The sequence below is a fragment of the Clarias gariepinus genome, chromosome 1 (genome assembly GCF_024256425.1).
Source record: "Clarias gariepinus isolate MV-2021 ecotype Netherlands chromosome 1, CGAR_prim_01v2, whole genome shotgun sequence".
In the NCBI taxonomy this organism is placed as follows: Eukaryota; Metazoa; Chordata; class Actinopteri; order Siluriformes; family Clariidae; genus Clarias; species Clarias gariepinus.
Window position 1 is genome coordinate 14,362,363 of NC_071100.1, and position 144,179 is coordinate 14,506,541.

At 40.6% G+C, this 144,179-nt stretch overlaps 1 protein-coding gene across 1 annotated transcript; it reads left to right on the plus strand.

The window, feature by feature from the left end:
* Nucleotides 1–5,858: 5,858 nt before the first annotated feature.
* On the plus strand, nucleotides 5,859–99,573 carry LOC128527025 (cadherin-2-like). The gene is made up of 16 exons (XM_053499330.1): nucleotides 5,859–6,084; nucleotides 7,690–7,798; nucleotides 60,216–60,451; nucleotides 73,071–73,220; nucleotides 73,798–73,953; nucleotides 76,618–76,762; nucleotides 77,496–77,668; nucleotides 80,505–80,642; nucleotides 82,675–82,860; nucleotides 83,041–83,294; nucleotides 83,710–83,852; nucleotides 85,350–85,583; nucleotides 87,112–87,345; nucleotides 88,829–88,968; nucleotides 91,056–91,220; nucleotides 97,897–99,573. Exons 1-16 carry the CDS (start codon nucleotides 6,037–6,039, stop codon nucleotides 98,101–98,103), a joined length of 2,718 nt encoding a protein of 905 aa, XP_053355305.1. The 5' UTR covers nucleotides 5,859–6,036; the 3' UTR covers nucleotides 98,104–99,573.
* Nucleotides 99,574–144,179: the final 44,606 nt, after the last annotated feature.

A 144,179-nucleotide genomic window follows, 5' to 3' on the forward strand; every position in this document is an offset into this window, starting at 1 on the left:
GAGAATCCTCGCTAATAAAGCTGCATAATAAAGCTGTTAGAATGAAGAGCTTTATGAATAAGCAACCATGTCTATTCTTTTCCCGTCTACTTAATGAAATATTTTAAAGTACAGTGTAAATTCTGAAGCCTGGCCTCCAAACCAATAAAGCTGCGATTATTCAAACATTAACGCCTCGCAGTCCTTAGTATTAAAGGTTCACATTCATCTAAGTTGTGCAGATTAAAGGTCATGTTTGAGCGACCTGGGTCTGTGATGTGTAAACAAATCTGGGTCTGATTCATGAAACCGGAAGACAAAATCAGAATGAGAGTTTTATATAAATAAAACAGCTACATCCATAATACTTAAGTCCCTAATTTAGACTCATTAAAGTGTTGGGTTTATAAATATTGTGCTTCTGTATATTACCAATCAAGATGTGATTGAAGTGTAGACGTTCAGCTTTAATTTTTGGGGTTTAACAAAAATATTGCATTGATCAGTTAGAGCCAATTTTATCCAAAGTCCCTTAATTTTCATAGTCTCGAACGAAATCTAACATAATTATCAAGTCAATGACTGTCTGAAGTTTGGAACCCATAGACATCACCAAACACTGAGTTTCCACCCTTAAACTGCTTTTCCTGCTTTGCTATACTGCAACCACCTTTAGTTGTTTCTTTCCGTGGGCCTTTCTGACTTCAGTTTTCTCTTCAGTAAGAGTAAAGTATGCTCAGCTGGGGTGAGGTCAGATGTCTGACTTGGCTCTTTAAGTACATTCCATTTCTTTGCCCTGGGTTGCTTTCGTGGCCAGGTTTGCGCCGTTATTTATCTTTACTGTGAAGTGCTGTCAGTTCTGCATTTGCAATGTTTCTGCAATGTTTCTGCATTTGATTGAATCTCAGCAGAAGGTATACCTCTACATATTTCAGAACTTGTTCTGTTGCTTCTATCAGAAGTCACATCATCAATAAACACAAGTGTTCAACACAACTGCTCCAGAAGTCACACAAATTTAGGCATTTGGCAGACGTCCCTTATCCAGATCGACTTACATTTTTATCTCGTTTTACATCTGAGCTGTTGGGGTGTAAGGGCCTTGCGGGCCCAACAGTGGCAACTTGATGGTCATGGGGTTTGAACCTGGGACTTTCCAAACCGTAGCCCAAGGGCTTAACCACTGAGCTATCTCCCTAGGGGTTATGACACACCCCTGCGATAACCCTGCCTCCACCTGGAGATGATGTGGTACACTTTGGATCCTGAAGCATTCTTTTCCTTCTGCACAACCTTCTCTTTCAATAATTCTGGTACCAGTTAATCATGACTGTCCAGGGTTCTTGTTTCAGAACTGGTTAGGCTTTTAGATGTTTTTTAGCAATGTTTATTCTGGCCTTTCTGGCCTTGATCATTCACGGTGGTTTGCCCTCTGTTTACATTTATGAAGGTGTCTCTTCATTCATGACTTTGATGATGATAGACTCAAAATCCAAAAGTTCAAAAATATAGGGTCCTAAACAGAAATGTATAGGGAGCCTCTCCAAAGGGCATTCATTGCTTATATAATTATCTGTGTTTATTATCGCATATTTAAAAAATTATGAATAAAATAAATGAGTTTGTTTGTCTGATTGGTCTGATGCTCCAAGCAGTTGGCTGACTTGCCTTTTGACAAGCGGTTGCCTCTGGATACACCTAAACCCTCCAGTGTTCTAGCCTTGGCTAAATGTTTTGAAGGGTTTGTCTGTACAAGGAAAGAATTCTGCAATCATCCACTTGCTGTGTCTTTTCGTTGCTGCTGAGCTCTCCAGTGAGTTCCTTATTTTTAAGTATTTACCAAATTGTTGATTTGGCCTTCTAAAGGTTATGGTTGCTCTCTGATCCTGGTCCATTTGTTGTTTTTATCAGCCTTGTGATGGCCTTCTTCATTTGCATCAGCACCTCTTTGGACTGATAGTTCCACCTCTCAAATGCAAATTCAACACTTGGAATAAACATCACAGCTCTCCTTAATCTGTCTTGATACAATGAGGAACCAGGCCACAACTGGCAATCAAACTGCTTGCCAGTCAGTTGTCCAATTTCTTATGAGCCTGTAAAAATAGAGATAATAATAAATAATAAATAGATCTGCTTTCTGAATTGTTAATGCAATATTTTTGTTAAACCAGTGAAAGTCTACTCTTTAATCACGTCTTGATTGCTTCATTTCAGTTTCAATGTGTTGTGCAAATTTGCCAAAACTGAGTTGCTGTCTAATAACGAACAAAAAGGAGTTCAAGTAAAATAGTCTTATTAAGAAACACAGTACAGTGCAAAAGTCTTGAGACCCCCCCCCAGCTTCAAGAGACATACATTTCTTCATATGAAATAAAATTCCATGATGTAGATTAAATTAAAGCTGCAAATGGGTTGTTTATGTACAAACCTCAGCAGCAGCCTCAGTTTCCCTCTCACCTGTTCCAATCACTCAGCATTCAGCATACCAACATATACACCAGTATACTAATCACCGGCCTGATCATCTGTCATCATCTGCACCATCATCATCATTTTTCACTGGTTCATGCCTTAAGTTAGACGGGGGTTTTTTTTATGCGTGAATGATTTATAAGTCACTGTGTGGCTTACAAACAAAAAAATATTCCTCTGAAACTGGTCATGTACAGGGACTGGACTGAAAATGAGAGCCAAAAAAAGTCTTTCATAAAGCCTGGAGAACTATTGCTCAAGAATACATTACAAATACAAAGCTCTTTGGAGGCAAAATATTAAAAAATGAGAGCTCGATCGAGACTTTTTCACGGTACTGTGGGTAGAGAGGGGATGTGAAATGCTTGTAATGTTAATATTTTCATGAAAAGATTTTATTAAGCGCTAATTAAGCATTAGTAGCACACAAAAATCATTGTACTAACGCTGTCTAATATCAACTGTACGCAAATCCAAGCTTACACCAATTTGCCTAAAGCATTCATTCACACTGCTATTATAATTAAAAAGTGGATAATAAAGTCCTTCAATATACAGATTAATAGATTCATAAGTTCATAATTTTCCTTATTTAGATTAGATTCAACTGTATTGTCATTGTGCAGAGCCAATGAAATGCAGTAAATGTATTATTATTTACTGAAAAAATAATGATATTAGATACATTTGACCAGCGATTGACTTCTATTGTAGAAAAAAGAGTGGCAGATTCCAGTTATCCAGGATCTTGGTAAAGATTTAAATTGAATATTAATTTTTAGTAAAGCTTAGCTCAGTAATCCATTCATCCATCCATCCATCAAGCCATATATCCATGTATTGCTTATACTGTTTATCCTTTCTAGGGTTTCTGGAGCCTATTTCATTAACTTGAGTACAGGAATGAATGGGCTGCCAGCTTATCAGAGGACACAAGCGAAAACACACACACACACACACACACACACACACAATCATGTACCACCTGCTATTTAGAAACTCTAGTGTAGGAGGAAACCAGGCACCAAGGACAAGGACACCATGTAAACTCTACGTAAACAAACTAGAGGGGAGATTCAAACCCCCGACCCTGGAGGTGTGAGGTGACAGGTCTAACCAATAAGTCACTGTGAGATCTGATATTTTAGGTCACTCAGGAGAAAGGTAAGGAAGATACTGCAATTAGAAAATAAACATATCTTAGCATCCGGTCCTCAGCCGCATGTGGTCTTGGTCTGAACTTGAACCCCATTTGGTCTCTGATCTCTGCTAAGGTTGTCTTGAACTCAAAAATACATACAAATATACAAGTGATGCAGAATCTGAAAAAAACTATATATATATATATATATATATATATATATATATATATATATATATATATATATAATTTTTTTTTTTTTTTTTTTTTTTTTCCACTTATAGTTTTAAGTGATTTAATGGCTATTGTGTTTTAGTCTCTGATTGTCATATTCGAGTCATCAGTTACTATGCATCACTTCTAGGTACTGATTCATGTTTCATCAGCTTCATATCAGATTACACATTTCTTTCCTCATGACACTGGATAACTGTGTTAGAAGAGATGTACATTAGATACAGTATTAAGGAACGATGAGTGAGCGATACGGACTAAACTCAGTGGTCGTGGAGTGGCTCCACTCGAGTCATAAGGTCAAAATCCTTTTTAAGAAGCACATTTTAACAGTCAGATTTACAGTGTGTGCTTGAGAGCATTAAAAACCTTTAAATTACAGTATTATCGTTCATTATAGTTCAGATGGTTGTTCAGTTATTTCTGTGGCGGGCCACTTAAAGGACACAAACCATCATAATCTGTGTGTACAATCCTCTCGGCAGCCATTCATTCAATCACATGCTTTTACATAAACGTTTAATAAACGATAAAGGCAGTTTATTAGACTAGAGCCTAGCTACATGGCTGGAAATATTAGATCAGAATAAAAGAGCTTTCTTAGACCATCACTGATTTGATCTCGATCAAAGTCAACAATAAAAACAGGATGGCCGTGGAGAGAAGTGCGCCTTTATTCTCTCTATGGTGAATTCCAATCTGATGTCTCAACTGTTCAGTGTGTAGACGTACAGTCAAAAACTGCCACCGTGAATCGCCTTCTTTTCAAACGCAGTTATAATAAAACTATTAAGCATTAAAAGATTCAGTCATATTAGACAGCTTATTTGGCTCATGGTAAGAAAATATTTTCTCCTTCTTTTTCTTCATCTTCTTCTTTTTTTTTTAAATAACTGGACCTTCACACTTTTTTTAATTGCACTTGGTTGGATCAAGCCTACCATGACTTCTATAGATATATATATAAAAAAAAGAAAGGAATGAGGAATGAGAAAAAAAAATGGACCCAGATAAAAAAGGCTGAGAATTTGAAGAAGGAAAATATTAAAGAAAGAGGAATGCAGCAGATGAATAGACTGGAATGGAGTACGAAGTGAGAAATGATAAAGGAAAGGATGATTTCCATTAATCTGGTTTAGATATGACCTTAGACAGAAAAGAAGAAAGAAAGAAAGAAAGAAAGAAAGAAAGAAAGAGTGCTTTCAACCAAAACATGGTATTGGTGTAGAAAAGTGTCTCACCTAGATGAAAAAGTGAATTTTCAGATAGGATCATATAACACCATTTTTCATAATACTTAATTTTTCACCAAACCCATGCTTATTTTTTTTATTATATAAATATTCTTACATTTGTATTTTTATCAGAGTAAAAAAACACATTTGCTAAATACAATTCCATGCCCTTTTATGTAGTGTCTGTTACTTTTTTGAATTCAAATCCTAACTGTCAATCAGATGAAACTTGGCCAGTTTAGATTTCACATGAAAAGACATAAATATGAAAAAGTGGATTATCCCAAAAATTGTTAAAATATTACAACATGAATTTGACATGGTTACGGACACTACAGATTTTTAAAAAAGGGGTTAAAAAAATATTTTGAACGGAATGCTTTAATTTGAGAAAATATTTTTTCCAGGTCAATTTTGGTATTAATACTCATAAAGAGATTTAAATAATTAGCATTTTAAATGATTACTGTTAGAAGCGAGACAAACTGCCATTTTTAGGGGCCACATATACAATCATCTACAAAACTGTGACATTTTAAGGGACACAAGATTGGTCACTTTAATGTCGCTTAAACTTGAGAAGTAGCTTTTTTGGCTACACACATTGACCGTATTGTAAAAAAATCAAAACCAATCAAATTAGCACCAAGGCTGCGTTTTTGTCGGAGGGGAAAACCGTGAAGCCACAGCGGCCCGTAGGGGGCGTGTGTGAGAGAGGATCCTGGCTTTGTGAGTGTGTAGTGTATGAGCGTGTGTGTGTGTGTGTGTGTGTGAGAGTGTTTTCTCCCTTTCTCTGTGTAACGGAGTCGCAGCCTCAGTACCAGCGACGCGCGCGGAGCGGATACACGGCCGGCACGAGAGCTTCATGCGCAGTCAGCGGCACGCGCTCAGCCCAGAACCGAGCGGGATCTTTATCACACGGGATTCACGCGGAGATAGAAACGAATTTAAAGGACGAGATAAAGAGTCTCGATGGAGCTAAGCTCGGGCCTTTTGCTCTTCCTTCTGACCGCACTCCAGGTAAGGGGAATTAAAGCTGCTGCTGCTGCTTCTTTATGCCTTTATGCTGCTCGGAACACTGCGCAAATACACACGCACGGGGACAGAGACGCGGCACTGCTGAGTGTGTGTGTGTGTGTGTGCGTGTGTTATCCGTGTTTGAATACTTTGTATTAAGCGGGACTGTCTGATCTCTCTCTCTCTCTGTGCACTTTATCCAACATAACGCATCATTATGATTTATAGGTGCATGTGTATATATACTTTTTTTTTTTTTTTTTTAATTATTACTCCTAAACTGTTATAAAGTTGTTCATTATGTTGCACTTATGAGATCTTAATTTGGAGTTATGTTCGGAGTGTTATGAGCTCTGTCATATGGACATTCTTTAGATAGATAGATAGATTATTGATTGTGAAGAATATTCCATAACTTCAGTGTAAATGATGTGAAATGTCCTTTAATGTGGCTGACACATGTGAAATAAAAAGACCCTGGTTAATCATTTTCATTGATATATTGTAGACTGTAGTAGGCGCATGAATGAACTGCATAAGCATATACTTTATATATACATTCATGAACCTACTTATAGCTATATCATTTTATATACTATATATACTATACATTGATGTTTGAAATCGATGCAAGTTTGTTTATATATATGTGTGTAAACAAACTTGCATCAATTTCAAACAAACGGATTGTTCAAGCAAAAATGAAAAAAAAAAGATTTCATGCGTTCAAAGCGTTAATGTAGGTAAATCAGTTAAGAATTTCCCTCCTTCTCGCGGATCTTCTTCTTTTCTTTTTTTTTTCCTGTTTACTTTCTGTCTGATTACTAATAAAGGACATCTTGAGTCAGTTCCCCAGCCCATGCTTAGTGTATAACGTGTCCTGGTAACTCAGTGATAACCAGCCATTGTTCTCCCTCGCCTTGTTGTCATTGAAATTCCGGGCAGTGAAAGAGTGGCATGAATAGCTGTGATGCTGTCTTGCTCTGGAGCTCTCGCATTCCTTTAGGGCCCCTCACAAAAGTGATTGTATGAAGACTATGGAGTGATGGTGATTTTGTGTGTGTGCGTGGGGTGAAGAGAGGGGGGGGGTGAGTATGAGAGTGCTGCTCGGTTCTGGGGCAATTTGGTATAAAGGTCAGTAAGAAGTCTGAGAGAAGTTGTGCATACACACTTCCCAATCCTGTTACGTTTCAAGAGAAAAAAACGCTTCACGAGTCCTGTGTGTTTTTTTTTTTTTTTTTTTCTCCTCCCCCGAAACCAAGGCCACTATTCAGATGGAGCAGTTGTGTGTCGAACAGCCGTGGGCAGATCTAATGCTGCCGATCGATCACTGGCCCTCCCACAAGCTCGGTGGAAAACAAAACGGCTGCTGTTCTCGTTTCCTGCCACGCTTCGCAGTAGAACACTTAACCCCGCCAGCCTCATTAGCCTAATTACACTCACTGTCCCGTTATAAAACAGGTGCTGCTTGTGTTTCTGTGTGTGTGTGTGTGTGTGTGTGTGTAGCGGGGGGGTATACATATCTGTGTGTGTGTGTGTTGAGGGGTTAAGGGCCACAGGTTAGGAAATGTTAATGGTGCACTGATGAGTCACTTTGTGATTTTGCAGACTGGCACGGAAGGCAGAAGCTCTGTACCATGCAGGCCTGGTTTCTCTGAAGACGTTTACGACGCACCGATGCCTGAAACCCTACTTGAGGGACAACCGCTTCTCACCGGTAAACACAACATCAACACAAAAAACGAACAAATAAACAAATTATAAATCACACGAAAGCTTGTCGTGGGCTCAAGGCCATGCTTGTAGGTGTGTGTATGTGTGTGTGTGTGTGTGTGTGTGTGTGTGTGCTTTGAAGTGCATGTCAGGGTATCAAATGTACTTTCTGGCATATGAGAACATGTGTTGGTTGTTTGTAAGGTGCCATGGTGTGGTGTGTGTGTGTTTGGGGGATGTTTTAACATCTTGGTTGGGACCAAATGGTAACACAAGGATAGGTTTTCTTTATATGGAAGGTTTGTGTGTGTGTGTGTGTGTGTGAGAGAGAGCGAGAGAGAGAGCTACTCAAAGAGTAAGTTATCAAATGTTCTTTGTGCTCATGTGAAAATGTGTTGGCACTTTGTGAAGTGTTTGGTTTATTCCTGTGTGTGTGTGTGTGTGTGTGTGTATGAGGGTGTACGTGTATCACATCAGCTCCACGTGTGGTTCTGATCTACGGTGGGTGAAAACAAGCTTCAGACATGTTTTACCAATTAGCCACACTGTTATGTGGGCTTAAAAGCCATGTTGTTTGGTTTGTACACCAATAAAAGTTCAAGCTCTGCTTCTAATCACAGACTTGCACACACACACACACACAAAAAAAATGAGCTTTTCTGAAAAGCCTGCAGAGTTTCCACTTTGTGTGTTACATTGCCAGGAAGAAAAAAAAAAAAACAACGGAAAAATGGGTGGAAAGCAGGGTAAGCAAATTTGGGTTCGCTTGTAGCATAGAACTTTGTGATTGAAGCATTGTATCTCGGTTTGAACTTGATCAGCGTTGATACCGCTCTTAGACCACGCTGTACAGTGTATCTTGATAACGATAACGCGAAAACGTTGCCGTTTTACTTAGCCTAGTTTTCCCAGGTTGAAATAGTGCCCATGAAAAGCGCAATTCGTTTTTTACACTACTAGACTTGTTCTTTATAGTGCTTGCTAGCCGATTTTTAACTGCATTATCTAGCTACATGAGCCAGCTTGGATTGAAGAGCGTTGCCATAGAAACTCATTTATAGAAATTCAATTAAATCCAACCACATTCAAGTTTCTCATTTGATCAGAAGAACAATCATATCATAACACTTTTCACTGACGTACCTTTATGTTACCAGATATCTTTTTTAGTGACATCAAAGCAAAAAAAAGAAAAAAACAAGGACATGCATGCTGCTCACAAGTACCTGCCAGAGCAAGCCAGGATGAGAAAAAAAGAAAGAAGGAAAAAGCATTCTTTTCTTCTATTCTCTAGAGTAGCATCCTTGTCGTTAAAACCCCAAGCTCGCAAAACATCTTAGAATGACTTCTGGAGCTTTTATGATCGCTGAGCGTGTCCAACGCACCTACTGTTTGAAAGCCATTCACTGTCCATTTGGGAAATGAAGGCAGCGTCCGTTCTCTCCGTTCCCGGGAAATGCAGCTCGTTTCGGGCTGGTCTTACAAGGCTTGCGAGGCTCTGAGATCAAAAAGAAAACCATTTCATGTTAAAGTGACTTCCTAGTTGAACATGGAGGCATTTCCAATTTGTACTTGTGAATGGAAATCCAAAGAATTTCAGTGATGTAATGTGGGGTTCATTAGATTTTGATTTGAATTGAGACAAAACAGGCATTAGGAACACTGAAGCTAAACAACTGGAGCTGTTTTTTTTTTTTTATAATATCTGCTGGTACCGGGGAAGAAAATTAGATTGTACATACATATAATCGGTAGGTTTTTGTAATTACAAATCAGCCCTCAGGGCCAAAATGCAGCTTGTTTTAAAAGTGAAACCTTCTCAGAACAATGCTACCCTGATACCTTCCTGACAGTCTTAAATGAAGGTGTGAACGAAGTCCATATCCAGCTGCTCGGTAAATGGTTTGACGGTGTCTTGATGTGCAGCGCCCAAATGAAGCGCAGTCGGTAATTATTGCCTGGGAGAAGCCTCACCATGGTGTTAGCTCCATCTATGGGCTTGCGTTTGATTAGAGTGGCTCTGGGAGCTGCTGCTGGATTTCACACATTCGCTACAGATATCACATGCTAGCGCGGAGCGTGAGGTAGTCTCGGGGAGATGAAGAGACGCGGGGGAGGGGCGAGGATGGCGAGAGAGCGAAAGGAAGGAGAATGTCATGGGTTAGAGGTCACCATTTGCTTTCTTTACCCTTTCGACTCACTCCACTCCCCCACTATTCAGACTCCTCCAATGGGGGCACGTTGCATTCTACAAAGTTCGGAAGATCAGCCAATAAGCAAGGCTCAAGGCCACTGGTGCATAACATCCTCTTTATCAGACAGGCTTCAGCATCCTCCCAACCTATTATACCGCACGAGCATTGAAAGTCCCTTCATAATTCAGCTCCAGATCTCGTCCGCTCTACCTTTATGCATGTTTGTCAGCCCGATGGGGAGGCTAATGGCCAGAGACCGTGCTAATGAAACAGCATCCACTAATGGACCCCCCCACCCCACCCCCGTAGGGCACCGATTTTTTTTTGTGAGCTCCCAAAGAGAGGCCTCACACTTTTTCTGCTTATGCAGCCATCACATTTAATCATCGTGGTGAGCATTTTCCATAAAACTCAACTTGTTAAATATTAGCGTGGACATCTCACTTGCCTTGTGTATGTTTCCTAGGAGTGGGTGCCGTTTTTTTTTTCTCCCCCTCTTTTTCTTGCGAGAGCCTCATGGCTGGGTGAGGCAGGATTAATAGCATGCCAGGCTAGTGCGAGGAGGGTGGTGGTAATGGTGTGGTGAGGGGGGGCAGCCACATTCATTACTTTGCTTAATTGCAGCCTGGAGGCTGTAAATAATTGAAATAACTCTGGACTGACTTGCCGCTTGTTGCTTTGTAACGTGGGCATCAGCGCCGATGGCTGAGCAGGTCTGGAAATATGTAACATGTGTGTGATGATGCACGTTACTCATATCTCAGGATTTTAACACACACGTAGAAGAAAATGGACGGCTAACGTTGGGAGCTTTGTCGATACATCACAGAGGCAAGGAAATTTTTTTAGGAAACGATTAACAACACCAGAGTTGCCATAAATTTTCCGTAAAGAAGGGAGTTCTTTCTATATGAGTTATTCCTGTGACAGACAGATAACCACCATTACTAGAAGCTTAAAGGCACCATCAAGTGCTCCAGATAAGCTTATCTCATTCTTTATATAGTTGATAAGCCGAGGGAGCCATTACTTCTTTAAATGTACTCCATTACAGCTCTTTGCAGCAGGTTTCCTCGTGGCTATTTTTAATAGATCCTGATGTACCGCTGATGCTTTGTAATTGCCTACCTTTTAAAGCCGTTCTCGTTTTTACCCATGGCATCATGATTCAGCCTAGCCATTATGGCTATCCGCTCCTAAAACTGGGTTAATGAATATTCCCCAAAGCCTAATTGAACGGAGTACACTTTCAAGGCGCCAACCAGCATCGCCTCTTCCCACCCCCCACCAACCCTTCCCCCCACGCCCCATCAAAGCCATCCATCCTGCTTTCATTTCTCCTCGCCCTCCACTGCTCTCCTCCATGGCTTGCATTTTTATTGCTAATGAAGCGTTTCCTAGCATGGCGAAAAAGGATTCAAACCTGGTCCGCGGTGCGTCCAAGTGCGTTTAGAGAGATCGAAATGAAGAGGGAAGGGGGTATGGTGAGCATGAGACCTTCTCAGCCGGGGTCACATTTTTAAGCGAGGAAGCTACAGTTGACTGACTTCACAATTTTGTTGAAACAGCCAGAGTCAATGCTGTCTCATGCAAGAGGTGCTTACTCGTAACTGGACTCATTTTTCCTTTTTCTTCCGTTCAGTTTAGACTAGTGGGACACAAAATGATAAACGTTTATTAGTCCTGTCATGGCATGATGCAAGCTTAAATAGGTTTGTAAAGGTAATAAGGTACAACACATAAAGAGTAGGTCAAGATATCGTATCGGTGTTAATTGGGATCTAAAAGACGGGCATGAAAAGCATAGAAATATGAATTGTGGCCACTTTTATCAATGGGAAGTCAGTGTGTTAAGTGTATTAAGAAGTGCAGTAAACAACTTCTTGAATAATCTTTAATTAATAGGGTCCTTTGGGATTTTTCCAAAACAAATGAGTCCTTCTAATGCAAACGGCCAGAAACACCAATTGTTCACTTAATCCCACTAAATTAAATGTGAATGGATTAAACAGGGACAACATTTGCACACACACACACATACAGTACGGTACATATTTCCAGATTAAGAATCCAGCTTTGTTTAGGAAAAAAACATTCCCTTTTTTGCTTTATGTTTTTCCCAACATAAGCATGAAGGCTTGTTAAGGATCTCTGTGATTTCTGCACGCCCCATTACCGCAGCTCCTGGTCCACCTTGAACCACTTTAGACTATTTAGAGAATAGTGTTTGGCCAAGCATGACCCTTACGACCTAGTCGCTGTAAATCTGGCTCTGGGTTCATGCCCCCCCGGGGCATGTTCTTCATCCAACAAAGCCTGTGTTTGGTTTATAGATGAGCAAGTAACCTTAAATCACATAATGCAGGGACCTTCTCTAATGACGTGACTATGGCTTGGCCGTGGAGGAGAGAACGGTAACTGATCAAATCGGGCCTGGGACCCGTGCCGTTTTGTTGTCAGGCTTTACGTAGTCAGAAGATGGATGGTAGACATGTGGCCTTGCACATCCTCGCGCTTAAAACAACTGCAGTATCAGCGGGAGATGGATTTGATTTTGATTCCAAATGTGACACGCTGTAAGACATCGGGGAGAAACGAGATCCATGACTTCAGCTTACAGAGCTCCCAATAAAGCCACTGAATCGGGAGCTGATCTCTGTTGCTCTGACTCTCCCTTTCCCTCTTTTTTTTTCTCTTCTCTAAATGTGTTCAGATTTTAGGAAAGTCTTTTCAGTCCCTACATCTGGAAATAAAGGCTTTCATGTTTAGGGTTTCAGGACCAGAACTGCTAACCGCACTCGGGGTGTTGTTCGCTTCTTGAGCTGGAAGGAAACAGATTGATGAGTCCAGGGGTTTTGGTTTGATCAATACATCGTAATGAAGGTTGCATTTCAGTTTTCGGATCACGCCGATGGATGTTTCAAATCAGCCCACTGCTTCTTCATCGCACAGTGTTGTGACAAACACCCTTCGCACCCCTGTGGCTAAATTCATGACGTCTTGTTGCTCATGCCATTCTTTCGTGTGCTGACTTCTAATATGCAATGTGTGTCACGGGCACTATTTTTCAGGGTTTTTTATTTTTTTATTTTTAAAAAAAAGAACATCTAATGACTAACCATTTTTCTTTCCAACTTGAGTGCAAGTGTACCTGTTAAATGTGCCAGTGCTTCGTCTCACGCTTTGTTAACACGTTTGCTTTGCATGATGATCCTTGTACCGCTATGTATTATTCATGTGTTGTGATTTCGATCAGAAACTTGTGAAGTAGCATGAATATTCAGATCATATTTCTAGTCTATTCGTAGACTATTTCTACTCTTGTCTGGGGAGATCATCACGCCGATTCCTGACGTTTTAATCCTAGACTGAATTTAATCCCAGATCTAGCATTTGGTACAAGTTCTGCCGCGATGGACCATATGGCTTCACATCCTCCAGTTTTATTTCGTCCTCCTTAAAAAGACAGATGTTGCGTTTCGAATGGATAAAGTAGAGGAAGTGATTTATGGCGGATCTTAAAACGTCCTAAAACAAGTTTTATTGCGCGGAATTATTTGGAGATATTTGTAAGCTAGCATGGAAGTGCTGTCCCTTTGAGACATACGCTTTATAGGCTGCAGTTTATTGAGTTTATCGACCTCACGGTCATCTGACATGTATCGAGTCGCTACGGCCTGCGATGTCAGCCGTATAATTTTATGTTGTAGCATCTATTAAAGAAAAGATGAGCTTATTGTGAAATGGGTGTCTTGAAGATCAGGATGCCTTTAAGCTGTTGTAGCTCTTAAAGATGTAACACGCATTTAACCGGTCATATAAAATGTGCAACTTCAAATGTCTTATTTTTTTTAGTGGACAGCAAAGAACATTTTGCTCTTAGGTAACAATGCATTTTCGTATGAATAATATCTTTTACTTCACACATAGCTACCTCTATAACTATCAGTGCTAAACAAATGGCACCCCACTTGTCAAATGTCACTTCCTTACACCATTTGGCAGCTTGTTTCAGCAGCAAGTATTTGTGACACGCCCCGACCGTAACGCTTTAAAAGTGGCAAGGCCAGTATGGCTAATTGCGGAGCGCCTTTTAAGGTCGACGACCTTTGGAGAGCTGCGCGAGCTATTATTTTATTCACATTTGACCACCTTGGCTTTCTCATTCTTATCAGAGCAGGCCGTCTGGACAGTGTCTCGCCTGGGGCCTGGCGCAGGACGTTTGGAATGTCCCGGTACTGATAAAGCTGTTAGCATTAATGTTGGCTCGCCTTTTCCACCCATGTGTCCTCTCTCTCTCTCTCTCTCCCTCTCCCGCTCGTTATCACAAGCAGAGAATGTGAGTGACACTGACATTAGGCAGCCGAATGAGGTTCTGGCTTTCGTTTTTATTATTTTTTTTATCTACCTCACCTTCTTTTTTTGTTGTCTGGTGTGCGCTTGTTTGCCCTTGGCATATAATTAGTCCGCCTCAGCTCTCTCGGCCTACAAGGCTGGCAGGTTTGCGTCCGTTGAGAGTTCTGTCAAGTGCAAAGCCCCCACCCACACACCCGCACACCCGCACCCCCCACTCCATTTGCCACTTGGTCAAATTTCACATGATCCATCACACCTTTTAGGCAGTGCAGCATTCGGGGGAAGAAAGCCACCTCTGAACACCACTGTATTGTAGTTCCTCTCTCTCTCTCTCACACACACACACTCAATCTCAGACGCTCTCCCCACAAGCCATAATTTTGCACACCCTGAGATGACAGTCATTTTCCAGCTCTGGTGTCTAGTGTCTGCTCATGAAAATGAAGCCTCTTTGTCGGTTATGTGATTGTGAAATGCACCTGTGTCACCGCAGGAGGGGACGACATCATGGGATGAACATCTGATATGCCCCATTTGTGCCTCACTTGTTTTCTCTTGTACAGACCTGCCTCTTCCTCACGCAGAGACAACGAGGTCCCTTCCAACCTACTCCCCGGGTTTGTGGGCCGGATTTGATTTACCTTCACGCTGCTGTGCAGGGAGAGTTCTCCGACCTGCACGTCTAATGAGAGGGAGTAGAAATAGCAGTGCTGACCTGGCTTTCTGCTCCAGTCGAAGTCGATGGGGGAGGGAAGCGGCAGACAAAAGAAAGCCAGAGAGAAAGAGAGAAAGAGAGAGAGCAGCCTGGCACTTGGCAGACAGCGGATCAACACTTTGCGCAGAAATGTTTATTCTAGCAAAGAGCTTCCTTGTGTATTCTCTCTCCTCCTCGTTTCTTTCTCTGGTGTGTATATTCGTGTGTGTGTGTGTGTTTTCTCCCTTCTCCTTCCCACTCTCACTCTCTCTCTCTCTCTCTCTTTTTTCTTTTTCTGTGAGGGGTGAAGACTGTTTGGCTTGATCTTGTGTCTCCTCCTTTACAAAGAGGCCCAGTATGCACTGCTCGGCCGTTGTTGAGCTGCCAGTCCACCGAGCAACTCAATGTCCCTTTTATTTAGACCGCTCTAATTCGTCCTCATTCTCTGTCTCCTGTGCGCGCTCTTTCATCCTCTGTTTCTTTCCGCGTCCCTTTCGCGCGCTCCATCTTCGTGTCTCTTACTGCGCTTTATCTTTCACTCTTTCTACTTTCCTTTCTATGTACTCGTACAATTTACTGTACTTCGAAAATAAAGGCAGAGTTGGTGTAAAGGCGCTATTCTCTCAACTTCCCTCAGCGCTTCTGGAGCTAACAGCTTGCTTTGTATAAAGAGTCATGAGGCCGGCCCCATATGTACATGGATATTTTTAAAAAATGTCGCTTTTTTTTTTCCCCTCTTTGCACAAAAACGGGGTTATTCCAGTTTCATTGTTTTTCACGTGGGTGGGACAAACACCAAATAGACGAGTAGAATCTCATTGTCAGCCCACACTTTATCAATCTGTGCATTTGTCATTTTTTCATTTTACAGCATTTGCTAGTGGAAATGCTGGTGTTTTCCCTCCATTTCTATCTCCTCTACTACTACATCTTCATGCGAATGCTTTCAAATCATCTTTGCATTTTTTTTTTTTTTTTGTGAAGGCAGTTATTAAGGAAAATTAATAAACAGAACATAAAAAAAAACGATAGTTTGGAAGACTTTCATAAATCAGAATTGAGGTGCATATGAGTACATTACCATAGATCTAAGTTTTTGTGCTCTGTACATTGATCGTAAAGGTTGCCGCGCGGAATAGTAATCGGGGCCAAATTCCCCAACCCTCGTTTCGTGCAAAAATGCATTCCAGAATTCAGCTGAGACTCATTTGGAGCTTCTGCTTCATAAAGTGTTTATTACTTCCAATAAAAAAACGTATTGCTTTCACCGGAAACTAACTAACCACAGGGCTAACCAAAACTAACCGTATGGCTACCCGGAACTGGACTTGTACGGCTCCAGGGAAAGAAAATCCATTAAATCAATTTTGATTTAAGACAGCCTTGAAAAAAAAAAAAAAATCAAAACTAGCCTTTTAATCTCAGCAACATGGATTCCTGCGACACATTGAATGATGAGGTGCCTTCCTTTCTAAATAGGTTCCCACTCATGTTTTTTAATTGGGACGTCACACTGGGTGGGGCTGTCTGCCAAATGCCATAAATGTAAATATCTTGGACTCTTGTATATATCCATCTCCTAAGTCTGGATCACCGCTCTAAGCGCTGACATCATCAGCGGGGCAACCTTGGATTTAACCTTCCTCCACTTCCTGATATTGCTCTAGCTTTTTTTTTTTTTTTTGTAACTTCTATTTTTCATTACCATGTCTGGTTGGTTCTCGGTTACTTGTTTATCTGTTCAAATATGGAAGTCCCATAAGATCTGCGGTTTTCCAGTGCTCTGCGTTTCCTCAGATTTGCCGTATATAGTATGTCCTTGCAGATGTTCATGGATGATCTCTAACCTCATGCCGTTTGATGTTTCTTTATCTTGCACCCTGCCGCTTGGTGCTGGATTGGCTTGAGGGACTTCTTTGCACAGTCTTAACCCTACTGCTCCGATTGATCTGGAGCCTGGGTGCTTTGTTGTTCGCTCTCAGTTTTGATTATTTCCATGCCTCTTGCGTCTTGCTCCGTTGCTCTTTCTCCCTCACACCCCCCCCCATTGATGGTCAGTTCCTCTTTTCCACCAAAAACTACATTAAGCCGGAAACAATTCAATACCAGTAGATCCCTATGTCCTATTCTTCTTTCTAAACCTGGTAAACTGTTATTATTTTTTAAAACTGTGGTTCCTTTGACACGCTCAGAGCAGGGTGTGGCTTTCTTTGGCAGGAGTATTTGTTCTCTGAATTAGGCATCAGGTTTCCCTGGCACCGCCTGGCTCCTGTAGCGTTTGGATCTCTGTGCATGACACTCGCAGGACGCAGGCTGCTATAATAAATCAACAGTGAGCTCATCTGCTGGAAAAGCACAAGGAGGAGAAGAAAGAGGTGGAGGAGGAGGAGGAGGGGGAGGTCAGAAATGGTGGTTGGCATGGTCTGTGGTTTCTCAATCCCTGCTCTTGGAATGTTTTTGTCTTTCTCCCACTCGTTTGATTCAGCTCATCAGGTAATTGCTTCCTGTTATGAACCAAGCCAGGTGTGGATTAAGGGGAGAGAAAGCATAATGATGGAGTGAAGGATACCAGGCCAAATAAGGATGCAGGATGACAGTAAAAGACAAGCAACAGATTTAATGAAATTGCGAGGCGTATGCAGCGTAGCAGGAAGGACGACTGCTGAAACCCATCGGATATTTCAAAAACGTTTGCTTTTTCAAGCTGGGACCGATTTAGCTCTGGCGCAGAGGTGACAATGAAAGTGGGAGATGATGGTAATTGACCCTTATCCAGTAACCACACGAACAAAGGTCCATTTCCTCCCCAGGAGGCACAGAAACCATGATCAAACATTTCCCACCCGGGGCTTGGGTTTCACAGCAGCATTTCCGTGTGGACACGTTCCTCTCCTCGTTCTTTCTTTCTTTCTTTCATTCTTTCTTTCTTTCTTTCTTTCTTTCTCCCCTTGTCTTCGATCCTTTTTCGTCAGCCCCTCCCTATTTTTTTCCTTTCTTTCTTCCTCTCACACTGTTCTCGTCCTTGATGGATCGTACACGATGGCCTCCTGACCTTCAGCGCTGACCTCCTCTGTCGCTCTTATGCCAGATAAATGACTGATGGAGAATAATTGATGTCGGTCCCCGGATTCAGGTTTTAGATAGAGAGAGAGAGAGAGAGAGAGACCTTAGGATAACATAGCACCAGAGCTGGGAGTCGTTCCTCTTTCCCTCGAGTCGTCTAGAAACTCTGACAAAGCTGGACGGGTTACTCTGTTGCTCGTCCATTAATCCCCCTGTGAGAGGCTATCGAGTAGGAAGCCTCCACCAGACAGAGAGAGCATCACGTTGATTTATGTAATAGAAGATCTTGTGTATGAGTGTGTGTGTGTATGTATGTGTGTGTTTGCTGGAAGGTTTCCAGGAGTTTCATCCCCAGCTCTGGAGACCTCACTTGTCAGTGCCTCCCTCTCTGTGATCTTTCATTTCATTTAATTTATTTAAATCTGGAGAGAACACATCAAGGGCGCGCTTTAATTTACAGCAGTGCCGAGTTTCCCCCTTCCCCAAAAAAATAAAAAAAAAGAAGGAATGAAAGCATGAGAGTCCATAATGAACAGTAACAGATGGCAATATAATATCGTCACAATGCACGTTTTATATCACATAAAAAGACAAGATATCATTTCTCATGGACGTCTTTAAATACCGTCGCTTCCTCGTTGGTCACCTATGGACCAACCAACCTCCAAAAAAATGAACCCTGTCGGTACTTAGAATACAGTGTTATCTCCGTGTGATTATTTTTAGCTCTATTGATTGACCGGCTGCCATTTCCAGAGCGCTAGGTGAAGGAAAACACGTTCGTCCATCTTGCACTGATGTCACCAGTCCTCATATCAGCTCCACTAGCGTCATTATTTACCGTGATACAAACCAGAGACCGCGAGCAGGAAACATTACAGTACGTGTGTGTGTGTGTATGTGTGTGTTTGGAGAGCAGCTTCAAATATACAGTACACTAGCTCAGGAAACCCTGATAGACCACATCTGCACTGTCTGCGATGTGTACGGTCCAATTACGGTCTGGAGTGCAGGAGGCAGCTAGCCAGAAGGGGCACTGCTTAACATCCTTTACCGAGCGAAATGGCAACATAAATCTAAAGCGGTCCGCTCCGACGTTCCTCTTCTCCCGCACTAAACGAGACACGGCCTGAATTAAATCCCAGCTCTCAGCCTTAGGGTCGTTTCCCCGCCAACGCTAAGGGCTCCGGCTAGGGCCGCTTGGAGATGAGATGAGTTTAAGAGCGCGGTAAGCGTTTCAAGATGACACGCGGCTCTTCCCGAATCGGTTGTTGATGCTCGTTGCTTTTGCAGAACACCGCTCTAAGCGAAGCGGTGTATGCGCTCATGCGTTCGACGAAATGCCATAATTGTCCTTGTTTACGGAACGTAATTTGCACCTTCGGTCGTGAGCGCGGCAAAAACGCCAGAAGGTAATTCGATCGACCTGGCGCTGGTAGGCATGGAACCATCCAGCTCATTAAGTATGCAAAGCCTTCTCTCCGTTCCTCTTCTCTCCCACTCCTCCAACACACACTCATCTTCACTATCTCTTTCCCTTTATCTGCCTTTTTTCCTTATCGTTTTAACTTATGAGTGTTACAACCTATCGACACTGGAGACTCCTTACTGAAAAAAGAAAACTATTTTTAATTGTCTGTGTGGAGCATCCGCTATACAAGTAGGCTGTTGCTATAGGAACGATAATGTATTAGAAGGGAGCGCATTAATATACAGTGAACGTGTGAGTTTGCCTTGCTTGCATTCAGAACACCTTTTCGAGCAGCTGTCGGATAATTATTCAAAATCTTCTGACCAATCAGAACTCATATATATTCGAATATACTATTTTTACCTACTAATCTAGTACAGAAGTATGCGTTTGGAGATATTAGAGTTATTTTAAACACTGTGAAGTTCAGATAGTGGGCTTTTGATTTACCGCTGTTATCATGTTTGGATGGTTTGATAGCCTGCTGAGACAGTGCTGAAGAATTTAGCATGGGTACTTAGATTAGATATAGGAATAAAGTACCAGTGGCTCATTGGTAGGCTTCTTATCTGCTATGCGGGAAGCCTGTGGGGTCGATTCCCAGCCCAAATCCACCCAATGGGTCCTTGGTATGTGTGTCTCAAGCCTTGATAGAATGGGAGAGCTGAGTCAGGAAGGGCATCTGGTGTAAAATTCGGGCCAAGTGTTATGATTGGATGGTCTGTTTTGGCGACCACTTGACACACAACCACCGCACATTAGATTTGGGTCAAATGGAATTTTAAGCCAATTGTACAAAGGACAAAATGTAGGAATAGTGGATTTATACAGCGGAAAAACTCTGTTTTTGTTTAATTCATTTTACCTTTCTGTGTGGCTCTGAGTTGCTGCTCGGAGGTTTGAGCCCCACCGACGCTGAGCCACCAGTGCCAGGTCCTTGGGCAAGACCCTTAACCCATTGTCCAATACAACCCTGCCACCACATCCAATGCTGGCCCAGTTTGAAAATTGGTGGGTTGCCACAAGTAGGGCGTCCGGCATAGAACCTATGCCAGATCTTGCGGATCAAATGATCCGACATGGCAACCCCTAGGATAAAATGGGGGAAAATATTACCTTTCTGATGATCCTGTAAACCCTCTCTCCCTTCCTCGGTAAGGACACATGTTTTAACCTTTGCCAAGTGAGGCTGCAGGTGCTCACTTAAACTTTAACAGTAGTTGTCTTCTATTAAAGCAGAACCTGTCCGTCGGTTCAGCCAGCCGCTCTGAACTTTCCCTGGTGACACGCGGAGCAGCCGTCTGGACCCGGTGACACTGACTGTTTGAGCAGCTTGAAAGCTCACCTAGGTGACGATGTTGTTTCTTTCCTTTGAAACTTGGTCACAGAATTTACACACACACACACACACTTTTTTCCCCTCCTCTCTCTTCAGCTGAGCAAATAACCAAAATTCACCGTCACTAGACCTGGTACCGAGAGTTTTTCATGGACCTCCGGATATGTTAATGAATTAATTTTATTTTATTGTATCATACTTTTCGGCACCGTTTCTATAGCAACAACTCACAAAGGGACTGGTATAATAAACAGATTTTTTTCATGTTCTATTTAGCATTGATAAACGTATAGATTTTAAAATGATGATGATGTAATATATTTTATAGGAGACATTTTTGGAAGGAGTCTCCATTTAATAATCAATGGAAAGATGCTGTTTTATAATTGTAAAGGAATTTATGTGATTTATGTTCAATTCACGTCACGATGTTGGTGCGTCACACCAGGCTGCCTTACTCTACCTCATAGATGATTATTTTCCCATGACAGCATGCCCTTCGAGTGTTTTATAGCTAACTTATCTTTAGCCGACGTGCAGGCAGAACAATGAGCATGTCATGCTTTATGGGGCCACAAAAAAAGCTTCATGCTGGGTCAGTTGTGGAAAGAATTCTGCTGAGACACAAGAGTGTGTGTGTGTGTTTCTCTCTGTCTGTTCTTCGTGGGAGGCCACAAAGGAACGTGACCCCTCCTTCCTTCCCACACAAAGGCCACGCACGGTTTACACAAAACCGGGACTGAGAACACATCTAAACTCGATGTTCTATTTTATTTTATTTTATTTTATTCCTTTTGTACTGTGTGTGTGTGTGTGTGTTGTGTATCCTCCACGTTTGAAAAGGGTGGTTTCTGATCTTGAAACTAATGCGTTCATGCTGGCTCGAGTTTATCTCCCCGGCCGTTTTTCGTGCCGCTTGGCAAGTGGATAGAGGAGATTTGCCGTGCGGGTATTGGAGATTTAATATAGACAGGGACAGATTTTTATAGCTGATCATTTGAGTCTCGTGAGCTTTTCCAACCCGTGCGATAATAGCATTCAACACCGGCGTGAGCAAAGTCGAGCCGGAAAGCCGGCTAAATCCCGGGCGCATCCACTCGGCGGATGGAGTTCACAGAGCATCCGAGCACTCGTAAATTCAGCCGCTCACATAATTATTGCCTGCGAGGCTTTGTAGCTTTTGCAAATGAGCGGTTTTCCTTGTGCGGCCTATTAAATTTCCGCTGGCAAATTGAATAAGTGGAGGGAAATGACAGCTGCTGGTGGGCCGGTGTTCCGACGTGAAGGCCTTGTTTTTCTCCGGATGTGCAACAGTGACTGCGTTGTCTCCCAGGCTTGAGGTCAGTCGCACAATAACGATGCATTGTGCTGTGAAAATACACTGGTGGATTTCGCCGCTCTGTTACTCCGAGGGCACTGACAGGTGCATCAGAGTTCCGCGGGATTTATGATGCATTTTCATCTCTCGTTCGCGAGGGCAAATACAGGGCTTTCTCTCTGTCACTGTGGTTTTATCAGTTTGGTCTGAAGTCTAAAACAAAGTTCCTTAGGTTTGTGAATAGAAACGCAGGCTGTGTCTAATGAGTGTGTGTGGGAAGTGTGTTGTGTGTCATCCTTAACCCCTTTAGACCCTGTGTCCATTACAATGTCTATCATGGGTTTGTTTGCCTTATTAGGCCTGTTATCCAGCCAGCCAATTAAACAGCACCAAAGCCACTGGATTTATATATACTTAAAAACATAAAACATATATATATATATATATGCTGCACAGCATCATTACTGTCAAAGAGAAAGCCTGAGAGCTCTTCTGGCCCCTTTTACACGTATTTAACTCAATTTCACTCAACACTTTATTCATTCGAAACGATGCACTCGGAAATAAAATGTTATCCCGAATTACACCGGGCAGTGGCTCCTGACGCGGATTGTTCAGACAGGAGCAAAGACCGCGTAAAAGAACAGAATCAGATAAAATAGACGTCATCCCGGGCATTTATAGAGCTTTTAGGGCTATTTGAGATGAGATAATTGAACTGGAAACATTTCAGGGATTGAAAGCTTGGCTATTGAAAAGAAATTAAGAGTTGGAGAGGAAGAATTTAAAATCTGTTATGAACAATGTAATTTTGTAAAATAATCAGAGGGGAAAAAAAGAAAATCTATAGACCGTGAGTAAGTTGACACTGGAGACCGAGTTTTTCCAGGAAAGAGTGAAGGTGTTTAACCTGAAGATTTCGCCTTTTCACTTTCAGTGGTGCGTGACTGAATGGCGGTTTATCGCTGCTATAACGTAAGCATTATGCGTTATATCGTGATATGAAGAGAAAACTTTAGGGGATATGCTTCCATTGGGAAACAATCAACTTCAAGGTCGTGATAGTAACTCGTTTCGCATTTCCTGGCAGGTTTCATCACCCCACACAGTCGTTCATTATTTTCCCATAATGGCGAACTTTTCCAAACCCCGCATCTTATAAAAACATATTTAAATTTGTTTTAGCTTGTTTTTTTCTAGTAAGCCCTTATTTTTGGTAAGAACTCTTATTTTTTCCCAATCAGGCTTCAGATATTTCAAATAACACTTTGTTTTTTTTCTTCTCCGCCTTCATTTTCATATTCCTATTTCTTTCATCGTGAATTAAAAAAAAAAAAAGAAGAAAAAATAGACTTGCTATAGTCTCGAGGCATTGACTCACATTTCCTTCTAAGAGAAACCCTCTGATCCTCTCTCTCTCACACACACACACACACAGACTGAAACAGGAATACATAATGCATCGGGTATGAGTTAAGGCACAGACATTGCCCTGGTTTCGCTAATCACTCTTTATTGGTGCGGCATTAAGCTCGTCATGTGCTCTTGCACGTCTCTGTGAACTAAATGCAGCCCGGCCCTTGAACATGTTTTTATTGAGCGCTGAAGTCTGGAGCCGAGCGTGGAGAAGACGTTTGGTGTTAACGGCAAGTGCTAGTCGTTCGCGGGTGCTGCTGTCAGCAGGAGTAGTGCAGCACTCACTCCGGCAGCGTCCCATAACTTTCCAGTCGACGCGGCGCCTGCTTGCGTTTGGCCGGCCCTGGCTACTGCGTGCTGATTTATGGATCCATATCATGGCAGGAGGAGAACGCGGTGCCCATTGAGCTGAATATGTACTAAGAGGCATGATTTAAGATACACAACTAAGTTTAAATTTCCAAGTTGTACTTAGTTTATGCTTCTCTTACAACTAACTAGCAAAGAAGACTCACTCACTCTCTAAACCGCTTATACTGTACAGGGCTGCAGGAGCCTATTCCAGAGGACTCAGGGCCCTAGACAGGGTATCATGATCCTCCTGTGTACTTCCCTAGGGTTTTGTGCTTTGTGACTTGTGTTTCAGGACTTTTTATGTTGTCACGGACTTCTGTTGCCATTTCCCAGCATGCACCTCTTTATCACATGGTTGTAATCGTATATAGTCCTTGTTTGAGGTGGTTACTTTGTCTTGCATCTGCTTAGTTTGATCTGTTCTGCTGAGTTTATGGTTAGCCCCTAGCCATAGTTCCTGTATTCATGTTTGTGCATTTTGTTTATTTAATAATGTTTGAATCTGCCTCTTCTTCATACGTGACCCAGGGTATATCCTGGATGGGGTGCCAATCCATGCAGGGCAGACAAGCACACACCAAAATGCCAATTAGCCCAATCTGCATGTCTTTAGGGAGGAAACCTTCCATTCATGAGGCAGGATTCAAACCCACAATGCTAACCACCACGCCACAGTGCTAAGAACTCCACAACCATCCTGAAAATCAAACCCCAACCCTAGAGTTGGGAGGCCACAGTGCTAACCAATACATTTATGGCATTTGGTAGACCCCTTATCCAGAGCAGCTGACACATATGACATTTATAAGAGATAAAGTCCCAAAAGGCGCCACTTGTGCTGGGTTTTAAATCTAGGACCTTTCGATCAGTAGTCTAATGCCTGGAGTTACCCCTAACCATTATGTCTCGATGCTGAGGATTGAACCCTAAGTTGCGAAGCCACAGTGGTTCTCACTATGTCATGTCGCCTTTAGCTAAAGTTGATTCCAATTCTATTACAGCACAAACTGAAGTGATGTATTTCTTTTAAGCCACGACAGTTAGTCATTTGTTCTATTTTTATGTGGTTGTAAGTATGTTGTGGAACATCCCCGAAAAAAAAATAGTTCATACTTTCACTAACACTCACCTAAAGGATTATTAGGAACACCTGTTCAATTTCTCATTAATGCAATTATCTAATCAACCAATCACATAGCAGTTGCTTAAATGCATTTAGGGGTGTGGTCCTGGTCAAGACAATCTCCTGAACTCCAAACTGAATGTTAGAATGGGAAAGAAAGGTGATTTAAGCAATTTTGAGCGTGGCATGGTTGTTGGTTCCAGACGGGCCGGTCTAAGTATTTCACAATCTGCTCAATTACAGGGATTTTTACGCACAACCATTTCTAGGGTTTACAAAGAATGGCATGAAAAGGGAAAAACATCCAGTAATCGGCAGTCCTGTGGGCGAAAATGCCTTGTTGTTGCTAGAGGTCAGAGGAGAATGGGCCGACTGAACTTTGACTGAAATAACCACTCGTTAGAACCGAGGTATGCAGCAAAGCATTTGTGAAGCCGCAACACGCAAAACCTTGAGGCGGATGGGCTACAACAGCAGAAGACCCCACCGGGTACCACTCATCTCCACTACAAATAGGGAAAAGAGGCTACAATTTGCACGAGCTCACCAAAATTGGACAGTTGAAGACTGTAAAATGTGGCCTGGTCTGATGAGTCTCGATTTCTGTTGAGACATTCAAATGGTAGAGTCAGAATTTGGCGTAAACAAGTTGAGAACATGGATCCATCATGCCTCGTTACCACTGTGCAGGCTGGTGGTGGTGGTGTAATGGTGTGGGGGATGTTTTCTTGGCACACTTTAGGCCCCTTAGTGCCAGTTCGGCATCATTTAAATGCCACGGGCTACCTGAGCATTGTTTCTGACCATGTCCATTCCTTTATGACCACCATGTACCCATCCTCTGATGGCTACTTCCAGCAGGATAATGCACCATGTCACAAAGCTCGAATCATTTCAAATTGGTTTCTTGAACATAACAATGAGTTCACTGTACTAAAATGGCCCCCACAGTCACCAGATCTCAACCCAATAGAGCATCTTTGGGATGTGGTGGAACGGGAGCTTCGTGCCCTGGATGTGCATCCCACAAATCTTCATCAACTGCAAGATGCTATCCTATTAATATGGGCCAACATTTCTAAAGAATGCTTTTAGCACCTTGTTGAATCAATGAATCTGAAAGCGAAAGGGGGTCAAACACCATATAAGTATGGTGTTCCTAATAAACCTTTGGGTGAGTGTATGTTGTTGCGGCTATAAACAGTTCCTGATTTTTTTTATTTTATAATGTTAAAAGAAACATCATAATGATGATAATGAACATCTGATGATTCTCCAGCTTTTAAAAATTTACAATGGCTACAAAGCACTGGAACCGGAGACTCCATCCATATCACGGGGTGGAACTTCGACAGTATTGCGAGTATGAGAACGGTTACAGTTAACTGCGTATCCTGTGTCTAAATCTAAACCGTAAGCTTTATCACATTTTAATTACAAGTATTTAATTGTGCAAATTCCTTTATACTACCACGTTGTCAGTATCAGCACTGCAAAGGGCAATATTACAATAATTACTAGCAAGTGATATATTATAAAGCATAATGTTCCTGTTTGCCTGCTGAAAATCTTAAAAAGGTCAAATGATTTCGCTGGAGACGTTTTTATAAGACAATAGCATATTGATAAATGTTGCCATTAAAAAAGCCAAGAAAGATCCTCTCCAGGTTGAGGTGAAATAAATCTTTCATCCTGAACTTTTCAGGGAAAAAAATGGCACGGCTGAGGATTCAGGTGCAGACAGAAGAGTGAAGACTCCTTAGCCAGGCTTTTCGCTAACAAGTCCTATGTGACTCCTAAAACGGAGAGAGTTAAGAGCTAGGCTTGTCACTAAGAGTTTTATCTGTTCCCGTAAAGAAAAATTAAGTGACAGCTGGACTAGACATTGTCACCGGAGAGATCGAGCAAAAGAGCGGAACAGGGAGTAAAGAGTGATGGAGAGAATTAAAGGGAAAATAAAGTGTGTTTCAGGTGCTGGTTGCTGGGTAAATAATAAAAAAAAAGTGTGGTGCACACCTGGCAGCACAGCATGCTGAAGAATCTTGCTTTCTTTTTTTTCTTTATTTCACGTTTTCTGTGTAATCAAAGGATAAGCTACAGGGAGAGCTTTTGATGTACACACGAATTCCCCCTCAGATTAATGGGTCTCTGTGAGGATTCGGAGCAGCCCTTATGAAAAGTCTCATTGTCATTTGAGAATGCGAAAAAAAAAGAAAGCATATCTCTAATCTGACCTTCAGACATATTGCTTTGCCATGATTACGTTCTTGCACCTTTTCTCGCTCCTGATTGGAGGCTTGTTTATGAAATCTGGTCTATGGGTAGCTCAGTGGTTACGGCATTGGACTACGGATTGGAAGGTCCCCAGGTTCAAACCTCACCTCCATCAAGTTGCCACGGTTGGCAAAACCCTAAACCCTCAACTGCGCAGATGTATAATGAGATAAAAAATGTAAGTTGCTCTGGATAAGGACATTTTCGAAATGCTGTAAATGTAAATCATGCCACCTGGCTGTTGTTTTCATCTGAAGAACACCAGAGGAAACATGTTAGCAGTCACGAGCAGCGCCTGGATGTGTATCTGAGCGTGAGCAGGTTATCTCTGCTGAAACGTGAAAGGGTTTATTTTCAGCTGTCTTCGCTGATCGTTATTTTTAGGCTCCACATGCCTGGGGTGGATAATAGCCACCCTATAAATGGGGTGGAAGCGAGCCTCTAACACCTCGGCACGCTCGTTTTCATTCTCTCGCAGCAGAGGGCCTGACGGGAGCGCAGGTGTTAATTGTCTCAAAGTCACCTGTTGCAGGGAAGTGCATAAAAGCTCAAAGGTGTCGATGCGAATCTCATCGTGCTCTCTTTTGTCTTTTAACGGCAAATGGCTCCGGGGTGCTTTCAAAACATTAACTATGAGGTGTCCCCATGACGGGACGGTTAACATAAGGAGACGTTGTTTTATCATCCGACAGTTGAAATATGTTTGGCTTGGTCAGCACTTTAACAGGCAGATGACATCATCCTTATAGAGCATGAAACACAAAAGTTCTCTAGGTGTGTGTGTTGTGATAGGCTTGTAGCTTTGCTCTTTTCTTATTGGCCTCCCAGGAGGAGTTGCTCAGCATAAAAAGAAGGGCGAGAGAGAAAGAGAGAGAGAGTGTCCATCTATTGGCCCCATATGGACTTCCCCCAGGCTTTCTCCAATGGATTTGACATAGATAACACTGTTGTGTTTGTAGAGTAGGAGCACTGGGCTGCTCGTACATCCAGCCTTCTGCTTGATGAGCGTGCCGCGAGGCAACACACAGGTCGCTGGAAATATGGAAAAAGCAGCGGGTTGTCCAGGGCAACAGAGTGCTCTCGTCTTGAATCTCCCTCCAGCTCACTTGGCAGTGGGACTCGAGCTAATTACGAAGCAGGAAACCAAATGATCACTAGTGTCTATGAGTACTCATATTATGTCATGTGGGCTTCTTAAGTGCTCCAGGATTCAGTTAATTAAGAGTCTACATTGAGTTTAGATTTTCTCATAAATCAGTCCAATTAGCCAGGCTTGTAATCCATGTCAGGCCACCGGCCATTTGTAGCAATAACGCCTCAAATACATAGATGCCGTAGATACTTCATGGCAGGTTTGAACTGGAGCAAATCCGAAGGAGCAGGCATACAAAGCATGTTTTACATGATTGCTCATTATTCTCTGTTCGTTCAACTTTCTTGAACATTAAACAACAGGTCTTCATCATTGACATTAGTTACTATTTAATCCAAATATCTAATCTGGATACTTTGTAATTGGTGAGAAGGATTTTTTTTCCCTCCAAATTAGCTACAATTAAAGAAACGTTTAAAGGCACGTTAATTAGTTTATAAAAAATGCATGACTTGGAAATAACTTAAGTATTGACCCTTGCTCTCTGAGCACTTGGACTGTTTTGTTAAAGGCGTCCTCAGAAGACAGTGGTAATTGCAACACGCTAAACGAGGAGGCCGAGGCTCATTTCTGCTTTCGGTTAATATGAACGCTAGCATGGCGTGTGGGGAGTCTTTAATAGCCATTTTCAAGTAGAGCTAAAGCAAATTAAACCTGATGGGCCTCCTGTCTCATACGGCAGGCCTTAATGTGGTAGTGATAGACTGAAGATCTCGGCTTGGAATGCATCGAACGATAAATCCGCCTTTGCTCCCACGGCCCTTTGCGCAGCCGGTAATTGGCCATTAGGCCTGCATGCAAGATGGAGGAGCCAGATGTCTGGGTAGTGGCTGAGACTCCACGGTGGGTTGTTAAGTTGGGGAGGGGAATGGAGGTTGTAAAAAGAGAGAATATCGGGGGCTGGACAGTGTCCCTCATTAAATGCGTTGGTGCTCGGGCTGGTGGGGACAATAAAAAGCAGTGTAATGATCTTAGCAGAGGAGCTGCTCAGTTTGTCTCACACTTTGAGCTGAGCAGTAAAAGGATTTGAACGAGCAGGAGAGAGGGTTGAAAAAAAAAAGGAATTCCCTTAAGATCCCCAAACTGTTGCTCACAGCTAGGGCACACCTGTCCTTGAGTATATGAAAGTACCTTGGGGTCCTTTTATAACTCCCCGCTCCCTTTGCCTCTTCTTTCGCTGCCCCGGTGCATGTCCTTGTATTGATATGACATGAATAGGTCCTTGAGGTCCAATCAGAAGCAGCCTATCTTTACCTAATGCACGTTGGCCAGATTCCTGATTGAACGCGCCATATGTGATGACAACGTTCCTGGTTTTGAATTGAAATCCCATCCTGACATGCTCTTCGCACTGGGTTTAACATGCCCCCAAGGTTTATCATATTACCCATTAAAGGGGAAGTATTCATTTGATCACACATGTTGCTCGAGGTATGCTGGGAAATAAAAGAATGTCGGATCTTCTGCACATTTATTTGGTTTAGGCTGGCAAATGGTGAGGGTCCAGTCAGATTAAAAACATTTAGCAAGGTGTTAGATATCTAGAAGCTGCTATCTATTCCACTCCTCCACCCTAATTTGTTTACCCAGCTCTCTTTTTTCAAAGTCAGGCTAGACGCAGCTGTTCGTTGGAATGGCAACGACTTTTCATCATGAAGGCCGTAGGCTAAGACGCAGGCAATCAAAAACACAAATGTTTGTGGCTGAGGGTCTTCCTGATATCCTGGGGTCACCACAGCTGTCGCCCACACTTCTCCCACACGTCCAGCTCGCTGCTCAAAGTACCAACTGGTGGTAGAGAGGGATGCGGTGATATGTGGTAGACACAAGGCCAGGCATTTGCAGTGTGGCCAGAAACAAAGATCGGCTTTCAGCGATTAGTCTCGGGGCGTTAGTGCTAGGATAACAATTGCAAATCCTTTTAGTGCCAATATTCTGTTCCCCAGTGTGATTATTATGTCTCATTGGGGCAAATGGAAGAATTATGAACTTTTTTTTGAAAGGGAAAGTAAATTACCAGTTAAGATGTTCAGGTCAGAAAGTTCATTGTCGAGAAAGGGAACAGATGTAATATTCCTGAATGAGTCCGAAAGCGAACAGGCTGCCCCATTTCCTGGATCAGGAAGCGTTTATTCCAACGAACGGCACTTGGAAATGAGCCCCAAACAGGTGCTGTTTCAAACACAGCTGTTTAGAGTCCATAGAATTATCAGCTCGTCTATTCCGAGCTCTTTCACGATTCTCAGTTTAGATCATATTCAGATTATTTGTTATTTAGTGTTCTCACCTTGTCAAACCGGCTTTTGTACTTTTCTTGCTTTCACCCTACTTCACTTTGCTTTGTTCTTGCTCTGTAAGTGATCCCTGCAGCACAGGGACCTCTGACTCATGTTACAGGGCAGATCATTTTCAAAAGTAGCCAGGATAATAATGATACTGATACGTGTTTGTAGTGTCGGTGGATGGGTGGGTGCCTGAAAGAAACAATGCTATCTGGAATATTTTCAGAAGCACTAAAGACACCTACTTATAAAAAGGGCATTTCTGTGGGTTTGTGATTTGTTAATGCTTTCAAGAAATATATGCTTTCCTGAAAATGGCATATTTTTGAAAACACATGTTTGCTAATCCTGGAAAAGTAACAAATGTGTTTTGGTTATAATAGCATAAATGGGGAAAGCAAGAAATAACACCATGGTATCAGACTGAACCAACCTTTGATGATACAAAACGATAAAAAAAAAAAAAATCATACTAAGCTGTAAATTTGCATGTATCTATAATTCAGGAAAGTGGAAGTAGTTTACGTTGCAAGGTTTTAATGGTCCAACCATGACTGTTATCACCTAATAATATATATACATCCGTCGATCCATCCATCCAGCCAACCGCTGTGCTCCAATAAGGGACCATGAAGGACAATGGTGACCATTGTATTTAATACCATGGTAGAAACTGCACACATGAATTCACACACTATGGGAAATTTGGGAACGCCAATTAGCCTAATCTGCATGTCTTTGGGACTGTGGAAGGAAATCGGAGTATCTGGAGAAAACCCACCAAGCAGGGGAGAACGTGCAAACTCCATGCACACAGACCCCATGGCGGGAATCGAACCCAGACCCTGTAAGTGCAAGGCAACTACGAAGCCACTGTGCCGCTAATTATAGATCATTACTACATAAGCGTATAAAATGTATTCATTTTCACAGGAAAACGTCCTTGAAAGTATGAACTCCATGCCAAGCTATAGTACAGTTTAGAGCCTATACTGTATATAAGGTAGAAATTGCACATTATTTGCATATACATGACATCAAAAGGGTTTTAATTCTCTCTATCCTGCTAATCAAAAACAAAAGTGAATGTGAATTCCTAGTAAAAAGTACTAAGAGTCAAAAACAGACCTTTTATAATAACGTATTAACACAAGTCCTTCATCGTCCACATTAAACCTCTAGCATGAGTGGCTCCATTAAGTGCTGAGCTGTTCTGTGTGCCTTTGCAAGTAAATATTTATTTTATAAGCTTTTATATGCGATGAATACCACAATTCTGGTATTATTAGGGAGGACATAGTAGTTGCTGCTTTCACAGCAGCCTTTAAACCCTTCCATTATGTTGAGTTAAAAATGCCAGGTAGTGTGACTCAGTCGCTTGATGTATAATTGAATCAGTGAGCGTGTTTGTCGCTGGTCATTGGAGTAACCGGAGAAGCCCTAGTGCCCTCCTGCCGAACATTGTCATTGTGAGAGGCTGAATGATGGATTTGTTCGTGTTGACCTCGAGGAGAGCGGGAGCTTAACGCATAGTGTTAGGAGAATGATTATTAGTATGAAGTTCGTTTCTATGGTTTCAGCGGTTTCTGTCACCATAGAGCAGGGGTACAAAGTAAAATCGGTTGCTTAGAAAGATACAGATAAGCAACAAGAATGAAGACACGTTACCTTTTTATGCTTAACCATTAATAATTGATACATGGTTATAAATAAGATTGTTTGAAGTGGTTATGTTTTACAGATTTGGAACTTGAAGCCAAGAACTATTGCATGCTTTCCTGTCAAGCTGTCTAAATATTCTGTTATCATCATCAACCAGAACAAGCCATGTCGTCATGTCTCTGAACTGGAAACCTTTTTTTTTTTTAACTTTTGCTGTATATTTTCAGCTTGGTCTGCATCCAGCATCTAGTCCAACAGATTGTGACCTCTGTATTTGGATTCTGCACATATTCAGCGCTAAGCCGGTTGAAGTCAAATCATGATATGTTTAGCCAGATGTGAGCACAGAAATCACACTCAGGCAAAGACCAAAACAAGCAGGTGGTCGTCTCTGTTGGCTTCCAAGAAAAAATGTGTTTGGGTTTTTAAAAAAAAAAAAGAAGTGGCATCTTATGACTCTAATAATTCGATCCAACTGCAAGGAGTAAACCTACTGTGTTCTTTGGGTTGCAGATTTTTTTTTAAAAAAGTAAGCTGTTAAACCTTGCCATGCATTGCCAACTGAGCCAAAGTTTAAAGCTTAAGTGCTGTAGAAATGCTGTGTGTTGGGAATATTTAGTTTGACATATGAAAGAAGATTTAAAAAATAGATTTAGCAAATAAAATGTTTTAAATTACTTAACTGCTGCGCTAGCTCAGTGTTGACTGTGCTTGCGCCATTTTTTTCAAGCAGATGTTTACTTGTTTGTTCTGATTTAGTCTTGGTTAAAAGACTTATTGTGTGGAAACAAGGTGGCACAATTTAATTAAAAAAATCACATTGCGATTATTTTTTAAGTATTGCGATTGTAAAAGTACGTAACTATTAAATGTACCATTTAGTATTCAAAAATAGTTATGTAATAATTTCAAAAATGATCTTAATATCTCAATATTTATTTAGACAATAAATATATACTTAAATTTTTTACAAACTGTACATAACTTTCAAACTGCGCATATGCCGCCTGTAATAAATTGCAGCAATTTGCAATGAGATAATTGTACATGTCCCTACTGCAGTTTTGATTTACATGCGATTAATTGTGCAGTATTACCGTAACATCAGTTTATGCAAGCTTTAAAAATTTAAACACAAATGTGGAGTGTTATTCCCATTTTTGAAAAAGGAACAGGAGTACCTCAGGGTTTAAATATGGGCACCATTTCATTGATTTTAAAGCATGTGCATGGTTCCTGAATGGATAGATGAATAGTGTGTAATGGTGTGGCTAAAAAGAGTGAGGCTGGATGATGAGAAAATCTGGACTTGTTAGAAAGGAAATCTGTAGTCCTAACACCAGCACAGTTGGAGGCAGTGTCTGTATCTCCTCCTTTCTTTGTTATACCTTGCTTTTTTCTTCTCGCCCTCGCTTGCTCTCTTCCCTATATCTCCCTATATTTCCATTCTCTGGGTTGTGCTTACTTGCCAAATGTAGGCTTTGTTCGTTCTTAAAAAAAAAGAAAAAGAAAGAACACAAAAGAAAGAGATGGATAACGAAACATTTACATGCAATAGCTGTAAAACGTTTCCATATTCAGGCACAATAGAATTGTGTATGTGTATGTGTGTGCGCGAGCACAAGAGATAGCTTTCTATGTGGGTGTGTCTGGATACTGCTACATTAAAACAGCAGCCGAGGTAGGATGAAAGGTATACGCAGGGATACACACATGCTCGGTGGACGCATTTTGTTTTTTGTGCAAACCACAAATTACATTAGTGCCATATGGAGTGAGAGATTACACTTGCACTGGCATTAAATGTCACTTCTTGCATCTGCCACAAGGCAACTGCTTGTGAAAATAAAATAATAAAATAATACAATCAAACAGCTGATGGATGGCTCGCTGTGATGCCTTTTCCATTTTCATATATATTGTATATATGTGTTATCCTGAGGACCATCTGTTGTGGAATATAATCATTGTATTAGTCAATAAGTGGGTCAATATTTCAGCATTTGCCCATCTACTGATGTGACTGCTGATTGGGTTAGGGGGACAGGATTCGGTTAGCGGCATCTCGACTGCCATGTTTTTTCACTTTTTTTTCCTCAGATTTTTTGGAAAGATGTCAGTGTGAGTCTCAGAAATAGTATTCCAGCCATCTGGAACAGACAAAGACAGCAGAGTCGCTTCATTTCACACTCAATAAACATCAACTGCTGGATAAACATTCAGAAAAACCAACTGTAGCCAAATGGGTTAAAAAAAACAACAACAAAACAAAATTGCAAGGAAAATCAAATAGAGTTGTAAGATATTTATATATAAATATGGAGTACATAATATTCTAGTATATAGAATACTTTTAGTATAAGTGTTTTAAGTATATCACTGTTCTCTTTCTCTCTGTACTTTACTGATACGGAGTCAGTTTAATGATCCATCATGTATAATATATAGAATGTATTTATGTAAAAAAAAAGTGTTTAAGATTTTTCTCAAATTCCTTATATATAACTTATATATAATTCATAATTTTCTGCATTAGAACAACAATTGTAGAGATTTGATTAGAATTTTCATTTTGGTGTAAATGTCTAAAAATATGGTGTAAAAATATATTTAAAAATTTGTGTTTTATTTTTTCATCAATGCATACAGTTTGTTGTTAATTTTTTCTTTCTTTCTTTTTTTTTAGTCATATACCTTAAACTTAAGAGTTAATACCTTGTAATTTGACGCAGCCTACCAGATGATTGATTTGCACAAATGTTCGAATGATTTGCATAAATTACTCCATTTTGCGTTTTGGGTTAACATAACAAAAATATTAATTTTACGATTTTTCCCTTCTTAAATTTCTGCCTATGAATGCAAAATCGCCTTCATTCGCGTACTGATTTTGGGTCAGGTTCAATTATTTAGAATGTTTAACAAATTTTTCTTTTTGTTTACTAATTTTTGTAAAAAATAAAAAAATAAAAAAATAAAAAATAATTTTACTTTTTCTAAAATGTACCAAGCTTTATTTAAGTACTGATTCAGATTTAATATAATTATATAATAAATCCATTTTTGTATAGACTTTATTCAAATTCTTTAACACTTTTAACTCTGTCAAATGACTTTTTCTCATTCTTAGATGTAAAAAATGCTATGCTTTGATCTATTCGACTCCTGCAGAATCTTTTCATCCACAAATTTAAAATGAAAGTGTGCGATAATCAGAGTTCTGTGCCGTATCTTTATCACAGAGCGAGCGATTAAAGGACCTAATGCATATCTCAGTGCACCGTTCAGCCTCCTCTTCAGAACAGACTCTATCTGAAGGCTCCAAATTGCTATTCTTATATCTGCAGGCGTAGCAGGGGACAGTGGGAAGAAAATGGGACACCACCTGGCACAGTTTAATCCTCCTGCTACCCCTCCACCCGCTTTCCTTTTCCGGAGGTTTCTCCTTAGCCTGGAGCAGGCTGTTACAGTATGATGGCGAACACACGGAGGCAATCGAAGTCCTGGGTAACAGGGTAGAAGTGCTTTTAGCTTAGGTATAAAAAAAAACAAAACGAGCGAATCAAGTGATTGATGTTGAGTTGAGCGCTGCTCTTTAATCAGACATTCGTGGCCTTTTTTTTCATCTGTATTTGAATCGGCTCTCGAGTGGTGGGAGGTTCAGCGGAGCTCTAAGTCATGGCTACAGTTTTAGCAGGCGCATGGGACACAGTGAAAAATCACTAGCTGTATCAGCAGAGCTCGAGTTCGCTAGTTCTTCATGGCAGGTGATAAGTCACGCGGTTAAAAATATGAACATGTTTAAAAAAGAAATCCAGGCTTAAGACGTTAGACTGCAATCATCATTTTTTAAAAAGTCAAATAGCATTGTCTGAGAATGATGCTATAGTGTTCATGACTTTAAAAGAGATTTTTCTTTGAACCGTTATTTAATTCATGTCATACTGTGCGGTTATTAGCACTGGTTTAAATTCGGATCATGCTTGGCCCAGTGCTATTCTACTGAGTTACTCATAAATATCATAACTGCTCTCAAGCGACATTGCTTCTTCAAGTCTGAATTTCCTTTTTTTTTTTTTCCAAAATGTGTTCATTATGTATTAAAAGTGACTGAGTCATTTAGCATTGTCCTCCATCCATCAATCCATCTAGGAACCTCTGTGGTCCAGCTAGGGGACAGTGATGATTACTGTTGTATTTATTCCCATATTCACGGCTGTGGTGGGGCCTCTGGTCAACATTCACCAACATTATCCAAGCAAAACATGAACACGTGTAGCCTTTAAAACTCCATTTTTTGCTTAGCTGTTTTTTTTTTTTTTTTTAAACATGATAAACTAAATTTGAGTTCATTTTAACCAACTATACAAACATGGCAAAGCAAAAAATGGGTCACATACAGTAGGCAAAGAAATAGCACAGATACACATGATCATGGGTTTTTATTTTATTCGGGTTGTCTCTAAGACCAAAAAAAAAATTAATAAAAAAATGAATTATGAGAGTTATATTATACTTTTGTGCAAAGTAGTTGTAAAAAAGCGTTCAATGTACTGTAAGTGGCATCTTCCTAGCATTTTGCTTCATAGGCTTATAAGTGCTTAATTTATTTAGTTATTTATTTTACACAAAAATGAAATGAAAACTTTATAAAAACATTTATACCCATTTCTTCAGTGTCATGATTTTGCTTAAGCCATAGAATCGATTCAGGTTTGATCCAGAAGCTGCACATTTAAATCCATTCGGTTCGATTCCAATTAGTATTTGGATTCAGTGATTTAGTCTAATTGGAGAAGTAAAAAAAAAATCTAAAAGGTGTCTCTAAGTCGAGTTTAGTTTAGTTTGTTAATAAATTGTAATTCATTCGGTTGGGAAAAAATAATCATTTCACTCACACACACACACACATATACAAAAGCATGGAAATACCAAGTAAATCGCATAATTGGAAGGGAAAAAAGCATTGTGTTGTCTTTAAGGTCAGAGGAGGCAGCAGGAAACGGCGTTAAGTTTGGCAGATAATGAGTGTTAAAGTGTTTCGGGTGCAGGAGGAGGAGATGAAAGAGCTTTAGGGTGGTGGATTTGTCTCCTTCAATTCCGTCTCATGTTTTATCACTCGTCAGAAGTGTGTGTGTGTGGTGTCAATGCGGTGTGTGGGTATGTGTGTGTATGTGTGTGCACTCCATACTGTAGCTCCTGCCTTTGTTGTGTGTTTTTTTTTTTTTTAAGTGGCATGGAAGAAATGAGTTTGGGAGAGAAACTCTTTGTGATTTTAATCAGTTTTAATATACTTACTTTGCAGAATTGTACGGCACGCAGCAAAATCTCCTGCGTTGATTTAACACCTACAGCATCCATTCTTCCTGCCTGGACACGGAGCAAAATCCAGAGCTGGGGATTTTGCTGCGCGTGCTGCATTCCGTAGGTTTTTATTGATGTTAATGCGCTTTCCTTTGGCACAGTTTGGCATCGTTACTCGTCTTTCACTGCCAGTCAAGCACTTCTGAATCGAAGTGCCTCAAATTGGATTGAATTGATCTGAAAGAGAGAAGTGATTTTATTAATTTTTTTGTGGTTTTGTTCTCATTCATTCTCTGGGATTCCTTTTGTTTTGTTTTTTCCGCTTTTGGCACTCGAGGTGGTCGCTCCGTATTCGCCGCTTTAGCCCGATAAGACGCACCATCTCTCAAGTATCTCGATCGCTTTGATCTCAGCGAGGGAAGAAGACGGCGAGCTAATCCGTTTGAAGCTTTCCCTGAATACGCTTCCTGGTTGTTCATCTCACAGGGTTGTTTGAAGATTACCAGACGCGGAGTCGGAAGCGCAGCAGACGCGCGCTTGTGTTCTCTCGAGGTCAGAACGACTCCTTAATGCATTAACGTGACATTTAGAGGCATTAATAAAGCCTTCTAAACTATTAAACTGACATTCCTGTGAGTTATCACAGCTTATCCTGCTTAACACAGAGAGCGAAGGCCAGGCCCGCCGAGCGCTTTTGTGTGTCCAGGTACATTTAGGGCTTTGTGAGTTGTTTTTTTTTTTTTTTTTTTTTTCACAGACTGCTTGGAGAATGAAACAAGGGACAGATGGGCTTGAGCATCTCACATACACATACACCTACACACACATCCTGGTTCCTGGTGAGTTTGGCGTCTACTCGCTGTAATGAATCACAGATGTAGAGATATGATGGAGTGATGGTGCAGCCACTCTGGAGTTTAGATACGCAACAACAACAACAACAAAAAGTATTGGCGTAGCTAGACTTGTCTCTAGTCTGGAAAATTCGTTTGGGTAAATATTTCTGAAGCCAAGAAACTTAGAACGTCCAACTCTGTCCTTTTGGATGACTTATTTTGTAGTAGTTGTTAGCACTGTGACCTTGCACCTCCAGGGTCGGGGTTCGATTCCCACCTCATGGAGTTCTCATGTTCTCCCTGTGCTTGGTGGGTTTCCTCTAGGTACCCAAGACATGCAGGTTAGGCTAATTAGCATACCTAAATCCCATGGTGTGTAAATGACAGTCACACTGCTGGCAACCAGACCCATTAAGTAACTGCCACAGAATCGACGGGCGTGTCCGTATCCGTTGCACGATGTCCCGGATGGCACAGGGACGGACCAAAAAACTCACTTTTTCTGCAAACACTCGTATTTTGCAAGAACATCGCCTCTTTTTCTTCTAAATTTTATGTCGGTAGCATTGTATTCCATCAGCAACACAAAAAACAAAGCATTTTAGTCTTTATTACATACTTTCAGTCTTTTTTAATTATTTGAAATATGTAAGAATCCTCGCTAGTGCTATTGAATCATAACCAAAACTCAATCAGATCGAATTGACAGTCAGGCTGCGATTCACAGATTTACTGCCTTGAATCATTTTTTTTTAAAGAAAAGAAGTTAATTATGAAACAGCTGTTTATAGTTATTGGGATGTACAGTAAGTGAAAAAAAAAAGGAAGTTATGTTTTTTTTTTGCGGATGTTCCACAGTGTTAAACAGAACTGTAAGTGGGGGAAAAGCAGGATGATTAAATCCTATTCGGTGAAACAGCAGTCAGCCATTTTATCTTTTACCTAGTTCCTTATAAAGTCTCTGTGGAAACATGACTTCACTTTTGACCCAAGATTACTGAACCTACAGCTCATTGTCCGGTTCCTCATTGGGTTTTTATTAACAGTGTAAAAGCAGTGTGCGCAAATCAAAACTACTAAAAACAGCACTGTTTCTAATATTTATGGGGTTTCTATATTCATGAGTGTCACTAGTTTGATCAAAATATGAAATGGATCCATCCAGGTGTGTATAAAGTTTCAGGTGAAGAATAAATACACGAACAAGCACATCCTTCTTTTTCCACAGTATATATATATAATGACAGGTGCAACAGGTGTTGTGAAAGCAATGCCACAATTTGCACTGAGAGAAGACAATGTAGTGCTGCAGCTCTGTTAAGACAAAATCTCTCTCTCTCTCTTTCTCTCTCTCTCTCTCTTTGAGCACACACACACACACACACACACACACACACAGCAGAAACATTTCCCATCTGCTGTTTTTAATCGAGAATGGTTGGAACTGGAGGACCAGCAGAGACTCAAATAACAACAGAACGACATGCAGTTTTATTATCGCTACGTAATGAATAATCTATCATTTCTTAATCGTTACAGCAATATTGGCCTTCGGAACACAGGCGTCTCAGACGGCCGCATTATGCAAATGAGCCCTCGGACAGCTAAATGTTTTTATTGCGGGCTGTGAGTAGCGTGACCAATTTCAGCCTTCGTGGCTAAGTGTTTCTTAACCACGGCATTTCCCTGATCCAGCACGAAAATAATTTCCGTCAATACTACGCAGAATAGTTAATAATGGATCAGAAGTGGGCTGATGAATATTTATATCGTAGTCCTGTTGAATTTTCTAATTTGATTGGTCGGAAATGACTACAGGGTTTCTGTCGATGCACTACTTACAGTATTCAGCCATTCATCTAGAAACCTCTGTAGTCTAACTAGGGACTATGGAGGTTAATGGTGATTACTGTTGTATTTATACGCATTTTACGACTGTGGTAGGACCTCTGGTCAACATTCACACACTGCGGGCAATTTGGGAACGCCAATTTGTCTTTGGAAACCGGAGTACCATAAGGAAAGCCATCATGCACACAGACCTTGTGGTGGGAATCGAACCCCGACGGTGCAAGGCCACAGTGCTAACCACCACAACACCACCATGCTGCTACTGACAGTATAACATGCCATCATTTTAATAGTAAACTTTTTTAATATGTGTAATTGCTGATATGATGGAAGTTTTCTCTAAGGAGTTGGTTTGTCTAAATATCGTGATGACATTTATCACCTTGATGAAAAACACAATGATGAAAGAAACAAAAAAAACAATACCAATCTGATGACCTGAGCGAGACTCGAACACTGATCGCTGTGGTGAGAGCATTGGAAAAATACCAAAGCAGCCAAAAGGGTTAATAAATAAATAAGTAAATAAATAAGGACTGAGATTTGTTCTGTGAAAGAGGATGTGATGCCATTTGGATGCTGCGCATCACATTACAGTAGAGTCACTTCGAAACTAAGATGCACTTGCTGTGTGTGGGAAGCTGTTGCATCCAAATTCTAAACTCTGTTAAAAACCTATGAGAGCGTGGATGTGTTGCGTAAACGGCAAAAACGGTTCAAATAGAGGTTACGATTGTATTGTAACAGTCACGGCTAACCTCTAGTTTTCCGTCTTGTGGTTCATTGCTGCACTTTTGTTTGAATAGGTTCAAAAAAGTTAACATTTACATTTACAGCGCTTGGTAGATGTTTATCTCATCATACATGTAAACACCTGAGGATTAGGAGCTTCGCTCAGAAGCACAGCAAAACAAGTTGTTGGTCATGGGGTTCAAACATGTCCAGACTGCTGTGGTGTAAGAGGAATAAAACTCTCCTGGATGTCCCGTCCTGTTATAGAGAAAGGACTCATCCTTAGGGTTGTCGCGGTATGCAGTACAGTACAGTGTATATATCGGCTTTACGCGAGACGTGCATGTAGTGCCTCTAAAGTTAACTTCCTCATGTAGGTGTTAGTTAGTAATTTGCATGGAGTTGCAGGTTCAGTATTAAATCTCCACAAGATGTAGAGTGTGAAATATACAAACACCTGGACGTGTATTATTCGTTGTTTCGAATGTAAAACTAGTACCTCTGTGCAAATTGGGCAGGTTCCAGAGCAACGCAGGGGAAAAGGGAAGCGTAAAAAACAACAGAGGAAAGTTTGAGTCACAGTGAGTCACCGGCATGTTATTTTTAGTACGGAAAAAAAAAAATTTGCATCGCTAATTGCGGAGTTGACAAACATAATCCGAGCAGATTGTGAGATATGTACCAGAATGAAGGCTGTAGATTTTAAAACCTCTCTGCACGTCGGCATGGTAAGTATCAGCTCGCCTCCTGCCTGAGCAATCAGTCATGCGTAAGAAAGCAAGCTGCTTTCTGGAACGACTGAACTCTGTGTTTCACCACAACGAGTGTGTCATGGTGAAGTGATGCCGATGATGACAGTCCCTCTTGGTGGAAATGACCGGACAGCATCTTTCTAGACGACTGCAAGTTTCCACCATTCACACCCTCCCTCTTTCTATTTCTTTTTTTTTTCTTTCTCTCTCGTTCTTTCTTATCCAATATAGAAATATATGGTTTCTATCGATATTTCGCGCTACAGCTATTAGCACGATTTACCACCAGCTTCACCATCAATGGCCCTCTAGTCTTGACTCAGCCTGCCCGCAGATACACACACAGTTCTGGGTGAGCACTGAATGATCTCCCTCCTCCCCCTTATTCATCCTGCCCTTCCTCCGTCCTCTCTTACTCTCTTTCTCTCTCTCCCTGTGTGTGTGTCTATCTCATCCCCTTCTCTTGCTTCTGCTCTCACTCCTTTTCACTGCAGCCACTTTGCAGGAGGGAGAAGGAGAGAGAGAGAGAAAGCTGATGATAATGCAGTAGGCTGCGACTGCTGAAGGAAATAAAAGCAGGCGTGTATTTAATCTGGGCATTTCTTTACATTTTAGTGAAAAATAAACTCAAGGTCTTTTCAAGTGTCACGACGGTCATTTTAAAAATCTTTTTTTTTTCATCTGTAGTGTGGTTGTTTCATGTAGGCAGATAGTCACATTACAGTGTTTTACACTCTGCTGTGTTGTCCCACAGCGCAGTTGAATTCTTGATTCTGATTTAGTAGTCCATGGTGATTCATTTCCGGGAGTTCCAGCTACAACTAACAGCTCAAACAGAGACCGATGTAACAACCATGCCACATAAATAGATTTAAAAATGTACAGTGGTGGTTCTCTTCTTAGTAACGTTCTCCAGAAGCAGAAAAGCAATCCGGAGGAAGAGTTACCACTTTGTGAGTTCTCAGTGACATCACAAATGTTCAGGAGAGGGGGGAAAAGCCACTATACCACAAGTGATAACAGGATCACAGGATACAGGATGCAGTGCCATTCATAGCTCAGTGGTTAAACCGCTAAATAATTATTATTATTTCATTTCATTATTGTATTTGCAATTCTTGTAATTTTGCTTATTTACACCATCACAATGGATCTGAAATGTAGGAACCAAGATTTGATTGAAATTTAGACTTTCAGCTTTAATTCAGTCTGTTTAACAAAAAAAATATCCATCTGTTTTCACCGCCATAAACCGACAATTAATTAAGAGGCTCTTGAGCTGATTTCGCTGTATGCTTTTTATGTTTTTAGGTCCGTCTCTAGTGTGAAGTGGTGTCCTATTAGTATTACAGCATTTCAATAACTCTCAGCAGACAGTGTTACTCTATACACTTTCGAATTCATCCTGAAAAAATTAAATACTGAAATATGGGATGAAATAACTAAGAGGACACACCTGGCCATGAAACTCCCTGTCAGTCAGTTGTCCAATTAATTTTGAACCGGGGGATTAAAGAGGTGGGGTAGCTCAGTGGTTTAAGACATTGGACTACTGATGGGAGGGTACTAGGTTCAAAACCCCAGCACCACCCAACTGCCATTGTTGGGCCCTTAAGCAAGGCCCTTACCCATCAATATGTATGCCATAATTGTGAAAAATGGCTATAATGTATCAACAGTTAATGCAATGTTTTTTTTTTTAAATAAAGCTGAAAGTCTTCCCTCCACAATCACATTACTTCACTTTAAATACATTGTGGCATTGTACCAAGGTACAATATGAAAATGATTTCACTGTCCAAATACTTAAACACATAGGCCAAGTATAGTACTGTAACATTCGGAAAATGTAATGCTGAAAAAAAAAGATGAAGAAAGAGAAGGCGGCTGCTTGTTTTCAGTCATTTCCCATCCCTTTTGTGCTCCTTTCTCTGTCGTTCTTTGTGTTTTTGAGCCTGAATTCGAGCGGAGATGATTAGAAGAGGAGTTGGCCTGCGCGTGCTGTATGCATTGGCATCTGTTCTAATCCTACCTCCTCCCCCTAAAACCCTCTAAATACCCTCACACCACCTCTCCTCTGTCCTGGTCCTCTTCTATCCTCATTCTCTCTCTTCTATTCATCCTTCAGATAGGATTTGTCAGTTCCTCAAAAAATCTGGAAACATGTTTTCTCTCTCTCTTTTTTTCTCACACATTAAGAGTTTTTCTTTTTTTAAAAACCTGTCATGTGTTGTAAGTGTGATGGCTTGAAAAAGAAAAAAAGAAAAAAGAGGTTAAGTGTAGAAAAAACAGGGAATATGCGAGACAGCAGAGAAGAGAAGTTTTTGTTCTGTCTGAGCTTTACATAACACTTGTCCTAAAGCACGTACATGCTTTTGGTCACTTTCCAAGCTACACAGATAGATAATGTTTCCCTGAGGCTCTAGGAAAAACTGTGTCCTGATGTGATACTATAGCTGTAATTCCTCACGGACCTAGCACAACAAAGATGCAAGCAGATGCCTCCGTGCTGCAAGCTCAGTTTAGTACGTTGATCAAATCTGACAGCCAGACAATGATCAAGGTCGATTTTAACCAGTTTATATCACATTTACAAAATTAAAATGTACTTCGTGAACACTTTATACCTTTAAAGAACACTGTACACGTTGTTGATAATTAGGATGAACTCGGCATACAAATTAAATCCGTTCTGGAGTTCTTAATGCGAAATTTCAGTTCTTAAGGCAAAAATTCTAAAGGCAGGGCCGAGGTACCACTGTACCTTAAAATAATGAAATTGAAGTGTTTCCTTTTCCAAAAAATCTTCCACTAAGTACTGTAGAATTTTTTTAAAGAAGCTGAGAACCATAATTTATCAATTAATTCATTAACAAATAAATAAATTAATTAATTAATAATAATAATAATAATAATAATAAACACAGCTAAGAACCTTTGGAGAACAGTCAAAATTTTAAAAACTCTTTAATCAACCTTCTCTATGGCATTGATGTCATACTTTTTTTGGGGCATAAAAAAAACATATTAACTATAAATTAAGGAAAATGCTGAGGTGTGTCCATGTACACAAAGGAAACATCTTTGGTGGAGTGGTAATGTTTGCAAAATGTCTAAATGGACTTATCCTGAGTTTGTAAAGGAATCGTATAGTCTCATGTTAACCAATGAATCAGCCATTTAAGATGCGAGAGAGTTAGAAAGAGAGTGAGAGATAGTGTTCGTTCCCATGTTCGACATTTTCACTTTGTTTCTTCTAAGAGTTTGCAAACTCTTGACCACTTGTGCATGTGTGCTTTGGATTTTGCAAGCACTCCAAGAAGGTACCGAGCTACTCTTTTATTAAACTTACTTCCTGAGTCCTTTTACTGCACTGTCTGTTTGCACAGCACTTTATTTTTCCACACCAGCTCAGAGCTGTCTCACCACTCCTAGCCTCGCCTGATGGCTCCACATGGCTCCATAAAGACCTCTAGAAAGTGGAGCTGTGCCTCTGCTGCGTGGGTCAGGGCATATATCTGCAGACGCTGCTGATGATTTGTCCTGAGGGCACTGGGGACGTCGGCACTGCTCAGAGCGTACACGGACGCCAAATAGAGCACGAACTTGGTGCATATTATCCAGTAATACATTAGTCAAAGCACCACTGACTATGTGATTAATCTATGTAAAGAAGTACATTGTCTAATATGCTTCATTGACCAAGAAATTGCTTAAATTGCTTCCTTTTTTTTTTTTTACCTTGAGTAACCATGAAAATGTCCTTCATGATATTTCTAAAGCTAGCAGGTTTGCTAACACCTACTATACTAGCATGTCACCACTAGACTTCAAGGAGATTTTAATATCTGATTCTTAATTTATACAGTATTTATAGCCAAACATAAATATATAACTTCAAATAAATTTAAATATACAAAAAACACTGACTGATATTAGCATAAGTCAGTTGGACAGGTAGCTGTGACATGCTAGTTTAGTAGCCAGCTAGTTAACTGTCCTTAAGCTAGCATGTTTGCTACATTTAATGAGTTGATTTATTGCTGTTTTTGTTGTTATATTTACATACTATGTTATTAACAGTACCAAAGTAATATTAAGTAAGGTTTAAATTATTATTAACATTGTTAACTAGCCAGCTATAAATTAGCTAACCAACAAGCTGTCTGGCTAGTAAACAAAATGGCCACAATGACCAATTCATTTAACATTAACCAAAACTGGTAAAATATGTAACACTCAAGATTTTATTCATGTGTTTTTTATTGTAAAAAAAAAAAAAGAAGCTACACAAATCTATGAATTACAAAAAATAGCAGTTTATTAGCAAAATACTCACCAACATTTGTGCAGTTAGCTAGCTGACTTAGCATATAAGTTACAATATGACTTTTTTTTTCAATTAGAATAGCTCAGTTTTATGCTATTTATAATCATTTTCTGCAAAAATGAAATAAAACAAAATAATAACCACAAAATTATGATAATGTAATAAAACTAAATGATAAGCAGGAAAAAAAATAACACTTACATATTACTAAATTTTACAGTGCGTGTATGAAATCTGATATAAGTAGATGCCTTAGATTTTGTAAGGAAATACTATGATAATATAACAATACTGAAGTTTTTCTCAGCCTCAACAGTGTGTGTTGTGATGTAAATTATTACAGTATTTTTTCGAATTTTCCTGGGCTAGTTAGTGTAATATCAGCACGACTCTATAATGATAAACCGCCACTGAATGATTTAAATAATGATGATGATGATGATGATGATGTGCCTGTATAGGGAAATATCTCAGACCTTCCTCCTCCCCACGCCAGCTCTTTACAGAATGCCCACTAGGCCTGTTATTCATAAGAATAGTGGTTGTACAGACAGAGAGGAAGTAGTGCGTGTAATTGGAAATATTCGGTATATCCAGCCACTAGGGCCTGCACTCCGGATGATGAACAGGCTTCTCGGGTTCGCTGGGTTGCCACGAACAGGAGGCCAGTTCCTGTAAACAAGTCCCACGCTGCATGAAAATCTCTCTTGGAGTATCGGGGTATCTTCATTATGAGGCTAGAGGACGACACCATGCATAATTCAGTGTTTTTTTTTTCCAGCTACTGCGGGTCATTTCAGCAGGTCAGAGCGGAAAGATTTGGCCGAGCATGTCCCTCAAGCGTAAACATGCTCCGCACATGTCGAGTTTCTGGATGCTTACAGGTCAATGGGTGCTATTGTTGTTGCTGGATGCAGACCGAACGAGGGACTGGAGAACGCTGGGTAATGAAGCGAACCAGCCTGAGGATCGAGCAATTTGTCAGCAATTTAATCACGTCCCAATCTACAAGCATGTTCATTCAATCAGAGATCAAATTATCTGAATTATAGAGGAGGACTCGGGGGAGGGGAAATGGCTTTTGTCTTCCTGTAAAGCTTCTTTGTCCTCCGCTGACTTTCCCAATTCATTCTACATGCGTTTTTGGTTGTCGGGTGTCCAGTAAAAAGAAGAAAAAAACAGCATTAGAATGGATTTTAATGACAGATTAGAGAGAATAGATTAAATATTTATAGTCAATGATGACAGACTCACAGTCATACTTCCTGTCCCGACTTCAAATGCTAGTCAGACTTCAAGAACTCATTAAAATGGATTTAACCAATATGGAAATTCCTTTCTCTAACCGCCTGGTCCTTTTCCCATCATGTGACTCAGACTGTGGGTGGTGGTGTTTTCTTGCTTTCTTTCTTTCTTTTCTTCCTCTAGAGAGGTTGCTTGCTGGGTGTTGGGTGTTAGCATCCTCCCAAATATTTGGTGCGAACCATTTCTCTATCTCTCTCTTACTCTCTCGCTCTCTTTCCTACTTTCCCTCTTATGCACACTGCAGGAAATGTCGAGGAGGACCGGGGTGATGCATTCAAATGGAAATGAATTGGAGGGTGGGTAGGGGGGGGTTTGAATTGGTGTGTGTGTGTATGTGTGGGAGGGGACCACTAGCTTTGCTGGAATCCCCACAGATCAGGCTGTCAAGTGCTGAGCTTCAATGAAAAGCCGTTTGAGAAAAACGACAGAGAGAGAAAGGGAGAGAGAGGCTCTAGCGCTAAACTAGGTCTCTTTTTGAACCTTTTGTCTAGAAAGTGTGCAGCGGGCACATCGCTGTTTCAAAATTGTATATGTTCCTGTCAAATCAGCACTGTCGCAACGCATACACACACACACGCATACACGTACTGGCAGAGAGGGATGAGAGGCACTGGCACCAGCACCAGCGTCAGCTCCTTGTGCATTATTTGAATAGCTGCGAATGCAAATGGAGGTGAACCCAGCCTAGAGCCAACCCCAGATGTTCCCATCTTCCTCTCTCTCGCCCTCTTGAGGACGCAATGTTGTCATCACCACCTCACAAGAGGAGCTGCTTATTAGCTTTTCATTTGTGGCCTGGCTCCTAATTTATGATAATGCAAGTGCTCAGATCGAGCGCTCAGGGCTCGGGACCTGCACATGTATTGATCAGAAGCCGCACGAGCAACACGCTGTCAATAGTTAATCTAAACTTATTTAATTGGACATTTATTTGAATTTACTGCTGTCTCATTAGGTTGCATAAGACACCAGGCCTTGATGGTGATTTCCTATTTATTTGGGTCATTAATTTCTCGAAAAGGTTGTAATGTTTTCCATGTTGTGTCACATAAAAGATATTCTGGATGTATAATCTACAAGATAATACAGATTATTTTCTCCATACACCAGAAATAACGCTGTTTCTTTCTGTAAGGACATTACCTGTGCATATCAGTATTTCTGAGCCTGAGGACATCCAGCAGGAAAAGTGCGGTGCACCAGTGCATGTATTTCATTTGCAGAGTCACGTTCAGTCTCCTGCTCGGTGTAAGTTATGACCTGGTTCATACCTACATTAGTGTGATGGATCTTCTGTCATGCTAGGCTACTTTTGATTCTCCAGGCAAGCTGCATGGAGAGAACCGAGGAAAGGATGAGGTCAGGTTGTGCCATGAAATGGAGATCAGCTGCAGTGGTAACACTTATTGATAGTGTAAAAACAAACTATGTAAATGAGTACAACACTGGTTTTATGTCACTTTGGTTTTATGACTCTTGATAGTGTTTTGAAGACAAGGAATATGAAATGTTGGAAAGCATAGCCTTAGGAAATTAAGCTGTGTTTATACTTCTGTGTGCGAGTTGATAGATTAGGGATCCTATATAGAACTCAGCACTTGCAAAATACTGATCATCTGATTTTAAGGTAACCCTTGCCCTTACGTAGCAGATTCTCTCTCTCTCTCTCTCTCTCTTGGAAATTGCATGAATTAATGTAAATTGTTTAATTAATTCACAGCTCAGCGATTAATGTGTTTATTCATGTTTTCAGCTTCAAAATAGATATCTCATCTGTAAAGAGTCAAACTGTTAAACATCAAAACCAAACAGCCACTTCAGATTGTTAGCAGTAAACTAATCGGTAACAGTCTTTCAGATGGTTAACCAGATTCTTGTAAGTAAGGGATTTTATGTAGCTTTATCTCCATTAGGCAGCAGGGTGGTGTAGAAGTGGTTAGCACTGTGGCTTCGCACTTTCAGAGTCGATGGTTCAAATTCCACCGTGGGTCTGTGTGCATGGAGTTTGCATGTTCTCCCCATGCTTGGTGGGTTTCCTCCATGTATTCCGGTTTTCCTTCCACAGTCCAAAGACATGCAGAGTAGGCCGATTGTCATTTCCAAATTTCCTGTAGTGTGAGTGTGTGTGAGGTTGTGTCCTGCGATGGATTGAAAGCTTATCAGGGGTGTACTCAATCAAGTCCCCTGGGGTAGTCTCCAGGCCTCCTGTGACCCTGTACTACAGAATGAGTGAGTCTTTCATTATGTTAGCATCCAGCCTCAAGCCTAGAGTTCCATCCACCCAAAGTAAAAAACTAGGCAGAAGTTTTACTTTTTTTGTAATTGGTCAACCATTGTATTTTACTGTATTTTATCTTGTGTCTTCTGATATAAAATATGTTCGAGTTATTGTTTGTTTTTAGAAATGACCAGAAAGCAAGTTGGCCTTTCTACCTTTAACCAGCGAGCGAATTTAAATATGTCTCCCACTGCCCCAGTACGTCCTCCTCCACAGAAACACACTGACTCTAAACAAGGTTCAGGAAAGGTTCCTAATGAAAATTGACTTGTTGCAATAGTTCCTCATTTCCTGAAGCTCGGTTTCCTGGAGCCATTCCAATATACTCTCCTAAATGGTATAGTGATATAGTTAAGATATTGATTGTTATAAGACTAATAATAGCCCAGTATTAAGTGGAGTACCGCTGCATCAAACCCTCCACGCTGGTACAGTAAGCCAACGAGTAGCGAAATGCAACTGTTTCTTGTCTTGCTAATTATGCTGCACAGCAACACATCCATTCGATAAATGCTAGTCCGTGCCCTTTCTTTGTTCTTTCCCCTTTTGCCGTTGAGTGAAATGAACTGCATGTTCCTTCCAAATACCGTATACCAGAAAGTACAATTAAAATCATGACCTTTATCTAAGTGCGTACGTTGGGACTCGTGCATCACTCAGCAATGATATAATTTGATTTTCATTATCAGATTGCTCAGGGATGATTGAGCAGACAGAGTGTTTGGTCTTCCTCTTACCCTGGTAGTCGTGTTATGGCCTCGGCCTAAGGCGCTGCTCACAGGAGAACATATAGATTATTCATTTGGCAAGAACTGTAAGAGGCAAATAGTGTGAAAAGGATCCTCTTCTTGCCTTTGATTTCTGGCATAATGCTGTAATTTATTGTACTCAGACTTCTAAGTGATATGTGTGCAGTGGAACAGTTGGGAATGTGGGCAAGCACCACCTTGTTCGAGTTCGCAGTGATAAATTCACTTGAATAGAGTGTTAGAATGCCTGCGTACATGGTAAACAGCATAGTGTGGTTCCTAGCGTAGTGAGCACTCCATAATCCTGTCTTTGTTACTGTTCTGTAAATGGTGCTCCTAATATGTGCACCTGTTCTGTGTTTTGTCTATTTATAACCTTATACGTCTGTTTAATAAAAAAAAAATAAAAAAAAGTGAGAGAATTGTTGGAGTGAAAAGAATGCTGCATTTAGATCCAGAAGTCTTCCAAGTAGAATAGAAAGCGGAGTAACTCCTGGCTCTTGTAATGAGATTGAATCGTATTATACCAACCATATTTAATAAAAGTCGGTGGACTGATCTGGGTGGCACGGTGGCAGCATACCCAGACAATCCTATCGCATGTAAATCAAGTCTAATGATAATCCGACACCATTCTCAGCACTCAGTCGTTCAGAGTGAGTCTAGATGTAGCATTGCCAGAGTGTAGGCAGGTGTTAATGCTTTTGTCATCGCTGCCCTCCAAACCGGCACAAGAGCCGACCTAGAAATCAGAGCGATGTTCGCGTCTTGTCCGCAAGATCCAAACCGAGGGACGGATTGTGAGGAAAACAGCTTTTGACGTCTTGCGATTTCAACCCCTTTTTTAATCCCCCGGTAAAGCCTCTCTATCGAGCAGCCTTCATCAATGTGGCAAAAAGCAAATCCCGGCAGTTCCCAGCTGATAAGCATGCGAGGATGTAGCTTACGTTTGTCAGGCCTCGAAAGCCGCAGTCTGTGATTCAACCACTGGCTAATCCAGACAACTCAACTGCAAGCCGTCTGGGGGCTAAGAATTTATCCAGGACAGCGAACTGTTGCATACTTCACTTTAATAGTGGAGGTTTTATTTAATTCTGTTTTTAGAGTGCAGAAAGAGGTCAATTTTGTTTAGCCTGGAATGTTTTACTGTGCAATTACTGCTCATATGTTGTGTCAGCAGTAATTACAGGGATGGTTGCTTGTTATTCTCTGGGCCTACAGTTAGTGTGAACACACACGCAAAAATTCAATATTTATTTTAATATTTATTTGCGAAGCCATGCACAGCCCTGAAAATGTTCCTCTACTGCTTAATAATGAAATATGTACATAGCTATTTAAATGTAAATAACGAACGTGCTACATGTTACCCTATCTATCATTAACATGCCTTCTGAGAAACCCTTCAAGAGTCTTTGTTTTCCAAGTACATATTTGGGCAAACTTTAATTGTTTATGCTGTTGTTACTCTTTGTAGTTTCATCAAAATTTCTACAAAAGGTTCCACTTGGGTACCTTTCTGATAGCGAAACACTATGGAGTCAGGATAGTTTCCCCAAGGACGACAACAGGGGAACCCATGCTGTACACATTTGCAACATGCTAGTTGCTAGTTCCCATTGGGTATTGTTTTTTCCTCAACTGTACTTCCATCATGTCTGGAACTAAACATGAGAAAGTGCTTAAAGGCTTCTTTGGATATGGTAAAACACCATCGGTTTCCATCAAAGAACTCCTAAGAACATATGTGCAAAAATGCTAATTGCTAACACATACTGTTTTTCTTTGTTGCACTTGGCCAGGCCATTAAGGGTCCTTCAGATAATTATGTTTTTTTAGGTCCCTTAAAGGAAACTACTTGGGCCTATTTATTATAAGTGGGAGATCCTAAGTACTCTAAATGTTTCTAGATTGCGTTTTTCTAAATGTAAGACCAAACAATGTAAAGTTAAATACATGTAATTATTTAATAACTATTTTTTTTCTTCAGTTGACAATTTTAGTCATACTATCACATACATTAGTACTTGAGATCTATCCTTCTCCAGAGAGCAGGAAGTTAATACGCAGCATTATCTGACTCTTGAAGCTCACTGGTGCAGAATCTGATACTACGTGTCTGCTTTAATGCGGCGAGGAGATGGCTCAAATGGGAACAAGGGTGATTGTAGTTCTCGCAGACATCCGATCTATCTGTCTGCTTGCCATGTTACTTTTGTCACAATGGGATTCAGGTTCTGAGAGCACGAACCCTTTCGGATAAAGCGAGCGGGAGCACAGGCTCAGGGAGAATGTAGAGAGTGCCAGAGTCAATTTCACATTTTCAGTGTTGTTGAATCTAAGGGCCTGTGGGTCACCGTGGCTGCACAGAGACAGGGTTTTGATTGCAGAAACAGATCTGTAACTGTTCTGCTGGTTTTTGGAGTGGAACCTGCAGTGCAGCACAAGAGGCTGTGAATCAAACGGTCTAAAAACAAATCAGAAACTGTTGGTAACTGGGAGTCGATTAGATTTGAGAGGCTGTCAGCGATTGATGGACAGTCCTGCTAGTGTGGCTATGCATTTTGAAGGAATTTATGGATGGCAGAAACCGGCACATAAACAAACCTGTATGAAATATGTAGTAGGGAAGGAATAGAAAGCTATAGTCTGTAATGGTGTGTGCAAGTGATGCTGTGACTGCATCAGAAAGAAAGGTTCCCGTTGGGGTGAAAGCATTTTCTACTGTTTTTTTTCTTTTTGATTGAGTTACAGACACAGGAGATATTCTTTCTGGAATTAATGTCATTCTTACACTTTGGTTAAATTTATGTTAGTATTATAGACAAAGCAAAAATTTTTTTTTTTTTAAAGGTAAGGGGTAGCTCAGTGGTTCAGGCATTGGACTATGGGTCGGAAGGTCCCAGGTTCAAACCCCACAACCACCAAGTGACCGCTGTTGGGCCCTTGCGCAAAGCCCTTAACCCTTTAGATGTGTAATGTGATAATGCCTAAATTAAAATTTTTATATATTAGAATTACATTTACTATGGTGAAGCAGGGGGCTTTAGGAGGTGGGGATGTACAGTTTTACCACCTCATGACTCCGGGGTTCTGATTTCAAGAAAGTGGTACTGCCCTTCACCAAGAAGTGGGCAACGTAGACAAATTCTGTACTTAAGTAGATTCCCTAAGTAGAGATTCCCTAGGGCAAATCTTACTCAAGTAGAAGTAGAATTGGCGTATTTACAAGTGTACTTGAGTAAAAGTACAAAAGTAAACACATTAAAATTTACTTAGGATCGAAAGTGTCGAAAGGTGAGTAATGCACTTAGACATAATTCCTGATTCAAATACTACACAACAATGTGGTTAGGTAACTTAATACCATGCAGAAATGTATTTAACTAAAAATACCGCCATTTGCTGTTCGATGTGACCAAGTAAAATTAAAATGTGTCCTCTAATAAAACTATGCAGATATGTACAGATATGTACATTTACTGTACAGATATGTGAAATATTTACTTAAGTACTCAGTTACCTCCTACCTGTGCTCGCAACTTTTGCATCCTCATTGAAATTCTGATTGTGTTATACTGTCTTTGCAGAGGAACGATTACCGCCTCACAACTCCACAATCTTCCAAAAACCTGCCACTAAATGAACTTGGGATGCTAAATTGCTCCCCAGGTGTACATGTTATCACACAAGATGCCCTACAATGGACTGGCAGCCATCCATGCGCGTATTCCTGCCTTGCCCCTAGTGTTCCCTGAATAGGAAACTCTGACCCAGATAAAGCTTAATGTAAATTTAAATATTAATATGAAAAAAAACAGTATAGTAGATGTGGTTTGCAAGAATCTCAGGAGTTTATGAAATCTCTACCTTTCAGCTCGATTGTGAAGACCGTATTCCTGTTGGACACATTTAAATTGCATTAATCTGCCATCTAAAACCAGTTACAGTTCATCTCTAAAACCATCTGGAACCCAAATGGAAAGTGCTGAACACCTTTAAGAACCATTATGAACACCAAATAGATGCCTGTAATGTTTTTAGCAGGAGAGAATGCGCAAGAGCAGACGGACAAGTGAACAAATTTGGTTATTAAAAGAGGTAGGAAACATGAGATCAGAATAAAATCACTTAATGTTAGTGCGGTCTCGGTGTTACAATATTTCCAGGCACCGCTCCCTTTATAGCTACAGTATAGGCACGTCGATGTAGCCTTGGTAGCCTCCGTTCATTTATTTCCCTCACGACCAATGTAAATGTCCTCAAAGTCACAAAGGATTAGTTGTTGAATATCCACCTTATCAGCTATTTTTTTCCCCTCCTAAACCCTGAAGCTCAGCAGTGTATGTGGCCCTATCGGAGGCGTCTGTCGTCATCGTAGCATGTGTTCTGAGACACCCACCAGCTCCTCTCTAGGGCAGAAAGGGTGACTTCCCCGCCAAATCGCTGCACAAGCTGGATTTGGTTATCTGTGCTGTTGAATAATGCATCACCCAGGCAGCAGTGCATCCTGGGCATGTCCTCTTTATCCCTGCCCCCTCCTCCGCTCGGCCTCCTGATGAGCCTCCAATCTGGGGCGTTACACGCCTGTCGCTTTGCTTTTCCTCTGCCGGATGACTGGCATTTGTGTAGAACAGCGTCGGGAGCGGGCATAATGGTGATGATTTAAATCCCGGCCATTAAAACACGTCAATCAGAGCAGATTTCGGCTCATCAGGTGTCCAATGCTGGCGTCCTCAGAGAGAGAGAGAGAGAGAGAGAGAAAGAGACAGAGACAGAGAGATACATAAAAAGAGGTTTAATTCACTGTTTTTATTGTTGATTTTTTTGACAGTAGCTCGGTCCATACTTCAATTATGATATGTATGCGAATGCACCTGCCCTGATATAGTGTCATTCCTGTAATAAAAGCAATTTTTTTGGAACTCCACACAACCTTGGGATTTATTGAGATGTTGCGACCGTAAACAGATAAAAATTATAACGTGTCATATTGTCTGGTATAAAAGAAATCAAACACTTTGAGACGTGCAGTCGATGCGGTCACTGATAATATTTCTGGAACGGCATCCCCCCCCCCACCCCACCCTCACTGATTAGTCCTCGGACATATTTATCGCTCTTCATTTGCTTCTCTTTATCTGTCTTTCCTGTCAGGGGGTTTATCCGGTATGTCACGTGACGCCAGAGAGACAATGCGTGAGCCGAGGCTTTTGTATACAGGAGCTGTTGTTTGTTCATGGAGGGACTGTGTGTGTGTTCATGCATGCGTATGCGTTCTGAAAAGGCTCTTTCAGTTAACGCTAATGCAGGCCAGGGTGCAGGGCATTAGCACACGGCCCACTCCTCTGCTGACGCGGCTTTTTTTTTCTTTTTTTTTTCTTCCTGCATTGGCGCTTCTGTCCAAAACTCTATAGAGAACTTTATCTCCATCGGCCATGACGGAGTATCTGCTGCGTCCGCACGAGGGTGTGCTCTGGAGCGGAGAGCGGAGCCGGAGTAGTGTTTGCCGGATGGGAGGAGATGCTATTTATTTTCAAACTTCTGTCAAACCTGGATTAAACCCGAATCAGCGTTGTGTTCATTACACGACGTGGACAAAAATAACATTATACAGCTGCCTGGAATTATAAACACGCAATGTTAGAGGAAGAACTGCATTAGCCAACAGGTTAAGGTGTGTGTGTGTATGTAAAGGAGGAGGCCCATGCTACGACCACACACAAACACCGTTTCATTACTGTTGGAATTTGCACTGTCGGTGGGGGATTTTTGCTGTGGCGCCTTCAAGCTGAAGAGGCCTCCCGGTAGAGGAGACGTGCCAAATCTCAGCCAGGCCAAGAGCCCGAGTACACACACACACACACACACACACACACACACACATACACAATGTACTGTACAGGAAAGAATCTGCCAGATTGTATTACGGGATTTTTCTGTTTTTATAACACACACACACACACACATGACGAACACATGAAAAAGACTGTGGTAATAAAATCCATTTATTATGATCAAATATTCTCTGTGACGTACACCATCACCAAATCCTCTCCCAAGCTCAGGGGTTTAACTAATCTTGTCAAAGACCCAGACAGAAAAATGTCTGCCGTTTAGCTGGCAGTCACCTAGCCGGTGGATCCGTAGCGTCTGTGCGTGTCTATCGTCAAGGCAACCGAATGTGGAGGAGTTAGTGCGAGCTCACTGGAAGCAAGGAGAATCAGACAAGGCTGGATATAAAATTAATTAGTGCGCTCAGCATATTGGTTTTTTCTTTTTTTTTAATGTCCGGCTCTCGCAGAACAGTGCCGCTCTCTCAAACCGCTCGTTTTTTTTTTCATTTATCACTGATTTTTAGATCTAATGCGCAGGGTTTCAATATGTCTTGCTCTCTTGCTAGCACACGTACAGGCGTGAAATGTTAACGTTTCATGGCCGGTATATACATAAGGAACTGATGCTTAAGAGAGGCCCCATGAGCGATGTTCGGGATCTCCGCAGGACCTAATAAGCAAAGGGCTTTTAAAAAAATGAGGCGAGATTTTGTAGCAATTACAGACGGGATGTGTGGAATAATAAACAGCCCTCCTAAAGCCAGCCAGCCGTCCAGGAAAATCAGTCCGACCCGAGCGTAGGACGTGTCCCGTTCTGATAAACTGCTGTGGCACTGCCGAGCTTTCAAGTGTCATTAAACTCCCGATTAAATGGCGTTCGATTAAACAGCTGTTCTTGTTCTTCATGGACTGGAGCTGCGGGTTATAGAGTCAAGGTGTTCATTTGTTTGTTTATTTTTTTATTCAGAAATGACAGCGAAACCTCCTAAGTGCATTTAGACAACGAATTATGCTGTATATAACATTTAAATCGAGATCACATGACACACAAGATTTATTTAGGCTATATTTTATAGTATCGTTTTAAAGTTGCGACGTCGCACTGGCATTATCGATGTTCTCCCAATGTCATTCGGTCAAGTTATCCCAGCATCAAGCAATCAATGTTCCTCCACTGTCATTTCATTAAACTGCAAGTGGTGTTCAAATCAAACCGGGACTTCTGGTGGCCTGCGCAGGATAACAGAACATTATGAATGTAAAAACTCCCTTTATTTCCCCTGCTACACTAATGCACTTATCCCAGTGTTTCACTAGTGCTTGGACACCAGCAAGGTAGAATGTTCTCTCAATACGCCAGAGCCATAATCAGACTGTCCGCTTTATGTCGTAAATGCTGGCCTCCCAGGAACTCCTTTAACATGTGGAAATGGATGGTATGAGGGATGTGGCAATAACTCCTCACCAAGTTCCTGTAATGCGCAAGTGGTGTTGATGAATAATTGTGTGTATAGTTTACACAGACGGGTACGTCCCTTCCACAAGTTATGGACAATAGATCCAGCAATTCTAAAGAATGAAACATTCCACATTTCCACAAGTCCCAGTTTGACTTGAACAAATATCATAATTCTGCCTTTCATAAACAATATAAGTCTGTAACATTGCCTAATTAATGTTGCCACGTTTCAATAGCCTTGGTTAATTAATTATAATTAAATGTTTTACACTGTACATAGTACATTGTTTGCTTTCAGCCTCGATGGTCGAATACGAAAAAACCTATAGTATTTCCTGCAGCACGTGAAAAAACACTTTTTACTCATAACGAGACCAAATGTTTGGATTAAAAGGTGAAGCCCTGCTGGGTCATCATGACGCAATCATCACAGACGCCCCACATTTGTCCAGACGGAAACGAGCTCCCGCGGATATTCCAGTAATAATCACATTACCCCAGCTCGCCGTGTAAAACTAATCCGCTCCGAATAGGGCTAAAAGATAATCGGTTCACAGAGAAGGTGCTATTCTGTAGCAAATCTAATGCCGTTCACTTTCGAAACGTTCCTAGAAAACGGCATGTTGTTGAGAATTCCTGGCCATGAAGTCTAGATTTGGTTTCTGACTGACAGGTGAGCCAAGTAATGGGAAAAGTCAGCTCCTTTCTGACAGATTGAAGTACAAAATTGCTGAAGGAGACACCGGGGTTGTTTTTTTTTTTTTTTTTGATGATGGGGAACGGTTTAGTGAGAGAAAGAACGGAGTGTGTGTGTGTGTGTGTGTGTGTTGAGAAAAACAATGCAATTTTTGTTTTCGGTGCAACAGACAGCGCTGTACCTTTGTGTAGTGTAAATAATGGGTGCGGCGTCTTTTTTCGGTTTCTCGCTCTCTCTCTTTTCTCGCTCTCTCTCATGTATGTGTCAGGGTGATAATCGCGGCTGAAATTTCATTTGCTCTCATCTCACAGTTCTCGAAGGCCTTCCCTATTTCAGTGTCCTCTCCGAAGGTGGAAGCCGAGTCGGAGTGGGTGTCCAATGCATTTGTTTACACCGATTGTGGCTTCTTTTTTTTTTTTTTTACTTCCCCCCCCCCCCCCTCATCTCCTCCTTCCTGCTCTTTTATTCCCTCTGGACGTGTTACAAACCGAATGAAAGAAGACAGGGACGGTAAGAACGAGATAGATAGAGAGAGCTGCTCGCTGAAACGCTTGACTGCCTCGTGCGTCCGTGTGGCTTAAGTGCTGTCAGCTTGTCCAGAGTCGGCAAAAAAATTTAACACGCAACATCCGACCCTCTCTCCTTCTTGTTTCCTCCGCTGTATGATCATTTTTTTCCCCTCCAAGGCTTTTTTTTTTTTTTTAATATTCACTTTTAATTATAAGCTCCGCATTGACGCCGGGACCGGGACCGAAATCTTTGCAAGTTTTTCATCCAATTTGCAGTTCAGAACGAGGCCTTTCGTGTGTAAATGCCCGCTTTTATTAATAACTCTCCGCTCTAATTATGTGGCAGAGATCATTAGCATCACTGAGCGCAGGAGGAGGGCTGGACCAGATTAGGCTGATATATTGTGTATGCCATGTGGCTAGTTGGTTTAGAAAGTAAGTGTTTGCCCAAGGGGTCTCGTTTCATGCCCAAGAAGAGCGCTCCTGTCAGGGCACCATGTCATCGTTCTGCTTCAGCAAGTGTGTGTGTGTGTGTGTGAGAGAGAGAGAGAGAACAGAGAGAGAGATGGAGAAAATGAATGCATTAGGAATCAAACATACACGGCATGCCGTTATAGGAAAATAATCAATGATGAAGGATCACCGTGCCTCCAATAACCCCTAATGTCCCCGAGGAGGTTTCTTTCTCTTCCAGCGGAGGTCCAGAGCAGCACGGTGAGGCGTCTGAGAGCTCCGGCGCTCATGAGCTCTTCGTTGTGATTCTGTCCGCATCCTTTAGGGCTGCGTTTCTCCCACTTCCACCCGTTCTCCTTTCCCCCTGCTTTCATGCCGTAGCTTTTTCGCAGAAAAGCCGGTGGGGCTGCTGAACACCATCCATAATGTATGAGCGTCACACTTTTAGCTGTTTTTTTTTCTTCCCCTTCTTTTCTCCAACAAATCTTGTCTAAAACATGCATTTATGTTCTCAAAGTCAGACAGACAGAAGCACACACACACATAGGTACGCGCAGTATCCTGTGGGGAATCTCTCACATTCACTCACTCTGTCTCTTTCTCTTTGTGTTCTTTTCTTTTTCCTGCAGTGAGGTTCCAGGACTGCGGACGAGCAGGGCGAGTGCACTTCGAGTGCAGCCAGCCGACAGATTTCCGGATCGAGATCACCGGAGAGGTGTTGTCTCTCTGGACCATCCGGCCGGCTCTTTCCTCCTCATCCTTGTTCATTTCTTTCCCACTACTCGTCATAGCACGAGATGATTCCACGCAGGAGCAGTGGCAGACCGAGATCTGGCTCCGGCCGTCAACGGGCCACGAGTCTCAGGTATTTTATTTAAATGTTTCTATTTGCTTCACGGTGCGAGCCTTATCGATCAGTGCTAATTACTTACTCAGATCCAATCTTTGTCATCGTGTCTTACATCTGTGTTTCTCACTGGCCTGTAACCTGTCATTATGGTAAGCAGGCACGGTGATGTGGCCTGAATCCACTCACATTCACACCTTTTCAAATTCAATCACGTCTTCATGTCCGCTCAACAACAACTGCAACAAATTGTTGTTATTTTGTTAATAATAAAACGAGCAAACCTGCAAAACAAGCCTTAAACCACCACACATCATATACTTCTATTAAAAAAAGTTATAATAAATAAATTAATTTAAGCCTTACAGGTTAAATTATAACTTTCCAACTGAAATTTATTTTAATTTTTTTTTTGCCAATCTGAACATTGATACCAGAAACCTCTGTAAAAATGAAAAAAACTTTTTTAACTCGCTAAAGTTTGAGGAATTATAGGGCAATTTTTTTTTGTTTTGAGGCAAAACAAGCGAAAAACTAAGTAGGAACTTTCAGTAGGAAACGATGACACCCTCAATGTTCATCCGTATAAAATTTAAACCCCAACTAAGGACTAAAGACGCAGCGGACCCCTACTAACCTGCCCATCTTAAAATGTTGGCACACTGATCAGTTTAAAATTGATCAAGATGTCATTGCTAAATAACACTCTTATAACTGTTGCTATTAAAAGCGTGTGAAATTCACTTTCACAAGTTTTAAAACGGATTCTCCAGTACCTTATGATTATTCCTCAAAATGACTCCCCTGAAGATTTATCTTGCTTCAGGATGCAATAACGTCTATCAATAGCATCATTAGTCTCACATTCAACAAATCGGTTTAACCAACAATAGCTCTAAAATAGTAACACTTATAGCTTCAGGATCTGAAGTTAAGACACAAAGAGTAGGAGCAGATCCACTCTTGAGCTAAAGTTTTTGCACAAATCCAGCTAATCGTGTATTGTATTGTTTAGAAAGCAGTCCGGTGTGAAATGTTTAACGTGTGCATTGCTGTAACTCTCTCAACGGTCTAATTCAATCACAACACATCCTGTACTATACGTGCTTTCTCTTTTGTGTCTGTTTTGTGCGGAGATGAGCTTCGAGCCAGAGGATGTGGGTGTGCAAATGAGCCCTGCTTGAATGAAAAAAGTTGAATAAAATATACAAAGAAACACACCGATGTACAGTTTGTCTAAAAATAGATTTTTATTTATTTACATCATTTAGGAGATGCATTCATGCAGAGTGACGTACATTTGTTCTCATTTTACATCCGAGCACCTGACAGTTCAGGGCTTTACTCAAGGGCCCAGCAGTGGTGGTTCTGGGTTTGAACCTGGGACTTTCCAATCAGTAGTCCAATGGCTTAATGACCCGTGCCACATGATGTGCTCTTCTGACCATCCTGCTGGAAAACTCAGTCAACTATCCAGGCGTTGTCTCCAGTTTCCCGATTGCATGATTGATAAATATTTGAGGTTTTCGCGGTTGCTTGACCAGCATGCCGAGCATTTTGGCAGGAGCTAGAAGTCTAAGCAGACCTCGTTTAGAAAGCAAGAAGCATAAAACTCCCGGAGAACCTTTGGGGAACATTTTGTCTTAAGAGTTAGTCTGATAACTTGTTTTTCTTCATGCTAAGCAATCGTATGCTATATCCTCATGTGGGAGATCTTCATGTGGGAGATTTTAATTTTTTTCCCTTTTGAACAAAACGCTTACTCTTACACTTCTAAACATTCTTTGATTCTTATAGACAGGCTTTTCAGATTCTGAGAAGAACCCCTGGAGAGAGAGAGCAGGAACCCTTATGGATTCCTTTTTGCTATGAATGTAAATTAGCTTTTGAGGTTGTTTTTCTTTGTGGGAAGGAATTAGATAATTCTTAATCCGAAAGATGAATTTCGGGCCCCTCCCTGGCCGATGGCTGGCATGCATACGAGCGCCTATTTCAGTGTATAATGAAGCCGGATAAAACCATCAGGTCATCTCTGTGCCATATGGTTTATTGTGCCTGAGCAGTAATTCCATTTCCCCGAATCCCATTTGCTAGCGCGTTACAATCACAACGATCGCTAATTACAGATATGGAAAATAAATGAAATTACGTTTCTAAAAGACTGCACGTGATGGCCACTAAACTTTAACAGGCCTAATAACAGTATAAAATAAGACGTGCCAGCTGCTTATACTCCCGTTGTTTGGCGGCTGCATCGGAATGACAGATTTGTATAAAGAACAAGAGATGTTGATTGTTGATATAACCTTTACAAAAAATGCTGGCTTCCATCTGTTTGCTTTCCAAGCTATTGCGCCTGAAAGTCTTTACGCCTTTTAAACCCTGTGATTTAATGGCTCAGAGAAAAGAGGTGTTCTGAGTGAATGGATGCACTGTGATTAAAATCTCAATGTGTCAATTCATGGCTGAACACAAACTTATATGCAACAACCCGAGGACTGACGAAGGAGAACAAGCTCAAATCAGCCTTAAAAAAAAAAGAAAGGAAACAGGTTTTAGCCTGTTGAGTTGGATGTTGTCAAGGTTACCAGGTCAGTCATGCTGAGCAGTGCCTCTAGTGGTGAACCATGGTATGACAATGATTAAACAACTTTTAAAAAAAAAATTTTTAAAGACATGACCGGTCCAAAAAAAAAAAAAAAAAAAATCCAAATTGGACCTTTTAATAGAGCATTTAGCTTGTTCGGGAACCATGTTTTTAACATTACTTAGGAGTCACATGGTACGTTCCCGTATGTGTGCTTGGAGTTTGCTTGGTGGGTTTCCTCCGGATAATCCGATTTCTTCTCACAGTTCTAAAATAAGCAGATTAGGCTAATAGGCATTCCCAAATTGCCCGGAGTGTGTGAATGTTGACCAGAGGTAATATAAATAAGAATACATACAACAGTCACCATTGACCTCCATGGTCCCTAGTTGGACTATAAAGGTTCTTAGATGAATGGATGGATGGCGTTCTGTTGTGTGGCTATACATACTGGAGAAATTGAGTGGATTACTGTAATCCCATGATGCACTGTGATGTAGTAGGTAGTGTAGAAATGAACGGGAAATGTATAGGTGTGGTTTGATTTGTACTGACCCTCTCCTCTCTCTGAGGAATGAACCTCATTCCTATGGCAACATCGATACAGAGTCTGTGGTGACGCTATAGCCTCGGTTGGTTGGATGTCCTGTGTCAGTTTGGTTACTTTACTATGCAAAATGATTTCCTTTACTGATCCCCTTCACTATCGTCATGTTCTACGGCACTTTCCTAGTTTTCCGAAAAGTGAATGCGGATACAGATTAAAGCTGTCAGATGTGTGACACGGCTCAGGAGCAGCTTAACCCACATCTGACATGTTGTCGTTTCTATATCTTTTTCTACAAACCCCCATAGTGTCTACTTATCCACATCTAATCCCCAATGTTCAGGTTCCCCAAAGAATTCCAGAAGGCTTTTCTATTCACTGTGCTTCTTCACTATGTAGGGTAAAGCAGAATGACGACGTTCCCTGAATGAATCTCTGTACGTTTTTCCTTTGATATTGTTTTACCGTTCAAATCCTTAATTTTTCACTGTGATTAAAGTTTTGGCACCCATTGGTTTGGCTTTCGGTTTTACTCACATTTAATCATTAATTCACCACACCATTTTTTTTTTAGAGAAACTTTTCTCGTTTCTATTTCATGCGATATGAAGCACACACACACACACACACACACACATTCTCAGACTGTGTCCTTACCAACTGACCAGTTTTGTCCATGATGTTACTTTGTTATAAATATTTTTGCCCTGATTTAGGCTTTGCATCATCCTGAGGAAGTCGTTGTGGCTTCCTGCATGCAGTTAAAGCTATAAGGGCATGTGTGTGTGTGTGTGTGTGTGTGTGTATGTCATCGTCAGGCTGTATGAAGCAGAGCACGCAGTTGGGTTATATATAACCTGGCACATGTTCTTTAACATCATGAGGTGATGAACTCATTTGCACGTGTTCAGGATACAGAACGTGGTGAGATCGTGTCTGTGTCATGAGACACATGGGAACAGGATCCATTTTCTTTCTTTCTCTCTCTTTTTTCCACAGCTTTAAATGGTGTAAATTGTCTGGGTTATGAACAGTCGACTGTAACATCCCTAGCGGAATCTTTCTCTCTCGCCACTTTTTTTTCCCTTCTCTTGATTGGATTCTCTCCTTGCTCTTTCCATTCCCCTTTCCTTATGGTCTTTTTTCATTTCCTAACTCTCTGTCTTTTTTTTTCCCTTTTAGTTCCTGCTGGTACTTCATCGCTGCATTTAAATGCTTCTTTCTGGCAACACATGGCTTTTTAAATGAGTATATTTTCTAGTAATAACCAGACGGAACACAAATGAATCACTTTTATACTTTTATAGCTTTCTAAACCTATACATGCTTGAAAACCACAGATGCATTTAAATAAATATCACCTATATTTTCTTTACCAACCCCTCAGGGTTATACCATAATAGAAAATGTCATTTGTTTTTATAAATCGTTTATAGCCTATATAATATAAATATAAATAAATATAAATAAATATGATTAAAGGTTCAGTGTATACATTTTGCATCATGTATACAAAAAATTGTTAGTTTCCTCTGTATATATATATATATATATATATATATATATATATATATATATATATGGGCCAGGACTTTAACGCGTTAATTTAGATTAATTAATTACACAAAAAAAATTGCGCATTTTAATCGCACTTATTTTTGCACCGCGGAACGTTTCTCATTGGATGAGTTTCGGCAGACCGATTATACTGGAGCACCAACTAGCGTTCAGACAAAAACAAACCACAGTGAACATGGATGAGACCGCTTTGGTTGGCCCTGTGGATGGGAAATTTTGTTATAAAAAACGAATGGATGGAAGCGTTGATAAGAGCATGGTTGTGTGCAAGCTATGCAACAAGGAATTCGCATATCACCGCAGCACATCGAGCCTCAAGTATCACTTAAATGCTAAACATATAGAGTTGAAGAGTCATTATTTAATGGTATACTAAAAATCCTTATGTAAAAACTTACTTCTCACTTTTCTCAGGACAAATATTTATATGCGATTAATTTTGATTAATTAATTACAAAGCCTCTAATTAATTAGATAATTTTTTTTAATCGAGTCCCGGCCCTAATATATATATATATATATATATACACACCTCCTAGACACCTCGGCCTAGATCGTCATTCACGGATGTACAGCCTTCTTTAAAACATTTGCACATTCAAATGAAGAGTCTCATTACTGTACAATGCCAGAACTTTCATCAGATGTCGCAGTTTGACTTGAACACTCCTTAAAACTTTGTAAAGACGTACACGGTCATACCTAAGATTCAAGATGTGGTTATAGTAATATCTTTCATATTATTTTCACTAACCCACTCAACCCCATCCCATAATTCCTGTGCGCTTTGTCAGGGGGAGGATACATCGGGGCTTCTCGTAACCTAAATGTAGGCAGCGTAATGAATACAAGCTGCACGATGTGGCAGCTCCTCCTCATTAAGCACCGCATCTCCTGCAGGTTTGGTCTTTTAATGATGTCGTTAATCTCTGTGCTCATTGTATTTATAAGGATGTGCCACCGAGTAAGACTGATATGCGGCCTGCTTGTAAACACGCATATGAATATTAAGTGTAAACACAAAGTGCTTGCTGACGAGACCAGTATTCTGGCTTGTTCGCTTTCTTTGCCGTGTGCCATTTTAGACCTTATCAGTTCTCGATTGAACGGATTTACAAGCTGAAGGATGAGCGCTCACTATCTATACCTGGTGGACCGGTGGGCCGCGATGTCACCGCTGTCGGCCCAGAGTTCATATGCAATTAATGACATTTCCATCAAGCCCTTTGGCTGACTGGTTATGTAAGGTCCTCATTAATAAGCGATCTCCATGCTGTTTGTCATAAATCAGTCGCGCGTTCACTTGTTGCATCGGCAATTAGCTTTGTTCTCGGCACAGAGAGCAGCGCGGGCCCACAGGAGTGCTGAAATCAATGACCGCTAAAGATTTCTTCATTAACATCTTCATGACCTCTTATGTCTGCACAAGACGCAACACACGTCATCATTTCCCTCGCAGGCCAAGAATAATAAGCGATCAGGATTTTTGTCCCAGCGTAATCAAGAACAGGTCGCAGTCAACAAGGGGAAATCTTTCTCATAGCGTATTTCTTTATTGTAGAAGAGGTACCAAATCAGGGAGCCGTAAACAAGGATTCAGGACCCTTTCTAACTTTTAGAGGTTTAAGACAGTGCCTAGATCCTCCGAGCCACCAGGGGGTGCTGTAAGATTTTTTAGGAAAGCTGAGAACATGTTTTCTGAGAAAATGGTTAGCACATCCCATTGGTGTTCCCAAATTAATCATAGTGTGCAAAAATGTGAATAAATACAACTGTGAACTTTGGACTCTACGGTCCCTAGTCGGACTATAGAGTTTCCTAGATGGATGATGGATGGATATAATTTTTCCTTTCCCTAATTTATAGCTTGATCTTAAATCTATTAGAACATGCACAAAACAAGTTCATGTTTTATTAAGATAATTAAATGTGAGCACCTCAATCATTACTATAATAAATGTAAACGACAAATTGATTAAATAAAGACAGAACATTTAAAACACTAAAGAGAGGATAAACATAAACAACACACACTGATTGAAACTTTCTAAAGGTGAGGTTGTAGTCCTGGTTTTAAAAATAGTACATCAGAGGATGTAATTGCAGCTTTTATAAAAGCTGTATTTATAAAAGGTTGACATTAAACACCATGAAACATATGTGGTGTGTTTGTTCTTTTAAAACCTAGTCATTATTGGTTGATGAAATGGATGGATATTATTAGCGTATGTACATTGCATCTTTAGACATTAATAACAATGTATTTAAAAAAAAGAAAAGTGCAGTTTGTCATCCTTGGCAAGATTTTTCATCCTGGTCTTCACCAGTCTCCGCGTTACTGGTGTTTGTTTTGTTGATGTAAATCAATCAGTTGTTGTGTTCTGGAGCAGACCCCATTTCAAGGCCAGAAAAATGTTGGTCGAAATAAAGAAACTAGCCAGAGTGTATTGTATTGCACTGCATTGCACTTTTGCCAAGCACAAGTATTTTATAAGGCAATTTTGAAATAATATGTTTGTTACAGATTTAAAATACTTTTATAATACATCAGAGTGCATCTAAAATATTGCATTAAGTACTGAAGGATCAGTGAAGGAAAAGGTCTCTAATGGTTAAATGAATGGAGTTGAATAAGATTTATATACTCCTTCACAGTGTTGCCAGATGTTTGATGATTATCAGATTCATATGATAACTTGGGTCTCTGTAATCAATTGCAAATATCCCTGAATGGAAGACAATTTTATGACATGGTTTTTGGTCTTAGGTGGCTTAGTGGTTAGCACTCTCGCCTCTTACCTCCAGGGTCCTGGTTCGATTCCCGTCCCTGTGTGCATGTTCTCCCCGTGCTTGGTGGGTTTCCTCAGGGTACTCTGGTTTCCTCCCACAGTCCAAAGATATGCAGACTTGGCTAATTTGCCGTTCCCAAATTGCTTGTAGTGTGTGAATGTGTGTGTGTTCTCTGCGACGGATTGGCACCCCATCCAGGGTGTACCCTGCCTTGTGCCCTAAGTCTCCTGGAATAAGCTCCAGGCCCCCGCGACCCTGTATACTGGATAAAGCGATATAAACAATGAGACAGTGATGGGTTTCTTGGTGTTGTACAGTAGTTTGGGTCAGGAAGGCCCTGGATCTGTAGCAAATGAGCTAATCGACATATCTAATGAGATCTCGTGAGATAGCCGCTGTCACCTAGTCACTAGCTAGCTAGTAATAATTGATATAATAAATGAGTCCATTGCCACTTCTCTGGTAGACATAGTTAAAGGCTAAGAGTCTTTTCTTCATAGTTATTGATGAGGATGTCAAACGGACATTTTTATAAAAGACTGACAAGTGGATGACTTATCGGAAATAGGGTTTCAGGGCCGTTTGTTTGTTCCCAATATACCTGCCCTAAGACTTTTGTACAGTAATTTCTACCTGACATTCTGCATGCGATTTGTCGACTATCGCACCAAGTAGACGAGACAGATGTTTCAAAATATGCAGCGCGAGTGATCTGTCAGTCTCAGGAAACGACTGATTGTAGCAAGCTAGCAGGGGATGAGCACTGAGCTGATGTTGCTCCACATGCTACCTGTCCTTATAGGTGTCCTTTTGTCTCTTCAGCCGAGTGTCCTTTTGTGTGTAGAGAGACGTGTTAAAACACATTAGCCTTCCTCACACACTGCCTTCACACCTGGAGCAGGTTCGACAGCAGACTTCAACTCCATAAAGAGAAAACGAGGAGAGAGAGAGAGCCCACGCACCGGGAGAGGCAAAAATACATCCAAATGCAGTTTGATTTCTAATAGAAAATTCCCCTGAGTGTAAAAGTGTCGGAATAAACAATAGCGAGTACTGCAACTGAAATAACCAAAGTCGACACTTGATGCTAAACACTTCTAAAGATTTTTCTTGTGTTTAAGCCAAAAATGTAGCGAATAGCTGGCTTGGTAATAGTGGTCTTAGATAATAATAATAATAATAATAATAATAATAATACATACTGCTTTCATAATTTCGCAGAAACATCTCATTACAGAAAATGTGGAACCACACACATATTAAAACAAGCAGATTAATATACACCACGATTTGATTTACAGCTACACTAATGTCTGAGCTGTTGTCATAGAAAATGAATCAACACTTTCTGATGGATCTGATTGGAGAATTCATTAAATTCCTTAAACTAAAGTACCTACCATAACATACTGTAGTATTACCATGGTACATTGGACAGCACCATTTAAGGGCAACATACAACTTTACATAGTTTACTTATACATAAAGTCATACGTTATAGATAACTAGGGTGGGTACTATGGCATATCAGTGGGTACTGTGGTAGTACTATGAAATGTACAACCAAGCCTGGGTATTTATGGTATATTAGTGGGTACTGTGGTTGTACTATGGTAGTAGAACAGTACTTGGGTGAATAACAATATACTTATTGTGTACCACAGTAGCTACCAAAGTTTAGCAGGTATCTTCTCAAATTTTCTTCAGGATTATTAAGTATCTATCTATCCATCCATTCATCCATCCATTCATCCATCCATCCATCCATCCATCCATCCATCCATATGTGTCTGTCTGTCTGTTGGATATGGTATGTTTGTACATGCTGTATTTGATACCTGAGCAGTGCAGTACTGTATTAGATACCTGAGGAACTTTTGTTGCCACTGTGGTACCCAATAAGTACCATGGTATTCACCAAAGTGTTGTGTTTGAACCTTTGGAAAGTGAATAACAGGTAAATGGTGCTGCAGGTGTTACTATATAAATTACAGTACATTAACGTGTATAATAGATTTTTGACAGTGTCCTGTTATACAGTAGGTTCCACAGTCGTCCTCAGCCCCTTACTTCCAGTCAATGGAACTCTTCATGCTTCAATATACCAAGACAGTTTCATGCTCCCAGCTTTGTGGGAACAGTTTGGGGATGAATCCTTCCTGTTCCAACATGACTGCGCACCAGTGCACAAAGCAAGGTCCATAAAGATATGGGTGAGTGAGTTCGGTGTAGTCCTGAGTCCTGACCTCAACCTCGATACAACACCTTTGGGATGAATTAGAGCGGAGACTACGAGCCAGGCCTTTTCGTTCAACATCAGTGTCTGACCTCACAAATGCACTACTGGAAGCGTTTCTAAAAAATACCCATAAACACACCTAAACCTTGTGGAAAGCCTTCACAGAAGAGTTGAAGCTGTTTTAGCTGCAAAGGGGGGCGGGGCCAACATCATCCTAAACCCCCTATGGGACATCATGGGACAGGTACCATCAGATTAGTAAGGTACCTTTACCGTGGTAAAATATCTCATGAGATGTTTTTACTCACTGTTACTAAAACACACAATCGTTTTGAAGTTATGAAAGTTACCCCCGGGGAAACTTTTTGAAAAGTTCAAAATCAGGTCAAGGTTAGGAGTCTTAGAACCCTGCGCATGAGAAATGCAGTCGTCTCTCATTATAATTGGTACGAGCCATCAGAATCAGCAGCACGTGCTGGATCGAGAGCAGGAGGTGCTGCGAGTTTCCAAGTTTGCGGGTTTGAACTTTGCGTGCCTTATTCTTGAAAATGTTTGAAGCAGATTTCTTCGAGTAAAGAAGTCAGCTCATATTCCTTTTTAGATTTATTTTTTAGTTTCAATATCATCTGTGGGTTACAGATTGATTTCAGTGTGCTTTTTTATTATTATATTTTATTTATTTATATATATATATATATTTTAAAGATGCATTTTGAAGCTTTTGGGGATTTTAGAATATTTGCCACGCAGGTGCTGTCGAACCAGCCAAATGGTTAGATGGATAGAAGATGTGGAGTCTGTGTCTGCCTATGTGTGTGTGTGTGTGTGCATGTTTGAAAAGTTCAAAGTCAAGCATGTGAGTCCATTTTTTTCCCTAGCACAGGCATTTTAATCCCTTTCAGCTGGTCTAAAAGATGTGCATGTTTGCCTCACCTAAATGAATTTCTTCTGAACTTCGCTCCCACTGAATAATTCTGTATATTAAAAAAAGCCCAGCATCATTATGTAAATCCAGTTTCATTTTAATACTAATGTAGTTGTCGCTGCAGATTTAGCGAGACTATTAGATGAAATGTGGAGTAAATCCAAGTAAAGAATCTTATAATCTAATCTATATAATCCTGTATTAGTTATTCAGACGAATCTGAAACGCGTTCTGATCAGACATGGATAATAATCTTATAGTAATAGGACTCCGCTTCTCTAAATAAATCTCTGGTGCACTCGGAGATGGTGTTTCACTGGGTGTTGGGGTAATAACGGCTTCCTAGTTTCCTAAAAGGGTTCGACTTGAAACTGTGTCAAAATATATGTGTATAATCGTAACAACTTTTAAGCTTCTACATGCAGCTTTTCTTACAGTACAGTCAGGCTTTCTGTTTATTATTGGCTCTGATGTGCAGAAGGAAAGATTTGTTTGCTTGTGTATTTATCTGTTTCTTATTTACTTGCTCACTTACTTACCGACTCACTCACTCACTCACTCACTCACTTATGCTCTGCATCAAGCAAAGAAAACAACTATGATTTTGGAGTTGAGTGAAGAACCGTCCAGTGTGTTGTTGAAACCTGAACGGGTAGGATAGTGCTAAACCATCAATAGTGTGGAGGAAAAGAGGTCAGAGAAAACCAAAAAAAAAAAAAAAAGCATGAACGCTAAAACACGTAGTGTAGTTGCATTGTAAAACCTGACAGTAGAATCCGAGCTCTGTTTAATAGTGAAAGAAAGAGCATTTTCATACACACAACAACTCACAGGACTGGGTTTAACCACCCGTGTGTCCTCAAGAAAACCACTTGTACAGTAAGTGACACTTATCAGAAAAAAAAGATTTGATATTGAGCATAAAGATTGGACTTTGGATCGATGGAAAAAGGTCATGTGACCTGATGAGTCCGGATCGATGGGCGTGTGGAGGGAAGGTCACGAAGCGATGCACCCATCATGCATAGTGTCCACGGTACACAGTGTTATGATCTGGGGTTGCTTTACTTGCTCAGGTCTAGACTCAGCAATAGAATAAAGTCAGCTGATGACTATAATGTACTAAATGACCAGGTTATCACATCTATAGAGTTTTTTTTTTTTTTATTCTGATGGCACGCGCCATATCCCAGAACCCAAATTGTGAAAGAGTGGTTCTGGGAGCACGAGGCATCATGGTCAGAGATGAACTGGACACCACCTTGTGTGCTGTAATCAAAGCTAAGGATGACTGATTAAAGATTAGAGTGTGTGATTTTGCTGTTTCAATCTTAATATTTATGTGAAACCTTTTTTTTTTTCTCCCTCAGCCTATTTTTAGTCGATGGTTAGTCAGATGTTCAGTGTTTTTTTCACTTTGGTTAATTAATGTGTATAATCATATTAGATGTGATTATTTTTTATAATTGCATGCAATGGCATGTATTTACTTTTAATACATTTAGTTTAGTTTAAGGTTATATTATTATTTATTTTAATTCAGGATCTAAACATATGTAGTTATAAATGCTGTAATCTTGGTTATGGCAATTTCTTAATCTAAAAGTAGACACTGCGGTAACAACATTTTTGGAACACATGACACATTCAGGAATAGGATGTAAAGCAAACAAACAATAAACAAATAAATGTAATTAATTAATTAATATTTGTCTAATGAACATATTTAAATAATAATAATAATAGCTTAATAATAGCAGCTTATGATGATGATGATGATGATGATGATAGTAGTAATGTATTTGTTTAAATGCAGATACACAGAGAAATTGTCTGTGTTCCACACTGAATGAATCCTTATATGCATCTATTCTTAAACGGTGAATTGCAGTTTCCTGTGCGAAGTACTTAATCTTAGTCATCTCCAGTTTGACCCTCATCATGCTCCTCTGACTGTTGTGTGATGTGCAGGAGGCGCCCGGGTCCAGGAGACTGCCGGAGATTATAATCCCCTCGCGGCAGGTGAACAGCCAGATCAAACGCATGAAGAGAGACTGGGTTATTCCTCCTATTAATGTCCCGGAGAACTCCAGAGGACCTTTTCCACAGGAGCTAGTCAGGGTAAGGCCTCTCTCTGTCTCTCTTTCTCTCTGTCTTCATTTTCTTCTTATAAATCCTCACACAGAAAGACACACACACACACACACACACACTTACGGGTGGTTGATATAAGTCGGAGCAGCCTGCAGCTACACCATTTTACCATAAAGCCTCATATATTGTTCTGTCGAAAAAAATCATACAGCATGCTTTAACCGTCTCACTCATCCTACGCCTGCATACATAACTTGCCCCGCAGACAACATATAATCCCAGAGCACTCCAGAGCACCCACACAGTTCACACACCCACACACACCATCTGCTATCACCGAGTCAAAGAAGCCTCCTTAACGGCAGCGCGAGAGTGTAGCCGTGACTCGAGAAATGAATATTGGCAAAGTTGTAATTAATTTCAGCATGACACTGGAGAACTTAATCCGCCTTGAAGCATCAGCAAACACACAGGCATGTTTAAAAAAAAAAAGAGTGTGAGGGTTCTGGAAAGCATGGGCACCTAAAGGTCGCTCCTTCAGGACTCTGATTGGTTCTGTTTTACTCATGCATTTGTGTACATGTGTGTGTGTGTGTGCGCGCAGATCCGTTCGGACCACGATAACAAGGTGAACCTGCGCTACAGCGTGACCGGGCCTGGAGCTGACCAACCGCCCACTGGCATCTTCTCCATCGACCCCATCTCAGGAGAGCTGACCGTGCTCAAACCGCTCGACCGCGAGCACATCGCCAACTTCCACGTGAGTACAGATTTATTTAAATAAATAAATTAAATAAATAATGCTCGTTTCCGTAAAAAAGCTTTAATTTAATTGCCTCACGCTGACTGTGTTTGCCTTCGCTGTGGAGTTCAGTCCCTGTGGAGATAATGAAATGTTGCTGAAAATGCTGCATCATCAATTTTGTTAATCTGTAGCCTTACTTGTGACAAATCTACTTTGTTCGAATTCGGGATTAATGCCGAGTTCACCTTAGGACATAAGTGGGAAATCAGAATTCCAAATCTGTTCACGGGAGAACCAAAAACAAGGACAATCATGGACGCTCTTCATGTTCATCGGTACTTAACAACAAGCTGGGAGGCGAATGGGGACTGGTGGCTCAGGGGGTCCAGGGCCACTGAAGATCTGGGTTTGAGCCCTGACGTCGGTGGCTGCCACACGCCACACTACCATGAGGTGCTATCTCAAAGAAATGAGAGGGTTGGATCAGGAAGGGCATCCGGCGTAAAACCTGTGCAAAGTTGTGTAGGGATCGAATGGTCCATTGTGGCGACCCCTTGAACGAAATGAAAGTTAAGCTAATATAGGAAAATAATGATAGAGGACATCTCTCCACCTCTCTAGCCATCAACTACACCACACTCCTCACATCTCTGCTCACTAAACTTAGCACCACCCCTTTCCATTCTTTTCAGTCGACCCCTTACCTACGTCCAGCAACTCCCTGCATTCTTCACTTAGCCCCACCCCTTTCTAATATTTTCAATCACCCCCTTACCTACATCCAGCAACTCCCTGCATTTCATCACTAAGCCCCACCCCTTAAACGCTCAGCAACCATCTGCTTAGCCCCACCCCTTTCCATTCTTTTCAGTCGACCCCTTACCTACGTCCAGCAACTCCCTGCATTCGTTCACTTAGCCCCACACCCTTCTAATCTTTTCAATCACCCCCTTACCTACGTCCAGCAACTCTCTGTATTCCTTCACTTAGCCCCACCCCTTAAACGCTCAGCAACCATCCGCTTAGCCCCACCCCTTTTCATTCTTTTTAATTGCGCACCTACCTACATCCAGCAACTCCCTGCTTTCGTTCACCTAGCCCCACCCCTTAAACGCTCAGCAACCATCCGCTAAGCTCCACCCCTCACCTCCGTGGAACCATCGCCCCAGCCTGTCATCCGCACTCGCAGTCAGCCACTTAGCCAATTTTCTGCGCTTGATCTTTCACGTCAAGTTAGCCCGTATAGAAATAAATGCCCTTTCTTTGTTTTTCACCATGTATACTGGAAGCTTTTTTTTTTCTTTTTTTTTCTTTTACCAGAGGCGTGTGGGTTGGCAGGCTCGCTGTCTGACACGTACATTTGTTATGTGCGTGTTTTACGCTGCCCATTTCAGTGCGGCTTAAAGCAGTAAAAATGAAGCACGCATCGACAGGAGCGTATCTGTGAATTTACTGCCCCAATCTCACAGTTAGAAACTGCATCTTCAAGCAATACCCTCAGCAAGTTCTCACAGAGCTTATGAGTCTACGGCATTTCAATTAACAACCCCCTCACCCCTAACTTGCACACACACACACACACACACACACACACAAACACACATTAGTGTGCGATAGATGTTAATTTTTCCCATTTAGGACCCTGTATAATTTTGCAGTCTAAGAAAAAGATGGCCTATGGAAGCTTATCTTCACACTAAAATTATAGTGTGTATGTGGGTGTGTTTGTGTGTTTGTGTGTGCGTAAATGTTGTATAATAGCATATTATGATTATTCTGCTGTAGATTGCAATTGTATGAATGTATTGTAATGTATGTAATGCATCACTTTAACATGCTTGGTATTCAGAAAACACAAAATATACAATTTTATGCAATCGATTGCACAAAAAAAAAGAAAAGACAATAAACTATATATACTGTAGTGGCAAGGTGGCTTAGTGTCGCTTAGTGTCGCCTTGCACCACCAGGGTCCGGGTTCGATTTCCACATTGGGTCTGTGTGCATGGAGTTTGCATGTTCTTCCCGTGCTCTGTGGGGTACTCTGGTTTCCTCCCACAGTCCAGAACATACGCAGACATGCACATTAGGCTAATTGGTGTTCCCAAATTGCCCATAGTCTGTGACTTGGCCCTCATGGTTGAACTACAGTCGTGGATATACGTGAATTTCTTTTGTTTGTTTAAATGTATCCTTGCAGAGAGGGGGCGGTAGAGAGCACCCAAACACTATAAGGATGCAAATTTGGGTTTCACTGTAGCAATAATAAACCTAAATATGTACTAAGTGCATTATGGATTCCATGTAATGATGCACATCTGGTTGTCACATTTTCTAGCGTCCTTTATCTATTTTTTTTTTTTTGCGACTGTTCTATAATGAGTGTAATTACAGAAGAGCGTGTGGCATGTGGACATTTTTGGACATATACAGCATTTGCTAGTATGCGGTATGAATATGTGTTATTGCAACTATTAATGTGTATAGGCTTTTTCTTTTAAAAGTCTGTTTAAATCATCTGTGTGTAACAGCTAGACCACTTTAGCTCATGGAAATCCTCCATTAGTCTATAAATATGAATCCTTGGAGAGTCTGTGGATACTGGTATGTTTTTTCGTAAGTCAATTTGAATAAAAGCATCGTGCCAAATGACTAAATGTAAATGTGTGCTGTGTGCAGCTGAGAGCGCATGCAGTGGACCTGAACGGCAATCAAGTGGAAAACCCTGTTGACATTGTGATCAACGTGATCGACATGAACGACAACCGACCTGAGTTTGTTCATCAGATCTTTAATGGGACAGTACCAGAGGGCTCCAGACCAGGTGAGTGAGTGTGTGTGTGTGTGTCTGTGTGTGTACATTCTTACAGCCTTTTCTATGGACCAAAAAGGACCAAAGGTTCTCACAAGGAGGACATAGTGTCTAATGTTCTCACAATCACGAGTCTTTAGAAATGAACAAATGAACATTTGACCCTAAGAGTAATAATAAATAGTAAAAAACAAAAGTGTAAAAAATGAATGGGATTGGGCGGTGCATCCCCGGGATAGTGATGTCAAAGGGAAGTACTCAGAAAGAGGATGTTCCTAGCTTGTTTTTTGAGAAATAAACTGAACCACAAAAAAAAGGACAGTAATAGAAACTCACAAATCAATTAGAAAAATTTTTCACATGTTTATTTTAAAAAAAGACATTTAATTTAATATTTCTTTCTGGTTGTAGAGGTTTACGTTAGAGCATATCATTAATTAGTCACTGCATGGTCCACACAAAGGAAGAAAAATGAGCTTGTCCATGTTGCTGTATGTGTGTGTGTGTATGTGTGCGTGTGTGTGTGTTATTATTAATGTTTCTTCGCCTCTCCTGTAAGTGCCTCGGCGTAACAGAGCTCATTAAAAAGTTTTTGGGATGATAAACCGAGGACTCATTTGAAGTGCTGCTGCAGTCATTAAGAAAAATCTTAAATTAATAATCCTAACTCAGTTACTGTAATTGTGCATTGATGAGACACTGAGAGAGAAACATGACTATTATTGATGGACTGTTTTCTTTTCAGGCACGTCCGTGATGACGGTAACAGCCGAGGATAAGGACGACCCGCGCACGCACAACGGCCAGCTGCGCTACAAGATCCTGTCCCAGACCCCCGAGAGCCCGAGTGCTAACATGTTCACAATCAACAACCACACCGGCAGCATCATCACCGTGGCAGCCGGGCTGGACAGAGAGGTAAACCCTCAGAGGAGCGATTATAAACGTCTGTTGTCCTGTCCACTCAGTGGAACGATTTCTAGACACTTTTTAATAAAGGATAGAGCCATGGTGGTGTCGTGGTTAGCACTGTCGCTTTGCACCTCCGGGGGCCAGGTTCGATTCCCGTCTCGGGGATTACCCATGTTCTACCAGTGGTTGGTGGGTTTCCTACGGGTTCGCTGGTTTTCTTCCACACTGCAAAGGCTAACTGGTGTTCAAAAAATTCCCAGTAGTGTGTGGATGTTCCCCAGAGGTCCTATCACAGTCGTACAGAACTGGTACATAAAATGGTTCTCTTGTACTTATTTAACTGTTTAAACTACACAAGCAGAAATATACTGAATTGTTATTTATATATATATTGCTTCAAACTCCGCCTCCTGCCCTAGGATCACTATTATGTAATATTTCACACTGACTGGTAACTTTTTTTTTCTTTAAATATACACAATTTTAGTTTACAGTTTACTTCTGTAACTATGAGGCATAGCTAAACGCTGAACGCGGATTACATCCGCGGAAAGAGAGATTTTGTTCAATGGTTGATTTTTGCATTCTGTAATCATACTATATTCCATTTAAATGCCAAAAGAATTTACAAAGTAAACAAAATAATGTGGATGATGGTTATGATCGATACTTAGATTAGAAAAAAAAAATATATAGGCAATGAAAATCAAACTATTGCGCTCAGATCTCAGCGATCTTCAACACATCACTGTTAAACACATAAGGATATGTAGTGATGTTTTTTTTTTTCCCAGGTCTACGACACTTAATTCAGCTCATTAGCTAATTATAAAGTCCTCATTAGCCGAATCAGGTGCACGGTGTCTGGAAATCTAAACCCGGGGAACCCGTGTGAGAGCAGGTTGGACAGTTTCCTGCCTCAGCCTCGTTCCTTCTGCTGCCTAATGAGGCTTTTAATGGCAGACTGACTAATGTCGGATAAAATGTCTGGTGCTGATGACTCGTCAACGTCCCAGAGTGGGAACACCTTGGCTGTGCAAATAGCGAAATATTTACACGGGTGTGCACGGGAATGTGCGAGTGTGTGTGTGTGAGTGTGTGCGTGTTGATGGAGTGCGTGAGAACATGTGTGTCACCTAAAGTCATCGTATACCTGTTTAATTAAACAGCCTTCCAGACAGAGATAAAACCTAAATAAAATAAATAGACGGTAAAATGCTAATAAGGGACGCCCTTGGTCAATCTATTCCGCTCCGTATCCTCGGTAATGTATGCAGCCGGGCTATTAATGAAGCCGGAGTGCGATGCGGAGTAACGCTGTCCGCTGCCCACCACGCATTATTGACACTGGCCTTGCAGGATGTTAATGGGGTATTAAATATAATGATTAGCACAGCAGCTTCACTCCCGGAGTGCAGAAGCGTGATGGATCCATTGATCTCTCTCTCTCTATGGTCAGAAATTAAAAGAGAGAGCATAGAGTTTGGGCAAGACTCTGTACTCTATAAAGTGTGTCGAAGTGTGTGAAACACACGGATATGCTTCGGCTCCTGGCGCAAATTAGGCACCGACTTTCAGTGCTGGTTTGAAACAAATCAGACTACGCAACTAAGGAGGAGGAGGAGGAGGAGGTTTAATAAAGAGCAAAAAAAGTCATCGAAAAAACACTGAAATGCACAGTAAACACGTAATTATTAATATTCTATGAGTCAGGCTGGAAGCAGAGTCATGCTGGAAGGTGTCAACCAAGCAAACTGTAAAAAAAAATATATATATATATATATGATAAGGGTCAGCCAGGGTACATAAGGTAAGGGCTTAACAGTGGCAACTTGGCAGTGCTGGGACTTGAACCACCCACCTTCCAATTATATTAGCACACAGCCTTAACCGATTGAGCCACAACTGCCCTCAATCTATATTTAGAGGTGGTATTGTGAAAACCTTAGATTCAAACAAGTTAATTAACTTTTTTCTAAATGTGTGGGGCAGCAAGGTGACTTAGTGCCTAGTGACCATCGCCTTGCACCTCCAGGGTCCGGGTTCAATTCCCGACCAGATCCAAGTTCCCGTGCTTGGTGGGTTTCCTTCCGGTTTCCTCCCACAGCCCAATGAAATGCAGATTAGGCTAACTGGCGTTTCCAAAGTGCCCATAATGTGTGAACATGTGTGTGCCCTGTGATGGATTGGCACCCCATCCAGGGTGAATGTCCCCGCCTCATGCCCCAAGTCTCCTAGAATAGGCTCCGAGCCCCTCCAGGACCCTGAATACAGGATGAAGTGGTATAGAAGATGAGATGAGATGAATGTGTGGCAAGTTTGGAAAAACCTCACACAACGAGTTCCCTTCATCTATAGTTCGGTCATGCTTTCTTGAACTTCCTCTTTCCTGTGTGTGTTTGCGCAACTCAAGTTCAAGTATATTTATAGCATTTTAAAATCTAAAAGAAAAAAAAAAGATTTCATTCTGCAGTGCAGGAGCATCTCAGACATTTGTAAAAGCTGGGATCAGATTACAAATCGAATTAGGAAGGATAAAGTCCACTTCTGACAACTTAATCAAAACTTGACATCCTCAAATGTGTGAGGAAATTGCACTTAGAGAGCAAGGTTTTAGATAGACTGACTTGTGAAGTGGTTACTCAACTTTTCTTTTTCTTTTTTAAAGGGAGAAGTAATCTGTATATGTTTATAATCTCTTGAAGTTAAAAGGTCAAACAATTTCAGTCCTTTTTTTGCCAGCATACAGCTGAAGAGTTTTCCCAGACCACCAAATAAGCTGAATGAGTAGCAAAAGTTTCCTATATATTTTCCAGCCTGATTGTTTTGTTTCTCCTTCCAGAAAGTTCCTCAGTACACGCTGATTATCCAGGCCACAGATATGGGCGGAAACCCAATGTATGGCCTTTCCAACACCGCCACGGCTGTCATCAGGGTGACCGACGTCAACGACAATCCACCAGAATTCACCACCGACACTGTAAGTCAAACGCGCTTCCATATATTTGAATAATTGGTATAGAAGCACAGTGGCTTGGTGGTTATCACCGTCGACTCGTACCTTCACGATCCGGGTTTGGGTTTGCATGTTCTCCTTGTACTTGGTGGGTTTCCTTTGAAAGACATGCAAGACTAGATGCATGGCTAATTGGCCTTTCCAAAGTGCCCAAAGTGTGTGTCCCCTATAATGGATTGGCACCCAGTCCAGGATGTACCCTGTCTTGTCCCCAAAGATTCCTGGGATAGGCTCCAGGCCACCCGCGTGTTTGTAACAAGATGAGCACTATAGAAGAATAAATAAATCTCACTGAGTTTAAACCATGTTTGGTACAATTAAGTGATTTATATATAATACTTATGATCATTGAATAATAATAATAATAAACAAAGATTATAGCAAGCTTGTGTGAGGTCAAGAAGTCCCTCCTTCCGCGTTATGATTGGTTACAAATGTTCTGTCCCATCTGTGATTGGTTAGAAACCGAGCTCAGTTTGTAAGATCTTAAGTTATATAAAGATCAGCCCTAACATTATAATCACTGACTGGTGAACTGAACAACATTGATACTACTACTAGACACCAGTAAATTGGTGACAGGATCATTGGCATCCAAGCTCACCCTTGCCAGTGGCGACCAAACGCCAGCAATTTTTGTCCAATACCACAGAAGAAGGGCTAAAGCTGCTGACTCTAATGGCACCAGAACACCCAGTACACCACAGCCCACTGCACATGGTGCCCAGCAGAAAAAGAGCTCAAGGCCACCACTCTGGCCTCCAAACTCCCCAGATCCCAAGCTGACTAAGATTCACTGGATAAACAAGTCTGATCCATGGAGCACCAAAGGATCTGCTGCCAATATCCATGTCCTTGTGCCACCAGGAAAGCTCCAGGGGTGTACCATAGTGCATCCATAAATCTGCCCTGGTGGCACGAGGAGAACCTAAAACCTAGACGGGTATAATGTTCACTTTTTTTATACCAAGACCAACATTTTTGTCTATTCGAGTCTATTTTATGTCAAAGAATAATGCAAAAAATGGTTTATGGAGTGCACACGCTCAACACAGTGCCTTCGGAAATGTTTAATTTAGCTCATAATTACTAAAAAGAATAACAATATCTATACGTGTATTATCATAATCCAAATCATATCAGTTTTCATTGCCTTTAGGTGTGATAAATGTGTTAAATAGCACCAGTGTTAGTTAGTGTTTGTCAAAAGGAGGAAAATTTCTTATATATAAGCGGTGCAACAGCCAGGTATATTTGAAGAACAACCTGGTTGCATTTGACAGCCAGTTCTTTAGATATTAATAAGGACTTCAAAACCAGTACCTTTGGGTTTTGATTAATCAGCAGCGGTATTAAGGGCCGTCTCACCACCTCGGAGCAACACATCCTGCAGAAAGCTGTCAGACTGACTTCTACTCGATCAATCTCTCTCTCTCTCTCGTTCAATCTCTCTCTCACTCTCACTTACTCCCTCAGAATAACGCAAATCACGTTTTCCAAACGTGTCTGATTCGATTACCTGCAGAGTAACTCACATTCACTAGCATGCAGAGGAAGTATTTCAGCATGATAACATCATTGGGTTTCATCATGTAGATTAAATTCTAGTTTGTAAACCGCATATGAGATGTTAGGAAGGGATTATCTGGTGGGAAGCAGTGCCAAAATTTCGTGTCGGTTCAATAGTATCTCATGGCAGGAGGTAAACTTGCCACTTCACAGCATTAAGGGTTTGTGATTTGATCCTGAAATCATGTTATTGTGTGTGTGCAGTTTCTTCCTCCAGGGTCTCTATGAAACATGTCCATAGGTGAATCGGGAATTTGAAATGTACCCTAGGTGTGAATGAGTGTGTGAATATGTGTGATGGCTTGGCATCCCAATAAGGACGTATTCCTGCCTCGCTCCCAGTGTTCCTGGGACGAGCTCCAGATTCAACCAAAAGACTATTGAGTGACGTATCTGTGTTCACTTTTAAGTTATTTTCCCCCCACAGTTCTTCGGTGAGGTCCCGGAAAATCGCGTGAACGTGATTGTGGCCAATCTAACGGTGACGGATAAAGACCAGCCCAACTCGCCAGCTTGGAATGCGGTGTATAAGATCACAGGCGGAGATCCCACTGGACGATTCTCCGTGCCCACTGACCCCACAAACAACGAGGGACTGGTCACAGTCGTCAAGGTTAGAAAAAATAACAACCTGTATTTCATTTCTAGGGGTGTGGTTGCACTTGACATGCTCGGTTCGATTAAAAAGTGCTCTGGTGTGTTTTTTTCCATGCCAATAAAGGTAGAAAACAATGCAAACATTTAGAAAATCGGTTGTTGTTTCAAAGTGAAACATTCTCTCTCCCCCCAACAGCCCATCGATTTCGAGACAACCCGGACATGTGTCCTCACCGTAGTGGTGACGAACGAAGTCCCACTAGAGCGAGGGATCCACCTTCCTCGCCAGTCCACCTCCACCGTTTCCATCCGTGTCATCGACGTCAACGAGAGCCCTTACTTCGATCCTAATCCCAAACTCATCAAGCTGGACGAAGGCATGCCGGCAATGTCGTCGCTCACCACCTTTGTAGCCCAGGATCCCGACCGGTTTATGCAGCAGACCATCAGGTACACGTGTGGATAGTAATACAATAGGTTAATGTGGTAGGCTTGTGGAAATATTCAGAATTCAATATTCAGTCCTGTCCATTAAACCTTTAGGAACATCAAGTATTTTGCACTGTTGAAAATGTTTTGATTGATAGTGAAAACTTCAAATTTGTTGGGTGGATGTTAAATTCTTCGGTACAATTTATCAATGTTCAGAAGAAATTCTTAATTAATTTGCTGGACATTTAATTTTTTTTTTGCTTGCCGACATGGTTTGATATGAAAATTTGATTTTGCAAACAAGCTTTTAAACAATATAGCACCAACCTAAAGTGTTCTTTGGTTCATCCAAATTTATAATACAACCAAACAAAAATCTAAAAGTTTTCCTTTTAAGCAGAACTGACATCGACTCCAATTATTTCTGTCTTAGATACTCAAAACTTTCTGATCCGGCTGATTGGCTGAGGATCGACCCAAACAATGGACGCATCACCACCATCGCCGTTCTGGACCGAGAGTCTCCGTATGTTCAGAATAACCTGTACAACGCCACGTTCCTCGCCACCGACAATGGTAAGTTTGTTTTAGAAAATTTAGACCACTGAGTAACTGAAAAACTCATTAAATACTGGATGACATCACTGCAGAAATCATAAACCGACCATATTTCTTTGTTTGTTTTGTCACACGTACAGTTTAATGTAGATGCTGAAAAAGGTTACATCATTATATGTAATGCAGAATAAACTTTTTTTAAATTATTGAAACTCAAATCGTCCAATACATCAGCATAACCTAAACTAACATGGTTAAAAAAAAAAAGAGAAATAGACAGATCCGATTCCAGGCTCCCTTTAAAACCTGCCCTCTTCATCCCATTTCCTTATTGATGGATGATTCAGCAGGTCTGTCAGCTTGACTCAGACCACTCTCGCTACAGCTCATCCGAACCGCTATGTGTAATTATTTCATCTCTCATGACTCATAGTGACTCATGGTGTTTTTTTGTTTTTTTGTTTTTTTCAGGTGAAATGTTTATTTGTGGTAAAAAACAAGGGCAATGCTGAGCCCTCAAACCCTGCCCAGACATATTGCTCACACTAACACATTCTCTTTTTCGGCACATCAGAGTTCTTCTCAGGTTTCTCACCCAGGAGGTGCGAGTGCAGCGCCATATTTAGCATCGGCAACAGAGACACCTTAAGCAAGGTGAAAGCGCCAGTACGCGTCCCGTGGATCCGTTCGCAGTTGCGGGTACGCGCGCGAGCGGGCTGCTGATGAGCTAGCACGACCTCTTTTTGAAGAGACAGAGCTTTGGGCAAGTTCTCTATTTCTGCACTCGTGACCTCCATTTCCAGGCTCTTATAAAAGCGCCACCGTTGATCGGGCACCCGCGTTTTGCAGTAAGGACAAATTTCAAATAGTCTGAAACACAGTTCATTGGTCACCCGGCTCAGAAAGGATTTGTCGTTTCTGAAAACCGAGCGATGAACGTTGGCCAGTGTTCAATTCCAGTGCTTGAGTGAAGGTGTCCAGAATCACCTTGCCGTTAAAGGAGGTGAATGAGTTTGTTTTAAACCTTGACGATATATTAAATTCGGGAATACAAATGAACGGCTCACTTTGTAAACAAGGCACTGTTTGGTTCACTGGCAGTGTTTGGAGCTGAGCTGAGGCCAGTAATGACGAAGCCTCTTCCAGTAAAAAGATTTGTGGTTAGAGATGGCGCAGCGTTGGCGAGCCTCTGTGGCTTACTCTGTGGCCTAAATAGCAAAAGCTTCCCCGGCTGCTTTAACATGCAGCATGTATCACCAGCGGCGCTCTGCACCATACACGCTGTACGTCCACAGAAAGCGGGATAATGTGAGAAGTGGTCAGATACCCTCGCTGTGCTGCGGTGATTGAAGAACTCGAGCAGGAAAACGAGTTCGGCAAATTGCATATGGTTATGAAACCGAGACCGCGGGGTATGCACAGTAGCAGTCGGTTCCAGCAGCTCTGAGTAAAGGGCACTGAGCTTGTTTACTCCAATGCAATGTTGTTTATCTATATATTCGTGTGTTTGTGCAGGAATTCCGCCAGCCAGTGGGACGGGTACCCTGCAGATCCTGCTGCGTGACATTAACGATAACGCTCCTCACGTCTTCCCGCACGAGGTCGAGATGTGCGAGAAACCCGAAACCAACGGCATCAACATCACCGCCCTGGATGGAGACCTAAACCCCAACGCTGGGCCCTTCGCCTTCGAGCTGCCTGCTCGGCCCAGTGACATCAAGAGGAACTGGACTCTCACCCGCCTCAGTGGTGAGCCAAAAACACACATTATTAGCACTATCTGGATAATATAAGGCTAGTATAAGACTTGTTCAAAGATATTTTTGTTACACTTGTCCGTGTTTATAGGAAATCCTTTTCTATTTGACTAGTAGCATTTTTTCTTTCTTTCTTTCTTACTTTCTTCCTTTTTTTTAAAGCACAATATATTCTATGCGTGTAATAATAATTATAAATTATGAATAATAAATAATAAAAAAGCAAGAAAAATATGGCGAAAAGTATTTAAACAAGTGTAGCATACAATAATAATAATAATAATAATAATAATAATAATAAACTAAAATATTACCATAAAACGAAGAAAATAGAAAAAGAAACAAAACTATAAATTAATATCCACATTATTATTAGTATTATTATTATTATAAAAGAAAAAATAAAAACAGCATAAAATTGTACTTAAATAATATAGTAATAAAATATCAGAAATAATAATATTATTATTTATTATTATTTTTTTATTATTAATTAAATAATTATTAATTTATCATTTATTAATATTAATAATATTAATTCATAATATATGAAAAGCCTTTGAAATAATAATAATAATAAAAATAATAATAATATGTGAAGATGTAAAATTATACATTATTATTTAAAACATCAGGTCGAAAAAAGTGTCCCATATTTCAGTTATAAATTAAACTCAAGACTGAAATATCTGAGAGAAAAACGAGCCAGTTAAAGTCATCACTAGTTTGGTAGTGCAATGCTCTGTTTACGATGTGAATGCTGCAGTTTTTTCTTCCTTTTCTTTTTTTTCGCTTTTTGTTTTTTTGTTTTGGAAAGCCTGGTCTCAGCCTAATGAGGACAGATGGCCCGAGTGGAGAACAGAGCACGGAGACAGACGCTCAGTGCCACGCAGGAGAACGAGCTGGACAAATACTAATTCAGAAGCCGGTCAGAGAGCACCGAGCGCTTTCCTTTTTGCCGCGACTTCTCCGAACAGCGTCTAAAAAACAGATTTTACTGATTTATCATCAAACGGTGACATTTCTGCAGCTTTGAGCGCGGCAAAGGATTTAGATTTGCAGCTTATTAATCCACAGAATGCCTCCCAATAATGCAGCTTAGGGATGAAACAGCTTGCCATCTAATCCGCCTGGCCCTGATCCTTTACACATGTATTCCTCCACAATCATGGCCTCCTGCTCTGGCACAAAACCCCTTACACATTCCTGTCTAATTACTCATCAGTTACGCTATCAGATGTGTGATTAATTAAAGTACGATTACTTCCTGGAGGAAATTAATGGACAGAAATGGGTTCCTTAATTTATTTCTTTATTGTGTATAAAGATCCTGTCAAGGTTTTTCTTTTTTCTCTCATAACAGCTCTTTTACAGGCATTTATCACCTCATAGTTTCAGGGTTGAGGGGTCGAATCTCGTCTCCGTGGAGTTCGTGTCCATGGAGTTCAACTGTTTATTGGTTTATTAAGTATGCCAATGCCATAGGATTGATCTGAAGACCTCCGTTTCCGTCGTTTCAGGTGACCATGCCCAGCTGAGCCTGAAGATCGGCTTCCTGGAGAGAGGCATCTACGAGATCCCGATCCACATCACCGACTCCGGCAACCTGCCCATGTCCAACACGTCCTACTTGCGCGTGAAGGTGTGTCAGTGTGACCACAATGGAGACTGCACGGATCAGGAGTTCCTTGTGGCTGCCGGACTGGGCACAGGGGCCATCATCGCCATCCTGCTGTGCATCATCATCCTCCTCAGTGAGTGGAAACATGCAGTACAGCCAGCAGACATATAGTAAACCATTAGGATGTTACTTATGGTGTTGAACATGTTTTATTTCATTTCAGCACAGTTAAATACTTTGGTTTAGATGAACTTCTCTTTGTTCATGAATATAAATAATGCTTTTATTATTATCAGAACAAAATCTGATTCACATTTTTTTTTTTAAATGAAGTATGAAAATCGAAAACACAAACAGCAAATCCCTGTATCCCTGACTGGCTCTGATATTTGTATGATGTAATAATACTTCAATATTATTCAGCTTCTAGGCCTTTTTTGCCAGCACAATGTCTTAGTGGTTAGCACTGTTGCCTTGCACCTCCAGGGTCCGGGTTCGATTCACACCTCGGGGTTTGTGTGTGTGAAGTTTGCATCTTCTCCCCGTGCTTGGTCGGTTTCCTCCAACAGTCCAACAACATATGGATTAGACTAATTGGCGTTCCCAAATTGCCTGCAGTATGTGAATGTTGACCAGAGGTTGGTTGCGTCAATGCTAAGTTGTAGTAGGATGGAAGAATAGATTGATAAATAAGTGGTTAAGTAGATGGGTAAAGGGAAGGATATTGTAATGAATTGGGGCCTGGATTGATTGACAAATAAATGTCATAATGAATGTATGGATGGATAGATGGACTGATGTTAGGATGGATGGAGGATGGTTGAATAAACTAATTAATAGATGCTGTGATGGATAAATGAATGCATAAAAGTAATGATGCCAGAATGGCCAGATGTTTTGAATAGACTGTTTAATAGATGATGGATGGATGGATAGATGGATGGATGGATGGATGGATGGATCGATATTTGGATTGATATTTAAAAGGATGACTGGTAGGAAAGCATGAGTTGATGTTGAATATATGATAGATGAAGAGCTGGTTAAATAGTAAATAGGACCGCTGAGTGAATGCTGTAAAAGATTGGTAGGTAGAGGGGTGGATACAAGCTGTTATGATTAAATGGATGGATGGATGGATGGATGGATGGATGATATAGTCACGAATAGATAGAAGATGGTTAAATAGGCTGATTGTAATAAATGAGTGGATGGGTTGATGGATAATTGCATAAGTAGACGATGGCATGGACAGACAAATAATATTAAATTTTCATTCATTAAAAAAATGACAATACCTTTTGTAACAGATTTATACTTTTTGAAAATAAACCAAACAATACTTAACCATTAAGCGTGGATTTCAGTGTTTTTTGCTGCATTTGAGGCAGGTACATGCTTACATGGCATTAAGTGTAAACCTAATCCTCTTGAAATTTAAAAAAGGTAAACATCACCAACGAAGAATACAGTGTTTATGCAAATTTAAACACCTTCATTATTCTATTACTGCAGCTTGACTTAAATTCGTTTCGTATAGTCAGGCCCATGTTCTTATTTTCTTGTAAATGTTTAGCAAATATTAAATGAAAAAAATCTCTGTTTTTTCTCTCCAGTCCTGGTTTTGTTGTTTGTGATGTGGATGAAGAGAAAGGATAAAGAGCGTCAGGCCAAACAGTTGCTGATCGATCCAGAGGATGATGTCCGAGACAACATCCTTAAATACGATGAGGAAGGAGGTGGAGAGGAGGACCAGGTACACACACACACACACACACACACACACACACACACACGCTCTTTCACTCAATCAATTAAACAATCAATCCTTTTCTGTTTGTTCGAGCATCATTCACACTGGAACACACACTTGGACAGAAACACAGACACACACCTCTGAAGGCAGATATAGTGTACGTTTTACTAGTTCTTTGCATATACACTGCAGATAAAAGGGTGGCAGTGGGAAACACTTAACGATTTCCTACTCTTTGAATAAATTTGGTGTTTGTACATTTTCGGAGGTATGGAAAGAAAATTGTGGTGCAGGAAGCAGCGGTGTGTATGTTGGTGATTTGTGTTTGGTTTGTGTTTGTGTGTTGGTTGCTTGCTGGAGAAAGAACAAAACTAGAGAAATAAGAACATTTGCAGTGCCTGTCAGACACAGCAGTGCATTTCATCTCGTCTTTTTCCCACTCCCTCCCTCTCTCTCTCTCTCTCTCTCTCCCCCTCTCCCTTGCTGTCGTGCTGAGAGAAGTGAAGTTGCTAAAAAAAAAAAGGTTTAAGTAGATGAACTGATTTTGAACATGAAGCACACTTAAAATAATTTTAAAATTAAATAATTTGGCAGTGGCAGTAATTTTATCATTTGTGCTAGATGGGTAGAGGGGTGGATGGATGGGTGGTTAAAAGAATGAGTCAATGCTAGGTTGTAATAGAATGGAAGAATAGATAGATAAATAAGTGGTTGAGTAGATGGGTGAAGGGAAGGATATTGTAATGGGTTGGAGCCTGGATTGATTGATACATAAATGTCATAATGAATGGATGGATGGATGGATAGATGTTTGGTTGGATGGAGGATGGCTGAATAGACTAATTAATAGATGCTGTGATGGATGCATAGAAGTAATGATGCCAGAATGGCTAGATGTTTTGAATAGACTGTTTAATAGATGATGGATGGATGGGTTGATGGATGGATGGATGGATGGATATTTGGATTGATATTTGAAAGGATGGATTGATTGACTGCATGGAAAGCATGGGTTTATGTTATATTGTTAAATATATGAAAGATAAATAGCTGGTTGAATATTTATCTAGCGTAGGACAGCTGAGTGAATGCTGTGAATGATTGGTAGTTAGAGGGGTGGATAGATGCCCTTATGATTGGATGGATGGATGGATGGATGGATGGATGATATAGTCAGGATGAATAGAAGATGGTTGAATAGGTTGATTGTAATAAATGGGTGGATGGGTTGATGGATTAGTGTATAAGTAGACGATGGCATGGACAGACAAATAGACAGACTGGTAGTTACATGGCTGGATAGATGGTTAGATTGTAGGATCAATCGATCTATGGATCAATGGGCCGATGGGTGACGTGGTCAAGTTGGTGGTTACATATGAGTTGGATGGACAGATTGTTGGACAAATGGACAGATTGTTGGACAAATCGAATCCTTGGGGGCTGAATAAATGGGTGGATGGACAACTGCTGGATTATATCTAAGCACACTTGTGTAAAAGTGAAGCGGAACAAACACACACTACACATGAGATATCTCAGACATTCAGATCTGCTTATCCTAATCCAGTTCTGTCATGTGCAGGAACACAAAGGTGGGGTTTTAGCGCTTAGACTTATGTGTAGGTGTGTACTCAATCTAAGCTGAGAAATCGGACCAGTAGCAAAGACGGGGGTGTGAGGTGGCACAGGGTTGAGATGAACCAAGCGAAGGTGTGAAATGTTAATGTAGAAAGTGTTTCTAATAGACTACAGCTGCACGCTTAATGTTCTGTGTTTGTATGTATGTTTGTGGGCACAAGCACCTACAGTACACTACCTACATTTTGAAAGCCTCCTAACTTTTAACAGGATTAATTCAATTCATCTGCTCTTGTTAAAACCACGCTGAGTCATTGAAAAGCCGGTTGCTTCAGTTCTTCCTCTATCCCACGATGCCCGGGTCCTCAGCAGACCTCAGAGCTAGTCTAATCCTATTGCAATGACGACGTTAATGGGATTACAGTGAGGTTATGGAGAGCTGGCGTTTTGGGCCCGAAACGCAATTAGCCTAGAAACACTAACCGTGAGTGTGTATGTGTGTTTAGGATTATGATCTGAGTCAGCTGCAGCAGCCGGACACTATGGACCCGGAGTGCGTGAAGCCCGTTGGGATCCGCAGACTGGATGAGAGACCGCTGCACCCGGAGCCTCAGTACCCGGTCAGATCGGCCGCGCCGCATCCTGGAGACATTGGAGACTTCATCAATGAGGTAACACACACACACATACACACACAAACACAATCATCCACTCAGTAATGAAAAATTCAACATCTCTGCTCTTTTAAATGATTAACAAAACTAACGAGGACTAGACGGAGGTCTTTACGAGGTCAAGACAAAAGGTCAGTTATTCCTGACCTGGTCAGAATATTTGGTGCTCCCACTTTAGTAGCTTTTAATGATACACTGACTACTTCCTGATGTTCATAACACAATCACTCTAAAGTTTCTTTCTCTTTTTTTTTTTTTTTTTTCCACATCAAGTCACTCAACACTCAGAAGCCAGAGGCACTTAGCCATAATTGCAGTCTCTTTATTTAGGTTCCTTTTTGCTTTTTATTCCTTTTTTTCCCCCAAGAGTCATAGTTGTGGTTCACAGCAGGGATCTGAGTGTGAGCCAATCTGTACTCACAGTCTAAAAGACAAGCATGCAGGGGTCAGAACCAGGAAATGGCCAAATACGCCACCACTTGGACTGAAACTAGGAAACAGAAAAACAGAAGAAAAAACCAAAACCTCAGCTACGGACCACAGAACGAGTCATTAGTGACCAAGTGGAAGTACAAATCCTGGGCTGGGGAATGTAGTTTAGTTCATGGCTGCTTATTACTTATAATATAATATAATATAATATAATATAATATAATATAATATAATATAATATAATATAATATAATATAATATAATATAATATAATATAATATAATATAATATAATATAAAAGTCACATGATACAATAAACAGTGGACTATGGTAACATTAAAACTAGAAAACATGTGATTAATCCAGAAATGTAACATATTATTATTTTTTTTTCCAATGCAAATTTAGCATATAACCAGTTTGACCCTAATGGCTTCCCAGAATCGTAGCACGGTTACATGGCTGTGTGTGATAAACACACTTGGATATATAACTCGGATGATAAGATGACTAAGGAAACATCACCAGGTGCACCGAACTGCAAGTTTTATTAAAAAAAAGCTTCTAGATGGAACTCTGGATAAAACCAAAGTTGTGTGCTTGAGCTACCTTCGAGAGGCGGTCCCATTCGAGTGATTTTAATTTAATATTTGTTATAAATGTTAATGTTTGATATATTCAAAATATGCATAATCTGTTTTTTTTAACCAGTTATGTATTTCATTATTCCACCATTGCACATTTATAATACCAGTAAATCTGAGTATTTTAAAATAGTGATTAATTGGGATTAATCGCAGACTATCACTGTGAATAAATAGATTAAAACAATTTCATTTAAACTCTAATTAAAACTCTCACTGGTTGATTGAATGGTGTCAAAATTGTGGTTGTTAAAAAGCTGTGACATAAACGATGTTAAGGAATTAAAAACAAGAAATCCGAAGTTTGCTGACTGGTGAGTTTACATTGACAATTAAACCGATTTCAACTCCCATGGTTAAAAAGGCACCATATAATGTTTTTAAACAAACAGGAAGTACATATGCTCAGATTAATAAGACAGGAATACAAATACTCATGAGGTAACACCCATCCATGTGCTCTGGAAGGGCGGGGTGGCTTGTAGTGACTGGCCAACTCTGGCCTTCTTGTACTCATTAATGTGGAAGGGGGTAGATAGCGCTTTCCTCAAAGTGTGTTCAAACCCTGTCCAAGATGAGTCTTGGTACTTCGCTGTCTTAAAAATAGCTTGCAAACCAAACATCACTCTTGTTGTCTGGTATTTTTCAAAATCCAGAATTGAATTTCAGGAGCTCATAATCACTGACTTTGCAATTGACCAGCCATGATCTGGTAAGCTGCCTTCCAAAGCCCACTGAACTCAACTAGCAACCAAATTATTATGCTTTTTTTTTTTTTTTTTTTTTTACAACTGAGGATATTAGTCTATAAAGGCTACACTGAGTAAACTTGCACAGTTTGAAGTCAGCCTGACTTGTTATCTTGTTTTGAGAGAATAGAAGCTCGTTCCCTTTTACTGGAAGACGTAAGCCCGGCAGTATGGCAGTAGAGCGTATTTACACGCTCCTCTCAGTTTTTACAACACGTGCCGAGACACTGCTTACATTTACTTTTTTTACGCTTGTCATTTTTTTTACTGGTCTTCCTTCTTATTTCCTTTTTACTTCCAAGGATTTTGCAGCTTGGAAACGTCCACTCTCTCATCCATTCTCCTTTTTCTTTTCCTAAAAAAAAAAGATGTTTTAAGGTAAGAAGGACATCTTTTAATACATCATTCAGGGGAGAGTGTCTCTGAGTCAGTGATGCTCATTTCAATCTCTGCCACGTTGTTCCCGTCTCCGCAACTGAACGAACAAATTCACTTTGCCGTTTTATTTAAAGAAACTCTCTCCACTTTCCCAAGGCCCTGCAGGGACAGTTTGTTTCATTTTCTCCCTCTCTTCACCCAGCTGGTAGGGACGGCCTCGGCTTGATATATGGGAGCTTATTTATCTTATCCTTCATCTTTGAAGTGCAGAGCACTTTGCTCGAGACTGTCTCTCTCTCTCTCTCTCTCTCTTTCTCTCTTTCTCTCTCTCTTATGGCGAGGCAGGGATGAAGGGGAAACATTCGCTGGTTGCTACGTTTCGCTGGTGATTTTCTCATTACCTGCCCAGCATGGTGGCTCCTTTCTAATTCCACTGCTCCTCCCTGATCCGGAGGCCTGGCATGAAAGAAAGAGTGGTTGAGTTTAGTAGATACACTGCCTTGCATAACCACTCACCCTTGTTGAACTTTTGACACAAAATTGAGGAACGCCTGATAGAAACTAGATCCACTTAATAATCTGACTACAGTTGTGGGCAAAATACACAAATCCTGTACTTCAGTAAAAGTAAAGATATCCAAGTCAAGTAGAAGTAGACATACTGCATTGACATGTGAACTTGAGTAAAAGTTCAAAAGTACTGAACATGCTATCTACAATCAGCTCTGCTTCTGATTTCAAACACTCGTCTAACTCATTGTCTATACCACATTATCCTGCATACAGGGTTGTCTGGAGCCTGTCCCAGGAGGCCGGGTGCACCCTGGACAGGGTTCCAATCCATCTCAGGGCACACATATACATACACTAACATGCTTGGCCAAATATGGGCCAGGGGTGGCTCAGTGGTTAAGGCATTGGACTACGGTTCGGAAGATCCCAGGTTCAAACCCCACAACCACCAAGTTGCCACTGTTGGGCCCTTGAGCAAGGCCCTTAACCCTCAACTGCTCAGATGTGTAATGAGATAAAAATGTAAGTCGCTCTGGATAAGAGCATCTGCCAAATGCCCAAATGTAAATGTAAATAGGGAGATGCATCAGGAAAGGCATCTGGCGTAAAAACCTGTACCAAGTTGTGTGCAGAATGGGTGGTCCACTGTGGTGACTAACAAAAGTCCAAGAAAAAGATTAGTCTGATCTGCGTGTAGGCGATGTAGTGGTTAGCACTGTTGCTTTGCACCCCCAGGGTCCGGGTTCGATTCCCGGCCAGGCTCGAATTCCGTCTCTGTGTGCATGGAGTTTGCATTTTCTCCTTGGTGGGTTTCCTGCTCACTTCAAATACTAGTCAAATTTAGTTCAGCCTTTATTCATCACATACACATTACTGCACAGTGAAAGTCTTTAGTCTTTGCATATACCACCTTTGATAGAAGGCTGGGGTCAGAGTGTATGGTCAGCCATTTTTTTATGGCACCCATGGAGCAGACAAGGTTAAGTTCCTTGCTCAAGAGCCTTACAGCGGCAACCTGGTGGAGTTGGGTCTCTAGTCGGAGACCTTTTGATCAGTAACTAAGAGCCTTTAAAACACATTATTTTGTTAGTCTATCCATTAAAACAACCACTCTTTGCAAGCACGATGAGCACACCACATTGAATCATGATGCCGATGAGCTTCAACTGCAGAACATCAAGGAAGCACCGCTCCCGTCAGTCAAGACCAGGAATCCGAGGCTACAGGGGGTCCAAACTGGACAGCTGGTGGAAGAAAAAATAGAAACTCAGTCATAACTATACTTCTGTGACCTATTCATGAATCAGAGTGTAGAAATATGAAGTTTCTTTGCTTGTTGTGATTGTGCTTTATTTGAAGGTCGGCATATATTGGATGATCTCCGCCACTCATTTAAATTTCATTCCATTCAATCCTGCCTACCTTGGATTTTCGACAACCACACAAATCGTTCTTCATATCTTAATATGCAGTGAAAAATAAATATTTTTTCTCCACCGTGCTTGGCAATACCTTGACACTGTGGTGAAGGATTTTTTTTTTTTGTTGGTTTTTTTGTTCGTGCTCAAAAGACAGAAGGTCTTATTTATGTAGCACTTCTCACATTTCACTCTCAAGGTCGCACCACAAATCCCAAAACAAAATAAAAGAAGCAATTAGTCACAGCTTAGAGATTGCTTGCTACAAATTCGGTTTGATTTGGCTGTAATTGTATGCTGAAAGAGTTAGTGAAGCATCAGTAGTGAGGGAACATTCATGCTGCTCATGGTTACAGAAGTACTCGTTCTTAAGCTCAGTGCTGAAAGCAGACCATGCTCATGGTGAAGCTTTTGTTGTTTTTTGTTTTTTTTTGTCTCCCTGTGCTGGTCTCACTTCCCCACAGATCATTATTATTCCCCGTTCTGAGAAAGATCCGTGTCTCGACCTTTCAGTCTGCAAAGCGGAGGTCGGTTCAAATGAGCTGAGCGGACCCCTGGAGCACGGACGAGATGCCCGTTTATGCTGTTTCTCGCAGCTCCAGGACCGGGCTGTTTACAACGAGCTAATGAGATGATATTAAGGCTCGGGAGGTCACATCACGTAATGTCGCAGGATTGATCCGCCATATCGCCCGCATGAGCGGTTCGGGTATAACTAACGAGTAGGAAAGTGTCAGACCTTATTTCAGATCAATTACACACCTCTATAGCGGTGGAGTTACTGTCGGTATAAAAGGTGTGCCGTCTAAAGGTCAACGAATAAGACGAATTGTTGGTTAGGTGGCGTTAGCTTGTTATCCTGTTTTATTACCAAATAACTGTTTGTGTCCAGGCAGAAGGACAACTTTTAACTTCGAAAAGAAAATCTGCCTCTCATGGCATTACATTTCCAAGCACTTTATCAACCAGCCATAAACACAGGTTTAGTGGTGTTCAAGGGCTTCTCCAGCTTCAAGGTGCTTCTAAAAATCACTTTATTGTAGTGTCTAGTGTTCACTCCAACTCAATCTATGACTCGTATTAAAGTCAGGAAAGGAGGACAACATGGCCCGCTCATGACCCGTCCTCCCGACACACCATGTTTAACCATCCAGACAAAGAGGTGATAGTGTCCAGTACACGCAGCATGACTCAGACTGGCTCTAAACATGACATTCAATTGAATTTAACTGGAATTTGGGTCCTAACTGGAGCTTTGATGACTCAGATTTAATGAGAAGTGATAACTTCCTGCTGTCTCCCCGATGTTTTTGTAATCTATTACACCAGAACTGCTCTAATGGATATTTATTATAGGTTACATCAGGTTTTAAAATGAAACAAATATTTAACCATATATCATTTTTGACATTATTATTATAATTATAATTATTCTTATTCTTATTCTTATTATTATTATTTCCTACAAGCTGGATTCTTGTTAATGTAAAATAGTTAATTTAAAGTGTTAATTTAAAGGTACCATAGTTTACTGTTCCTGTTCTTATTTTCATTTAATGTTGAACTTTACGTATGCAGACGGAGAAAATGTACTTTTAATTTCTGAATTATTTAAAAATTTATTGCATTTTTTTTTTAAAGGCAGCATTCCTTGCTTGTGTTAATTTAAAGGTCCCATAGTTTGCTGTTTCTTTAAGTTTCTTTAAGACGCAGGTCTCAGAGCTGCTCCAAAGTGTGTGAGTGTGTGTTAATGCTCCAGCTGAAATGCTAAGATAATGCAGCATTTTCTTTTCATACCTCAAACTCCCTTCATTTCACTCCTCTTCTAAAGAAATGAGCTACTGTACTGCTGAGCCATGCTCCTCCCGGGAACTGCAGAACTGAGGGATCTTTTTATACGAGGTCACAATTGGGGGGACAAAATGTAATTAGCTTGTTTAAGCCCTGACCAATACAAAAATAGAAAAAAGACAAACAAATAAATATGCATAGTGGCATAGTGGTTCGATTCGCACCTCGGGTTTGTGTGATAGAGTTTGCATGTTCTCCCAGTGCTTGATGGGTTTCCTCCAGTATCTTCGGGTTCCTCCCACAGTCCAAAGACATGTAGATTAGGCTAATTGGTGTTCCCAATACCAGTTGGACCAGTTGTAGTTGGACTACAAAGGTTCATGGATGGATGGATGGAAATAAAGCAGTAAATGTGTTTTTTATTATTAATTTTGATTGGTTTCTACGCACATGCTAAAGACAGAGACCCAAATGACTAAAAGGTGAATTTTAAATCATAGGCCCCCTTAAATGCGCTTTCCATACATTTTTTTCTTCATGGAAAGCTAGGTTTCTTGCACTTTCAGCCTAGTTCTGGTTGCTGCTTTATATACCACTCATATACACAGAAAACTTCCACACCAGTACCAACTGACCCAAGGTGAAAAAGTTGCAAGTAAAAAACAAACTGATGCACCATTTATGTGAAAGGTCTTGTTTTGTGCTCGAGGTTTTATTTATTTATGTTTTGGTTGTTTCGTCTGCGCAGGGTCTGAAAGCCGCCGACGGTGACCCGACGGCTCCTCCGTACGACTCGCTGCTGGTGTTCGACTACGAGGGCAGCGGCTCGACGGCCGGCTCGCTCAGCTCCATCAGCTCGTCCAGCAGCGGCGGAGACCAGGACTACGATTACCTAAACGACTGGGGGCCACGTTTTCGCAAACTCGCCGACATGTACGGAGGCTCGGACGAGTGAGGCGGAGTTAAAACGAAGGAGAACAAACACACACACATGCCTGGCTTTTCTCTACCCCGACATCCCCCCACCCCCCCATTCTGACTGATGGATGAGGACAGCTTCTGTCAACTAATTGTCCCCCTGAGAACAGACGGATTAAAGCAGAAAACTAAAATGTATGATGAAAAAAAAAAAAAAAAAAGGAAAAATATGCGACAAAGTAAAATTCTAGGCTCAGTGTTGTAGTGTAGGCAGATTTATGCTTGTTGAGGGTTTTTGGCACTGAAGATAAGAAGAAGGGGAGACTGGGAAGAGATGACGTCACTGTTCTTGGATTGTAGGCTACAATAAGCGCTCAGTTACACTGACTTGAATTTTACAGTACAGAAGCACTGGGATTTAACGTGCCTTTTTGTACACTTATTATTATTTTTTTTATTTTGTTTTTCTGTGTTGATCTGAAGGATTAGTTTGTAGTATGTTCAAGGCTTTAATGGTACTGACATTTGAAGTGATTTCAAGACAAAAGTGTTAATTTCGGATCTGCTTCATGACGTTTCTTTGTTCTGGTTACCATCTACAGTAATCTAACAAATTCATGAAGAGATCATTAATGAAGGTTCCTATGTTAACTAGGAAGATATGATCGACAGGATCGGTGTACAGTACAGTAAAATTGTCTTCTGTTTGTTTTTTCTTTTCATTTAACGTTGAACATTACATATGCAGACGGTTGGGAGTTTTCGCGAAAAAAAAGTTTTACTTTGATTTCTGAAGTGGTATTACATTTTACAAAAAAGGCAGCATTTCTTTCCTTTCTGCTCTCATTAATGTACACTTCATTTGCCTTAGCTGCCATCTGATGCCCTCAGTTTTTACTCTACTGTAAAAATGCTTGTATATAGTTTTTTTTTCTTCTTTTACTTTTGATGTAGTCGATAATTAAGTGCAAAAACAGTTTCAATCTTGTAAATGTAAAAAAAAAAAAAATTGGGCTACAACTTTTTTTTTTTTGCATGTTTTTATCTTTTCACAACACCGGTTTAAAAAAATGGACCTCTTTGCAAAATTTATGTACGGAGTGCTAAAAAACGATTTCAGCTGATGCAAGATATGTGAAAGGTACGATTTTTTTTTTTTTTGTAAGAAAAAAAATTAATAAAGAGACAAAAAAATAATAATGGCAAAGGAAGTTACTCCACACAAAAAAAAACAGGACAAAAAGAGTAACATTATCAGCACAAGTGTTGGATTTGTACCAAAAAGGGATAAAAAGTGATGGTGAGGTTGGGGTAAGTTGGAGAAAAGGGTAGTGAAAAAGGGGTGGGGGTGGGGAGGGGAAAGGGGGTGTTTGTTGCTGGTTTTAATGATCGACTCAGCTTTAGGAGCCGGAAAGGTTTCTGACATGCTTTGTGGATAATATTATGTACTGAAATTCCAATTATTCACCCCCAAACACCTGAATAAAAAGGCTAATTTTGGAGCTAATTTTGTTTGTTCATGTGTTTTCTGCTTTGCACAAAATGTCAAACATGAATCCAAATCTCATGCAAACGACAAATCAGGAAACTTTAAATTTGCACAATTTTTAAGCCGCCGTGCACAAAGCAAGGATTATAAACACATGGTTTGATGAGTTTGGTGTAGAAGAACTTGACTGGCCCTAACACAGAGCCCTGACCTCAAACCCATCGAGCACCTTTGGAATGAACTGGAACAGAGATTCTCGTTCTCGCCAGGCCTTCTCATTCAACATCAGTGCCTCTTGACCTTATAAATGCTCTACAAAATGAATGGGCACGAATTCCCACAGAAAGACTCCAAAATCTTGTGGGCAGCATTCCAAGAAGAGTGGAAGGAGGACCTACTCCTTATTGAAGTGTATGTATTTGGATACAATGTCATTGCTGGTCTGGCCAAATACTTTTGCCCACATAGTGTATAACAAATGCACATCGAGATAACAAATCAGCATAGAGAATTGAACAATGCTGTGTTATAAGATAAGATAAAATTAAACTTTATTATTCCTAGAGAAAATGATTGAATTGCATTGCATGTTCTTCCCATGCTCGGTGGGTTTCCGGTTTCCTCCCACAGTCAATGACATGTATCCAAATTGCCCGTAGTGTGTGTGTGTGTGTGTGTGATGGATGGTCTAGGGTGTACCACGCCTTGTGCCCTAAGTCTCCTGGGATAGGCTCCAGGTCCCCACGACCCTGAATACAGGATAAAGTGGTATAGATGATGAGTGAGTGAGTATTACATCACAACAATACTAGACATAGGGTTTTAATTTTACTGCATGCTGTCCCATGCACTGACCATTGGGGAATTTGGAGGAAAACAAAACACTGTGGGAAGCTGTGGAAGTTCTTCGTTTTGTTGGGATTTCCCAGGGTTAAATTAGTCCAAAGGACTCTTCAGCTTGGTTTTTGCATTTTGGTCCCTGACTCAAATCTTGAAAAACCGAGGGTCATGAACACTGCTGTACGTACAGACCTTATGGTCACAGCATGTACCACTCGAGGCCACTGACTCATGGGAGGTTTTACAGGGCATCTCTTAGATCTGAGCTGGAAATAACAAAGGCAGTCTTCAAAAGACCACACTCTGTAAAGCGAAAACATTTACACACAAGAAAAGACTCTGCTGAAATAACATTGTATGGCAGCTGGTTGCTTCTAGTTGAAAAAGAACATCGCTTCTATGTATAAGAGTCCCAAGTACACAAAAGAGGTAGGAAATTAATGGTTATATCAAAGACATAGTGTCTCTAGTTCACTACGCCTGAACAAGCCACTAGAGCTAGTGTCTATACACTATATATTTCAAAATTAAAAAAATTGGGCCACTTTCCCCCTTCATTTCATCTGATCTATCACGTTTATCCTATAATGAAGCGTTTCTTTCCTGATAGCATATCATGGTCTATTCCAGAATGGCTTCACCCCATCTACAGTGGGTAAGTTTTAGTGCAAAAGATAAAGAAAAAAAATCATATGACCTTCATATTCACCGGATCGCCATGCAATTGAGCACCAACGGGAGTGAACGTCTTCTTTATCACATTCATCAAAACCGAGTATCTTTTGAAAGGAGAAACCAGTTCTAAATCACCTTTCTTCCCTATTTTGATTCTGACGATTTGAACTTCAGTAGATCATCTTGGCCGTGTATACAGTCTGAAATGCATTGATTTGGTGCCATGTGATATTTGGCTGATTGGATATTTGCGTTAATGAGCAATTGAACGCTACCTAAGAAAGAGTATGGTGAGGGTAAATACTGTCCTATTTATACAATCTAAATCATGGAAACAATGAAAGATAAAATAACCTTTTTACAATCTAAGCAACAACACAATGCAGCTTAAAGGTCAGACTAATCAAGAGTTAAAAACAGTGCTCAGTGGAATAAACTGTAGGAAATATAGGTAGCAAATAAATATACGTTATGTATTACTAGTCTGATTATTTCTAAAGGCTTTTATGTGACTGTAAAAGTTGTTGATCATTTGCGTATGCTGTCAGAATAAATAATAAAAAAAAGATTTAATCTTTCACAAGCCAGCCAAACAAAGCCAGTGCCAACATAAATCAGTGACATGAAACTATACGGAGAGAGCCACAGTGTACAAAACTGCATGATTGTAATGAACTGACACACAGTCACTATAACACACAATCATATGGAGTCGTATGGAAGTTTCCACTGAAAGAAATAGTCCATCAAATCTTTCAAAGATAATAAAACAACATCAATATATGGTTTCTATTTTTCAGCATTCATATCAGATCATTTGCTGTTAACAAATGGATTTTTGGCGGCGTTTTTTTTTTTTTCAATCAAGCTCAACAGCACCAACAGTGGTTGAAAGAAAAATACACAATGGTTTTATTTGTTTTAGCCAAGACGAGTCAAAAGTACAGAGTTGGAGTGAACCGTAGACTTAATGTTATGGTAAAAAGGATATACATATTACAGTGTAGTTTATGTAATAATTTGGACATAAATTTATTTCTTAAGCAATAATATGCAACATCTTGGGCCAAGGTCTTACAGATAAAAGTCGTATTCTGCTTAAGCATTTTTTTCTATGAAAAATGTAAGTATCCCTTTATTAAAGTTGATAAATATTTTGCCATTGACTGTACTTGAAATAAGCCCAATATACAGTACTGTAGCCTTTCTCATGGAGTTGATGCAAGGAGAGGAGTGTTAAAGTTTAATCGGAACTAGAACAGTACATTGGAACAGATAGACATCAAGTTATCTTATGCCTTTTTTGGAATGAGATAATGACCTCAGTGTTTAGAAAAATATGAGGAGGGGAGGTTTGGAGGACTGCTCCAACTTTTTCTACAACAACTCCAAACCTGCAAAATAATATACAGTACCAGTCAAAAGTTTAAAGAAATGTTTGGATTTATTTTCTAGATTCTAAAAAAAAAACAGTTAAGTGCTTGCACTGTATTTCAAAGCACTCGTATATCAAAGCAAATTTTCCCATAAGAAGTAATGGAAACTCAGATGATTCATTACACGACCTAAAGATATCCATAAAAAATTAATAAGTTAACATAGAAATAAAACAAATTAACCTGCACTTTACCCTTGAAAAAAATTGTGGCTAAAGTAAGATGAGAGAGGGGAGGAAGGGGCTACTTTGTAGGACAACGTTGACATACACATGCACACATAAACACACACATACACTAACGGAATTGCTGCTCTGTTGGCAAACTGGAATCTTTAAGAAGAAACCTTTTCAATGACACTTCCTTTTGAGGATTAACAAAATCTTGCTCGTCTTGGAAAATATTCGCAGACCAAATCACTTGCAAAGCAAGGTTCCACTGTACTCTGAAATTTCAAAACTATAAAGTAACACACATGGAATTAGGTAATTAAGTAACAGGAACAACAACTGTCATTTGTTATTTTAAGACATGAAAGTCAGATGAATCATTCTTGCAAAAACTGTATGTGAGGGTTCACCACTAGAGGGAACTGTTGTAGTTTTTGTTTGTAGACTCAGTTTCCCAGAAGGCACCTCGGTCAGGTGATGCGGGTGCTCACCTGAACTGTGGTACTGTAGCTTATTAGTTTTGTTATAAATAGCTGTTGGTTCTGGGAAAATGGGTCAAGCATTGTTTTGTTTCGATTATAGTTGGCATTTAATTTATGGAGCTGTTTAAGTTAAGTTTATATCTGTTTTGATATCCATTGAACTACTAACCTGCTTAGATCCTAGTCTGTTTAGTCTCCTAGTCTGTCTAGTCTCCTCGTCTGTTTAGATCTTGGTCCGTTTAGTTACTAACCTGTTTAGCCACTAACTCAATTCAATTCAATTTTATTTGTATAGCGCTTTTAACGATTTACATCATCACAAAGCAGCTTTACACAATCAAAAGAACTAAGTTTGTATGAAATGTGAATGTGTATGAATCAAAATGATATGATTGTCCCTGATTGTCCCTGATGAGCAAGCCTAGGACGACGGCGACAGTGGCAAGGAAAAACTCCCTGAGATGGTAATAGGAAGAAACCTTGAGAGGAACCAGACTCAACAGGGAACCCATCCTCATCTGGGTGAAAACAGATAGCAGTGATTGATGTGCATAATAATATGCGAGACTGGAAGTTCAATATAAGAGGAGATGTGTAAGACTAAAGTCCAGTTTGTTCCTGGAGGCTCAGGTAGACTGTGAAAAATTTCAGTCCTGAACTATTGAGCGACTGAAGTCACAGGTCCCCAGAGAACAGCAGTCTGCATCAGTCGAGGACAGGACCACCTTCATGGAAAAGTGGAACCAACCCCAGTCACCACACGCATTCCAGGCAGACCACACGGGGGCATCCATGTGATAAGATCTCCAACCAGAAGCAGGACTCCAGGATGAGTTAGAGAGGTCCAGCGGGCAGAGGGGGTCTGGATCACTGGCAGCTCAGGAGCGACATGTATAGCTCGACAGAGAGATAGGTAGAGGAAATAGGAGAGAGGGAGAGAGAGAGAGAGAGGAGAGAGCAAAAAAGGAGAGAGCTAAGAGATGGAGAAATAACAGTTAGGTATGGTCACAGTCGAACAATGTAAAAAGTGAATGTATATTTAGTGCAGAGTGCAAGCAGAGACTCCGGCAGGACTAGCTATGACAGCATAACTAAAAAGGGAGAGCCAGAAGGAAACACAAACATGAGGGCTTCCTGAGATGTAAGGCAACCAATCACCTCACCGTCAACAAACCTGAGTGATCAATGAGAGTGGGGAAGACAGCATCCAAACATACCAGTTCACCATAATACTCTACGTCCATGAGTCCCCCAGATCTGCTCCTTTACCTATGGCAAATCTATTTATAAAAATGCTTGGCTAAATAAATAGGTTTTTAGCCTGGACTTAAACACTGAGACTGTGTCTGAGTCCCGAACACTATTTGGAAGACTATTCCATAACTTTGGGGCTTTGTAAGAAAAAGCTCTGCCCCCTGCTGTAGTTTTAATAATACGCGGTACTGACAAGCAGCCTGCATCCTTTGATCGAACCTATAATTACTAACCTGTAGAGTTCTTGGTCTGTTTGGTACCTAGTCTGTTCGTCCCTTGGGTCACTGGCTACTAGTCTGTTTAGCAACTAGCCTGTTTAGCTAACATCTAGCTTAGCAGCTAGTGTGCATAGTAGCTAGTAGGCCTAGCCAAGTCCCTTGCATGTTTAGTCCCCAGGTCTGTTTAGTTTGTCTAGTCTTGTCTGTTTGATAATATGTTTGTTGTTTATAACATGCTCCAAAGTAACGCCAACAGCCTTTGTTCATGTTTTGTTTCATTGGGTTTTATCATTAAAAAACTCTTTAACATCATCTGCCTCTTCGCCTATGCCTGCCTCAACACTAGCCCACAGTCCAACACCTAACATGCGTGACACTGTATTGTCAGGTGCATTTGCAAACCCATCAAGCACCATGATGAAACTGTCTCTCAGGAAGACCTTCCTAGGACCAAAGACTTACCTCTTCTGCAAAGGAGAAGTTCATTTACAGTTGCCAGCCTCAGAAATGACCAATTAACAAACAGCACCCCAGATTAGAGCCCATATGAAGGCTTTACAGAGCATAAGTAGCAGATATCTCTCTCTCTCTCTCTCTCTCTCTCTCTCTATATATATATATATATATATATATATATATATATATATATATATATATATATATATATATATATATATATATATACACACACACATTATTTGGATGTTTTACAGTGTAGAATGTAATAAAAATCAGAAATGGCCCCAGAATTAGGTGTGTCCAAACCTTTGACAGTTACATTAGTGTACATTTTAGTAATGTTTTTGCAGTAATTTAAGAGTGACTTCAACAGAGAAATTTCTCACCAGGACCCCTAACATTTAAGCTTCTGTAGTATAAGATTAACTGTAGAATAATTGAATAGCCAACATTAGCTATTACATCTATGCGTTTCTATTTAAGTTCAAAGTTGACCTGTTGAATTCACTTTTTTCATTAGGTTGTGAATAATCATTTTCTCTTTTAGTTTGTTTTTATTTATTTTTTTATTTTAACATTGCCAGGGGTTGCTATCCATGGTTGCACTGGATGTGCTGTCTTCAACGGTCTATAACCCTCTCGCTTCTGTCCTTTGAAGCACCTGGTACAAGTTTGAGTGTGGTGGGGTACAAAGACAAGTGATTTGTCATGGTCTGTTAGGTGTAATACCCTGCAGGTTGTGGTATCCCTAATTTAAAATCAGTTTCCAAATGAAGAATTACTTGGATTTTTAATATGCCACTGCAGACAAAAAGAGGTTGATCGTGCAAAAGAAAAAGTACAGAACTTTACAACTGTAGTTTAGTAGAAAATTAAAATTGATATTATTGTTAATGCCCAAACCCAGATTGTACCCCATTTATTTGATGTGACTGCACAATAATGAAAAACCAAAAAAACAGCATTTAGTGGCTGACAGGTTTCAGATTTTAGCTTTACATCTAATATCACCACCAGCTGTCACTTGGTTTCAGACGCTATTATCACCTCTAACAGCCACTCATCTTATCCCTGTTTTAATATTAAGGCTAAGATATTGTGAACTACACACACACCAAAGGTTTTTCCAAATAACAGTCATTAAATCAATCCAATCAATGTCATTCCTACAATTAAAAAGGAGATGTTTACTGTAGATCATGGAGACCTTGAAAAACTGGCTTTTTAATTAAAGTCTACTCTCCTTTCATTTGACAACTCAACCTGCTACACTAACTAAAATATTAGTATCAAATTCTCTCTGGGGTTTAATTTGCCATCAGCAGGCCTGGCTTACAGTATGGACTAGTGATTTTACTCACTTTAGGCTTTTAAACAGAGGCCTAGCTGTTGTGTAATCTTTACAGCATTAAGGACGACCTAATTGTAATGTTTTGCTTTTTCATTCTGAAGCAAAGTGACTGTTTTTATTTGCTACAAGTCAATCATTTTATATAACATTTAGATATCATGTAACACAATATGGCATATCATTTTGACTAGCACTGACCGGATGTTAACATTTAGCACAGTGTATTACACTACTTACCTCTTATTTTTATATCCCTTAGCTTGTTAGGAAGCTTGGGTCAGGGTGCAAAGTCAATCGTTATATGGCACCCCTGGGGCAGAGAGGGTTCAGAACCTTGCTCAGGGTTCAGATAGTAGCAGCTTGGTGGAACCAGTTGCTTAACCTCATGGCTTTCTGATTAGTGAGCCACAGCCTTAACTACAAATCCATTAATGCCTAAAAGTGGCTTTGTCTCCGTCTGGACTTTAATCACCAACCATTTAATTCAATTCAATTTTATTTGTATAGCACTTTTAACAATTGACATTATCGCAAAGCAGCTTTACACAATAAAAAGAATTATAGAAGTTTGTATGAAATGTGATTGTGTATGAATCAAAATTATAAGATTTTCTCTGATGAGCAAGCCAAGGGCGACAGCGACAGTGGCAAGGGAAAACTCCCTGAGATAGAAGTAGGAAGAAACCATGAGAGGAACCAGACTCAACAGGGAACCCATCCTCATTTGGGTGATAACAGATAGCAGGGATTGATCTGCATCATACTGTGTGTTAGGTGGCTGGCAGTTCAATATAATAGTTGATGTCTTTAAGTTACTATGGAGTCCAGTTTGTTGTTGGAGGCTCAGGTAGACTTGTAGGAAATTCTAGCTCTGAACTATTGAGTGACTGCGTATTCCAGCATAACTAAAAGGGAGAGCCAGAAGGAAACACAGACATAAAGGCTCTCTGTGATTAAAAGCAACCAATCACTTCACCTTCAATAAACCTCAGTGATAAATGATAATGAGGAAGACAGCATCTAAACATATCAGTTCACCATAATACTCTATGTCTATGAGTCCCCCAGATCTGCTCCTTACCTAAGGAAAATATTTTTACAAAAATGCCTGGCTAAATAAACGGAGACTGTGTCCGAGTCTTTACCAATAATTGAAAGACTATTCTTTGGGGCTTTGTAAGAAAAAGCTCAGCCCCTTGCTGTAGTTTTCATAATATGTGGTACTAACAAGCAGCCTGCATCCTCTTGATCGGAGTAGGCGTGGCGGATCATAGGACACTAGCAGTTCACTCAGATACTGCAATGCAAGACCATTTAATGCTTTAAATGTCAAAAGTAGTATTTTAAAATCTTTGCAAAATTTCACCAGGAGCCAATGCAGTGTGGATAAGATAAGGGTGATGTGCTCGTATCTTCTGGTTCTAGTGAGGACTCTCGCTACTCCATTCTGGACTAACTGAAGCTTGTTTATGCACCTAGTGAACAACAGACAGTAAGGTGTTACAATAATCCAACCTAGAGGTGTTAAAAGCATGAACTAGTTTTTCTGCATCATTTAATGACAATATATTCCTTATCTTGGCAATATTTCTATAAGAAAGACTCTAATCACAGCGAGCTGTCTACGTTTACAGCGTGATCAAAAAAGCTTGCTTCTAGCTTTATGTGGTCCTATGACTAGAACTAAGTTAGAACAATATTAATTAACATCCAGTCTCTTATGTCCTTCACACATTGCTCCCCTTTATTAATCTGTTTTTTTTTTCATCCGGTTTAGCTGAGACATATAACTGTGTGTCATCAGCATAAGAATAAAAACTAATTCCATGCTTACGAATTATGTTGCCCAGAGGAAGCATGTATAGAGAAAAAAATCAGTGGGCCTAAAATTAAACCCTGTGGAACAACAAACTTCACTTGAGAACATGCAGAATAATCACCATTTAAATCTACAAACTGATAATGATCAGGTAAATAGAATCTGAGCCAGGAGAGAGCCATTCCCTTAATTCCTACTACACTTTCTAATTTGTTAAGGACAATACTATAATCAGTGGTGTCAAAAGCTGCACTGAGGTCGAGTAACACAAGCATAGTGACGCAAACCTAATTAGGCCAATAGGAGGTAATTTACTACTTTAACAAGTGCTGTCTCTGTACCGTGATGAGGCCTAAACCTAAAGAGATGAGGTTTGATATCGGCCTGTAATTGGACAGCTGACGGGAGTCGAGGTCAGGTTTCTTAATTAGTGGTTTAATAACTGCTAATTTAAAAGATTTTGAAACATACCCACTGCTGAGTGAAGAGTTAATTATTTTCAACAGGGGTTCTGTTATTGCTGGTATCTGCTTGAGAAAATGTGTCGGCATAGGATCTAATTTGCAGGTTGATGATTTTGCAAAAGAGATGAGTGAACATTTGGTACATTTGGCATGATGGTACGTTCAGTTACCAGCAAACACACTAAATAATTAAGCAACAAAGCCCTAAAAGACTAAGACTATGAACAGACTTGTTACACACCTGATGTTTTGGGAATATTTTAGACAACCTTTAAACTCAAACTATATTGGTAAGGGGATACCATGTTGACGGCTTTTAAGGTGGCAACTTTAACACTCTATGGCTTAATGCAGACTTTATATTGACTGTAGACTTGTTCTTATCCTTTTTATTTGATATCTGTGACAAGAACATTTACTAATCAGTCATTACATTGATGCCACATAATCTTACCACATTAGCATTATATAGTACAAGTAAACAGGTAACAGGATCATGGGCACCCAAGGCTCACCCACATCCACAGAAAAGTGTCTTTGTGTCAGACACCCCAGATGCCCTGTGTAGCCATGCCTTTAGGGACCATACCCTGAGCTGTCCTGGTCTTTGATTGACTCAAATCAATTCAAGCATTTAGTTTTAGGTAATTCCTTTCTAGGTTTGTTTTCTTACATACTACATACCATTTACATTTAGGCATTTGGCAGACGCTCTTATCCAAAGCGCCTTACATTTTTATCTCATTATACATCTGAGCAGTTAAGGATTAAGGGCCTTGCTCAAGGGCCCAACAGTGGCAACTTGGTGGTTGTGGGGTTTGAACCTGGGAACTTCAAGAAGTTTCTTTTTTTTTCTGTAAACTTTCCTTTTAAACAAAGATGGTGTGACTCCTTCATTTATAGAAATGTCTCTCACTCTTTCACTAATTTTTTGGACTGTACCATTTATCCTGTACAGGGTCGCAGAAGGGCTAGAACCTATACCAGGGGACTTGGAGCACAATAAATGGGATGGCAATCCGTCACAGAGCACAAGCACACACACTCACAGACACTCTCTAACATGACAGGGAATTTGGAAACACCAATTAGCCCATGTCTTTGGACTGTTGGAGGAAACGGGTGTACCCGAAAGATAATCACACACAAACCTGAAGGCGGGAATCGAACCCCTGACCCTCAAGGTCACAACTACCTCACTGTGCCCCTATATAAATATTTTTTAAAGCACGAACAAATTGACCTGATTCATGTCCTAAATATTGCATACTGTATATAAAGTTTCAGAAGTATGAAATGTGAAACATCTGTCTGATATGTCAATTATGTTTAAATTGAAATAACCTCATATGCCCATAAATAGTAACCACTTTTTTTTTTTTTTTGGTTAGTCACAAAATTGCACAGTACAAGGCCTAACCACAATATAATAATATTTTACACTAAAAAGTAAATTTTCATTTCGAATAACTTTCTGACTCCCTCAGCAGTTCTCACACTCCCACGCCATTTCGCAACAAGATGGACTTCTAGCGCTGCACATTATAATTTAGCTAAAAGCCAGGCAGCAAAGGATCAGTCCTGCTCTGATTGCACAAAAGAAGGCTTGTATTATAATTTGTGTGTAGAGAAAAGCAGGACACGGGTATTCCTTTCCTGTCTGCTTGCTCTACTGTTAGTCCATTCATACAGATCGCTGCGAGGCAGAGCTGACAAGCCAGATGGATATAACTCATGAAAGAGTGGACAGCTAATATGCGAGGCTTTCTGTTATTGATTTCACTCAGGACCCAAGTGCCAAGGCGTCAGATTAAGGACGAGTGATTTTCTTTATACCAGTTTAGCTCTTGAGAACGGTGGACTGTGACTCTAGTTGTATATTTATCTTTTCAGTAATGCCAGGATGAATCATGATAGTTGCTTGAATGGTTATGAAGGACACTTAAGGGTCGTGTAAATATTTGAACTCCTTCATCTATAATAACTTGTATGACTTATGTTGTATTCAAGTCCTCCACAGACATTCATACATCACAAATCTGAAGTTGTAAACATGATATGATGTGTGTTTAAGTGGTATTTGGTAAAAGCAAAAAAAAAAAAAAAAAACGCAATATATAATGTATTTTTATTTTTCAAAGAATTGTGCTCTATCCACTATTAGCTGAAACATGGTATTGATGCTTAAAAGTGTCGCACCTTGAATATAAATTTTTTTCATAATAGTTAACACTTCTTATATCCTGATCCATGAAAAAGTGTATTCTATAACACAAAATGGTTAAGATATCGCAACATGAATTTGACGTGGTTACGGACACTACGGATTTTTTTTTGTAATGTTTAAGCTTTAACCAAAAATCTATTTAAGCAAAATTTTTTACAGGTTATATGCTTCCAGAAGCTTACACCAATTTCAATATCAATACTTGATATATGAAATATGTACAGTATATAGGAAATATGAATAATTAGAATTTTAAATTATTATTTCTTGAAGCAACACTGAAAAATGGCCATTTTTACGGCACATCTTTCAAAAATGGCTGAAGTTAGCAAAAACTTTGGAAGAAGCTTCTTCGGCCACACATTTTCTGTATTATATGTAAGACATAAAAAAAAAACATCACCAGTACTGTGTTTTGGTCATATACAAGTTAAGTTACAAAAACCTCTAACCAATCAGACTGAAAAATTCCCTATTGTTTACATTATGACTTTAATAGACATAACGTTTAAGGCAGGCCATATTACTTTAATTTACAGCAGCACAATTTTAAATAAACGCTACTCTCCACACTCTCCCCCCCAACTTAACCTCGTATAGTAAGTGAATTATTAGTATTGCATCCTCTCAAGCATTTAATTGGCTGTCAGGAGGCCATGCTTATGGACTGCTGAACTTTCTGAATGTATTACTTCCTACTAATGCTTTGAAATAGATGTCAAGTGGTTTTATAACCCGTAGCTCTTGAAATTCACCCAATTATTATTCTATTGGAGTTGCTAAGTACATCGTTTCAGGGTAATAAAGACCTGTCTTGTGCTCGTGCACAGCTGCGGCATGTTTCCAATGAATGATCTAAGCGCGTGTCGTATGAATATCGAGACATAGCTATAGAATAGACAAAGGCAGTAAGTGCACAAAGCCCCAGGCATTCTTTTTCAGGAAGTCCAAAAAACTCAAATGTCAAATGTCAGAAGTCAAAATTCTTGTTTTGTGGAATCCCCCTGAAACCGCAAGTGCAAGTGCTTGTTAGGTTGAATGTATAATGCATACATGAACTTTAGCTATACGAAAGTGAAAATAGAAAACATGTTTGTAGTGTAGTGGTGGCAATGAAGGAGTTAACTGAAATATTATTTTCATTGATATACAGCTCTGTACCTTGCTGTGTTGAATACTTGCTGATACTTGTGCTACCTAGAGAGTAATGTGGCAGCGCTTTAATTATTTAGTCTTTCCAGCTCTTGAAACCCCCCTTCTGTATATTCTGTTCAAAACTTACAAGGCATGAACTCTTTTACTTGTAACCCTGTCAACATGACTGCACTCATAGATCTCGTAGAACTTGTAGATGGTCAACCAGCCTAGCCATAACTCAGTGGAGCTGTCTTATACTGTGGTTGCATTGTTCTTGGAAACTTTGGGGCAAACTTTTGTACAGTAACATTTGTTTTTAGGGACCAAAATTGAAACCTGAATGCTTTGTATATATTTAAGTATATATCCTAAGTATAACATTGCTGGTCCAGTGATTGCCTGCCATGCTGTAGTCCAGAGGTTCAATTCACAATTTCCTTGGGCCAGGGACCTACCCTAGTCAATGGATGCAGGGAATCCTTATTGCCAGCCCAAATAGGAAGGGGAATGGTTGCATCCGATGTTGCATGCGAATCAGATGGTCCCCCACAGTGACTATAACATGGATCTGTAACAAGAATAACAAAAATGCAGCACCAACCAACTTTTCACCATAAACGCCAATCGCATGCCAAACATCTCAAAATAAACATATTTAACTTGCTTGAAAGTGATGGAGTTAAGCTTAGATCTCTTGTAAAGATGTGCGTTGATTCACAGTGTACAGTGCGCTATAAATCACACTGAGTGACACTTTCAACTAATTACAGCTGGCGCGTGCCATCATATTCCACTTTTAAACTTTTCACAACATCCTCATGAGGCTGTGAATAAGGCACCGCATGTTTAACAAGCTAAGTTAACTGTCTTCTCCCCGTCACACACTCTGCATACAGATGACGAGCAACAAAATTGCTTCAGTTACGTCGCCATTTTCCCGAGAGGTGTTTTATGGGACTTTACACCCCCTAATGAATGTTTCATTCCACTCGAGTTTGACTTTATAAAGCTCAGAAATAACCTGAGACAAACCCCCATTTTGTCTGCAACTGATACAAGTGAAAGCAAACGCTAAATGTCAATTTTGTTTATTAATAATCAGATTTTCTTCAGGACTAAGGTTCTCTCCCACGAGCAAACAGTTGCAGAAGAAATAGTCTCTATTTGTAGAATGTGTTATCTAAAGGGTTTTATCATTATTTAACAATTTTTATGTATTTATTTATTTACTGTACATCCAGGATGGCAGTAAAGCCTGAATGCTAAAAATTTAGCGATTTTGGGTAAACTTGTACAAGCAATTGCACAATTAATGAGCCATTAAGCTGTCTTTGATCTAAACAATCAAACATATGAAAATAATGCACTAAGCTTAAACTAAAATTTTACTTATATTGTTTGTGCAGTGGTTATTCAATGAGTAAGAGGGGTAATTTATTATTATTATTTTTTTTTTTCATTATAAATTTAGAAAAATTAGGTTAACTAGCATTCATGCTCAGCGTGAGGACATCAAGGACCTTAATTACAGTAATTTGGGTAATGGGGTTCAAATGGCCTAATTAGTTAATATCACTAAAAATCAAAGAAAACAAATCATCAGAAAATCTGGATAAAATTTCTTGTGTGGTTCAGTCTGGAATACAATGGTTTGGAAGCGCTACCACCTTGCACCTCCAAGGTCGGGGTTTGAATCCCGCCTCGGGTCTGTGTGCATGGAGTTTGCATGTTCTCCCTGTGCTTGGTGGGTTTCCTCCGGGTACGCCGGTTTCCTCCCACAGTCCAAAGATATGCAGGTTAGACTAATTTGCATTCCTGAATTGCCTATAGTGTGTGTGTGTGTGTGTGTGTGTGTGTGTGTGTGCGTGCACTGCAAGGGATTGGCACCCTGTCCACTGTGTACCCTGCCTCGTGCAGTAAGTCTATTCTGGGATAGGCTCCAGGCTCCCCACGATCCTATATACAGGGTGTGGTATAGGTGATGAGTGAGTGAATGACTTGGAAAAAAGTCCATTCTCTGAACTTATAGAAAAACTAATGTTTAGAGCGTATGATGTGAAAGGGCCAGGGGTGGCTCAGTGGTTAAGGCATTGGACTACGGTTTGGAAGATCCCTGGTTCAAACCCCACAACCACCAAGTTGCCACTGTTGGGCCCTTGAGCAAAGCCCTTAACCCTCAACTGCTCAGATGTGTAATGAGATAAAAATGTAAGTCGCTCTGGATAAGAGCGTCTGCCAAATGCCTTAATGTAAATGTAAAGGGATTCACAAATAAATGTAAGTATTTTAATGATTATATTTTAGGGTCTGTAGTTACAGAAAACAGGGCAGACAAAATGCTTTGTATCATAGAGGTTTTATTAATGTTAATGTAATATTAATGCCATTAAATGTTGCACTTGTACACTTAAAAGTGTATTCTACTTTTTTCCTGTTACTGCATTATCAGTGAGACAAATAGCTCTATGAAAGAGCATGCCCAGATTCACACTCATTTATGCAGTCGGCCAAAACACACTGTTGGTGCTCTATTTATTTATTTATTTATTTATTTATAATACATATAATACAGAACATGTGTGTCACCAAAGAAGTTACTTCTAAAGTTTTGCAACATAGTGACCAAAGATGATTTTATATGTGCCTAAAAAACAGCCATTTTTCAGTGTTATACTGTCCCGATTTAAACAATAATCATTTAAAATGCAAATTATTAATGTTTTTTTTTTAATGAGTATTAGTATACTAAAATTGGTGTAAACTGGCATTTACTCAACTATACAAAATTACAATAAAGACTGAGAGAAAATGGTAAAGAACCCAGAAACATTCAAGTTTGAAGAACAAACATGAGGCTTCAGGTGCCCCAGGAGATAAAATGCATCAGGCTTTGTTACGTTCTCAACTAACAAGTGATCGTTGTTGTCATGTTACCTACATCTTATCAAGCAGAGCATTTTAAAAGGAAATTCATAACCCACTAGCAGTAATATTTCATATAATGTTTCTATATGTAACCAGGTTAAAAAAGCTGACCTGTTAATCACAGGAGTGGTTAGTTGTGCCCCTGTCTGTTTGCATTGCACATATTGTGTCTATTAGTGGGGTTTTCATTTAGTAAGAAAATGTAACGCTGGCCCTTTAAGAAACACAAGCGTGCAATTACCTGAAAGTGTCGTTGCAATTACCTAAAGCAGTGCGATCTCATACCACGGTGTGCGCTGGTGCATTGGAGCAAAATTTACGCCAAAGTTTAGTGAAAAGTAAACTAGCATGAGCTGTGCATGCATGATAAAGGTAAATAAGAGCTCCTTAGTGTTTTGCTGGTCAGTGTGGCCGTGTGTCGCGTTGATTTCAGGGGATTTAACCGGGACACATTAGTGTGGGTGAACCAAATCAACGCCGTCGCGTAAAGCGTAAGTGCTTGGACATAATCCACTTTATATACTGAGTATGTTGTGTGTATCTCTATGTGAAACAGCATGATTAAAATATAGTTATTTTATTTATTCAAGAGGGGAGAAAACTGCTCCATAGGCCATCCGTGTGCTTCCGGTGTGAGTGTGTGAAGCATCAGAGTGAGTGTTATTTCGTGTTACTGTTCCAAAAGTGAGTTATCGTGATACACGTGTGTTTTGTTATAGAGTACAGGAAGATAGAGGATTTCTTTATGTTGTGTGTTCCCAATGTTAATGTGAACCTCTATTATATGCAGAGAAGAAACACAAGCTCCTCATATGCAGTGTTAATTTGTGATGTACTAGAGTGGTGATAAGCAGTAAGTTTGAATCAGTTATTTTGTTTTATTTGAAATGAGACAGTATGTCTATGGATGATGTTATATGTCATGTTTGTGCTGACAAGGTTATATTTATTTTTGTGTTTGCTTATAGAATGAGAGGCTGCTACCGTTGTCTATGTAATGCATTTATTTAGAGATAAATTATCATTTTGTTTTTAAGGGACAAACTTTACTAATGTCAACAACTGTACATGAGTTTTAAGTTTCTCTCTGATTCCCCGAATTTGCACAATTAACGCTGCTCTATTTAAAGTGCAGTCTGGAATAAAAGATCCCATCTAAATTATTTATCCTGTGTCTGGCGTTTTCACTAAAATCACATCCCAGGCTACAGAGATTCTTGGTACCAGGAGTGGGGCTTCCATTGCTTAATATTGGGGTGATCGTGGTAGAGTAGGAGAAACATAGACAACGGTAGTGGTGAGAAGGACTGCGGTACCAGTGCCAAGGAGGTTAACTACGGCAGGTGTGACAGTTCTGGAGAGCTCGCTGAGAAGCAAGGGACAAGCTTGGGACAACGCAGGAGGGTATTTACTTCAGCACTGAGACCCTTGGCAAAGTCACCCTTCAGATTGGACTGCAGTGACTGTGACTGTTCTGTGACGGTTTGCCATTCGAGGTATAGTACATAGAAACATGGACCAGGATGTCAATGTGATGGCTCCTCAGGCTGGGCCCAGCCAGAATGTGGATGATGCTGGGACGGCTGGTCATGCTGAGGAAGGTAATCCAGTGGCACAGCTGCAGTCACAAATTCTGGAGCTGGGTCGAAGACATGATCAAGTAATGTCAGCTCTCGCTAATATGAGTAACGTTAGCACCAGATCATATGTTTATATTCCAAGAGAGCGTCAAATTGTGCCCTTTAGTGGTGATTATGTTAAAGATGGTCAGTCTGTAGATGAGTTCATTGATGAGGTTGAGCGTATAATTCGGGTCAGGGGTTTAAACGCTGATGACCAAGTTGACTTCATATTGTCCCATTTAAGAGGCTCAGCCTTAGATGAAGTCAAGCTGCGTATGGGGAATGAGGCTAGGCAACCAAGTGATTTGTTTTCATATCTGCGGGGGGCCTTTAGAGAGAAACGTACTACGCCGCAGTTATTGCATGCTTTTTATGCGCGCAGACAGTTAGAGGGAGAAGACTTTCGTGACTTTTCCCACGCTCTCTCTCAGCTACTTAATTCTGCCCTCCAACAGTCCCCTAACGCTGTCTGTGATCCCCAGCTCACTTTAAGAGATCAATTCATTGAAGGGGTAAGAGAACCATCCCTCCGTAGGGAGCTGCGCAGACTGGTCAGGGAAAAGCCTCAGTCTACCCTCTTCGAGGTTCGCGAAGAAGCCATGATGTGGGTTGTGGAGGACAGACCCCGTAGTGCTAATGTGGCCAGGAGTAGACCTATTGTGAGTGCATGTTCTGGGGAGATGTCAGAACGTTCATCTTCAGTCAGTGAAGCACAAAGTGACATAGCTGTGGCCTTGCAGGAGGTAGTAAAAATAATCACTCAGCAGGGTAAAGCTATTGGGGAACTCACTAGTGCAGTCCGTGAACTGACTGTACAAAAAGGTGCGTCAAGTGGTAATCAGGGTGGAAAACCCAGAGTTAAGCCCAAATATACTGATGACGGCCAGCCCATCTGCCTAAAGTGTGAAGGGGTGGGACATATAGCTAGACAGTGTCCCTTATCACGTAGTTCCAAAAGCCAGTCCACTGCCACTACAAGTTCTGTGGTGCAGGGAAACGGAGTCCCTCCATTGCTGTGAGCCGAGCAATGCGAGGAACACCAGGAGGCTCCGGATGTAGTACACTAACAAAAGAGCGTTTCTTGGAGCGCGCAGTTGGCCAGTGCCCTGAAGTTTATGTTCACATTGGTGGGGTCCCAGTTAGATGTCTGCTAGACACAGGAAGTAATGTGAGTACCCTAACCGAAAGTTTCTTTAAAGAAAACCTCCACGGAGAAGATAAGGACCTTCACTGCACCTCCAAATGGCTAAGAATTACCGCAGCCAACAAGCTACCCCTGCCATACTTGGGGTATGTTGAATTGGACATTCAAGTGATGAAGCTAACTATACCCGAGTGTGGGTTTCTGATAGTTCGAGACGGGGATTCTGCAGATTTAGATTCAGCTCCCCCGGGTATTATAGGCATGAATATTATCCAGAGATGCAGACAGTTTGCATTGACTGAGTTCGACACCACTTTGGGAGGGAAGCTGGACTCTGGGTGGCGGGAAGCTTTCACTCGTGTGCAGGAAGTTGAACTAGTGAAAATGATGTCGGCGGCCAGAGTTAGTGGCAAGGGCAAAACCCATGTACCAGCATCCTCTGTAGCTACAGTTTATGCCAGAGTAAGCAAGAGGGTCCCTGACACCAGTGGTTGGCTACTGCTAGAACCCGGGAGCATACCATTGCCAGGTGGATTGATCCCCATGCCCACCTTAGTGTCACCCCGAAGTCAACTGTTTCCTGTCCAAGTGGTCAACCTTTCCCAAAGTGATGTTTGGCTACCCCCTAAAGTTCGCCTTGGGATACTTACCCCCTGCCAGTGCATTGAGGGTGCTGCTTGTGAAGTCAGATTCCAGCGCATCTCGGCTGACCACGAAGAAGTGAGCGTGAATCAGAGGGATAAACCTGAGCCGGATACTGACCTAAGTAGTCTGTTAAGTAGATTGCAGATAGGAGGTACCCCAGAAGAACAAGCAAGGCTCTGTGTACTACTCACAAAGTATGCAGATGTATTTGCAGTCTGTGATGAAGACTTGGGATACACAGAACGGGTGAAACATGAGATCAACTTGACAGATGATACTCCCGTTTCTCAACCATATCGCAGGATACCACCGACTCAGTTTGAAGAGGTCAGAGAGCATATCTCAGGGTTACTCCGGAAGGGTGTCATACAGAACAGCTCGAGTTCCTACGCTTCACCCATCGTTTTGGTGCGCAAGGCTGATTCAAGTCTAAGGCTGTGTGTGGATTATAGGAGGTTGAACGCAAAGACTAAACGTGATGCATTCCCCTTGCCTCGCATCGATGAAAGCTTGGATGCATTAGGTGGAGCGCAAGTCTTCTCAGTAATCGACCTGGCGAGCGGTTACCATCAAGTTGCAGTCCATGAAAAGGACAGACATAAGACTGCCTTCACCACCCCATTTGGCCTCTATGAATACCGAAGGATGCCGTTCGGATTGTGCAATGCACCTGCAACGTTTCAGCGGCTCATGCAAGCCATCATGTGTGACTTAGTGTTTCAAATTGTGCTCATCTATTTGGATGACGTGTTGGTGTACTCAGCCACCTTCCACGAACATCTGGTGAGACTTGAAACAGTGTTTAAAAGGCTGAGGGAAACTGGGCTAAAGATTAAAATAGAGAAGTGTCATTTTCTGAAGCCAGAAGTGAGATTCCTTGGCCATCAAGTCTCATCCCAAGGCGTGAGTACAGACCCTGACAAGATAAGTGCTGTACAGCAGTGGCCAGTTCCCAGCACTCTCAAGGAACTTAGATCATTCCTAGGGTTCTGCAGCTATTACAGGAGATTCATAGAACGCTTCTCCCAGATAGCCGGGCCGTTACATGATGTAGTGAATATGTGCATTAGAGCGACAAGTTCTATTAAGGCAGCTCAGCTGTATAAGAGCTCTTGGACTTCTCAATGTCAAACAGCCTTCGAATGTCTCAAAGACAGACTTACCAGTGCCCCAACGCTGGGATATGCTGATTTCACACTCCCCTTTGTGCTTGAGACTGATGCGAGTAACCTTGGTTTGGGGGCAGTCTTATACCAGCATCAAGAGGGTAAGAAGATGGTGATCGCTTATGCCAGTAGGAGGTTGAGAGGGGCTGAAAGAAATGATCAAGACTACAGCAGCATGAAGCTGGAAATGTTAGCACTTAAGTGGGCGGTCACTGAAAAGTTCAGAAGTTATCTGCTGGGGTCCAAATTCACAATAATAACGGACAATAACCCCCTCTGTCATCTCACAACTGCTAAATTAGGGGCCATCGAACAGCGTTGGGCTGCTCAGCTCGCAATCTTTGATTTTGAAGTTAGGTACCGCCCTGGACGATGCAACACTGCTGCTGATGCCCTTTCCAGGAGACCAGGCTCCGATAAATCAGATCTTGAAAGTGAGGACATAGAGTATGATGGCTGTATAGCGATCTGTAACTTGCTCAGGAGAGGAACCGCCTTGGAACCAGACCTGTTGGCAGCAGGAGTTGAGTGCAGCCGGGTCAGGCAGTTACAAGCATCCCTGGCAGAAGATGATGATGAGCAAAATAATACTCCCACGTTGCCAGGGTATTCAAAAGTGGAACTCCATCAGTTTCAGGAGTCTGACCCAACCATTGGTGTGTTCAAGAAGTTCTGGAGCAGGCAAAGAAAACCTACAAAGCAGGAGAGGTCGAGTTTGTCCAGATCTGTGTGCTCCCTGTTGAAGCAGTGGTCAAAGATCAGAGAAAAAGATGGTCTCTTATATCGTCTAATCAATGATGCCCACATTGGAGAATGTCACCAGTTGTTATTGCCCTCCTGCCTAACAGAGCCAGTCCTGAAGACTGTTCATGATCAGATGGGTCATCAGGGTATTGAGAGGACCTTAGCCCTGTTGAAACAGAGATGTTTCTGGGGAGGAATGTATGAGGATGTAGAACGGTGGGTGAAGCAATGTCAGCGCTGTGTGTTAGCAAAGATGCCTCAGCCCAAGATTAAGGCACCTTGGACCTCATTCCTAGCCTCGCGGCCACTGGAGGTTGTAGCAGTTGACTTCACGACTCTTGAACCAGCCACGAGTGGGCATGAGAATGTACTAGTAGTCACAGATGTGTTTACTAAGTTCAGTCAAGCGTTTCCCACCCGTGACCAGAAGGCTGAGACCACTGCGAAGATTCTTCTCAAAGAATGGTTCTTGAAATATGGAGTGCCACAACGCTTGCACTCTGATCAGGGCAGAAATTTTGAAAGCGTTTTGATTGCAGAGCTCTGTAAGTTGTACGGGGTCAAGAAAACGCGCACAACACCGCATCACCCCCAGGGCAATCCTCAATGTGAGAGGTTTAATAGAACCCTTCACGACCTCTTGAAGTCCCTCCCGCCTGAAAAAAAACGTAGGTGGCCGGAATATTTGTCTGAGCTAGTCTATGCTTACAATGTGACACCACACTCATCCACAGGGTACTCGCCATACTATATGTTGTTTGGGGTCCAGCCACATCTGCCTGTTGATGCATTGCTGGGCCAGGAGCCCGAAACAGATGACAAACCTGACTGGCTAAAAGTACACCAGGAGCGTCTCAGAGATGCTCATATTCGAGCAAAGGAATATGCAGAAAGGAAGGCTGCGGAAAGAGCAAGGCAGCATGCAGAGGAGGTATATTGCCCAGCTGTAGAGATTGGACAACATGTGTACCTGCGACACAGACCACCTGGCCGAAACAAAATTCAAGACGCATGGTCTTCCACCGTGTACAAAGTATTAGATGTTCAGGGGACCACATACACTGTGGATCCTGTCGGGGGAGGAGCAGTAAAAAGAGTACACAGATCCAACCTTAGGCCCTGCAATAGCTCAGTTCCAGTGCCCATGCCAAGACGTCAGAAACCCCCTGCAAAAGATATACCTACATCAGCTCTGGAGGCAGTAATGCCCTCACAGGAGGCAGAGTGTGTTCTGGTGGAGGAAGTGCTATGTCCTAGGGAGGAAATGGGAGTAGCTTCAGCCTCTAAAGATTCAGAACCACAAGTTCCTGAGCTTGGAGACTGTTCCTATTATCAAGCAGAACAATCTGAAACGACTGGTAACCGGTCAGAACCAGAGAGCTGTGAACTACCTGAGAATACCCTGGAAGAGACTCCGGTATCGGTTGAGCAAGAAATAGGAAGTGTCCACTTACCTGCCGAGCATCTAGTCATAAGACCCATGCCGACTCCTAGAAAGAAAAGGGAAGAGTGTGCTAAGCTAGAGGTGCCCTGTCCCTCAGTGCGTAGAACGCAGAGGACTACTGCAGGTGTACATACTAACCCTCACCGATTACCCCAGTCTGCGTGCAATGCAGTGTCCTTCAGTCCTGATATCCTTTCCCAAGTGCTAGCTGGTATGGTCCTCTATACCACAGGGCAGCTTCAAAGAGGACAAGCTGATTAGAGGTTGTAGTCACCGAGGACGATGACTATCAGCAGGGGAGAGTGTAACCAGGTTAAAAAAGCTGACCTGTTAATCACAGGAGTGGTTAGTTGTGCCCCTGTCTGTTTGCATTGCACATATTGTGTCTATTAGTGGGGTTTTCATTTAGTAAGAAAATGTAACGCTGGCCCTTTAAGAAACACAAGCGTGCAATTACCTGAAAGTGTCGTTGCAATTACCTAAAGCAGTGCGATCTCATACCACGGTGTGCGCTGGTGCATTGGAGCAAAATTTACGCCAAAGTTTAGTGAAAAGTAAACTAGCATGAGCTGTGCATGCATGATAAAGGTAAATAAGAGCTCCTTAGTGTTTTGCTGGTCAGTGTGGCCGTGTGTCGCGTTGATTTCAGGGGATTTAACCGGGACACATTAGTGTGGGTGAACCAAATCAACGCCGTCGCGTAAAGCGTAAGTGCTTGGACATAATCCACTTTATATACTGAGTATGTTGTGTGTATCTCTATGTGAAACAGCATGATTAAAATATAGTTATTTTATTTATTCAAGAGGGGAGAAAACTGCTCCATAGGCCATCCGTGTGCTTCCGGTGTGAGTGTGTGAAGCATCAGAGTGAGTGTTATTTCGTGTTACTGTTCCAAAAGTGAGTTATCGTGATACACGTGTGTTTTGTTATAGAGTACAGGAAGATAGAGGATTTCTTTATGTTGTGTGTTCCCAATGTTAATGTGAACCTCTATTATATGCAGAGAAGAAACACAAGCTCCTCATATGCAGTGTTAATTTGTGATGTACTAGAGTGGTGATAAGCAGTAAGTTTGAATCAGTTATTTTGTTTTATTTGAAATGAGACAGTATGTCTATGGATGATGTTATATGTCATGTTTGTGCTGACAAGGTTATATTTATTTTTGTGTTTGCTTATAGAATGAGAGGCTGCTACCGTTGTCTATGTAATGCATTTATTTAGAGATAAATTATCATTTTGTTTTTAAGGGACAAACTTTACTAATGTCAACAACTGTACATGAGTTTTAAGTTTCTCTCTGATTCCCCGAATTTGCACAATTAACGCTGCTCTATTTAAAGTGCAGTCTGGAATAAAAGATCCCATCTAAATTATTTATCCTGTGTCTGGCGTTTTCACTAAAATCACATCCCAGGCTACATATAATTAATAATAGCAATAGTTTGTTAGTATGTTAAATTATTTTTAACTATTCTACACAACTACACAACTATTAAAACTACACAAAGTTTTTTTTCTTCAAATACAACAAATACAAAGGTTATTGGACCCCAAAATAACAACTTGATAATGTTTGAAAATCTTCTTGAAAATTCTCCTCCAGGGCATTTTGGTTTAAGAGTACTAAAACACATAATTCCTTTTTTTTTTACAGAGCACATTTGTTTAGCCGAACCTAAGACAGCCTTAGGAACAATTTCTACTTTTTTTTTTTTGCAACACCTTTTTGCACTCTTTAAAAAACCAAGCAGGGAAACTGAATGAATAACTTGATACACCAAATGGAGACCCGTTCTCTCCGGCTGATTGCTTGCCAAAACCTGAATCTGAGCAAAAAGAACATAACGTTTTCTCTTGTAGCTGTCATTTTTAATTCATTCAGCTATTATCTTCACTACTTCCCACTGTCCTGTCTCCTCTTTCTTCTATTCTTCCTCAATTTCTCACTGATTAACAGTAAGTCTTATTTTGACAGCGTACATTTATTTAAGTTAGACGGCAACCACAGGCCAGGTTCAGCCTTAAACACATAGTGTATAGGCTAAAGTCTAAATGGCTTTCTTCTTAAACTTTGAACATAACCTTTTTATTTTTAAACAAAAAACTTTTAAGTCCCTTAACACTAAAAAAAATTTATGCAATAGTAGGTGTTTTTTTTTTTGTTTTAATTAAATGACATATAGTAGGTCATTTAAACTGCATGCTGACGGTCTCCTACTGTGCTACAGAATGTTTATGGAGATGACGACACTGACAAGAGCAGTGTGCACAGATGGATGAAAAAGTTTAAATAAGGGGAATCAACTACAATCTACAAGGGATTTTCAAAGAGGATTTAAAAGTTGGGTTCAACGGTGATGCAATCAAGATGAAGACTATGTTGAGTAGGACTTTTCTATAGGGAAATTGTTCCACTACTGCAATTTGAAAAAAACTTATTTATAAACAGTTTTGGACTTTTGCATTACTTTCAGTACAGCTCTAAAGACTAAGTTGGCCAAAACACAGTATTGGTGCTGATATAATGTTTTTATGTTATACGTACTGTATAATACAGAAAATGTGTGTGCCAAAGAAGCTACGCAACATGGAAGTGACCAATCTTGCAAATTATTCATATTTCTTTATGAGTATTGATACTGAAATTGGTGTTAGCTTGCTTAAATTAGTTTTCAATCAAAGCTTAAAAAGCAAAAAATAAATAAAAAATATGTAGTGTCCGTAACCATGTTAAATTCATGTTGCAATATCTTAATAACTTTGCATTTTAGAATAATACACTTTTTCAGGTTTATGTCCTTTCATGGAAAATCTAAACTGGCTAAGTTTTATCTAAATGATAAATAAGATCATTGAAAGATTTGAATTAAAAAAAAGTTACAGACATTGTAGGCATAATAGGGCATGAAATTGTAGCATACTGTATGTGTTTGTTTTTTATCGAAAATATATATAAATGTGTATGGATATTTGAAAAAAAAAAAAAAAAACAAGTATGGACCAGGTGATAAGAAGGATCAAGTGTTATGAAAAATGTCATTACTGTATATGATTCGATCTGAAAATTCACTTTTTTACCTAGGTGAGACCATTTTAGCACCTAGGTGAAACCAATAAAAACAATAACTTAATAGTAGGAACACATTTATATGAGTCAAAGGTGCTGTTCTGAACAAACAGAATCGACAGTTAAGAACAACACTGTTGCGATACGAGGATATAAATTGCGCATTCACATCTATCAGTTTATTGATGAATTCTGGTAAACTCCTGCTATGCAAAGTACGTTCAAAACTTCCCTGCCATTAAATTAAAATTCACAGCTTTTCTTAATAGCAAATGGTTCAAATCCGCAGCCCTCACCCAGCATACATTCATCACTGTCTCATGTGCAAAGCGGAAATTCTTTAATAATTCTGTAATATTAATCATGTTTTGATACAGGGGGAATGCATAAAAGAAATGGTGCAGAAAGAAAAGGGCTAGGTTGATCTTGCACAGAGTTTTCTACTACCCTGACACACGGTTAAACACACTGAATTATAGATCACACATTGCTGTCAGTCACTCGCCCTGACATCGCTTAATCAGCCAGAAACTTTCAATGCTAATTTCTCATCAGTGATGACAGAGTAACGATGCAGACCCATCGTCTTTACTGAAGGACGGATGAGAAGCACTTCAGACGACAAGCTAATAAGTATTTAGGTCTGCTCGTGATCTTGATAACTGTATACTGAGTGAACAAAGGGCTAAGACTGGATTTGTCTAAGACGTGAACTGAACTCGATGTTCATAAAGAAGAAGAGTACAACATACTGTATGGCTGTGTCTGTCTGAGTATTGCTCAATTCTCCATTCTGATTGGTTGAAAAAGTGTACTATTCTATACTAGTTCTATTCCAAGGACTCATTTGTGTAAACTTATTAATAAAAAAAAATTAAGTTCTTTGATGGTGAAATGGTGGTGAAGTGGTCAACATTGTAGCCTTGCACCTTCAGTGTTCACGAGGATATAAATGTGTTTCACACATGAGCATTTCTCAGCATCCTGAGAATTTTTGTCATCTTGATGGTATCCAAGCACTAGTGAAACCCTGGGCGAAGTGCATTATTACATCCAGGGATTATATAGAAAAAGCCTTTTCATTCTTATTGTGTTTTGAACCAAAAGTCCCAGTTTGACTTACATGCTCTAATAAATGGAAGAAGTCTAAAATGTGTAATAGCTTACTGGTTGCTTCATAACATGACAAACTGTTTCTTGGGGACATATTAACATAAAATAACAATAATAATACAATTAAAAGGACTTGAAAGAAGAAAATGCTTTAAAAGGATTTTTGTTTTCTTGGTACGCTATGCTCCAGCGTTTCCATGTATGTCATTATAGTATGTCTTACCTACAGGAGAAAGTAATATAGGGAGGCTAGTAAAGGAATAATTATTGATTATTAATGGTTATTGCAGCCGTAACATAGCTAATAATAGAAACAAAATCTTTTACAACCTTTTTCTAACTTAACATTCATTAATAGACGGGAAATAAAATAATTATAAAGTAAATAAACCGACATTCATTTATGGAAGGAGTCTCCAGTGTCAGCCCTTTGTAACAGTATGTTCCCTTTCAAAAGCTACACTCGATGCTGCGTGAAAACGCTATAGGAACATCTTTCTGTGTTGCCGGTTGTAAAGCATGTGTGTATCAAACACGCCAAATCTTGGCATATATAACCTCGGTCAGGTGACGTCATCTGATAAATAGGAGTGAACCAGGAACATTCCTCAGATCTTTTTGTCTTCAGGACCGTATTGTGTTTGCATGTGATGTGTGCAAGCGAATTTAACACTAGCTCTACCAGAGAGGGGCCATTTGGCCCAGTTGTTTTTACCTAATATCCTTAATCACGTGTGAACAGTTGCCTTTGTTCTGTAAATGTGGCAATTACTTACAGAGCGACGTACAAGGTGCTATTGACTTTACAATCAGGGATCACAGTCATCTAGGAGCAATATGTAAGGGGCCATACCATGGGTACAATTGGTGTAGAAAAAATTTATTCAAAGATTCCAAAGTTCAAAGCGTTTATTTTCTTAAACAAAAAACATACAACATAAATTCAAATTCAAATTTTATTTGTCACATTCACATACATACACGGTACGGCATGAAGTGAAATGTATTGCACAACTGCCCAACAAATTGACACAATAAGAAAACACAATAAAATAGAATAAAAAGAAAAGCATAGAAGAGGCATACTAAAAACAAATGGTATGTAAATTCCACTCATTTATCTCCACGTAGCCTTCTCCCAGCATAAAAACTACTACCACTAATAGAAAAATATATATTTACATAAGTGTGCAACATCTGGTGTTTGTGTATGTGTGTGTGTGTGTGTGTTAGAGTGACCAGTATTTTAGCAGTTCATTGGTGTGATCTGTTGGCACATATCTGGCACTGCCACTCAGTTTCCTTTTTTGCATTTTCCACATGTGTACTTGTAGCAGGCTACACAGCGTAAGCTTGCATTATTTTTCTTGCACTGGAAGGTCACCTGACACTTGGCCCTTTTCCCTGGGTGTGGTGTGGCAGGTTGTTGCCAAAGCAGCTGCTCCTTGTCCACCATCCTTGCTTGCATAAACTGCTTAGCAAGCTCAGTTGCAAGCTGCGCCAGGAAATCCACCCTTCTCTCCTTCACTCCAGTGCATGCCTGATACAGCACATGAGCATTCATTGCTGCCATGTCAATCAAGTTGTAAAACACAGCGAACCTGGTAACCTAGTGTTAAAAGTATTAACTCACCGATATGGTGGAGTTGTTAGATCCGTATGCTCACTTCGAAGCGCAATCTCCACACTTTTGTTTTAAGTGTTTCGCGCGCGGCTTGCATTCTTAAAGAGAATCACGAGTTGCAGCGCATTCCTGGGATTAAACAGTGTAATCTGGCAGGCGCGAACGAGACGGAATTCCCTCTTTCTCTCGTGTCTCTCACGGTAATCAAAGATTACTGTTTGGCGACGCCGCTAACCTTGCCACTAGGTTGGGGTAGGCGAACTTATATGAACAAGCCTTCGGAAAATTCCTTCCCCGCCATGCTCAAGAGTCGGGATTGTCAGCCACCCAGTCCCAACCGGGTCTGAATCTTGCGAGGTGTGAAGCACAGAGAGTGAGTTTTATGAGCCGGGCACCCCCTCGTAAGACTGGGGTGCGGCGTGCTATGCTTTATAATCCGCCTCAAAGAAGTCGGACCTACGTACTGTCTTCTTCACGAAGAAGAAGTTCTGAGGCTCATTTCCCCAGAACCGTGGACCTCCCTCAGGGAGGTGCACATAGAATTCCTCTCAAGGATAAAGTGTTCTCTCTGGCACCCCCAGGAGGTCGGTGTTCTTGCTCCGCCACCACTGGTTTTTCGGACAACACCGCTCTCCAAGATATGTTAGTTTTTCCTGCCATGTTTCAGGATGCCGAACATCTAACACTTTTACTCAGGGCCAATCCCCGGAGGCAAATAAAGGTTAGGCGCCAAGGGCTTCGTACCCTTTCGATGTGCTTCAGACACATATTTTGGCCCTGAAACACCTCCTCTAGCAGTTGAGGCTACCATGTCCTAGTGCGGGTGGACAACATTACGGTAGTCTCATACATCATCACCAGGGCGGACTGTGCTCACGCCGCTTGAATAAGATAGCGTACCAGGTTCTGCTTGGGGCACAGGATGAGTTCCTGTCCCGCAGGGCGATGTACATTCTAGCTAAAAGCCAGGGGATTTACTCAAGGGCCAGTCCCCGGAGGCAAATACCGGTTACGCGCCAGGTGGCTTTATACCCTTTCAATGTGCTTCAGACCCCGGTTTCTGACTTTGGGTCCCACTCTATGTGCGTTTTTGTCGTCATGAGACGCTAACAACAGACGCTTCCCTCACGGGTTGGGGTGCGGTCTTAGATGGCCGTCCAGCCCAAGGGAGTTGGAGAGGCCATCTTCTTGTGTAGCTCATCAATTGCCCTGTATAATCGCCGGAGCGGACTGTGATCGCGCCGCTTAAATAAGCTAGCGCACAAGATTCTGCGTTGGGCACCGAAAGAGTTCCTGTCCCTCAAGGCGATATACATTCCAGGGAATATAAAGATGGAAGCCCTGGAACCTTCACTCACTAGAGGAACTTTTGCCCCCAAGGTGAGGGTATTTAAAAGTGGTGCATGGCGAAACATGTAGACCCAGTCCACTGCCCTGAGGTGCTCAGGAATTTCTACTCCTGTACCATAAATAGCATCCTGATGGGAAACATCACGACCTGGTTTGGAAACAGCATCATGCAGGACAGACAAGCTCTACAGAGGGTGGTGCGATCAGCTGAGTGCATCATCCGCACCGAGCTCCCTGACCTGCACTTGATCTACAGCAAGTGATGCTGGACCAAAGCCAGGAAGATCGTGAAGGACCGCAGCCATCCCAACAATAGACTGTTCTCTCTATTGCGGTCTGGGAAGCGATTCCGCTCCCTGAAGGCCAACACAGAGAGACTGAGGAGAAGCTTCTTCCCGCAGGCGATAAGGTCTCTCAATCACACCACCACACAGGACTAATAACATCTTCAACTCCCAACATCGACTGGACAATCATGGACACATTCATACACACTTGCACTACATATTTATATTTTCATTTCTGGACCATTGCACAAGACACTTTAATAAGTCACTTTTTATGCATATTTGCACAACCATTGCGACTTTCAAATTTTATATATATACTTTTTTTCTTCTATATTTCTATATTTTGTAATATTTTTATTATGTCCTTATTTGTACAGTTTATTTTACTAGTTACATTTATTTTCTTTATTATTTCTTTTTATCCATATTTATTTCTTACGTATAAGTTTTGTTTTTTTAGGGTCACTGGTGTTCGTATAAGCATTTCACTGCATATCGTACTGTGTATGACTGTGTATGTGACAAATAAAATTTAAATTTGATTTGAATTTGAATTGTTTCAGTGCTGGAGTTCTGCAAGAAAAGTTGTTCTCGGGCTTATGCCCTAGTAACCTCAGAATGTACGTAGCCGCTATTTCGGCTTGTCATGTTTTGACTGATAAGGTCTGGTTGACACCCCTTCCAAACCACTAGAGTCAGCGCCAGTCTGGCTTCTGACTCTTGAAATGTTTTTTCTTATAGTTACTTCTTTCAAGAGAACTGGAGATCTGCAGGCCTCCCTTCCTGCCTAGACTTTGCCCGTGGGCTAGTCAGAGCTATTCTGCATTCTCACCCAAACTATTTTCATTCTTGACCATGTCTTCCTCGAAGCCTCTGTCTTCCCCCTTTACAGCTCCAGAGCAGAAAGGTTTCACTTACTGTCTTCAGTACACCTTTTCAGATTTTGCATCCACCGCACTAGCCAGTGTCGTAAGTCAGAGCATCCTTTTTTATGCCAAACGCTGCCACATCGGGTGGAAGATGCTATTGCCCTAGCCTACAAGCCGCGTGGTCACACTTCGCCTCTAGGATACAGGGCTCATTCATCCAGGGGGATTGCCTCAACTATTGCGCTGGCCCCTGCAGCAAGTGTGTATGCGTTATCACGCAGCATCGAGTGTAGCTTTTGAAAGGGAAGGTCTCGGGCTACTTTGCTGTAACCCTGTTCCCTGAAAAAGTGGGAACAAGATGCCGCGCTCCAATGCCACACTGCTTGCATGACAGGACGTCCTTTCAGACAAAATTGATCTAAGGAATGTATATTTATAACCTGCAGGTGCGCTTCATCAGATGACATCACCTGACCGAGGTTATATATGGCAAAATTTGGCGTGTTTGATACACACATGCTTCACAACCGACAACACAGAAAGATGTTCCCATAGCGTTTTCACGCAACATCTTATTCCCACTTTTTAAGGGAACAGGGTTACAGCAAAGTAACCTGAGACGTCTTCCACCACATGAAAATCTTCATATATTTAATAACTATTTATAGCTGTTTTATCATAAAACATCATTATCACAAAACATTATTTGTACATGAATATTTCTTACAACCATAACTCCAAAAGTATAAAATGTTTGTTGTGTAATTTATTAATTGCTGTGGTTTAATAGAAAATCCACTGTTTGAGGAAATCCACCACTTTGCATCAGGTCACATTACATCGCACTATCATTGATTAATATTCTAGAACAGCGCAGCCTCATGTGGTTTATTCCTTGCTTCATAATGAAAAGGCGTTATCAGTTTATAATTAAAAATTAACATGATTGTGTGTTTTTATTTATTTATTTATTTACTTACCTTACCCGCTGCTTATCAGGACCTCAATGGCCTTCCAAGGTTATGGAAGAAACCTACAAGTTTCTTGTAACAAGACTGGAAAAGAACAGTCCACCCACAATCTGCCTTCCTCACCTCTCTCCTTACTCATTCCTCAAGTTGATGCCTCATTGATTTCAGTTTTGTCTGCCATTACCGGTGCACACATGAGATGATGGTGTTCAATATCAGATGGAGTAGAGGAGTGAAAGTTTGAGACCTGAACCTCGAAACAATGTGTGGCGAGGTGACCAAAAGCACTATAGCTTCAATTTTATAGATCCTGTAGCTTCAATATACTTTCCGCGGATGCAGGCTCATTGTTTTATCCACTTGCCGGCTAAATCCAGCCTCATACACTTAATAATAACAGTTAGTTAAAGTCAAACACTAAATTAGAGCGGAATTAAATATTGATGCCATAAAACAGAGGTGATGTAAATCTAAAGGATTGATTTGTTTGGGAATTAATAATTAATTTAAGCTGAGTTTCCCTACTGATTTGAAAGCAAGGTTCATTTTCACTCTGATTGGCAGCCAGTAACCCAAGAGGCTTTCAAAGATCAATGCTCTCGCTAATTTTACAAAATGTACACTCACTCTTCTTGGTGTTTCATTAATCCCCAAATCTCTCATCACCCTGAATACATCAACTTTTCCTGTGAAAAGCCTACACTTTTCCTCTCTTGAACCTTGTCATGAAGTGACCTATCGATTTTTTTATTTTTATTTTTAATTGTTATCATTTTTTTCTATGCAGAAAAACAAATATTAATCGTTTTTCATCCATGAACCATGTGTAAAAGTTGAAAGCTGTGCATTTTTACCTTCATAAAATGAATGGGGTCAGATGGAACTATAGCTTATGCAATATTGATTTTTTTTCCTTCTGCTTGTGATTTACCTTTTAAAAATCCTGCTTAATGATTAAATCGTTTGAAAAGGCTTAAAAACCGTGACCGACTCAAGACTGAGTGCTACAGTTGAGCGTTATTAGAGAAATGGCTGACGTCAAAATGACTATAGACTCACATCACCTTATAGCGTCATTGATTCCTTCTTCTGTAGGACCTAACAATCCAATATAAATCAACTCAATGTTAAGCTGTTTGTTGTTTTTTTTTCCTTTCCTTACACACCTTTATCCAGAGCAACTTACATAAGTGCTTTGCAGTTTCCATAATTAAATATATCCTTAAACTGACGTAAATACCATCTTAATTTTTTTCCCATAATTATAGTGCTACTGATTTATTTGTTATATTGTACATACAGTCTATTGTACAGTAAGATCAATAATGTTTGGATAGCGACAGTGATTTTGTGATTTTGTGCTTTTGTACAACACCAAAGTGCATTCAGCCAAAATTCAGGTGCTAAAATATTTTCACCTACTGTACTGTAGGTGTAGTGTCTGTAACTTTTTTGATTTCGAATCTTTAAATGATCTTAACTGTCATTTAGATGAAACTTGGCCAGTTTAGAATTCACATGAAAAGACATGAACATGAAAAAGTCTATTTTTCTAAAATGCAAACTTGTTAAGATATCACAACATGAATTTGACATGTTTACAGACACTACAGATATTTTTTGGTAAAAACATCCTTAATTTTTTTTGCCACCGAATACTTTAATTAAGGCAACAATTGTTATAGGTCATATGCTTTTAGAAGCTTACACCAATTTTAGTATCAATACCATAAATAAATATGCATAATACATTTTTTGTCATTATTGTTTGTAGGGAGACAGTATAATGCAGAAAAATGACTAAATAAAATAATTTTTTCAAAATAGCTGAAGTTACAGTAGCAAGTTAAAAATGCATGTCAGTGCATTGCATAAATTTAGTAGCCTTTTTGGCACACATATTTTCTGTATGATATATATGTTATGATGTATGATATATATATTTTCTGTATTATTATATATATATATATATATATATATATATATATATATATATATATATATATATATATATAAACATAAACACGCCCATTTTCTGTATTATATATAAAAAACAGTAATGTGTTTTGGCCGATTCTAAATGAAGCATTGCGATCGAATAGAAGATTTTCTGCTTTAAGTAAATGGGTTTGACATTGACAATGCATAAACAAGTAAGTTGACCCTTTATGAACCTTACATTTCTTTGCCTTAAGGCGATTTTAGGTTGCTTTAACTGTACTGTGTGTTTTGAGTCATCTTTACTGTGAAGCACTATTCAATTGTACAGATTTTTGTCTGAATCCGAGGAGAAAGTAGAGCTCCATACATTTCAGAATTCATCCTGCCATGTCTATCAGCTTTCAGGTCATCAATAAACACCAGTCACCCAGTTCCATTGGCAGCCATACAGTACTTTCCCATGCCATAACATTACCACCTCTATACTGGGCTTGACAGATGATGTGATATGCTTTGGATCACGAGCCCTGCCTATCCTTTTCTATACTTTTTGCATTCAATCATACTAATACACGTGACTCATGGAATCTTTCTAAAGAATCTTCTTCCAGAACTGGCTAACAAAGTCTATTCTGGCCTGTTTGTTCCTAAGTGTAACTGGTGGTTTGCACCCTGAGGTACACACTGCGTCTCTACATTCATGAAGGCGTCTTTTGTTTGTAGACTTTGTTGATAATACACGTACCTCCTCCGGAGTGTTTTTGCCTTGGCTAGATGTTGTCAACGGTTTTTCTTTACCAGGGCAAGAGAAGAATTGCTGTGACCGTCTTGTTTAAGTTGGCTTCAAGGCTTTTTGGTGTTGCTGTGTTAACGAAACAGTAAAAAAAAAATTATGCATTATTATTTATCTAAGGTTGTGTTGGCCTAAAACTAAGACTTAGATCAGATATAAAAAAAATGTTTTTACACCAAAAACAGAAACTTTTTAACATGTGCAAATAAAAATCTGCATTTATTCCCATTTTTATGACTGTAGGAGGGACCTCTGGTCAACATTCGAACACAACGGGTAATTTGGGGAGACCAATTAGTGAGTGGGATTCTTTCCTTCCACAGACCCAAAGGAAACTTATCAAGTATGGAGAAAACATGCAACACAAACCCAGGGCAGGGGTAGCTCAGTGGATAAGTCATTGGACTACGGTTCAGAAGATCCCAGGTTCAAACCCCACAACCACCAAGTTGCCACCACTGTTGGGCCCTTGAGCAAGGCCCTTAACCCTCAGATGTGTAATGAGATAAAAATATAAGTCGCTCTGGATAAGAGCGTCAGCCAAATGCCTACATGTAAATGTAAACACGAGGTGAGGATCAAACCCAGACTCTGGAGGTGAAAGGTAACAGTGCTAACCACTTTAAGCCAATTAAGCATTTAAACAACTAAATGTAATGTACATATAAACTGGTTTGTGAATCCTACAGTTAATTTACTGTATACTAAATAACATAAGCCTTTTTCTTCAAGAAATTTTCACTTACTAAAGATGTTTTGGAGTGCATTTATAAATCTGGCGTTGGACTGAAAGACTGTGTTCTTGTGTGATATCAGTCTGAGTAAGTGAGCTGTAAGAGTACAGGATGAACACTTGACAAACAGAGCCTTTAAATGCTGATGAGAGAATTGCTTTCTCGATGCTCTCATTAGAGAGCACATCAAATGAATTAAAAAAGTTAAGTTTTATTTTATAAACTGTCAAATCAAGGTAGAAGCTGTTTTGTCTGACTCTAGTGATCTGTGCAACTAGGGCCATTCATGCAGCGATACTGGGAAAACTTACAAAATCTTTGTATTGGCGGCACGGTGGCTTAGTGGTTAGCTTTGTCGCCTTGCAAGTCCGGGTTCGATTCCCGCTTCTGAGTTTGCATGTTTTCCTCATGCTTTGTGCGGCTACTACTTGTCCTAAACAGAGTTGCAGGAATTTTGGAGCCCATCCCCGGAGACTTTAGGCACATGGCATGGTACGCTCTGGATAGGGTGGCAATCCATTGCAGGGCAAACATGCACACACGACACGCTCGCACACACTCATTCACACAGTATGGGCAATGTGAGAACACCAATTAGCCTGATCTGCAGGTCTTTTTACTATGGGAGGAAACCAGAAGATCTGAAGGAAACCCAGCAAGCACAGGAAAAACATGCAAACTCCACAAACATAAAGAAATCAAACCCTTGACCCTGGATGAAAGACCACTAAGCTACCATGTGCCGTCTCCTTTTTCATAGATCATCTTATTACATTGTAGTACTTACAATACACATCCTTATTTTCTATCTCAGAGGCATAAACTAAACAGATGCAATATGACTGAGATTGAATTAAGTTCCTGCCCCTTGTTCTAAGAATCAGGAGCCTAGATTGAATCACACTTCCTTTTTTTTGAAACAGGGCTAAAATATCTTTCAGCATCTTGGATATATTTTGCTTAGCATACTTCAGCTGTTCATCAGCATTAATTACAGAAATGGGATGCAGCATTTCTTCCAGGGCTTACTACGACCATCAGTTGTTGATATTTACAAGACGCCATTAGTCTTGGATTCACCGAGCTACACCTGTGACATAATATCAATAATTTGTCAAAGCAATGTCCTCGAACGAGCAGCTAATTCTCCATCTTTTAAAAGATCCTGTAGCGCGCTGACAGATATTAGTTCAGGCTCATCGGGCACTGAGCCGGGGAAACAAGTGCACGAGCACTGCCCCGTTCCATCTTCCAAGTGGTACGGTCCGTTAGATACAAATGAGTGAAAGGCGAGGGAGGAGCAGCGATGGCTGACTCCAGATTTATGTTGATGGAGGCCCACGCACAACTGTCCATGCTTAAATGGATCCATTGTAAGTGAAATTCGCATGGTGGCTGATGGATGTGAACGGTGTGTGAACGAGTGTGATGATGGATCTGAGACGTGGACAAAAGCCTCCTACACGAGCTCATCATCAGGCAGATAGGGATGCGTTTCTCTAAGGATAAGCTATTTATTAGAGGAGGAAAGGCCAACGAAATCCAGAGCTTAGTGCCAATGACCCCATAACGTTGGATGGATTTATCCGAAATAATGAGTAGGCCATTTTAGCAAGCATAACATTTTCATATAATAGCAACCAAATGGTTAGTGTTGAAGACGCTAAGCCCGAACACACTCCTCTGTGTTCTGTATCTCTACAAGCGGTTTTTTGTTTTATTTCCCAATTTCAGACATGACACCATTGAAATGCTCAATTAGAGACCCCCAAAAAAAAATGTTAAATAGATAATCATATTCTTTCTCACTACCCCTCCTCGACACTGACATTTAGCTGTGAGAGTGTGTGTGTGTAAAGCCAGGCTTGACATTTCCCTCTTATTGCCCTGTCTCTGCTGCGATTGAGACCCATTAAGCTTATTATCTGCCCTGCTCCCATGAACTTACTCTCTACTTACACCCTACCCATTGACCTGGCAGTAAACACCGTCATCATCTCTCTGCCATGGAAACAGGGCCATGAGGGATGTGCTGCACTGGCCATTCAGAAATGTAATACAACCATCATCGATCTCTGATTTTACTTTTTTTTCCCGTAGAAATATGAGACTTTTTTGCGTGAGAGAATTTGTGAGGTCGACGGAAAACAGCACTTTGTGCACACAATCACAGACACACACATTTCAAGTGTCACCTACTGTTTAAAACATTGCAACACTAAAAAATCATGCAAATAGAGATCAGTTAATGGTAATTGCAACCACACACACACACACACACACACCAACACATACATGACATGGTTTATGGTTTAAAAAACAAAACAAATAGGTTATAGTTTTGTAAGAGAGGACAGAAGAGAATGGTCAGAGTTATTCCAGGTGAAAATAAAAGTGATGCTAAATATTTGGAAGAAATGTATCTCTAAACAGAAACCTGAGGCTAAAGTAATGGCACACTGAACCTGGACAGAGTGGAAATATCTCATCACATTTCTATGTTGCATAAAGTTGTGCATGACTTTTAACCCCTTTAACCCCATTTAAAGTGACGCACAAAAATGTCCCAAATGCTGTTGTGATCATAATGTAGTCCATTATAAGAAGAGATCTCATTAGGGATGCTTCTGTTGAGGGACAAAAACATCCATGTTTTGCGCTCTTAGTTTCAAAATCAACAAATTAAGCTGATGACCTCCAGTTCATACACACTTAGTGTAATATGATACACAGATTTTATGATGAATTTTTGTCAGATTTACTGCATTGATTTGTTCTTCTAAACAATGTAGACCTAAATGTATTGAAGCTTGAAATGTAATTTGCATACAACTTGGCCGAAAAACAGAGAGGAAAAAAAAATCACAGTATCTGAACAGTCAAATTATGGGCCGAGATCAAACAACAAAAAATGGAAAAATTCCTGGAATTTGGAATTGAGGTTAAAAACTGTCCAACTGTCTATTTATTTATTGATTTATTTATTTATTTATTTTGGAATGATATGGCTCAACTGTAAACGTGAAAAAAAATTTGCATGACCGTGAGTAGCGTTGACTCAAAAGGCTCTGTGAAATCGCATTGTAAAAAAATCGACAGTAACCATCAACCATTTTTTTTTTATCTTAAAAGTAAGAACATTTCCCCACATGCACAATATAATGAGAACTTACAGAACTCCAATGTCCAATCTTTATGCTCTCTAATTACTTATTAATAAGAATCATCAAAAAAGGCTTGAATTTGCTAGAGAGCATAAAGATTGGACATTAGAGCAATACATAATGGTCATGTGGTTTGATGAGTCCAGATAGAGCCTATTCTATGGGCGTATAAAAGGAAAACGCATGAAGCGATGCACCCATCATGGATAGTGTCCAAGAGGTCCATGTCTCCGGAGGCAGCGTTATGATCTGGCGTTATGATCTGGTGTTGCTTCAGTTGATCAGGTTTCGGCTCAGTAACGTTAAGTGGCAATAAAATGAGGTCAGCTGAGGACCTGCGTGCACGGCCATAGGATCCAGGATCTGAATGTTTCTTGGAACATGACGAATCATTTTCACACACATGCTCTACTGCGATACTAGACTGGTCATGTGTGACTTTATTTATTTATTTATTTAAGTGTATATGTGTGTGTGTGTGTGAGTGTGTGTTGTAGTAGCAGCGAACTCCACTAATAACTGTGAATAATGACTGTGAAAGGCTGTTTTGAAATCAGGTATTGTCCAGGAATTGATCTTGACAACGGTGGTGTGCTGTTAACTTCAACTGAGCTCAGTTGGGACCGCGGCATGCGCGGTAGTGACCGGCTCCTGGGGCTGCCTGTCAAATAACAGGATTGGTTGAATTTGTCAGGTTGCTTCCTTTTTTCAGTTACACAATGTCGAGGGAAAAGAAAGTCTGTGGAAGGTATATTGCTTTCAAGGCATATGAAGAAGAAAAGGTGATGTGAACAGGAATGTAGCTCATAAAAATCATTGACTTGACTGTAAGGCTTCACCCAAACTGCTGAGTGTTTTCAGGTGAAAGGGAAGACGAAAGCAACTTCACTACCAGTCATCATTTTTGGACACATCTTGTAACTTCATGGTTTTTCCTCATTTTTATTTCTTTCTACACGGTAAAGCCATACTGTAGGCGTCCAAAATATGCAATAAATCTCCTCTGAACAGTTGATGTTGAGATGTTTCTGCTACTTCTGCTCTGTAAATCCTTTATAGCGGATTTAATCTGAGGTTCTGTTTGTTAATTGGTGATTTCTGAGGCTCTAAATGAACTTCTCCTCTGCAGAAGAGGTAGGTTTTGGTCTTGCTTTCTGGGGAAGGTGTTCATGAGAGACACTTTCATCATGGTGCCTGATGGGTTTTACAAACGCACTTGACATAATATTGTTCATAATTACATAATGCCATAGGTATGCCCTATAAGTATGCCAACACCTCTAAAAACCTGTGTAAGGATTTACCCAATTGCAAAACCTAAAATGCACTTTTGTGCAGTAAGTCGCTCTGGATAAGAGCATCTGACAAATGCCTACATGTAAAAGCAAAAATGTCTATAATGTAGAAGTCCAAACCTTTGAAGAATAAACTTCTCAACACTCACAGAATCCTTCACACACTTAGTCGATTACTGATCACACTTACCTGAACACAGCATAAAAAGACTTCACTCACATACACACTTTGTGAAGTAAACACTCTGCGTGTGCTTGGTGTACACACTCTTGGTGTGCTCCGGGGGGGGGGGGGGGGGGGGGGGGTGGGCAAGAAGAAGAATCCCAAAAACATTCTCATACATAATTATATAACTGCTAGAACATAAATGTGCTAGCCTGGTTTACTGGTTATTTTCTCTTTTTGTTTGTCTGCTCAAATTTCGAGAACACACTGCATTCGCATATCTGCTCAGTTTGGTCATTTGGTTGAACCACTGCATCCTAAAGAAAACATAATTGTAGAAATTCCTTATCTCGTCTTTCACTTATTGGCTTCTCAGAGATACTTTCTTACGAAGGAGGTTTCTGAGCAGCCTAGAATTCGATCTTGTCAAGGACGCGACCTGGGAAAAACAGAAAACAGATGTACGCGCGATTCAAACGTCTCCTTTTACACAGCTTTTCTTCAAACTGAATTACGGGTGGAGGTAGAACTCCAGCCGCCTCGGGTTATCCACCGGCTGCAGTAACACTGATACACATCCGGGCCCCTCGCGGGAGCCGAGGCGATAATGTTATCACGATGTGCCAGTGACTCTGGCAGGAGACTGATCGATTGGACGCACATTTCTGAGCTGAACCCTGACCTGTCGTGTCAGTGCTCTGTTTGTGGGAATGGCATGGCAAGGTTTTATCAGACAAACCGCTGGGATAGATATTAAATCACTAAAGGAATAAATTCAATGAATAGATTAAATAGAAAGAATAAATTGGTTTTAAGATATATAGTAGATGCAAATCATCTTGTAATCACTCCCATGTTGTACAATATAGTGCATTATCCTGATTTCTATTAGTCCATTAAGTGTTACTCCTCTCTAAGCAAAACATCTCAGACATTCTAACCCAAGTCTCAACTTGCTAACATACTGTATTAAACAAAAGTTAGAATCATGCTGTTTAATCATCCGGTAATATTAGACATCTCATAAAGTTAATATTAAAAATAATTTTACTCTCAATTTCTATTCTATTTCAATTGCCATAATATTACCGAAATGTGTGAATAATTTATTCACGAGAAATTCTTGACCTACAGTAAGCAAAAATTGCTTGTGCACGTGCTTGTGTGTTTGTGTATAATGCAATATAGAGCAGTGTTCATACATGTGTGTGACCATAAATGATTGTGTGCACTAGGTGTGAAAATGAGAGAGAGATGGAGAGAGAGAGATAGAGAGAGAGAATCACTCTCTCTGAGCTTTGCAGGAAAAATAGCCTGCACTTCTATGCTTAATAGCCCTCACTTTTTCAAGAGCGTTTCCATTTTAGCTCATGACTGCAGGCCGGACGTTATTCGTTAATCAACAACTTGTCTGAAGGGAAAAGAGCTCCAGCGACCAAATTAGTTTTCAGGGTGAATCGTATCACTGTTATTTAGCAAAGCTAAACCTCTTTGCACGTTTTTCCCTCTCTATACACACACACCGTGTGTATGCCTGCAGCATTGTTTTTTTGTACCTCTACTTTTAGAAAGGAAAGTAACCAGTGAAATAAAAAAAATACAAAAAAAGGAAAAGAAAAAAAGCAAAGCAAAGCTTTTTCAGCTCAGTGGAGCCTTACTCTGAATTAAATAGCTAATGTTTAATAGGAGCCGATGGAACGGGAGTTGTACGCACTCAGAGTGCCAGGGATTTGGTTTGCGTATGTCAGCAGCACTGCTGTTGTCTCTGATTGATTTGCAGTGAGACTGACCCGCCTGTCTTGTGGAGCCAGCAGCTCCTATTGGCCTTTGTGCTCTACGAAAATGAACAGATTTTCTGTGTGTGTGTCTGGGAAAGAGAGAAAGCTGAAGATGAGATGTTGGGACTGAAACTGAATCCTACACAATAGACACAGTCTTTTTCTTAACAGTAGAAGAAAATAGTCTTCAGTCACAGTTTCAAATGTTCTGTCTGAAGCCTTGTAGCGAGTTTTCGGTCTGATAAGCTGCTTTCAGTTAAATAATTCACTTAAGCGCATGTGATTAGCTTTCGACACACACAATCTGTAACGCAATCTGTTACAGAAGCTATAATGGTTCATGTCTGGAAAACTGCAGAAGTACAGCCAGTCCTTTTTTTTTATTTTTTCTCTTTTCTTTCTTATGTGAATTGATTTCCCAAGTAAAAGGTTTCTTCGCAAATAATTTGATCCACTTTTTTAAAACAGGCTACTACCCCTGTGCCATTATGATTCCGCTCAAGTTTTGACTGTGAAGATATTTTGGATTAGTTAATGATCCTTATCAATTCAGTCATAACGTAAGTTAGGAGACATTAACATCCATTGTTTTCAACGAAGTTGAGAATAGTTGATATGATGATATAACTGAAAATGTGTCTATTATGCATAAGAAAGTGCAACATGTGGTCATTTTGGTGAGTTTTTTTTTTTTTCTAGGACGTTTATTCAGATTCACTTCATGTAGTGCGTAAAATTATACATTTCTTTTGGTTCTACAGTACTTTGCATATGCAAAATGATGAATAATCTCAAGAGTGCACATTCGATGCAGCGCTTGAAAAGGGATCCATTTGCTATTTTCAGCCAATAGCTGCTAATGGTAATCCGAGTCCGCCGTTCGATACTGGATTTTTGTAACGTTGGCCCGAGTGACCTAAAACCCCATGTCTTATATTCTTAATCAAATTTGTTGTGCTAAAAAGCACTTCACTCCCTTACATTCCACATCTTCTCCCAGTACAGCGGCTGCCTCAGAAAGCATGATCTCTTTATTCTGCTGGATAGTGTTGCACACTGAACATGTCCATTTGGTTTTAACTATGGATTTTTGGAATACCCTTTTGTGAAAAATATGGTTTTGGATATGCATGTAAGATATGCATATATTTTTTTTCCCCACCAATTCTTCCTCAGAAGACATTTTCATACAAAAATCAAAGCACCAGTATGTTAAACCAGTCGGACTTCATGCAACTTTTCCATCAAATAAGCACAACACTGGTCAGTTTCTTACTAGGCAACAAAAGCAGGTCCTGAGGTTTAGATGTTTAGTGCTTTGACCTGATATAAATGTCTTGTCATCGTGAGTTTCCTAAAGTAACATTTACCAAAAGCACTCTGAGACTAGTACCTGAGTCATTTTCCCTTTGTTTGAGGGTTGTGTGTCACTCAATATAACCCTATGGTTAATTACTGCAAAATAGACAAGGGATTGGGTTAAACCCCTCAACTGATTATCTTTTACTTAGTCCAAGTCAGGCAGCATTGGCTTAGTGGTTCGCACTTTTGCCTTACACTACCAGGACTAGGAGAAGAATCTCACCTTCGTTTCTGTGTGTTTGCTCTAGTTTTTCTTCCACGGTTCGAACACATGCAGTCCAAGTTGATTGGCATTACCAATTTGCCTGTAATGTGTGACTGGGTGTAAGCGTGTGCTTGTGACCTGCGTTAGGTTGGCACCCCATCCTTGCTTTACCCTGCCTTGTTACCCTAAGTTCCCTGGTATTGGCTCCATGCCCTCTGTGACCCTACACAGGATATGCACTATAGATTTCGGATGCATGTCAAAAGATTACCTAAAGGTCTAAGAGAGATCTCAGAGGGGATTTCTCTCCAAATAGGAGGGGCAAGTGTAACACGTGCAACACCCCCCCACCCTCCCTGTGTTGCTGACAGGGAGTTAATATTAACAGCCCAAGCAACAGCTCCCAGCCATCACTGCAATTCAATTTACACCCAAATTCAGTGGATGGGTGAGGCAGTGACTAATTGCCATCTATATTTTATGCTTTTTTCTTCAAAATTAGAGAATATTTGGAAACATACCCACGAACATGCTTCACTGTCATTCAGTAAGCTGTACTCAATGCCCCACCTGGTACAAGGTGAATTTTTATTGAGGTCTGGTGAACTGGTGAATGATACGTGGTACTTACCCCCTTTAATACATCAATACAACTCAATTATGGGTAGCGATTTGGGACTTTGGCCAATGACCTCATCATCATTGATTCTGGAAATGCCTCAGTTCTGTACAACAACAGCAATCTGGCCCAGATGTTATTCAGTCACCTGTTGCCCAAGAATCACAAAATTAGCTGAGTGGGAGAAAAGGTGGTCAAGAGGAAGAAAAGCATATGTTTAGGAAACCTTTTTAGGGAAATGGTATCTGTTGTACTGGAATAGGAAGAGTGCTTTGAGATAAAGGGAAAGAACAGAGAGAGAAGGGGGAGCTTGCCTACTCTTGGATATGCCGCCAAGTGGTTCTCTGCCAGTTGGACCACTGGATGCTGGCACTGGACCCATCTTGCCATCCCCTCTGAAAGCTAGGTGACAAATTGCTCCAACACTGCTAGGTCGACCATGTCATCATTGACACACTCTATTGTTAGCAGCTCATGCGATACATCTCTCAGAGCTGTTGGGCAAATGCAAACGGGTGGCCGAGCTCACTGAGCACCAGCACATGCAAACACTGAAGTTGTTTCTGGGTACCGATGACCAATTGTTCTCAAGGTTCAGGTACTCCAGCAGGTTCAGGTACTCCAGCTTAACACTAAGCATGGCCAGCCTTATGCGTCAGAAGCATGCTCAAAACATTTTGTGACTGCTTCCAGGTCATTCTGTGGTTCTGTCTTGGAGAGCGAGCACATGTTTGTGGAAGCTGCTGGTGTAATGGCTGGCAAAACTAGAAAGATTGTTCTTGCTCAATGTGCAGCTTGAGGAGGTTGTGATGTTGGCTTCAGTGGATGTTAGTGAGGGTTTCACAACCAGCGTGACACTTCTAGAATTTGGGCTGGAAATGAGAAGATGGGAGGCAAGCTGGGGATAAATCTCACTTGTTTGTCCATGGCTTTGGCCCTATAATTCAGAAGTTGGCACTTGACCATGCCCTTACCTCAACATATTATAACACCTTGATCATACACCTTGTTTAATAACTAACATGACTAACAGTTTTCACCTTATAAAGTTAACA

What these genes read in the sequence shown, in the direction of transcription:
- LOC128527025 (XM_053499330.1), top strand. Translation starts at nt 6,037, where the DNA reads ATGGAGCTAAGCTCGGGCCTTTTGCTCTTCCTTCTGACCGCACTCCAG. An exon ending in AGCACATCGCCAACTTCCAC is followed by an intron (nt 73,954 to 76,617) that starts GTGAGTACAGAT and finishes TGCTGTGTGCAG; the next exon opens with CTGAGAGCGCATGCAGTGGA. An exon ending in TTTATGCAGCAGACCATCAG is followed by an intron (nt 83,295 to 83,709) that starts GTACACGTGTGG and finishes TTTCTGTCTTAG; the next exon opens with ATACTCAAAACTTTCTGATC.